The sequence below is a fragment of the Taudactylus pleione genome, unplaced genomic scaffold, assembly GCF_031769625.1.
Source record: "Taudactylus pleione unplaced genomic scaffold, aTauple2 ptg000199l, whole genome shotgun sequence".
NCBI lineage: Eukaryota > Metazoa > Chordata > Amphibia > Anura > Myobatrachidae > Taudactylus > Taudactylus pleione.
Window position 1 is genome coordinate 10,076,375 of NW_028284601.1, and position 121,896 is coordinate 10,198,270.

The 121,896-nt window shown below is 46.0% G+C and overlaps 1 protein-coding gene across 1 annotated transcript; it reads left to right on the forward strand.

The window, feature by feature from the left end:
- Positions 1-32,199: 32,199 nt before the first annotated feature.
- LOC148518778 (cytochrome P450 2C5-like) lies at positions 32,200-98,544 on the forward strand. The gene is made up of 9 exons (XM_088477110.1): positions 32,200-32,373; positions 38,895-39,057; positions 39,263-39,412; positions 40,386-40,546; positions 44,263-44,439; positions 55,868-56,009; positions 78,986-79,170; positions 85,428-85,569; positions 98,350-98,544. Exons 1-9 carry the CDS (start codon positions 32,200-32,202, stop codon positions 98,532-98,534), a joined length of 1,479 nt encoding a protein of 492 aa, XP_088333236.1. The 3' UTR covers positions 98,535-98,544.
- The last annotated feature ends 23,352 nt before the right edge of the window (positions 98,545-121,896 follow it).

Below are 121,896 nucleotides of genomic sequence, written 5' to 3' on the forward strand. Positions count from 1 at the left end.
AGGGTTAGGCAACTGTAAGGGAGGGTTAGGGGGTAGAATAGGTTAGAGAATACTACGCTGGGGACGATCAGGATTTTCAGTGATGCCGGGTTGCCGCTGTCGGGATTTGAACCGTCGGCCATCTGCACTGCACCTTGCACCATCTACACTGCATGTTGTGGATGGGGAGGGGACCTGGCAGGAAGGAACCATGTTATTAAGCTCCGCTCCCCTCGCGGCTTGGGCTGCGATTTGCGGGTCAGTCGGAAAGGGGCGGAGACAAATGACACAATTGTAATGGGATTGCATCCTACTGGCTCCACCTCCAGCGATTGACCCGCGAATCGCTGCATTTTGCCACGAGGTGGGCAGGGTTTAATAACGGTGCCTGCTCTTGTGCAGCTGCTGTGTGGGGGCCCTTTAAGTGTGGGGGTCCCGGGACGACCGCCACTGTCACCCCCCCTATAATCAGGCCCTGCTCATTGGAGAGAGCTAAAATAGTGCTTTGGGATGGGGCTGGATTTCATTTCACTTGCCAGAGAGGGATATCGGCCCTTGCAAGTTTTATATCACTATTACACTTGAATTGGGATAGTGGCCCATTCAGTAAGTGTTTTACATCCTTGCATAAGTCAAGTGGGGCATCAGGTTACTGGCCATTCTTTTTTATGCCACCATATTCTGATTATAAATAAATAAAGCTGATCATAAATTTTTGATCGTATATATACTTGGTCTGTCTCATTCTGGCAGTGTTTCCCCGAGGACTACTGGTAACTCTGATAAAACTATACACAGTCCATACTGTCTCAATGCAAGGAGTCTGTCTCACTCCTATATTAATGAACTTTCAAAGATCATTTAGCTAAAAGTACATAAGAGAATCAATGTTAGCAAAAGGTTATCACATCAATCTGTTATCAGGCTGTGGCTGTTTGAAGTACATCAGAAGGGATATTAGAATCTTTTACCAGCCTGCATTTTCTATCTCTAGCAGTTCATAAAAATGCTGCTTTTTTAAATGAAAGAGTTTCCTCTTCTCTTGCAGTAATAATGATGGACTATGGGGCTTAGCGCACATCCCAATTGTGCCACTGATTGACAGTCTGCTGCCGTTGCTGAGCGGGGAGACGGCAGCGACAGCCTCCATTTCCCCAAACGGAGATGTGTCGTCACTGTTGGGGGGGAGGGAAGAGGATTAGATGGAGATTTCCTGGCCTCTTTTGTGCATCTGCATTCTGGGTAACCACATGTCATGCCCACCATTCTCCGACCACAGTGGGCTTACCTAATTCTCCCGCAGCTGCTGGGGCAGCCCACAGCCTTCCCCCTGTCTCTGTCTGAGTTGCGGTTGCACGGTGACTCCATCCGATGGGGTTACACAGAGCAGCTCTGCTATTTTGGTGTCATCCCCTTGGATAGTGTCCCCCAGCCCCCTAGTGATGCCAGTAACTGAAACACCTTTATTCTCCTCTCACAGGTGCTCTGACATTCAAGGGTGCTCATAAACTCCCCATCGCCTGATGAGTGTTCTCTCCTAACAGTGCAGGGTAAATTATCAACCATAGTCATAATGAAATAATGATACAGAGACTTGTATAAGGGGGAAAGGAAGGTCAGCTTTATATATTTTAAAGTAATTACTATTTAATGTGTAACTGAACTAACTAATAGAATAAGAAAGAAAGACAGACAAAGTATGGTGGCGCAGAAAGAACGGCCCCACAATGCAAGATCTCCAACTGCATACTCACATCAATCTTCTAAATGGGAGGCGAGCAGCCAGCCCATTACCACGCCCAAGGTATTCACCTCCCACCCAAATGACACAACGTGAGGCCCATCTGGTTAGGTGGTTGCCGCTGACCCTAGTAGGGTAGAATCAGCCTAAGCCATGTATTGGAAGGGAGAGCACCTCAAGCTCCAAAGACAGATGGTGACTGCTACCGTTCTTTCCTGCCACAAGAAAAGCCGACACCAAACAACTCAATGAATAAGGGAGGGTGGACGGGAAACAGCCGACCAGAGAAATTTCTATAAATGGCTGCCAAGCAGCAACTCTGTAATAGCACTAATCCACCCTCTGCCAATGCTATAGGCTAACCAAACCTAACCCCACCCCCTGCCCAATCCTATAGGCTAACCAAACCTAACCCCACCCCACAACACTACCTCACTAAACAACTAGCCCCTTCTTGTCTAGAGTCCGACTCCCACAGGCTCTGGTGTTTACTTTAACTCCTTGCATATGAAATGCACTCCATCCTAATTACCTAGATTATTACCACATAGCAGTTAAGAACCTGGGACGTATACATCCCTTGAATAAGTTCCCCAGGGCTTTTATCACAGTACATTCAGGTAATTAGGTTAGATTGCACTTCGACTTGGGCTGAAACAGTGATATCTACATGGCAGATATACTTAAATGGACTATAGTCCCAGTCTATATTGGTAAACCGACTCAAGGTTGATACAGAGTTGAACCTAAGCCCGTTTGCGTAGCATATCTTGCAATTATTTTCTCTGCACATGCTCAGAAAATGAGCACACTCAAATGCGAGAATGCAGAATGGAATGCATTTTGTACTGATCTACACTTACGAGAGGATAGGGAGTGTGACAGAGCATTCTCAGGTAGGCAAGGTTTAGTAAAGGTGTGTTCACACAATTACACCCCATGCAAACAGCACATAAGTGTATATACACCTGCTAGGAGGCGTATCTTTTTCACCTATCATAGGCAAATATGTGCTGATGTCTTGTTGCAAACTAGGCGTATGTGTTGTTGATTCAGAAGTATACACATCTCAAGATGTGAGACGTGTATGGATCTGCATGCTGTATGTGCAGAAATAGGGTATTTATCCATTCTCGTTTCTTTTGAGTAACGTACGTCTGTTTTACTTACAACTGTACATCAGCCCTCTAATTACTTATTACAGACTCTTTACCTTTAATATGTAGATACTTCATCAGGATCAGAAGCCCATATCCCAATGTGATGCTGGTGGATTCCTGTCCTACAAAAAATATATCTAATGCTGACGAAAGCAGGTTTGGCAAATTATATTCCGTGTTCAGGTTTTTACTTTTCTAAAATGGTGCAACAAGAAGCACAATGTACATTTTATATCAGTACATTTGTACGTAAAGGAGATAAGAATGTTATAGACTAAACCAGTGGTTCCCAAACTTTTTTGAATCACGGTGCCCTAGAGTATCAGCATTGTTTTCATGGCACCCCTAAGCCAAAAGTTTATAGAGAAATTCAGAAAAAATGTAGTAAAGTGAAGTAAATTGTGCTTACCTGTCATCCTTAGGGTCCGTTATATGGTGGTGGACAGGTTTGTGCTTCTGTTTGTCCACATATTTACATTGCATTGAACATAAAGAATTTGATTTGGTGCTGGACCACCATTCTGAGGCACCTCTGCAAATGTCCTGAGGCATCCCTGGGTGCCACGGCACACAGTTTGGGAACCACTGGACTAAACCAAAAAGAAGAAGTACCCAACCTGAGACAGTCCATGGCTAAGTATTCAAGCATAGTGATCGCCACTATGTCTTCTGGCTAAGATCATATGTAGTATCAGTTCTTAGGTGGTTTAAGTGTGCATTAAAAATAGAAGGAGCTACCTACAGCAAGTGCTCTAGCCAATTATCCAACACCTAGGGACGATGTGTTCCACCAGACTGGGAATAATATGTACATGCATAAGCAGAGCACACTTTACTTAGCATGATCGTAATGACTGGATCATATTTACCTTTTCTTTCTTATTTAACTACTTTAAATAACATGTTAAGAAATGTATAGAATCACTCTAAAGAACCTTTCAGATGCACAGTTCCTATATTAACCATGTAGTGTTGAGTCTAGAGGGGTCTACACAATTGGAGTGAATAACTTACATATATATCAATACCCTATATTCATATACGGGTTTATTTGTATGGTACAGGTAATCTGAAGTCTCCAACCAGGGAATTCTAATCTCTAATATGTATTTTTTTATCTCCTTTTCTCCAATGTCCTCCATGCTTCTTACAAGCTCCACACCATTATTTAGGTAAAATTTTCCCATGCTTATTTTGAGAGTAGAAATATTAGATGAACAGTATGGGGGCATTAAATGAACCCCAGGGGCTATTTGCCGGCCGTATTTTTATTTGTACCTTCTTTGTCATTTTTGTCCTTAATTGGTAGGATTATAGATATATGTATGTTTCTATCTCTCTGATTTACATATCTAGGACCTTAATTCGATTAATAAACCTGCAGTATTGATTTACTTGTGTAACAAAAATGTGTGATTGATAATTCATATATTTTACTTAGTTTGTGTAATACATGCTCATTGGCGTAGCTGTCGCTGTCACTGTCATAAAAAACACCTATCACTGTCATCAGTGTAGCTGTCGCTGTCACTGTCATCAACGTAGCTGTCACCATCACTGTTATCGGCATAGCTGTCGCTGTCACTGTCATTAAAAAAAAACGTCACTGTCATCGGTGTAGCTGTCACTGTCATAAAAAAACACCTATCACTGTCATCGGTGTAGCTGTCACTGTCATAAAAACACACCTGTCACTGTCATCAGTGTAGCTGTCACTGTCATTAGTGTAGCTGTCGCTGTCACTGTCATCAACGTAGCTGTCACCATCACTGTTATAGGCATAGCTGTCGCTGTCACTGTCATTGGCGTAGCTGTCGCTGTCACTGTCATAAAAAACACCTATCACTGTCATCAGTGTAGCTGTCGCTGTCACTGTCATCAACGTAGCTGTCACCATCACTGTTATCGGCATAGCTGTCGCTGTCACTGTCATTAAAAAAAAACGTCACTGTCATCGGTGTAGCTGTCACTGTCATCGGCGTAGCTGTCGCTGTCATAAAAAAACACCTGTCACTGTCATCAGTGTAGCTGTCACTGTCATTAGTGTAGCTGTCGCTGTCACTGTCATCAACGTAGCTGTCACCATCACTGTTATCGGCATAGCTGTCGCTGTCACTGTCATTGGCGTAGCTGTCGCTGTCACTGTCATAAAAAAACACCTATCACTGTCATCGGTGTAGCTGTCGCTGTCAATGTCATCAGCGTAGCTGTCACCATCACTGTCATCGGCATAGCTGTCGCTGTCACTGTCATTAAAAAAAAACGTCACTGTCATCGGTGTAGCTGTCACTGTCATCGGCGTAGCTGTCGCTGTCACTGTCATTAGAAAAAAACGTCACTGTCATCGGTGTAGCTGTCACTGTCATCGGCATAGCTGTCGCTGTCACTGTCATTAGAAAAAAACGTCACTGTCATCGGTGTAGCTGTCACTGTCATCGGCGTAGCTGTCGCTGTCACTGTCATTAGAAAAAAACGTCACTGTCATCGGTGTAGCTGTCACTGTCATAAAAAAACACTTGTCACTGTCATTTGTGTAGCTGTCACTGTCATCGGTATAGCTGTCACTGTCATAAAAAAAACACCTGTCACTGTCATTGGTGTAGCTGTCACTGTCATCGGCGTAGCTGCGCAGGGGTACTGTGCTGCTGTCTGTCAAGGAGGGCTGCTGCCCAGAAAAAAATATATTTTTATTGGGGTGATTCACTCCATAAAAATAATGGAGAACAAAAAATTGGAGGATAAAAATAAAATAGGGAAAGATCAAGAACCACTTCCTCCTAGTGCTGAAGCTGCTGCCACTAGTCATGACATAGACAATGAAATACCATCAACGTCGTCTGCCAAGGCCGATGCCCAATGTCATAGTAGAGGGCATGTAAAATCCAAAAAGCCAAAGTTCAGTAAAATTACCTTAAAAAATTAATGTAAATCATCTGAGGAGAAACGTAAACTTGCCAATATGCCATTTACGACACGGAGTGGCAAGTAACGGCTAAGGTCCTTCCTTATGTTCATGACTAGTGGTTCAGCTTTACATGACGTTGGAAGCCCTCCTCCTCCTGCTAGAAAAATTAAATGAGATAAGCTGGCAAAAGCACAGCAAAGAACTGTGCATTCTATGTCTAAGAAGATATCACAAATCCCCAAGGAGAGTCCAAGTGTGGCAGTGGTTGCGATGCCTGATCTTCCCAACACTGGGCGGGAAGAGGTGGCTCCTTCCACTGTTTGAACGCCCTCTGCAAGTGCTGAAAGGAGCACCCACAGTCCCCTTGCTGATATTCAAATTGAAGATGTCACTGTTGAAGTACAACAGGATGAGGATATTGGTGTAACTGGCGCTGAGGAGGAAGTTGACGAGGAGGATTCTGATGGTGAGGTGGTTTGTTTAAATTAGGCACCGGGGAAGACAATTGTTGTCCGTGGGATGAAAATGCCATCACGGTCATGCCTGGGCAGAAGACCAAACATTACACCTCTTTGGTCTGGAAATATTTTAGTCCAAATCCGGACAACAACTATCTTGCCATATGTAGCTTATGTCAAGGTGGAATAAGTAGGGATAAGGACATTAACCACCTAGGAACATCCTCCCTTATATGTCACCTGCAGCACGTTCATAAAAAGTTACTGCCAAGTTCAGAAACTGTGACCATAAGCAGTCCAGGGACACCTAAATCCCTTTGTCCTGTTTTAAACAAGCGCCTGCAAACCACACCGAAAACTCCCTCCTCATCAATTTCCTCCTCAGTCAGGATCGGAAGTAGCCCTGCAGGCCATGTCACTGGCAGGACTGACTCCTCTCCTATCCGGGATTCCACTGGAGGATCCTGCATTGCTATACCTACTGCTGCCACTGCTGGGAGTCGTTCATCATCCCAGAGAGGAAGTTGGAACACCACTGCTTCTTTTACTAAGCAATTGACCCTCCAACAGTCCTTAGTGAGGAGGATGAAGTACGACAGCAGTCATCCTGTTGCAAAGTGGATAACTGAGGCCTAGACAGCTACGTTGGTGTTATACGTGCATCTGGTACCTGCCATTAGTGCAGTGGAATTTAGACAATTGATAGAGATAGTGTAGTGCACACCACTGACAACCTCTTAGAGAAACTGAGAGAAATCATCACCCAATGGCTTACCCCACTTAGACTCTCCTGGGGATTTGTGATATCTGACAACGCCACCAATATTGTGCAGGCATTACATCTGGGCAAATTCCAGGATGTCCCATGTTTTGCTTACACAATAAATTTGGTGATTCATAATTTTCTGAAAAACGACAAGGGCATGCAGGAGACGCTTTGGGTGGCCTGCAAAATTTCTGACCACTTTCGCCATTCAGCGACTGCGTGCCGAAGACTGGAGCTCCAGCAAATGCTCTTGAACCTGCCCTGCCATCACCTGAAGCAAGAGGTTGTGACGCAGTGGAACTCAACCCTCTATATGCTTCAGAGGATGAAGGATCAGCAAAAGGCCATTCAAGCCTATACATCCACCTATGACATAGACAAAGGAAGGGGTATGCACCTGACTCAAGTGCAGTGGAGAATGATTTCCGTGTTGTGCAAGGTTCTCCAGCCTTTCAAACTTGCCACACGTACAGTCAGTTCAGACACTGCCAGCTTGAGTCAGGTCATTCCTCTCATCATGCTTTTGCAGTAGCAGCTGGAGAAAGTGAAGGAGGAGCAAATACGGAGCGATTCTGCTCAGTATGTGGGACTTGTGGATGAAGCCCTTCATTTGCTTTGCCAGGATTCGAGGGTGGTCAATCTGTTGAAATCAGACCGCTTCAATTTGGCCACTGTGCTCGATCCTAGGTTTAAAGCCTACGTGGTGTCTTTCTTTCCGTCAGACACAAGCCTGCAGAGGTGCAAAGGCCTGCTGATGAAAACACTGTCAGCTGAAGCGGCACGTGACATGTCAACAGCTCCTTCTTCATTTTCTCCTGCAACTGGGGCTGCCAGGAAACAATGAAGATATCCTAAGCAACCCGCTGGTGGTGATGCAGGGCAGGCAGGACCAAGTTTGGACAACTGTTCCAGACTGAAGGACCTGCCAACAATTTCTGACATGTCTACTGTCACTGCATATGGATACTGTCACCATTGACAGAATGGTGTAGGGTTATATCGGTGACAGCATCCAAGTAGGCATGTCAGACAATCCGTACATGTACTGGCAGGAAAAAGAGGCAATTTTGAGGCCCCTGTGCAAGCTGGCTCTATTTTACCTAAGTTGCCCCTCCCAGTGTGTACTCCAAAGAGTTTTTAGTGCAGCCGGGAACCTTGTCAGCGAAAGACGTAGGAGGTTGCTTCCATAAAACGTGGAGAAGATTATGTTCATCAAAATGAATTATCAATTCTTCCAGGAAGACCAGCCTCCAGAAAGTACAGAGGGACCTGTGGTGGCGGATTCCAGCGGGGACAAATTAATACTCTATGAGGATGAGGATGTACACAACACTGATGAGGGTGAGCAATCAGTGGATGAGGATGAGGATGACATCTTGCCTCTGTAGAGCTAGTTTGAGTAGGGACTGATTAATTGCCAGCTTGGTTTGTGGGGGCCCAAACGAATCAATAATTTCAGCCACGTGGCAGACCCTGTCGCTGAAATGATTGGTTTGTTAAAGTGTGCATGTCCTGTTTATACAACATAAGGTGAGAGGGCCCAAGGACAATTCCATCTTGCACCTCTTTTTGTTCTTTGCATTATGTTAGCATTACTGCTTCACAGCGCGGAGGTCATGGGTTCGTTTCCCACCATGGCCCTACATGTGCGGAGTTTGTATATTCTCCCTGTGCCTGCTTGGGTTTCCTCCGGGTACTCTGGTTTCCTCCCACACTCCAAAAATATACTGGTAGGTTAATTGGCTCCCAACACAAATTAACCCTAGTGTGTATGTGTGTGAGCATGTGATGGGGAATATAGATTGTAAGCTCCACTGGGGCAGGGACTGATGTGAATGGCCAAATATTCTCTATAAAGCGCTGCGGAATATGTGTGCGCTATATAAATAACTGGTAATAAAAATGATATACTCTTTGGGGCCTAGTTTTTCAAACTGCCAACCTGTCTGCCACTGCAGTGCCACTCCTAGATGGGACACGTGTTTGCGCCGCCCACTTGTGTGACTTAGCATAGTCATCCAGCTACCTCAGTGCAACCTTTTGGCCTAAAAACAATATTGTGAAGTGTGAGGTGTTCAGAATAGACTGGAAATGAGTGGAAATGAATGTTATTGAGGTTAATAATAGCGTAGGAACAAAAAAAAAAAAAATTGTGTGATTTTAGCTGTTTTTATGCTTTTTTCCCAAAAAAAACAGATCCAAAACACAAAACCCAAAACCCAAAACACGGAAGGGTGGTTTTGGCAAAACCAATCTAGATCCAAAACACGAAGAAAGATCCAGATGCAAAACCAAAACACGAAAAGTGGCCGGTGCACACCCCTAATTCAAACCGCTTCCCGAAGAGGACTGAACAGATCGGTTTCTACTCCCCTGCCTTTCTACAGCCCTACCTGGCTTCTAGGGGCTGCAGCTGATGGAGTCCCTAGAAGCCGATGTTATGCAGATGCACAGCACCAATGCCTTTCGTGAACATGCGCAGGCACTGGGACCCGGCCGGCCGGACCAGCAGTGACAGCCCCCCTCATGCAAAAGGGTAGGAGACACTGCTGATTCCAACTATTGCTGTAATTTAATAAAACAAGAAATGGCAGCTCTCAAGGACCAAAGTAGCTATCAAGACATTATTTTCCATCCCGCCGATAAAGAGTTAAGAATTGTTGTACAAAACATTTCCTTCTATAGGGATGAAATACCTAACCTATTAACTGATGTTTCTGTTTTCAGGTAACTACAATCTGACCCCGCGGGTACATTTAATAGAGAGGTCGACAAACTTTTAAAAACTGCTGTGGATGATAACTAGAGACGTGCGTGGACACCTGTGTTTTGGTTTTCATTCTAAGTTGTGTTTTGGATTTTTTCTAAATGGATAAAAACAGCTAAATTCATGAAATTTGGAATGGTTTTTCCTAAAGTATTATTAACATCAAAAAAATAAATTTCCAGTAATTTCCAGTCAATTCTGATCACCTTACAGCTCACAATATTGTTTTCATCAATGTTTTCCAAATGCTGCAGCGAGCTATCTGGCTAAACTAAGCGAGAGAGCAGCGGCACAAACACATGGCAGTTAAAAGAATATACTTTAGTACATCCATGAAACAGTGTAACTGCAGTGGCAGACAGGATGACAGTTTAATAAACTATACGATCCTATAGAAAATTTTCATGTCTCAAGAACTAGATCAGTGGCCCGGGGCCAGCACAGGTAAATGGAGGTGGAGTATTTAGTATAAGCCAAGTAAAGCATTGATTATTATTATCCTTTACTTCCATGGCGCCACAAAAGTTCCACAGCGCCTTACAAAGTACATAAACAATTGAGCTGAACAAGAAACCAGTAACTTACAGTACAAGAAAATACAGGACAAGTACATGATATATAAACATTGCTGCAACAGTGGTCATAACCCTAAAATAAGTAGTACAATGGCAGAAAGGGTTAGGTACTGAAGATAAAAGTAAGGGAAGGAGAAGCCCATGGGAGAAGCGGGCCTGGCTCATGAGAGATTACATTCTAAAGTAGAGGTGGGTAAAAAGTGGCCCCCAGCTGTTGTAGATTTACACATCCCAGCATGCCCTGCCACAGTTTTGGTATTTGGCCATGCCAAAACTTTTGCAAGTCATGTTGGGATGTGTAGCTCAACAATAGCTGGTGGGCCTCGTATTGCCTGCCCTTGTTCTATAGAGGGGGAGTAGACAGACAGGGGTGACACAGATGGGGTAGGTAATGAGCATGAGACAGAGTGTTAGGATGAGAGATGGAAGGTGTTGATGAAGAAATGTCTTGAGAGCCTGTTTGAAGTTTTGCAGAGGATTGATTATTTGATTGATTAATTGATTGCTAACAGTAATGTTACAACTATCAAGAAGAACAAATTGGAGACATAGAGATAACTATTAAAAACAAGCTTACAAAATCCCAATGAGTTTTTTAAAGTGGAAACTGAATCCAAACAGCAAATCAGTATAATACAAGAGATTTGACGCAGAGTAACAGACTAGTCAAAGTTGATAATATATATAATAAGCGATAAAGAGTGTCTCTCAGTTTGACCTTTATGCACGGCCAGAGTTTTGGACCTAGCCCCACTAAATTTGGCATGGTGATGTAGTTTGGCAAGGGTATAGTTTTTTGCATAAGTTTGAACTTTACACAGGTTCCGGGGATAGCTACAGTGGAAATTGGCAGTCTGACAAAAACCTGTACAAAAGTATCTTTTAACCTCACAGTCTGAGCAAACTTTATGAATCATGCAAGTTCATATTAAATCCAGTGTTAGTTCATTTTAAGATGACCATATATACTAGTCAGCCACCTGTGTTTGCATGCAAGGGCGTAACTAGAACTTTGTGGGCCACATAGCAAAAATGGCCCCTCAGAAGTAAAAAAAAACACATACATTTGCCCCTTCACAGAGCCCATTCATGTTATTCCACACAGTAGTAGTGCCTCTTATACATTATGCCACACAGTAATGTCCCTTAAACTACACAGTAATGTCCCTTACTCATTATACCACACAGTAATTCTCATTACAGACTATGCCATACAGTAGTACTGCCCCATATAACAAATTATTCCACACAATAGTAGTGCCCCTTACACATTATGCCACACAGTAATGCCTATTACACATTATGCCCCCAAAGCAACTCAACTCCCCATGTCCCTCCAGCAGCCTTTTGCCTTCCCCTGCATGCCATCATCAACCAGCAGGTGAGGATTTGGGGCCAGGCTGCCTGCTAATTACAGCTGGTGCACAAGCAGGCAGTGGCTGACATGGACAGACAGTGCTGGAGCAATTTGAATTTTGCACCGATCTCTAGCCAATCAGTGCTCATGGATTGGCAGCCAATCATGAGCCGCTACTGCTGATGAGCTGCCAGTCTGCAAGCTTTGATTGCCTCATGACCAGTGGTGCTATCTCTCCATGTCTGCCTGTTGGTGCACCAGCTGTAATCAGCTGGTGGGCCAGCACCAAATCAATACAACGGATATCCAGTGTCACCAATCCTGCAGACCGACCCTCCAGATACGCCAATCTGAGAATCACCACCCGTGACTTCTACAAGGTTACCTCAGCACATGTGGTTAAATAAACCGGGTATCTGCCACCAGCAGAAGGAACTATAATGCTAAAGCATAAGGTTGGCTTCTGATTCTGCCTGCACACACAATTATCAATACTTAGAAAAATAGGTAACATGAGCCATATGAGGCCAAGGGTCATAAAAAAACATGCAACTAGAATTAATGTTTTAATTCAAGAATATCTTCAAAGCTTAGTTAGAAAAATTACAATTATAATAATGTTAAAAAGGAATTACACAATTACTCACAATTTCAGAAAGAAAAGAAAATAACACATTTGGAAAAACAAACCACACCGTTGACTTAAGTGGTTCTGGGATGAGGCAGTCCCAATGAAAAAACTCAGAATCATCTTCAAATTGTCTTTTTTCCTCCCAATAATCAAAGAGTCTGTGTGACAAGCTAATTTGTACATTATCATTAAAATAATCCTTCATAATTCTATTGATGCTTGGTGTATCAGACTGAGTCATGGTAGAGGTGTCAATAATTGGCCAATTCTTTTAATTCTGACCAGATGTCATAATGTTTCACTCTGGTGCCTTAAGTTGACACATAATCATCACCAGTCGGTCTTTTTGGAACAAGTACGTTTGTTCCTGGCAGAAGCATTTGCAGGAGAAACTGAAGTAGGAGATGTTGTCATGTCATGAGCTACTTGAGCTAACAACTTGCTCACCATAAGCTCTCTGTACCTCTGTGCCAGATGGAAAGAAAGACATTACATATGACTTGAACCTAGGATCAAGCACGATTGTCAAAATAAACTGATCCAATTGAAAATGTTGAAAACCCTTTAGTCCTGACAAAGCAAAAAAATTACTTGATCTACAAGTCTAACATACTTAGCGGAATTGCTTAGTTTTATCTCCTCCTTCAGGTTCATTAGCAGCTTTTCTAGTAGTTTAATTATTGGTATGACCTGACCGGCTGGTAGTATCTGAACTCACTTCATTAGTTACAATTTCAAATGGTTTCAGTAACTTGCATAAAATTACGAATATTCTTCACTGTGTTGGATTAAGGCAATGTGCCACCCCTCTCCCTATCTCAAGGTTTGTTATGCACGCTTGAAAGGCTTGTTGCAGTTCCTCCAGTTTCTGAAGCATATCAAGGTGGAATTCCATCTGGTTACTACCTCTTGCTTTAATTGGTGGCACGGCAAATTGTACTGTTGTTGCAGTTAGGCCACATTCAGTATGTCCTGCATGCACCTGTCTGTTTTTAAGAAAGTCTGAATCATGAAGTTTATTGTGTGCACAAAAAATGGTGCAAATTCACCCAGTTGTAATATTTACTTGCATTATTGGAAATGATAAATACTAAGGAGAGTGTTAGCAGGGAGAGACATTTTGCAATTACATCCCAGAGTTTTTCCAACAGATTGACTCTTAGTGAAGCCCCTGACACAGAGAGCGGCCTGCTTGTGAATGAGCTGGCATTGTGTATTAGATAGTTCTGCTACTGAAGGCAATACATCAACCCACATGGATGAATCCTTCCATCTTTGGTGATTTGGGACAATACCGCTCCCACTCCAACAGAGGAAGCGTCAACCTCCAAAATGAAGGGCTTATCCAGTTGTGGTTGGTGAAGGATTGCTGCTGTAGAAAATGCTGTTTTCAATCTCTCCAAAGCCATCACAGCCTACGTAGACCAGTGAGAAGGATTGGCTCCTTTTTTGGTGAGAGCCATGATAGGAGCAACCAGAGTAGAGAAATTCAAAATAAATCTTTGATAGTAATTTTAAAATCCTAGAAATCACTGGGTAGCCTTTAGAGAGTTAGGTTGGGGCCATTCCGAAATGGCTCTCAGTTTGTCAGGAGATATTATGTCCCAAGAATGGCACTGAGGATTGTTCAAACAAGCATTTAGAAATCTTTCCAAAGAGACAGTGGCTTCGGAGATGTGATAAAACCTCTAGCACATGAAGTCAGTGTAACCATAGGTTCTCAGAAAAAATGTAATATCATCCAAATAGACTACCACGAATTTGTAAAGAATGTCCCTGAAAATGTAATTTACGTGACCCTGGAACACTGCTGGTACATTACATAACCTGAAACGCATCACAAGATATTCAAAGTGGCCAACTCTTGTATAGAATGCGGTTTTCCAGTCATCCCCTGCCTGATGCAGATTAAGTTATAGACTCTGCGAAGATCCAACTTGGTAAAAAAGTGAGCCCCATGAACCTTGTCAAAGAGTTCGGAGATGAGTGGCAAGGGATATCGGTTCTTGATAGTAATTTCATTGAGTCACTGATAATCGATGCAGAGTCTGAGCCGCCCCATCTTTCTTGTTCACAAAGAAGAACTCTGCCCCAGCAGGAGAAGGAGACAGTCTGATAAACCCTTCGGCTAAGTTTTCCTTAATGTAATCTGACATTGCTGCTGTCTTCAGGACCGAGAAAGGGCAAATTCACCCACGAGGTGGCATTTTCCCAGGATATAGATCTATACCACTGTTCCAGGCACAATGAGGCGGTAGCTTGTCAGCAGCACTTTCACAGAAAACATAAACAAAATTGTGGTAAGTTTCTGGTAGATGGGGATCAGGCAGAGTTCCTCACAACAGGACTTGTAGTAACTGAAAGGACATGTACAGGAATCACATGAGACAAGCATTCTTGGAAACAATTTGAATCCCAGGCCAGGATTTGCATATTGGACCAATTCAATGTAGGATTGTGTCTTTTCAACGAAGGTAGACCTAAAACTAAATCATAAGAAGTCTTAGGAAGAACTAAAAATTCCAGCATTTCTTGATGTAGGCATCCTACCTTGAGAGACACTGGATGGGTGAAGGACGAAATAGACTTCCCCATAATGGTGTTGCCGTCTACCCCAGAAAGAGACAACTTTCTGGGTAACAGAATAACTGGAATACCTAGAGTTTGTACTAAATAATCCAAAATAAAATTTCCGGCTGCTCCTGAATCCACCAGAGCTTTTAAATTCTTTGTCCTTGACTTGTGGGACAGAGACACTGATAAAAGACTATCCATTAACCGGGATGGCTTGATCATAACCCCCAACTGAACACTCCCGGATCCAGCTAGGATCTCGCATTTCCCGCAAGAAGTGGACAATTCTTGAGTATGTGATCCGGTGCAGCACAATAGAGACAGAGCTTATTCTGAAAGCGTTGGTTTCGTTCAGCTGTGGTCAGCCGGGATTTATTAACTTGGGGCCTGAATGTATGATCTCCTCATCCAGAAATATCAGATGTTGGCTGAGACCTGGCCAAAGGAGGTGTTCATCAGTGACCCCTCCAAGTTAGATATGGGTTTAAGCTGCACCCAACAAGCAGGTTGCGGTCCTTTGGTCAGGTATCCTATATCCATAGGAATAGAGATAACACAAATGATGGCCCAAATGATATACTTCAGAAAGAAGCACTGCTGCACTAGGAGTGGGCACTTGAGTTTGCACGCAGGCAAGATGTACTGATGCACTGCTGCACCAGGAGAGGATACTTGTAAAGCACAGAAGGCAAGGTGTTCAGACGCACTGCTGCACAAGGAGATGGCACTTATAAAGGCACACAGGCAAGGTGTTCTGACGCACTGCTGCACAAGGAGATGGCATTTGTAAAAGCACGTAAGCAAGGTGTTCTGACACACTGCTGCACAAGGAGATGGCACTTAGAGACTCGAGGGTATAACAACAAGGGAAACTGGAATGTAGTGACAGCAAGTAGACACAAGTAGCAACAACATTGCAGAGGCAACTTCCTGCTGTCCGGAGCCTAGTTATATGCCCAGAGGTAGCAGATCATTGGACAACAGCGTCAGCTGACAACAACCAAGCTACCATTGGATGGAGGGTCAGTCAGGTGATACAAACTGTCATGGCTGCATCCAAGAAGGAAACCACGGAAACCAAATCACAGAGCAAACCCAGACAATAATGCACATAAGGCATAATCCTCATCTCGTCACCCGCTGCTGTACCAGACGTCTGACCGCACAAGAAGTCAAGGGAATTTGGCGCAGTGGTGAGTAAAGGCCGATCCTAGACCGAAATCTGATATAGTCCTGCATCCAATTTCATAAGAATGATGGACTCCTCTCCTATCCGTGGTTCCTCAGAAGGATCCTTGAGTGCTACGCCTGTTGCTGCTGCTGTGAGTTGATCACCATCCCAGAAGTAGACCAGGAAGAAGACTACTTTTATTTTAACCAAACAAATGACTATCAAACAATCCTTTGCAATTGGGAACAAGTATGACAGCAGACACCCAGTTGCACAGCGGATTACTGATGCCATAACAGCTGCTGGTGTTAGATGTGCGGACAGTATACCCCATGAATGCAGTGAGTTTTAGACAGATAATTGAAGTCTTGTGTGCCCGCTACCATTTCTTTTCTAGATTCCACTTCTCTAGATTAGCAATTCCCAGTCTGTACAAGGACATTACAAAAAACCTTATTAATGTCCTCCAAAATGCTGTTGCGCCCACTGTCCACTTAATCACATATATGTGGACAAGTGGGACAGGGCAAACTAAAGATTACATGACTGTGACAGCCCACTGGGTAGGTGTATTGCCTCCAACAGTGCAAACAGCAACAGCAGCATCTAACAAATGCCATCTCATTCAGAGGCAGGCTACTCTGTGTACCACCGGTTTCACTAAGAGGCATACCACTGAGAACCTCTTAGAAAAACTCAGGGAAATCATTGCAAAATGGCTTATCTCACTTGGACTCTTGTTGGAATTTGTGATTTCTGACAATGCCACCAATATTGTGCGAGCATTACATGTGGGCGAATTCGAACACATCCCATGTTTTGCTCACACAATTAATTTGGTGGTGCAACATTTTTTTTTAAATGACTGGGCCGTGCAGGAGATGCTTTTGGTGGCCCGAATGTTTTCGGGACATTTTTGACTTTCAGCAACTGCGTGTTGTAAATTGCAGCACCAGCAAGAACTTTTGAATTTGCCCTGCCATCAGCTGAAGCAAGAGGTAGTAACTAGGTGGAATTCTACCTTCTATATGCTTCAGCAGATGGAGGAGCAGCAACAGGTCATCCAAGGTTACACTACGGCCTATGACATAGGGAAAGGAGCGAGAATGCACCTTAGTCAAGTGCAGTGGAGAATAATTTCCATGTTGTGCAAGGTTCTCAAACTCTTTTAACTTGCCACATGTGAAGTTAGGCCCTGATTCAGAGCCGGACGCTCTGACCAGAGCGCTCGCTCTGAATCAGGGCCCTCCTCCATTAAAATGGAGCGTCCTCCTGGATGCTCGTATAGCTGTGGGTCACCACCCACTGCATATACGAGCGTGCAAAAAGATGGTCGCGATGGTCTTGACCATCGCGACCATCGGACTTGCGAGGGAAACCCTGCGGTCGGGTTTCCCAGCCGCAAGGCCAGGAGTGATTTTGGCTCTATCAGAGCCAAAATCACTCCCACTGACATCACATGCTCGCCGGGTCTTGGGCATGCGCACGACAGAGCTCCCTCCATCGTGCACAATCCCACTGACATCACATGCTCGCCGGGTCTTGCGCATGCGCACAATGGAGCTCCCTCCGTCGTGCACATGCGCAGTGGGGAACATCGACCCACTTGCGAGCGTACTGCTGCTCGCGAGTGGGTCTGAATGACCCCCTTAGTTCAGACACTGCCAGCTTAAGTCAGGTCATTCCCCTAATCAGACTTTTGCAAAAGCAGCTGGAGAAACTGAAGGATGAACTGAAACGGAATGATTTCACTAAGTATGTCAGTCTTGTAGATCAAGCCCTTCATTCCCTTTGCCAGGATCCAAGGGTCGTCAATCTCTTGAAATCAGATCACTATATTTTGGTGACCATACTTGATCCTTGGTTTAAGTCATACCTTGTGTCTTTCTTTCTGATGGACATTGATCTGAAAAGATGCAAAGAGCTGTTGGTGAAAAAATTGTAAGCTTAAGTGGCATGTGACATGGCAGCATCTCCTCCTTCAGTTTCTGTGGCTGCCAGGAAAAACTATGTTTTCCTGAGACCCACCACTGGTGGTGATGCAGATCAGTCAGTAAACTTAATGACATCTGGATGGGTCTGAAAGAACTGCCTACAATGAGTGACATGTCTATGGTTACCATTCAGAAAAGGGTGGATGATTATTTTAGGGATAGCATCCAAATAAACATGTCAGACAGTCCATTTCACTACTGACAGGAAAAAGAAGCAATTTGGAGTCCTATACACAAACTGGCTTTGCTTTACTTAAGTTGCTCACCCTGCAGTGTGTACTCTGAAAGAGTTTTCAGTGCAGTCGGGAACCTTGTCAGTGATCGGCGTAGGAGGTTGCTTCCCCAAACTGTGGAAAAGATTATGTTCATCAAAATGAATGACAAATTTCATGAGGAAGACCTTCTTCAGCAATTAAGTAAAAAAAATACAGAAGCGCCTGTAATTGTGGATTCCAGCGGGATGAATTAATATTGTGTGAAGAAGAGGATGTACACACTGATGGGGATGATGATGACGATGACGATGAAGACATCTGATCTTACCTATGTTGTAAAGCTAATTTGTGTATGGGATCATTGCCACCAATGTCCACTGCGTATTGGCAGCTTGTTTTGTGGGGGTCACAAACAAACTAATAATTTTAGCCACAAGTGGCAGTCCCTGTTGCTGAAGCGATTGGTTTGTTAAACTGTGAATATCCTGTTTCATATATACAACATAAAGGTGGGTTGGAGGGCCCAAGGACAATTCCATCTTGCACCTCTTTTCTTTGCATTATGTGCTGTCTGGGGCATTGCTGCCTTACATTTTTAATTTTATGGTTTATGAATGTCCAGACATTGTAAAGGCCACAGACAGCATCTCCTGCATGCCCCTTTCATTTTTAAGAAAATTCTGAACCACCAAATTGATGGGGTGGGCAAATATGAGCAGCAGCAGCACAGAACATTTTCCTGCCAGGATGTGTGCTATAAAGTACAAATATGTTTAATACAATGATTAGTTGTGTATATTGGTCACATACAAATATATTTACATGTGCATAAAGCAGGCTGAGGTAACCTGAAGCATACCACCTGTTGTTGAAAAATAACTTCTAGTAGGCCCAGCAAACATCACAGATGCTGGGCCTACAGGCTGCTTTCCTCTGATGTAAACATTGAGACTTGGTCCCATTATCCCTAACAACCTCAATGAGTACAAACTAGTAAATGTCTGTTTACAGTATATTCTAGCAGCACCTCCACATGCAAGGCCATCTCTTTTTTTTAATTAGATCATGATGTATAAAAAATTAAAAAACCTCCTCCAGATCAAAGATGTCTTTTAGGAACTGAAGAACTTTATCCTAGATTGATATTCCCTCATAATTTTTTTTAAGACTCAAAATCCTTCCGTCCTTACTCTGTCATCAGTTTATAAACATTCCAACTTCGTCGGGCCTCTGACCTAGGTAAGGAAAACATTCTTGGTTTTTAAAACTCCTAGGGGTCGTATAGTTTATTAAACTGCCATCCTGTCTACCACTGCAATGCCACTCTGTGCCATGTTCAAAGCTGAACTTCCACGTTAGTGCTGCCCACTGCTGTCGCTTAGCTTAGTCAGCCAGCTAGCTGAATGCAACCTTTTGGCCCTTAACTAGATGAAAAAATCAATATTGTGAGCTGTGAGATGGTCAAAATTGACTGGAGACAAGTGGAAATAAATGTAATTGAGGTTAATAATACTGTAGCAAAAAAACAGGCCCAAATTATGTGAATTTAGCTGTGTTTAAGATTTTTTTTTTAGAAAAAATACAGATCCAAAACCAAAAAACAAAACATGCAAGGGCAGTTTTGGCAAAACCAATCCAGATCCAAAACAAGAGGAGATACAGATCCAAAGAAAAACCAAAACATGGGGGTCGGTGCACATCTCTACTCCTAACTCCCCACAAGGGCATTTAATACTTGGTTGCTACAGTAATGCCCTGCTGCTTGTTTGAGTGTTATGATTGCTAATGCTGCAGTGTTTATAAAGGGATGGGTATGACATTCCACTGGATAAATAGCCGTCGGGTGAAATACAGACACAATCCCATCAGAAGGAAGTAAGTAGGCTAAACCTACCCCTACCCCCCCAACACTAAACCTCCCTTGGTGGTGCCTAACCCTAAAACTCCTGGGGTGGTGCCTAACCCTAAGTCCCCCCAGAGGTGCCTAAACCTAATCTCCCCTCCCTGCACCCTAAACCTGACCCTCCCGTGAGTTTCCTGACCCTGACCTCCTCCTGTGGTGCCTAACTTTATCCCGCCCTCCCCGTAGCCTAACCCTAACACTCCCGGTGGGGTGCCAAAGCCTAAGTCCCCCTGGGGGTGCCTAAACCTATCCCTCCCCCCCTTGGCTAATGTCCCCGCTTACCTTCATTTGGGATGCCGGCTGTCGGTCTTTCGGCATCAGGACTAAAGATAGGCGTCAGTATTCAGATGCCTATCTTTAATCCCGAGTTGGGATTTCGATGCTGGGATTCCGACGACCGGCATTCCGGCCAGTGGTAAATTGACTACATCCCGTTTATAAACTATGTTCTGTCATGCATAGTTTTGTCGCTGTTTTCTTGTTTGCTCATTTGTATGGTCATTTATATACTTTGTAAGGCGGTGCAGAACCCTTGTGGTGCCATATAAATAAAGGATAATAAGAATGAATAGGGCTGCACTGATTGGTCAGAGGATGGCAGTTCCTACACTCTGACCAAAGTTATAAAAATCTTTTACATATATCAAGGGCTTTAATATGGTAAAAGAGGAAATTACTCTGCATTGAAAGAGAATTGTTAGGATAAGAGGAGATACTGTACGCGAAAATTGGAAGTTGTAGGTTAATATAAATCACAAAAAAAAGTAGTGGAAAGGTGGAGTGTCTTCCCAGTGGAGGTGGAAGACAGGAATTTAATGACACCTGTGATAGGCACATGTATACCCTAAAGCTGAAAAACACATGAACAGATAGGGTCAGAAAGGTTGTTATTACAGAAAAGGGTTATTAATAGACTGCAAGGGCTAGCTGCCACTATTCCAGTCCAATTCTACATTTCTATGTATGTCACAATCTGTGATAATGCCGGTATTCCAAACATGTCACATCTCCTGGGGTCTGAGGTGCACATAAACACCTATACACACCGTGCTAATGATATGTGGAAATGCAGCCTCCTACAGGATTTGACCTTTCACCATGTTTAAAAGCAAACTCTTATTATTTACACAGTTCAATGTGTTCTTTTCTAATAAGGAAAAGTATCTGAAATCCAAAGATCAAAGAAGCACTCGCAGAGCTGTATAGTGCAGTAGCGTACCTTATAGATAATGAGGATATAATGTGTGAATGTATAGAAATAGATATAGAATGTTTCTTATTGATGTTTATTTAAAATGGGATATTTGAATCGCAGAATTACAACACTAAGGGCCTGATTTAGATTTCTATGCTTTGGCGCAGCAGATACTACTTTGGAGTGCAATGCAAAAATATGCTGATTTGTAACGGAAAAAAATGCCTCCTGTCAACATCTCAGATCCGATGTCTGCGTCTGAAGAGGAAGGATTGGATCGACATCGCGACCATTGGTTGTAATGTTTGCAGCATTGGCTATGAGAGTAAGCATAAACTTACTCAGAATGGCCACCATCTACCTGCTTGCGAGGCCAGTAAATGTGCGTGGGAAGACACCAGGGCCGGTTCTAGACATTGTGGAGCTCAGTGCGGAAGTTTCCAGTTGCGCCCCCCCACCCCAAAAAAAAAGGTCTCTCCATGCCACAGAATGTGCGCTTCTGGAAAGGGGAGAGGGTCGTGTCTTTGCTGAACACCCCCAATTCATCACCCTTTATAATACATTATGTCACATGCAGTAATGTCATTTCTAATACACTATGGGCCTGATTCAGAGCCACTCGTAAGCGGCCGCTCGCTCGCTCCGAGCGATGTTTGCCCAACTGCGCATGCGTACAGATCGTTATACGCATGCGCGAACCAGTCAGTGCGGCCGAAATTCGTTTGTTTGCTAAATAGCGAATGCCTGCTATTTTGAGTGACAGAATGAGGCGTATGTGGGTGGTAACAGGGGAAGGTGCTTGAAAACGGGGAGTGGAGATCCGAACGCAGGCGTGCTTAAAGGTCAAAACGGGCGTTTTAAGGGTGTGCATAATTAATACAGCAGCATCATTGACCAGGTCACTGGGTTATTTTATAGCCAGAACTGCTCGCAAGATTGTGGTAGCAAAAACCAACCACAAGAATAGCGAGCAGTTCATTCGCTGGTCGATGTACTCGATTAATCTAATAAATAGCGGACATGACGTAGGATGCGAGCGACCAGGGGGCGTATTTTTCCAAAAAACGACCGCAAGTTTTGTTCGCTCGTTCAGACCTAGAGGCGTGAACAGACCGCAAAGAGCGAACGGTTCATTTGAATAGCCACCCCTATTTTCTGGACGAGCGAGCACTTATTGCGTCCGGCTCTGAATCAGGCCCTATGCTACATACAGTAATGCCATTTCTAACACATTATGCCACACACAGTCAAGAAGATCTGAGAGTTCTGCTACAATACCCCCCTTAGGGCACACAACCACTTGCCGATTTCTATGAGCGATTGAACGATAATAATATCGTTATCGGTCAATCACTCATGAATCGTGCATGAATTGGGCACATTAATTTCGGAAATGACCAGTGATGCGCACTCCCGCTGGTCGTTTCCGACATCAATCATCAGCCGAACATGCTGGCCAACCTGACGATATTGTCAGGTTGAGCAAGTTCGGGGATGATTGATGTGCCTACACTGAACGACTGAACGCTCAGTGTAGGCACAGCACCAACTGTGAAACGACTGCACAACTACAATGTCGTAATCATGCAGTCGTTTCCAAGTCTGCTAGTGGATGTGCTCCACTAGAGTGCAGTTTTTTTTAACCTTCTACAGCACATTGCAGTCCTCTGACATATCCTGCACACAGACCCTATTCAGAACAATGCAACTTGTTGCTGGTACTTGGATAATGGAAGTTGTTGCTGGCTGCTACAACTGGCACATCGGTAACATTGAGAACCATCGGACCCATACGCACAATAGTGGTTGACCTGAGGGCCTGATTCTGACCCGCTCGAGAGCGCTGAGCGCTCGCAAGCGGGTCGATGGTGCCCTAGTGCGCATGTGCACGACGGAGGGAGCTCCGTCGTGTGCATGCGCGAGACCCGAATAGCGATGGCCAAGCCGTCGCTATGGGTCTCGCACCAAAGGGGGCGTGCTGTTGATGGTGAGTGACAGCACGCCCCCTTTGGTGGGTGTGCTGGGGGCGTGGCTGCCCAGACGGAGGCGTTCCCATGGGAGCGCCTACCGTCTGGGTCCGGCCCCACTAACATCACTAGTGATGTCAGTGGGAGTGCTTTTGGCTCTGATAGAGCCAAAAGCACTCCTGGGCTTGCGGCAGCGAGACCCTACCGCAGGGTCTCGTCGCAAGCCTGATGGTCGCGATGGTCTTGACCATCGCGACCATCTTTTTGGCCGCTCGCATAAGCTGTGGGTGGTCACCCACAGCTATGTGAGCGGCCAGGAGGCCGCTCCAATAACAGGTAGGAGGGCCCTGATTCAGAGCGAGCGCTCTTGTCAGAGCGTCCGGCTCTGAATCATGCCCAGACTTTGATTTGGGCCACTTCCTGTGTGCAAGTAGATCTCGGGCTGTGTTTGCAGACGCACAGGATTAATTATGCACGCCCCTGTATTGGTGTCCAAATGCACAGGCACGGCTGCGTTCACCCGAGCACCTACAAATATGGGTCTGCATATAGCCTGCGTTTCTCGATTGCAGTGGCCGGGTTGCTCATGCGCAAAGCAAAATCATCGACCGGGTGCATGTCAGTTTGCAGTTGCTTTCCTTGCTGAATCAGGCCCATTGACCAGTGTTTAGTAAATACTGATGGTTTGTTGCCGATTGTCAATGTTTTGCCATCAACGCCGGAGAAACAGCCAGAAAGTCAGCTCCCCTCTCTCCCCATACAGACAGTCAATCAGAAAGGTAGAGCTCTGGAGGGAGATGGAGAAAACTAATATGTGGTGTGTTGGGCCACTAAAGGAGGCTGATATGCCGATAGTGTTGTGGAGGGAGGCAAATAAATATGGAGCAGAGACAGTTGAGGAGGGGACAGATAGGTGAGAGGGACACATTGGTATAATGACTGGCAGAGACTCCTGCACACATCCAGTAGCAGTGCTATCACAGCGGCTTCAAACACAGCGCCATGGAGGATAACGGACATGAACAGCATGAGAGCGGGACTGGCGCTGGCCCTAGGGGATGGGGAGCGCAGGAGGAGCAGAGGAGCATGTCACTTACCATTAGCTGTGCCGACTCCAGAGTGATGGCGGAGCAGCACGGCACCGCATCGCATCAGTGACAGGCAATATGACTGTTATGACTGTTCTTTCTCAGGCAGCAGTCACAGCGCCGGGGCCCAGGTTAGAGCAAAGACAGACTGATGAGAGAAGAACAACACAGCACAGGCATCCATGCTGGGAGCGGGCATCACTGCATCCATCCCCAACTCTCCATCATTGCTGGTAGGTTCTCCCACACCATTTCCCTCCTGCCTGAAAGCAGCAATGACAGCTTGCTTCTCTGAGGGATTTAGGGGTCTATTTACTAAGCAGTGGTAGGAGACAGAGTGAAAAGTGATAAGGTGCCAGCCTTGGGTTTTTCTGCTCCAATACTATTGTTAACTTCAATAAGCTTAATTTCCACTAATTTCCAGTCTATTCTGAACACCTCACACCTCACAATAGTGATTTTATGTCCAAAATGTTGCACCGAGGTAGCCGGATGACTATGCTAAGAGATATGAGTGGGCGGCACAAACACGTGGCCCATCTAGGAGTGACACTGCAGTGGCAGACAGGATGGCAATTTGAAAAACTTGGCCCCAAACAGTACATAATGCAAAGAAAAAAAAGAGGTGCAAGATGGAATTGTCCTTGGGCCCTCCCACCCACCCTTATGTTGTATAAACAGGACATGCACAGTTTAACAAACCAATCATTTCAGCGCCAGGGTCTGCCACACGACTGTGGCTGAAATGATTGGTTCGTTTGGGCCCCCACAAAACAAGCTGGCAATTAATCTGGCCCTGCACAAACTGGCTCTATGGAGGCAAAATGTCGCCCTCATCCTCCTCATCCACCGATTCCTCACCCTCTTCAGTGTTGTGTACTTCCTCATCCTCACAGAGTATTAATTTGTCCCCACTGGAATCCACCACCACATGACCCTCTGTACGTTCTAGAGGGTGGTCTCCCTGGAAGAGTTGATAATTCATTTTTATGAACATCATCTTCTCCACATTTTGTGGAAGCAACCTCCTACGCCTTTCGCTGACAAGGCTCCTGGCTGCACTAAACACTCTTTCGGAGTACACACTGGAGGGGGGGCAACTCAGGTAAAATAGAGCCAGTTTGTACAGGGGCCTCCAAATTGCCTCTGTTTCCTGCCAGTACAGGTACGGACTGTCTGACATGCCTACTTGGATGCTGTTGCCGATGTAATCCTCCACCATTCTCTCAATGGTGACAGTATCATATGCAGTGACAGTAGACATGTCAGAAATTGTTGGCAGGTCCTTCAGTCCGGACCAGATGTCCAAACTTGGTCCTGCCTGCCCTGCATCACTGCCAGTGGGTTGCTTAGGATATCTAAGTTTTTTTCTGGCAGCCCCAGTTGCGGGAGAAAATGAAGAAGGAGCTGTTGACATGTCACGTTCCGCTTCAACTGACAAGTGTTTTCACCAGCAGGTCTTTGCACCTCTGCAGGCTTGTGTTGGCCGGAAAGAGAGACACCACATAGGCTTTAAACCTAGGATCGAGCACGGTTGCCAAAATGTAGTGGTCTGATTTCAACAGATTGACCACCCTGGTATCCTGGCAAAGCGAATGAAGGGCTTCATCCAAAAGTCCCACATGCCGAGCGGAATCTCTCCGTCTTAGCTCCTCCTTCACTTTCTCCAGCTGCTTCTGCAAAAGCCTGATGAGGGGAATGACCTGACTCAAGCTGGCAGTGTCTGAACTGACTTCACGTATAGGCTTGAATGGCCTTTTGCTGCTCCTCCATCCTCTGAAGCATATAGAGGGTTGAGTTCCACTGCGTCACAACCTCTTGCTTCAGGTGATGGTGGGACAGGTTCAAGAGTGTTTGCTGGCGCTCCAGTCTTCGGCACGCAGTCGCTGGATGCAGAAAGTGGCCAGAAATTTTTTGGGCCACCCAAAGCGTCTCCTGCATGCCCCTGTTGCTTTTCAGAAAATTCTGCACCACCAAGTTTATTGTGTGAACAAAACATTGGATGTGCTGGAATTTGCCCAGATGTAATGCCCGCACAATATTGGTAGCGTTGTCAGATATAACAAATCCCCAGGAGAGTCTAAGTGGGGTAAGCCACTGGGCGATGATTTCCCCCAGTTTCTCTAAGAGGTTGTTGGCGGTGTGCCTCTTACTGAAACCGGTGATACACCGCGTAGCCTGCCATGGAAAGAGCTGGCGTTTCTGAGATGCTGCTACTAGTGATGCTGCTGTTGTTGCTGCGTAAGGTGATACATCTACCCAGTGGGCTGTCACAGTCATATTGTCCTTAGTCTGCCCTGTTCCACTTGTCCACATGTCTGTGGTTCAGTGGACATTGGGTACAACCGCATTTTTCAGGTCACTGAGGACACTTTTTCTGACGTTTCTGTACAGTCTCGGTATCACCTGCCTAGTGAAGTGGAATCTAGACGGGATTTGGAACTGGGGACACACTACCTCCATCAATTATCTAAATCCCACTGCACTGCATACCGGATGCACTACTAACACCAACATAGCAGTCAAGGCCTCAGTTATACGTTTTGCTTCAGGATGACTGCTGTCGTACTTCATCCTCCTCGCTAAGGACTGTTGGAGGGTCAGTTGTTTAGAGAAAGTAGTGGTGTTCCAACTTCCTCTCTGGGATGATGAACGACTCCCAGCAGCAGCAACAGCAGCAGCGGCAGCAGTAGGCGTAGCAATGCAGGATCCTCTGGAGGAATCCCAAATAGGAGAGTCAGTCATGCCAGTGACATGGCCTGCAAGACTACTTCCGATCCTGACTAAGGAGGAAATTGACGAGGAGGGAGTTGACGGTGTGGTTTGCAGGCGCTTGGATACAACAGGACAACGGGATTTAGGTGTCCCTGGACTGCTTATGGTCTTAGCCAAAGTTTCTGAACTTGACAGTAACTTTTTATGAATGCGCTGCAGGTGCCGCATAGGGGAGGATGTTCCTAGGTGGTTAACGTCCCTACCCCTACTTATTTAACCTTTACATATGGTACATATGGCAAGACAGTTGTTGATCGGACTTGGATAGAAATATTGCCAGACCAAAGAGGTGGAATGTTTGGTCTTCTGCCCAGGCATGACTGTGATTGGCTTTTTCATCCCACGGACAACAACTGTCTCCCCCGGAGCCTGATTTAAACAAACCACATCACCATCAGAATCCTCCTCGCCAACTTCCTCCTCAGCACCAGCTACACCAGTATCCTCATCCTGTTGTACTTCAACAATGACATCTTCAATTTGCATATCAGCAAGTGGACTGTGGGTGCTCCTTTCAGCACTTGCAGGGGGCGTGCAAATGGTGGAAAGAGACACCTCTTCCCGTCCAGTGCTGGGAAGGTCAGGCATCGCAACCGCCACCACACTTGGACTCTCCTTGGGGATTTGTGATATCTTCTTAGAACGCACACTTCTTCGCTGTGCTTTTGCCAGCTTAACTCGTTTGATTTTTTTAGCGGGAGGAGGGCTTCCATCGTCATGTGAAGCTGAACCACTAGTCATGAACATAGGGAAAGACCTTAGCCGTTCCTTGCCACTCCGTGTCGTAAATGGCATATTGGCAAGTTTATATTTCTCCTCAGATGATTTAAATGTTTTTTTAAGGTCATTTTCCTGAACTTTGTCATTTGAGATTGTATGTGCCCTCTAATATGACATTGGGCATCGGCCTTGGCAGACGACGTTGATGGCATGTTATCGTCTATGTCATGACTAGTGGCAGCAGCTTCAGCACTAGGAGGAAGTGGTTCTTGATCTTTGGTCAAAAAACGTGAGGGCGCTAGTCAATAGATAATGAATTTAATATTTAAAACATAAAACATGTAGTGATCACGTTGTCACTACAGGATCAGAAAAACAACACAGAATACATAAAATAAATAAATAAAAATAAATAAATAAATATAAATATAAATAAAATTGGCAGGGTAGAATATAAACACAATTGTCAGTATGCACCATTCAAAATAAGCAGTATTAGATGGCATGAATATTGTATAGACTTCTATGGAGCATAATACAGTGCTGCTTAGCAACATATGATATGAAAAAACTGATGAGTCCAGTTGTCACAATTGTGACTCAATCCCAAATGAGATATAGCTGAATGTTTTTTAGAAAAGCTCCATATTCCGTATATGGAGCTTTTCCTTAGGTAGTAGTGCCTTTGGATTTTTTCTTTTGTTGTTCTTAATCTTTCCCTATTTTATTTTTATTGTAGAAAGTTTGGTCCTCCAATTATGTTATATTGATATATACGTGCGGCTAAGGCGCACACAAACACAGAAAATATTTTTTTATTTTTGTTGGAGACTAGTGCACTTTGTGGGTTACACCACCCTTTAAGAAATGAGATAGCCAGCTCTTTACTTATTGGACACAGGCACACGCTTGGCGCTGCTCCATTGTTGATGCACGTGCAGCTACAGTTCACACAATTCACAAAGACAGAAAAAAAAGATTTTTTTTTTATTTTTTGTGGAGCGCACTTTGAGGGTTACACCACCCTTTAACACACAGATGCACACTTGGTGCTGCTGCTTTGAGGATGCACGTACAGTGCAGACAATTCACAAATACAGAAGAAAACATTTTATTTTAGTTGGAGTGCACTTTGGGGGTTACACCACCCTTTAACAGACAGACGCACGCTTGGCGCTGCTGCATTGAGGATGCACGTACAGTGCAGACAATTCACAAACACAGAAGAAAATATTTTATTTTTGTTGGAGTGCAATGTGGGGGTTACACCACCCTTTAACAGACAGACACACGCTTGGCGCTGCTGCTTTGAGGATGCAGGTGCGGCTACAGCCCACACAATTCACAAAGACAGAAAAAAAAGGAGAATTTTTTATTTTTTGTGGAGCGCACTTTGGGGGTTACACCACCCTTTAACAGACAAGCGAGCCAGCCCTTTACTTATGACACAGGCGCACGCTTGGCACTGCTCCTTTGTTGATGCACTTGCAGCCACAGTGCACACAATTCACAAACACAGAAAATATTTTTTTATTTTGTTTGGAGTGCACTTTGGGGTTACATCACCCTTTAATGGTCAAGCCAGCAGGCCCTTTACTTATGACACGGGCGCACGCTTGGCGATACTTTGTTGATGCACGTGCGGCTACTGCGTACACTGGGTCTGATTCAGAGCTGAACACTCTGACCAGAGCGCTCACTCTGAATCAGGGCCCTCCTACCAGTTTTATGAGCATCCTCATGGACGCCCACATAGCTGTGGGTTACCACCCACAGCTTATGCGAGCATCCATGATGATGGTCGCGATGGTCAAGACCATCACGACCATCGGGCTTGCGACGGAGACCCTGCTGTAGGGTCTCGCTGCCGCAAGCCCTGGAGTGATTTTGGCTCTATCAGAGCCAAAATCACTCGCACTGACATCACTAGTGATGTCAGTGGGGCCGGCTTCAGACGGTAGGCGTTCCCATGGGAACGCCTCTGTCTGGCAGGCACGCCCCCGGCACGCCCACCAAAGGGGGTGTGCTGTCAATCAACATCAACAGCATGCCCCCTTTGGTGTGAGCCGGAGCGATGGATAGCCCGTCGCTCGCCGGGTCTCGCGCATGCGCACGACGGAGCTCCCTCCGTCGTGCGCATGCGCAGTGGGGGAACATCGACCGGCTTGCGAGCGTACTGCCGCTCACGAGTGGGTCTGAATGACCCCCACAATTCACAAACACAAAAAAAAAATATTTTTTTTTTTTTGGAGTGCACTTTGGGGGTTATACCACCCTTTAGCAGACAGACTCATGCTTGGCGCTGCTGCTTTGAGGATGCACGTACAGTGCACACAATTCACAAACACAGAAGAAAATGTTTTATTTTTGTTGGAGTGCACTTTGGGGGTTACACCACCCTTTAACAGGCAGACGCACGCTTGTCGCTGCTGCTTTGAGGATGCACGTACAGTGCAGACAATTCACAAACACAGAAGAAAATATTTTATTTTTGATGGAGTGCACTTTGGGGGTTTACACCACCCTTTAACAGACAGACGCATGCTTGGCGCTGCTGCTTTGAGGATGCACGTACAGTGCAGACAATTCACAAACACAGAAGAAAATGTTTTATTTTTGTTGGAGTGCACTTTGGGGTTTACACCACCCTTTAACACACAGACGCACGCTTGTCGCTGCTGCTTTGAGGATGCAGCTACGGCTACAGCCCACACAATTCACAAAGACAGAAAAAACAGAAGAATTTTTTATTTTTTGTGGAGTGCACTTTGGGGATTACACCACCCTTTAACAGACAAGCCTGCCGGCCCTTTACTTATGACACAGGTGCACGCTTGGCACTGCTCCTTTGTTGATGCACGTGCAGCTACAGTGCACACAATTCACAAACACAGAAAATATTTATTTATTTTGTTTGGAGTGCACTTTGGGGGTTATAGCACCCTTTAATGGTCAAGCCAGCCGGCCTTTTACTTATGACACAGGCGCATGCTTGGCGCTACTTTGGTGATGCACATTCGGCTACTGCGCACACAATTCACAAACACAAAAAAATATTTTAATTTTTTTTAGAGTGCACTTTGGGTGTTACAGCACCCTTTAATGGACAAGCCAGCCGGCCCTTTACTTATGGGACACAGGCGCACGCTTGGCGCTGCTCCTTTGTTGATGCACGTGCAGCCACAGTGCACACAATTCACAAACACAGAAAATATTTTTTTATTTTGTTTGGAGTGCACTTTGGGGGTTACAGCAACCTTTAACGATCAAGCCAGCTGGCCCTTTACTTATGACACAGGCGCACGCTTGGCGCTACTTTGTTTATGCATGTGTGTCTACTGTGCACACAATTCACAAACACAGAAAAAATCTTAATTTTTTTTGCACTTGGGGGAGCACCCCTGATGGACACAGCACCCCTGGACAACACTACAGCACCCCTTTAGGACTGGGACACTGCACAGGACTTTGGAGTGGACACAGCCCCTATGGACAACTGACTGCACAACACAGTCAAGCCAGCCCCTATGGACTTTGGAGAAGTGGACACAGCCCCTATGGACAACAGCAGCACAGCACAACACAGCCAGCCCCTTTGGACTTTAGAGGAGTGTACACAGCCCCTATGGACAACAGCAGCACAGCCAGCCCCTATGGACTTTGGAGGAGTGGACACAGCCCCTATGGACAACAGCAGCACAGCGCAGCACAGCACAACACTACACTGCACTACACTACACTACACAGCCCAGCCAGTCCTAACTCCCACCCTCCCTCTTCATTGTCCATAGCTGAGTGAGAAAATGGCGCCAACGTGGGTACCTTATATAGAATCCAAAACCTGCGAGACCCGGAAGGCGGGATGATGACGTTTTGCCTCGATTTCAGATCCGAGTCAGGCGGGAAAAGTGGATCTTGACTTGGATCGGCCTCGGTTCGGGGTGCTCGGGGGGGTTCGGATTTCAGAAATCCGAACCCGCTTACCCCTAGTGTAAACACAGATGTGAAAACCATGTTAACAAGGACATTTTAATCCTAGCTGTATAATCAACACTCAGTTTGACTATATCAATATCAGGACAGTCTTTGGTAAATAAGTCAGTGGAAATACACCTTCCTGTGTGATGACAGTGGGTAACATAACCTACAGGTCACATATTTGGGATGAACTGAGGCAGGTGACTTACAAGGTACATAAAAGGGAAATCCTTGTGTACAGCAGAATTACAGGTCACAGATCCTCAGACTGAGAGAGAATATGTTGCTGCCTACTGTTGTTATTATTCTTGTCCTGCTTGGTCTGGTCTGCACAGCTTGGCTGAAAAAGTCCACCAAGGTGCAATCTCTTCTGCCACATGGCCCTAAACCTGTCCCACTTATAGGAAACATTCACCAAATGACAGCTGGAAAATTCCTGATCTCACTTCAAAAAGTAAGAATGATGCTTTGGGAAATTGAATATAAGCATGTACAAAGCATGGGCAATTGTAGAGTAATTTTATTCCAACATTTATATTTCATTGTTTTGTATCTATGGATCAACTATTAAAATTAAACACTGCATTTCTGGTTGGTGTTGGATTTAAAGATTAATAGTCACTGTGTGCAATGGCAAAAAAATATAAAAGTAGCAATTAATAGTTTGGTCCCTATAATACACATTTTCAGGAGAATGTATCTTAATAAATATGTTTTCAATATTTTGCTGTAATATAACCCTGTAACCTGTTTCTACATAAGTATTATTTGTGTGCATTTGAAGAAAATAAATATGAGTACCGAGTGTATTTTGTAGAAACAATCACCTTTAAAATATAGATATTAAAGCAGTAAATTATTAAACTGGTCATAAAAGAAACATTAATATAGTGACAATTTTTAAATCATAATAATATATTTTTGAAATGCACAGTAAAATAAATTTAAAAAGGAAACAATGTAGACACTTTGTTTTACATTTTTGTAGAATATGTATATGTTTATTATGAGTGTTATGAGTACATGCCACACAATTTCTATTTAAAAATAAATAAAGTAAATAAATATTTTTTAAAAATACTATTAAATATTTGTGTAAATTTAAAAAAAAAAAATGGTTTAAGCCTTGTTACTTCATATTCTCCAATAGGTTTCATACACTTATTGAAAACAATACTATTATAATTATAAAAAAAAAACTCCTGTACCCAGATGAACTCTTGTCACCTTCATGGTTATACTTGAGTGGACTCAGAACTATCAGCTTGATGATGCCATATAATTTGTTTAGGAACCCACTGAGATGTATCAAATCTTCTACACTGGCATAAAAATCTCCGGGATGTTCGTCAGTGTAAATAGATCCACCCAGGTCCAGGGTCCCAGGGATCCAACTTGCAAGGTTGAGCACAGGTCATTCCTGTATCACCCTGCAGCGTAAACGGCGCAATCTAGGTCATGATGACTCAAATCGTACCACATGCCGCCCGATTGACAGGCGTAAGTGGCGCTTGGAGATGACATAACTGCAACCAGGGCCGGCCTGACCAGAACGAAGCAGCGCAACCAACCAACCCTCCCTGCCTCCAGACCGCTGCGGAGTGAGGTAAGAGGGTTATGGAGAGGAGAGGGAGGGGAGAAGTGCTGCTCATCTGCGTCTGAGAGCCGGGTCAGTGCTGACCCGGCTCCAGTGTGAATGGTGCGGCGCCGTTTTGTAAAAGGGGGTCTGTCAAGCCAAGCTGTCGCTCCGGGTCTTGCACCAAAGGGGGCATGCTGTCGATGGGGACTGACAGCATGCCCCCTTTGGTGGGCGTGCCGGGGGCGTGGCTGCCCAGACGGAGGCATTCCCATGGGAACGCCTACCATCTGGGTCCGGCCCCACTGACATCACTAGTGATGTCAGTGGGAGTGATTTTGGCTCTGATAGAGCCAAAATCACTCCAGGGCTTGCGGCAGTGAGACCCTACCGCAGGGTCTCGTCGCAAGCCTGATGGTCGCGATAGTCTTGACCATCGCGACCATCATCATGGACGCTCGCATAAGCCAAAAGGCCACATTTAAATAGGACGGCCCTGATTCAGAACAAGCGCTCTGGTCAGAGCGTCTGGCTCTGAATCAGGGCCAGTGTTCACACACCAGTATGAGATCATTATAACAAGATCATTATAACAAAATGATATAGAATCTTTAGTAACTCCCAGCTGCATAACTACCATTATATAGTATAATATTATCCATAATACGTAATGGATGGCACTCCCATGCAATAAACACAACAGTTCGGGTGCCCTCAGCAATAGGCTATGAAGCCAACAGATATAGGGCCTGATTCAGACCCACTCGCGAGCGGCTGTCCGCTCGCAAGTGGGTCGATGGTGTGCACTGCGCATGCGCACGAGGGAGGGAGCTCCGTCGTGCGCATGCGCGAGACGCGACGAGCGAAGGACTTTCCTTCGTTCGTAGTGTCTGATCAAAGGGGGAGTGCTGTTGATGTTGATTGACAGCACGCCCCCTTTGGTGGGCGTGCCGGGGGCGTGCCTGCCAGATGTAGGCGTTCCCAAGGGAACGCCTACCGTCAGAAGCCGGCCCCACTGACATCACTAGTGATGTCAGTGGGAGTGATTTTGGCTCTGATAGACCCTGCTCGCTCTGGCGATGGTCGCGATACCATCATCCTGCACGCTCGTATAGGCTGTGGGTGGTGACCCACAGCTAAACGAGCGTCCAGGAGGACGCTCCATAATTATGGAGGTGGGCCCTGATTCAGAGCGAGCGCTCTGGTCAGAGCGTCCGGCTCTGAATCAGGGCTATAGTCACCATAGCAGCGGCACTCCAGGGAAAAAAACGCAGTCTGGACAGGAATTTGTGTCAACGTTTCAATGCTTTAATGCATGATTTTCAAGACTTAGGGCTCTATTTATCAACATTATTTTTACTAAAATAATTTGAAAAAGGGTGTTTTCACACCCTTTTCACATTATTTTAGTATCACCTATAGTTATTACAGGGCAATTGGAGTAGAATTCGTAAAATTCTACTTCAAGCCCTAAGTATCACTTATTTTTAGTAAAGCAGATCGCATTTCCCATAACTGTAATGGGAAATGTGATCAGACCATAGTTACTAAAAATAAAAGTGAAAAAAATATCGAGGAAAGCCCTGTGATTATAACGCCACGTGGAGGTGGCGTTATCCAGGGTCTCTCCCGGTTACCGGACTCCAGGCCTGCTCTAACGGGGAGAGCAGAGCTGGGAGTCGGTCCCTGTAATCAGCTGTGTGGTCTAAACAGACCGCAAGCTGATTACTGTAAAAAGAAAAAGAAAAAAAATTTACTTACTTGACTCCAGGAACCGGTGATCGGGCCTCCGGTGATGACTCCCCTCCGGTCAGCTGGTCTCCCACAGTGCACTGCTGCCCGGTCATCAGGTGATCGGGCCCCAGTGCAGTATGGGAGATCACCTGACCGGAGGAATGGAGAACATCACCGGAGGCCTGGAGCATGCAGGTAAGTGTAAGTAAGGGAGAGGGGGGTCGCGGGGGTCCGCGATCGCTGGGGGTGGGGCTTAGTGCCGGTGGGCGGGGCATAGCGCCGGAGGGGGGGTTGCAGCGGCGACCGGTCGGTGCATGCGCGGGTACTTAATCACGGTATTTTTGGTGAAAATACCGTGATAAGGCTCCGAAGGGGATTAGCAGGGACAGAGCTTTATCGCAAGCTCTGTCCCTGCAAGGGATTTGTAGTAAATCCCTGTGATATTGCCTGAATTCGCAATGCGAATTCACTTGGTATTATCACACTACAATCTGCATTACCAATGCGGGTTGTAGTAAATAGAGCCCTTAATGAGACATTAAAAAAATGTACTTACATATACTCTTACACCCCACCACGTGCAAGACGCCACAGCATCCGGGTCCAACCCTGGTCCGCCCACCAGTGACGTCACAGGTGCGGCCCGTTGCCATGACAACAACATAACATATACATGTAACCACATAAACAAGCGGCAATGCAACAATAATACATCAAATTAGACATGCAGATCACACTTAATTATATCAACTCAGAGCTTAACAAAATGCTCCGAATTGTTCTAGCAAATTGGTATATATCAATGCTACTTTATCAAGTCGGAGGCATGTTGTCAGGACATATACGTGTCAATTATGATCAAGTAATACATAGACATAATAGAACAACCCTCATTATTCACAGACCGGCCCAGACAAGACGTCCGTGGTCGGCATCCAAGCATATGATGACATCATAGTATTATATTATTATATTATTCTGATTTACATTTTTTAAATATTCAGTAGCAGGTGGCAGTTCTCAGTAATCTGATTAATGACACATACTGTATAGGTGGGTGATCTGCCAGTAGACTCCCCACTTTCAGAAACAAAATATATGGAAAGCTAAACATAAATGCAAAATATTACTGAATTTAGTTTAGAGATGTGTGCCATTTTTGTATTTAGGATTTGCTTCTAATTCATTGGCCAGTTTGGTTTTGCCAAACCGCTGTGACTGGTTTTGGTTTGGGATTTGTTTCCAAAAATTGGCAAAAAAACCTAATAATTTAAGCATTTTTTGGTCCTAGAGTATTATTAACTGCAATAACCTTAATTTTCACTCATTTTCAGTCAATTCTGACCATCTTACAATATTGTTTTCAATATTCAATTTTGTGACTGGGTGAGAGCTGTCATACTTGCTTCCCCTTGCACAGGATTTTTTCACAGTCAATTGTCATTTGAAACTGGTCTTCTTAGTCCCCTTCTGGGATGAAGATCTAGAAGCAGCAGCAGGCCTAGCACTGAAAGATTCTTCTGAGGAATCCTGGATAGGGAACGAGTCACTTACCCTTCACAAATTGGATGCAGGACTACCTCGATCTTTACTGTGGATATTGAGGATTAAGGTGTTGGCGGTAAAGATTGAATTACACAAACAACATACTCAACATCCTGATTAGTGCCTGTGTCAGCTCCACAAATATCCCCCTCATCCTCTTGTAATTCCTCAGTGGCATCCTCAATTTCTATGTCATCAGCTATATTTGTGCTGCTCATCCCCACATTTGCAGAGGGAGCAGAATTGATGGAAGGCAGCTTCTCTGCAAGTACAACAGTATCAGAAATGTCAGGCTCACACATTGTATTCGTGGACACACTTAGACTCTCCTCAGGGATTTGTGACATTTCTATTTCCGAACGCACACTTTGTTCTACTGCCTTAGTGGTTTTAATTTTTTTACAACTCTTCTACACTCTCAGTGATAAGTTCTTGCATCATTATGAGAGGCAGAGGAAGATGCCTTACTGATACTTGCAGAACCACCACTCATAAATAGAGGCCAAGGCCTCAGTCTTTCCTTGCCACTGTGTGTGGTGAATGGCATGTAGGTAATTTTATGTTTTTCTGCACCACACTTTCCCTTTCCTAGATGTGTTTTTTTCTTTAGCAATGTATATTGTTTTTTATTTTATTTTAGATGCCCTGACTTAGAACCTCTCTGCCTTGAGCATCGGCTTTAGTAGATGACATTGAAGGATTAGAGTTGTCATCTTTACTGGTGGCAGCAGCTGCAGTGACAGTATTTGGTTACTCATCTTCTCTAAATGGAACGTTATCCATTTTTTAAGTAGCAGATCACTGCATGGTATATATATGCACGTGAGCAAAACAAAGCGCACCAAACAGTACAAACAATAGAAAAATATATATATTTAATGTATTCCTTTGCAGACTGGAGCCACAGGGCTTATATATACACGTGAGCAAAACAAAGCACACAAAACGGTACAAACAATAAAATTATTCTTTTTTTTTATGGCGCAGCTGTAATCCTGCATGGACTGGAGCCACAAGGCTTATATATGCACATGAGCAAAACACAGCGCACTAAACAGTACAAACAATACCATTTTACTTTATGGCACAGCTGTATTCCTGCGTGGACTGGAGCCACAGGGTTTATATATGCATGTGAGCAAAACAAAGCGCACCAAACAGTATAAACAATACAATTATTATTTTTTTTTATGTCACAGGCGCAGCTCTATTCAATCAATGTGGAGTCACAGAGCTTATATATGACTTACTGATGGAGTCTGGACACTGCACAGCCAATTCAGCAGAGTACAGAACATTCAGCAGCGTGCACCCCCTAAAAACATTGACTAAGCAGCACAGCCACTTGTGACTTGTGAGTGTGGACATTGGACACAGCCTATACAGCGGAGTACAGCTCAGCATACATCAGTGTGCACCCTCTATACACTACACATTGACTAAGCCGCACAGCTATTTGTGAGTCTGGACACAGCCTATACAGCAGAGTACAGCACAGCAGCATGCCCCACCCTATATACACATTAAATAAGCAGCACAGCCTATACAGCAGAAAACAGCACAGCAATGTGTGCCCCCTATATATAGTTATACACAACATCACAGCGTATACAGCAGAGTTAAGCACACCATACAGCAACGTGCTTAACAAGAAAATGGCATGAGTCCTGTCTATGTTGCCTTATATAGAATCCAAAACCCGCGAGAATCCGATGCCGCAGGGATGACATTTTGCCTCTAACATTGGGAATCAGAGTAGATCCAAGCGGCGGCTCAGATCTTTCCGCAGCTCGGATCCCAATGTTCTGGTGTGTTCACATTCCAAGGAATCTGAACCGCTCATCTCTAATTTAGTTATGATGGGATCATCCACCTAATCTAAAGGGTTGTGCCCGTCCAAAAACCATGAGCTGCTGGGTGTAGCAAAAACAGCTTTAACTGACCACATTTTCTACAATCCTTAGCTATACCTGTAAAAGTGTTTTAGATTTTACTTAGGAGTCTTTTAAAGTACTGTTATCAGGCAGACTTCAGGGTTATTACAAATCACAAGGATGAAAACCAAGCAAGTTTCATATATAAAACATGAAGTACTCACTCACTCCTGATTATCTGTGCAGTTTCAGGAGATATATGGACCAGTGTTCACTGTATATATTGGATCTAAGCCCATGGTTGTGCTTTGCGGATATGATGTGGTGAAGGAGACCCTGATAGACAAGAAAGACATATTCAGTGTAAGAGGGACAATGCCAGTGCATGACTATGTGGTGAAAGGATTTGGTGAGTTATGATGTCATATATATATATATATATATATATATATATATATATATATATAATATAACCACTGTAATTATAAGTGCATTATTTACATGCCTACTTTATAAAATCAGTATAGAGTATAAATTTGTAGAATTTGATTTTATATTGAATAGTCACATCTGGGAGGCTTACAGTAACTTGATGAAGAATTTCCTCCCCCCAGGTATCACTGGCAGCAATGGGGAATGCTGGAAACAAATGCGTCGTTTTGCACTTACCACTCTAAGGAATTTTGGAATGGGGAAGAGAAGCATAGATGAGAGAATCCAGGAGGAGGCAAAGTGTCTTGTAGAGGAATTTGGCAAAACTGAAGGTGAAGACTTTGTGAATTATTCTGTAGATACCTCAAACCCCATGTCTCATAGCTCCCTTCTGTCTGTGTTACCCGGCAGTAGGAGGGACAGGCCTCATGTCTCATAGCTCCCTTCTGTCTGTGTTACCCGGCAGTAGGAGGGACAGGCCTCATGTCTCATAGCTCCCTTCTGTCTGTGTTACCCGGCAGAAGGAGGGACAGGTCCCATGTCTCATAGCTCCCTTCTGTTTGTGTTACTGGGCAGTAGGAGGGACAGGTCCCATGTCTCATAGCTCCCTTCTGTCTGTGTTACCCGGAAGTAGGAGGGACAGGTCCCATGTCTCATAGCTCCCTTCTGTTTGTGTTAACCGGCAGTAGGAGGGACATGTCCCATGTGTCATAGCTCCCTTCTGTCTTTGTTACCCGGCAGTAGGAGGGACGTGTCCCATGTCTCCTAGCTCCCTGCTGTCTGTGTCACCCTGCAGTGAGAGGGACAGGCTCCATATCTCATACTATAGCTCTCTTCCATCTTTGTCATCCTGTAGAAGGAGGACTTCATGCTTCATATTGTTCCCTTGTGTCTGGGTCACCCTGTAGAAGGAGGGACAGACTTCATGCCTCATAACTTCCATCAGTATGGATGTCTCATAGGATCCCTGGGAGGTTCCATATCTTACAGCTCCCTTCTGTCTGTGTCACTATGTCAACTTTCTATCACAGATGTGTCCTGCTACATCTTTGCCGATCGTGCCACAAATGTGCGCACGCATCGCGCCATGCGATTACCCACAGCAACATACACTATGCTATGGCATGCACTGCGATAACACCATGCATCCTTATGGCGGTGCAGGTGCGAACGCTGTGCTCATATCTGCAAACGAGCACAAACCTCGTGCCTTGCGTTGTGCGATTTGCTGCATACGCTGCAAAGGAGGACACATCTGTACTTGGTGTCACTCATATAAACAAACTGTGTTGTGTCTGTTAATAGGAAAGCCGTTTGACCCCACGTTTCTCTTTGGCTGTGCTGTATCCAACATTATCTGCTCCATTGTATTTGGGGAGCGTTATGCGTACAAGGATGAACGGTTCTTGACTCTGCTAAGTAATATCAGTGGGATCTTGCGCTTCATGAGCTCTTCATGGGGTTTGGTGAGTATCAAAATCATCAGAAAACTCTACCCAATAGTTAATGTATCCCATAACTATATAAGTACACTAGGTATATACCTAGGGTAGCACTTTTCAGGGTATTTTTCATTCATTTACAATATTTTTACTAGAGATGTGCGGGTCTGATTTCTAAAACACTTTTGTGTCCCGGATCGCATCTGTAGCTGGTTTGGAAATCTCGGATTTAAAAACCAAACTCTTATTTTAGACTTAGACATTTTAGCTGTTTTTATCAACTTTTAATAGATTTTCATCGATTTTTATCTGAATCCAAAACCAAAACACTTGAGGTTGGTTTACAAAACCAAAACCAAAATACAAAGATTAATCCAGATCCAAAACCAAAACCAAAAAATAGGGGTCAACGCACATCTCTAATTTTGTCTATTCCCAAATGAGAAATGTAGATATAATTTGGTTTCTGGAAATGTAAGATCACTGAGGGCAGGTCATCTGCCTAATATTACATCATTTGACTTATGATCAAGAAACCCTTCTCATGTGGAACCCTAAGACAAGAAACAATGTTATACGGAGAAGTGACAATTTTAAACCTTCTAAAGAGTGAGGATGTGCACAATGTAAAGGTTGTATGTGGCAACCAATGAGCTTTTAGCTATCATGTTATAGAATGTATATGATAAATACTAGCTAGTAGCTGACTTAATGCTTGCTATGGGCAACTTCTCTATTTGTCTAGTTCTCCACTCATTGGGCTCTATTTACTGCAATCTGCATTGGTAATGCAGATTGTAGTGTGATATTACCGACTGAATTCGCATTGCGAATTCAGGCAATATCACAGGAATTTACTACAAATCCTTTGCAGGGACAGAGCTTGCGAGAAGCTCTGTCCCTGCGAATCCCCTCCGCGCACTAGTCATGGTATTTTTGCAAAAAATAACCGTGACCAGTGCCCCGCGCATGCGCCGACCGACCTATTCTGCTACCCCCCCCGGTGCTAAGCCCCACAATCGCGGACCCCCCTTCTCCCTTAATTACACTTACCTGCATGATCCGGGCTCCGGTGATGTCTTCCATGTCCTCCGGTCAGGTGATATTCCATACTGCACTGGGACCCGATCACCTGATGACCGGGCCGCAGTGTAGCATGGGAGACCAGCTGACCGGAGGGAGGACATCACCCAGAGCCCCGAACACCGGTCCCTGGAGTCAGGTAAGTGATTTTTTTTCCCCTTATTTTTATAGTGAATCAGTGTGTGGTCTGTTTAGACCACACAGCTGATTACTGGGGCTGACTCCCGGCTTTGCTCTCCCCATTAGAGCAGGGCAGGAGTCCGGTAACTGGGGGAGACCTTGGATAACACCACCTCCAGATGGTGTTATTATCACGGGGCTTTCCCCGGTATTTGTTTTCAATTTATTTTTAGTAACTCTGGTCGGATCACATTTCCCATTACAATTATGGGAAATGCGATCTGCTTATTAAAAATAAGTGATACTTAGCGGGTTGGAGTAGAATTTTACGAATTCTACTCCAATTGCCCTGTAGTAACTGTAGGTGATACTAAAATAATGTGAATAGGGGTGAAAACACCCTTTTTCACTTTATTTTAGTAAAAATAATGTTAATAAATAGAGCCCTTTAACAGGTTTGATATATTCCCCCCCAGTCTTTAAATGGGCTAGTAGCATCTTTGGAGATCCATTAAATTGAGAGAGTATACCTGTTTTTCACTGTCCCTCCAGCCATCAGAACATATAACCCTAGGTGGTCTATATGTGATAAAAGTGCAAGACTGCGATTTACAGTAATTTTAATTCCGTAGACCTGATATCAAAACACTCTGGCGTTTTAGTTGTGCGAAATTGACAGGAAATAGAGATTTTTTTTTCTCTTAGGTGTATATTTACTAAAGTGCAGGATTTTTAGAAGTGTAGCTGTTGCCCATAGCAACCAATCAGATTCTACTTAATAGTTATCAAACACCTTCTAGAAGATAATAGCTAGTATCTGATTGGTTGCTATGGGCAACATCTCCACTTCTAAAAACCTGCACTTAAATATATCCTTTAGAGTGTATTTCTCCGACATCAATTAGCAGCGATGGTAGATTGATTACTTAGAGCATTAAGGTGTATATTAACTAATGTTGGATTTTGATTTTAGTGTGAATTGACATTCGATTTTCATTCAATTTGCATTTGGTTATTTACTAAAGGTAAATCAGAATGTCAAATCGAACATAAAGCCGAATCCCACTCAAAATTGAATATTGGAAAAACATCGGTATATTTAATTAGACCAACATATAAATCCCACATTTATTAAGATTTGATTTAAAAAAAGTAATAACAAATCGAACTTAAAATCGAACTACAAACACCCAAAATAATAGACCTGCTTCAGGCATTTAATGTTAGCAGGAGCAGGTATGATTGACACAGATGCATGCACAGATCAGTGAGCTCTGTGCATGTAACAGTGTTTAAAAAGCTACAAAAAAAAAAAAAAAATTAGCCTCAGACTTTTCAGAGCCAGTCCTGGTTGTGTAAATACGGGGGGGACAAAAGATGTAGGGCTCCCCTGTATTTAGCACAACCAGCACTGGGCTCAGTGAGCTGGTCATGATTTTTGAAATACAGGGGACAAAATTAGAAGGGGTCCCCGGCATTTGCATTTACCATAACCAGCACCAGACTTTTTCTAGCAGGGGTGTAATGCCACAGCCAAGGGAACCCGTTACTGGGTCCACCGGCCAATGCATTATTCCTGACCGCTATTTAGCCCAGACTGGGGATCTGTGGGGTGGTGCGATCCCCCAATAAAGGGGTCTCCCTCTCCAGGGCACCCCAGGCCTCTGCTGATAGCCCAGGGCTATCGCCGGCACCCCTGGCCGGTGGGTGCCAGGTTGATAGTGTAAAGTGTCACACACTGTGAAAGTATAAGTTTATTACACACATACACACTCACACATACTCACCTACAATACATGGACAGGTCCTCTTGTCCAAGTAGGCATCTAAAACAGCAGCCAGAATTTACCCTGCAGGAAAAACAAAAATATATTTGTGCCCCTTGCGGTGCAACAAGATTTGTCCAAGTGCAAAGTTACTTGTTTTTTTTTTTTGCTCCCAAATCAGAATCATGCCCTTTTCATAGATCTATGGGTCTATTTATGAACTGGTTTTCTCTAGTTTCATAACTGGAGAAGTCAACAATTATTCTTTCTCATATTTACCACCATAAATACAGCACCTTTTTGTTTTGCTTTGCATTTATGTACAACCCCATAGATTGCAATGGGAGCTGAGCAATTTTGCAATTTAAGAGCATTTTTCTCAGATCACTGTACAGATCTACACACAGATCAGTCTATTGTGCAATAATTATCTTCTTTTATTTAATATATATTTTATATTCATTTAAAAATTTTTTTTATATTTATTTAAAAAAAATATATAATTTTATTATAGTTACTTTTATTTTTATTTACATTCTGCAGCTGCACAGGTGGGTGCACTTGTATAGAAAGATACAGTATGTTGACGTGTTTCACATTTAAGAAATGACTTATGGAAGCCATCGCATGGGACTGTAATTCTTTGTCAGGACAGGTGTATTTCACTAAGCCTGTCCTTGCAGCTTAAATAGGGTAAATATTGTAGTGAGACTGTTGATAAACACTTTCATAAATGGAGCCCTAATCTCCTATATTGGCTTGATTTTGTAGATTTTTTACTACTTCCATGGGTTGCTGGTCAAAGTTCCTGGGCCTCATCTGCAAGGTTTGCGCTGTTTCACAGATACTAAAACATTTGTCCGAGAAAGGGTGAAAAATTATATGAAGACCCTGGATGTCTACTCTCCCCGGCACTTTATTGACTGTTTTCTGATTAAGATGCAGCAGGCAAGTAGCAAAACGTCCTTATGTTAAATTTCATGGACAGAGAGCAGTGAGTGAGGGTTCTGCATAGTGTACAGATTCTCTATAGTGAGAGACAATATAAGGAGTGGGATTGAGCAGTCAGAATACACATTGGGGGACATATGAAAACACTTGTACAAGTTACAGTGTAGAAAAGGTGGTGTTGCCCAGGGCTGATACTGAGTCACATGCTCCAGCAACTACTTTAGCTTCTTTTGCCATAGTTGCACCTGCAAGGACTAGGATGCCCACCTTTAGCATCTGTAGACCAAATACGTGCACCAGCCCCATCCTTCAAAACATTCCTCCAAAGTAAGCGATTAAGGATCTGAGGCAGTGGCGTAACTATAAATTTTGCTCCCCCATGCCAAAAAAGTTTCAGGCGCCCCCCCCACCCAAAGATCAAACACACCCAAAGACTACGTTTAAGGTGTGTGGTTAAATGATACAGCAATGTGCCTTACACATTATGACACACTAAGTAATGCCACTTATAACACAGTGTGCCACACCGGAATGCCCCTTGCAACACATTATGCCACACCGGAGTGCCCCTTACAACACATTATGCCACACAGCAATGCCCCTTACACATCCCACACAATAATGCCACATATAACACATAATGACATACAGTAAAGCGCTTATAACAAATTTATGCCATGCTGTAATGCCCCATTTCACATTATGCCACACTGTAATGCCACATACAACACATTATGCCACACAGTAATGCCCCTTACACATTATGCCACACAGTAATGCCCCTAATAGCACATTGTGCACACAGTAATGCCAAATACACATTATGCCAAACAGTAATGCCCATTACATCCCACCCTGACAGATCTACTTCACCAACCCTCCTTTCTGCTCCTGCCTGTCCGTCACCTCAGCTCAAGACAGGTTGCACAGTTTTTATGTCCGTGTAGAACCAGATTATTGGGAACATAGTTTATAACCTGTAAACTGTGTATCAAATTAGTGCCCCTTATACAGTGCCCCCTGTAGTTGTGCCCCAAAATGCAATGACCCCTATACTAGTGCCCCTTATGCAATGCCCCCTGTAGTAGTGCCCCTTTTGCAAAGTCCCCTGTAGTAGTGCCCATTATGCAATGTCCCCTGTAGTAGTACCCATTATGCAATGCCCCCTGTAGTAGTGCCCCTTATGCAATGCCCCCTGTAGTAGTGCCCCTTATGCAATGCCCCCTGTAGTAGTGCCCATTATGAAGGGTCCCCTGTAGTAGTGCCCATTAAAGTAGTGCCCCCTGTAGTAGTGCCCATTTTGCAGGGACCTCTGTAGTGCCCCTTCTAGTAGTTAGCCCCCAGTAGTGCCCCTTCTAGTAGTTAGCCGTCTGTAGTTAGCCACCTGTAGTTAGCCCCCTAAAATTAGCCCCCTGTAGTTAGCCGCCTGTAGTTAGCCGCCTGTAGTTAGCCGCCTGTAGTTGCTCCCCCCCTTCGCACGCACACAAACACACACACACACAAAAGAAAAAAATACAAACCCTTACCTTCCAGTGCTGCTGCCGTCCATACCCCGGCGTCCGCTCCTCGGCACTATGGGAGTGACATCATTACGTCACACCCATAGTGCTCTGCGGGACCCGGAAGACGGAGATCACTCCTGAGCTCCGTCCCCGGCATCCGCTCCTCCGCACTATGGGAGTGACATCATTACATCACTCCCATAGTGCCCTGCGGGACCCGGAAGATGGAGGGAGCTCCGTCCTCTGGCTGCCGCCGGGGGTTTGAATAGGAGCCGGGCGCCCGCTGGTAACACACTCAGCGGGTGCACGGCAGATGGAGGGTGCAGGGGGTGCGACCGCACCCCCTGCACCCTCCGTAGTTACTACTACTGCCCCCGTCGCCACCAAGCTACCCAGCACCTCCAAGCCACTGCGGGGGCTGCAGGGGCAGTAGTTACGCCACTGATCTGAGGGGCTGATTCAGCATTGTACATATATGGAATGCTGAATGCAGAATCCTGATTACCAGAAATCTGCGTGTGCGCAGAACCCATTCTGCGAATGTGCAGAACGGGTCCTGTGTAATCATACACAGCCACTTCTATTCCTCTACCTGATTGACAGGCAGAGGCATTTAAGGGGAGGTGTGGGGGCAGGGAGGGCTGCCGTTCCCAGAAATGGGGGCATGTCCGCCCCCGATTTCCAGTAGTGGCAAGGCAAGGGGCTTGACGAACGCAGTTTCCTGGATTCGCAAGCCAGCCAGCTGAGAAAGCCTCAGCTTACTCAGGCTTGGTGATGGTGATACCAGCCTGCGACCTCGGACGCAGTACTGGGATCAAAACTGCAGCAGTGGGCGTCATACACCTCCTGCTGCATTTGCATATAAGCAAGGATGGAATTGAAAAGCTGCCTTGGTGCACAACACACTACAGTATAGGCCTGTGTGCAGCTCTGCAATTCCTTCCTAAGCTAAATCACCCGTTGACTTTGCAACCAGTTCAGCGACATGCCTGTGACCAGGGCCGGATTAAGGGGGGGGTGACAGGGGCGGTCGTCCCGGGGCCCCCACACACAGGGGGGCCCCCACCTTTAGAGCACTCAAGAGGGGTTTAGAAACCCCCCTTGATGGACCAGTTCCCCCTGCTAACATGTTAGGAGGGGGCGGAGCCAATACGGCAAGCCCCGCCCCCAAATGACACGCAAATCACCGCATTACGGCACGAGGGGGCGGAGCCTAAGGATGTGACCAGCAGCTGCGTTAAAAGTAAGTGTATATATGTACTGTTTTATTGTGTATATATGTGTATGTATGTGTTAATGTGTGTATACTGTTGTGTGTGTATGTATGTGTTAATGTGTGTGTATACTGCTGTGTGTGTATATGTTAACATGTGTGTATACTGCTGTGTGTATGTTAGTGTGTATGTATGTGTTTGTGTGTATACTGTATATGTGTGTGTATATATGTGTTTATGTGTGTGTATATGTGTTAGTGTAAATTTATGTGTTTATGTGTGTGTATACTGTATATGTATGTGTTTATGTGTGTGTATACTGTATACGTGTGTGTATACTGTATATGTGTGAACATATGTGTTAGTGTGTATTAGGGGTGAGCGGGTTCGGATTTCTGAAATCCGAACCCCCCTGAGCCCCCCCGATCTGAGGCCGATCCGAGTCAGGCTCGACTTTTCCCGCCTGACTCGGATCTGAAATCGAGGCAAAACGTGCCTTCCGGGTCTCGCAGGTTTTGGATCCTATATAAGGTACCCGCGTCGGCGCCATTTTCTCACTTGGCTGTGGACAGTGAAGAGGGAGGGTGGGAGTCAGGGCTGGCTGGGCTGTGTAGTGTAGTGTTGTAGTGTAGTGCAGTGTAGTGCTGTGCTGTGCTGCGCTGTGCTGCTGTTGTCCATAGGGGCTGTGTCCACTACTTCAAACTCCATAGGGGCTGGCTGGACTGTGTTGTGCATCAGTTGTCCATAGGGGCAGTCTCCACTCCAAAGTCCTGTGCAGTGTCCCAGTCCTAAAGGGGTGCTGTAGTGTTGTCCAGGGGGTGCTCTGTCCATCAGGGGTGCTCCCCCCAAGTGCTAAAAAAAAATAACTTTTTCTGTGTTTGTGAATTGTGTGCGCAGTAGCCGCACGTGCATCAACAAAGTAGTGCCAAGCGTGCGCCTGTGTCCCATAAGTAAAAGGCCGGCTGGCTTGTCCGTTAAAGGGTGCTGTAACCCCCAAAGGGCACTCCAAACAAAATAAAAAAATATATTTTTTTGTGTTTGTGAATTGTGTGTGCAGTAGCCACACGTGCATCAACAAAGTAGTGCCCAGCGTGCGCCTGTGTCCCATAAATAAAGGGCAGGCTGGATTGACCGCTAAAGGGTGCTGTAACCTCCAAAGGACACTCCAAACAAAATAAAAAAAATTTTCTGTGTTTGTGAATTGTGTGCACTGTGGCTGCATGTGCATCAACGAAGGAGCAGCGCCAAGCGTGCGCCTGTGTCCCATAAGTAAAAGACCGGCTGGCTTGTCCGTTAAAGGGTGCTGTAACCCCCAAAGGGCACTCCAAACAAAATAAAAAAAAATATTTTTTTGTTTGTGAATTGTGTGTGCAGTAGCCGCACGTGCATCAACAAAGTAGTACCAAGCGTGCGCCTGTGTCATAAGTAAAGGGCCGGCTGGCTTGACCATTAAAGGGTGCTGTAACCCCCAAAGTACACTCCAAACAAAATAAAAATTTTTTTTCTGTGTTTGTGAATTGTGTGCACTGTGGCTGCACGTGCATCAACAAAGGAGCAGCGCCAAGCGTGCGCCTGTGTCCCATAAGTAAAGGGCCGGCTTGCTCATTTCTTAAAGGGACGTGTAACCCACAAAGTGCACTAGTCTCCAACAAAAATAAAAAATTATTTTCTGTGTTTGTGTGCGCCTTAGACGCACGTATATATCAATATAACATAAATGGAGGACCAAACATTCTCCGATAAAAATAAAATAGGGAAAGATCAAGAAACACTTCCTCCTAGTGCTGAAGCTGCTGCCACTAGTAATGACATAGACGATAACATGCCATCAACGTCGTCTGCCAAGGCCGATGCCCGATGTCATAGTAGAGGGCACATACAATCTCAAATGACAAAGTTCAGGAAAATGACCTTTAAAAAAACATTTAAATCATCTGAAGAGAAACGTAAACTTGCCAATATGCCATTTACGACACGGAGTGGCAAGGAACGGCTAAGGTCTTTCCCTATGTTCATGACTAGTGGTTCAGCTTCACATGACGATGGAAGCCCTCTTCCCGCTAAAAAAATCAAACGAGTTAAGCTGGCAAAAGCACAGCGAAGAAGTGTGCGTTCTAAGAAGATATCACAAATCCCCAAGGAGAGTCCAAGTGTGGTGGCGGTTGCGATGCCTGACCTTCCCAGCACTGGACGGGAAGAGGTGGCTCTTTCCACCATTTGCACACCCCCTGCAAGTGCTGAAAGGAGCACCCACAGTCCACTTGCTGATATGCAAATTGAAGATGTCACTGTTGAAGTACAACAGGATGAGGATACTGGTGTAGCTGGCACTGAGGAGGAAGTTGGCGAGGAGGATTCTGATAGTGGTGTGGTTTGTTTAAATCAGGCTCCGGGGGAGACAGTTGTTGTCCGTGGGATGAAAAAGCCCATCACGGTCATGCCTGGGCAGAAGACCAAACATTCCACCTCTTTGGTCTGGCAATATTTCTATCCAAATCCGGACAACAACTGTCTTGCCATATGTAACATATGTAAAGGTGGAATAAGTAGGGGTAGGGACGTTAACCACCTAGGAACATCCTCCCTTATACGGCACCTGCAGCGCGTTCATATAAAGTTACTGTCATGTTCAGAAACTTTGGCTAAGACCGAAAGCAGTCCAGGGACACCTAAATCCCTTTTTCCTGTTTTATCCAAGGAATCGGTGAATGAGGAGGATGAGGATGACATCTTGCCTCCGTAGAGCCAGTTTGTGCAGGGACACATTAATTGCCAGCTTGTTTTGTGGGGGCCCAAACGAACCAATCATTTCAGCCACAGTCATGTGGCAGACCCTGGCGCTGAAATGATTGGTTTGTTAAAGTGTGCATGTCCTATTTATACAACATATAAAGGACAATTCCATCTTGCACCTCTTTTTTTTCTTTGCAGTATGTACTGTTTGGGGCCTAGTTTTTCAAACTGCCATCCTGTCTGCCACTGCAGTGTCACTCCTAGATGGGCCACATGTTTGTGCCGCCCACTCGTGTCGCTTAGCATAGTCATCCAGCTACCTCGGTGCAATCTTTTGGCCATAAAAACAATATTGTGAGGTGTGAGGTGTTCAGAATAGACTGGAAATGAGTGGAAATGAAGGTTATTGAGGTTGATAATTGCATAGGAGCAGAAAAAAACACAAATTCTGTGATTTAAGCTGTTTTTATGTTTTTTTTCAAAAAAATACAGATCCAAAACACAAAACCCAGAACCCAAAACACGGAAGGGTGGTATTGGCAAAACCAATCCAGATCCAAAACACGAAGAAAGATCCAGATCCAAAACCAAAACACGAAAAGTGGCCGGTGCACACCCCTAGTGTGTATGTATGTTTCTGTTTGTGTATACTGTGCATGTGTGTATTATATATATATTAGGGGTGTGCACCGGCCACTTTTCGTGTTTTGTGTTTTGGTTTTGGATCTGGATCTTTCTTTGTGCGCACACAATTCACAAACACAAAAAACTATATATTTTTTTATTTTGTTTGGAGTGCCCTTTGGGGGGTTACAGCACCCTTTAACGGACAAGCCAGCCGGCCTTTTACTTATGGGACACAGGCGCACGATTGGCGATGCTCCTTTGTTGATGCACGTGCAGCCACAGTGCACACAATTCACAAAAACAGAATTTTTTTTATTTTGTTTGGAGTGCCCTTTGGGGGTTACAGTACCCTTTAGCGGTCAATCCAGCCGGCCCTTTATTTATGGGACACAGGCGCACGCTTGGCCACAGTGCACACAATTCACAAACACAGATGGACAGAGCACCCCCTGGACAACACTACAGCACCCCTTTAGGACTGGGACACTGCACAGGACTTTGGAGTGGACACAGCCCCTATGGACAACTGACTGCAGAACACAGGCCAGCCAGCCCCTATGGACTTTGAAGGAGTGGACACAGCCCCTATGGACAACAGCAGCACAGCGCAGCACAGCACAACACTACACTACACAGCCCAGCCAGCCCTAACTCCCACCCTCCCTCTTCACTGTCCACAGCCGAGTGAGAAAATGGCGCCGACGCGGGTACCTTATATAGGATCCAAAACCCGCGAGACCCGGAAGGCTGGATGATGACGTTTTGCCTCGATTTCAGATCCGAGTCAGGCGGGAAAAGTCGAGCCTGACTCGGATCGGCCTCGGATCGGGGGGCTCGGGGGGGTTCGGATTTCAGAAATCCGAACCCGCTCACCCCTAATATATATATATATATATATATATATATATATGTTTGCTATATATATATATATATATATATATATATATATGTGTGTGTGTGTGTGTGTGTGTGTGTGTGTGTGTGTGTTTAATACACACGAGCATAAATAAATAAATAAAATACAAGAAATATATATATTTATATATACATATATATACTGTATATATAATGTATGTAAATTGGACGCTACTTTGCGTCAGCGCTTTCCGATGCGCACAAATGCGAATCCACCACACACATACACTGATGATCATAACGCACACACATAAACATATATGCATACACAGATGCTCGTATGTGTATCCACATACGTACACATAGACGCTCATATGCGTATTCACATACATACATACAAACCTTTCCTATTTCAATGCACAGCTGCACACAGAGCCGGATTTAGACCTCATGGGGCCCTAGGCAATTTAACGGTTTGGGGCCCCCCACCCTCAAACAGTTCTGTGCATATATTACAGTAGGTGTCGCTGGAGCAAGATACACACATCAAATTATATACACATATCATATATATATATGTGTTTAACTTGCTCCAGTGACACTACTGTATGTAATATATGCAATTATTTCTGTAATCAAATACACATGAGAGCAAGGCGAAAATATCAAATATGACACAGATGGGGGGGCAAACAGAGGTAGACGGGAGGAATTGGGGGACAAACAAGAGGTAGACGGAAGGAATGGGGGTCAAACAGAGGTAGACGGGAGAAATGGGGTCAAACAGAGGTAGACGGGAGAAATGGGGGTCAAACAGAGGTAGACGGGAGAAATGGGGGTCAAACAGAGGTAGACGGGAGAAATGGGGGTCAAACAGAGGTAGACAGGAGAAATGGGGGTCAAACAGAGGTAGACGGGAGAAATGGCGGTCAAACAGAGGTAGACGGGAGGAATTGGGGGTCAAACAGAGGTAGACGGGAGGAATTGGGGGTCAAACAGAGGTAGACGGGAGAAATGGGGTCAAACAGAGGTAGACGGGAGAAATGGGGGTCAAACAGAGGTAGACGGGAGAAATGGGGTTAAACAGAGGTAGATGGGAGAAATGGGGTCAAACAGAGGAAGACAGGAGAAATGGGGGTCAAACAGGTAGACGGGAAAAATGGGGTCAAACAGGTAGACGGGAAAAATGGGGTCAAACAGGTAGACGGGAAAAATGGGGGTCAAACAGAGGTAGACGGGAGAAATGGGGGTCAATCAGAGGTAGACGGGAGAAATGGGGTCAAACAGAGGTAGACGGGAGAAATGGGTGTCAAACAAATGTAGACGGGAGGAAAGGGGGACAAACAGGCAGACAGGAGTATAAGGGGGACAAACAAAGGGAGAAGGAAAAGGGGAAAGAACAGAGGTAGACTCAGAGAATATATATATATATATATGTATATACATGCACACATACAATATATACAGTATACATATACACATGCAGTGTGTATACATACACACACACACACACACATGTACAGAGAGCTGGGCTATTTTACACCATACAAAAAAATGTCAGTTAAACTTACCCAGCTAGGTGATTGATGTCGGCGGAGGTTGCCTGCTTCACTGCAGGGAGGAGCGGCGGAAGGCTGCATTCCATACTCCGGAGGAGAAGGCTGCTTGCTATACTGCGGGGGGAGGGGGGCGGTGGAAGGCTGCAGTGCGGAGGGGGGAAAGCTGCTTCCTAAACTGTGGAGGGGGGCGGAAGGCCGCTTGCTATACTGCGAGGGTCGGGGGGATGGCTGCTCGCTATGTTGCGGGGTGGGGGGGGGGAAGGCGGCAGTGCGGAGGGGGAAGGCTGCTTCCTATACTACAGAGTGGGGGGCGGAAGGCTGCTCGCTATGCCACGGGTGGGGGGTGGGGAGGAGGCTGGCTACAGCAGTGTAGACTGCTTGGGGATTGGTTAGAAGGGGCTGGCTAGGGGCAGGGCCCGGGACCGTGATGCTGATGCTGCTTTGTGTGCCAGCAGCAGCAGTTCAACTTCAAACAAAGGTTTGCTCCAGGGCCGGATTTCGAAGGGTAGGGGGCCCCGGCAACGGGCCCCTTGACACCAGACGGGCCCTAGGCGGGTGCCTATGTTGGATAATGGTAAATCCGGCCCTGGCTGCACATATGCGAATGTATATGTACAAAATGGTTCCCACACACTATAGTTGATAACCAAAGTTCTTAAAGGTATTATTAACTAATAATTATGATGTGTGTATGAATATGTACTTAAATGAGATCTAAGGTTTGGAATATAGTTTACATGTCATGTTTGGTATCATACTTAGGGGTCTAGTTACTAAGCAGTGTTATGAGAAAGAGTGAAAAGTGATAAGTCTGTGATAAGGTTCCAGCCAATCAGCTCCAAACTGTCATTTTTCAAACACAGCCTGTGAGATGGCAGTTGGGAGCTGATTTGCTGGCACCTTATCACAGACTTATCACTTTTCACTGGGTCTCATAACACTGCTTAGTAACTAGACCCATAAACCCGTTTATTTACAGACATCCGTTCCTATCGGCAAAGAAGTCGCATCTTGCGTCCACTAGTTATGAATGATAGGGAGTTATTGCATAGATTATTACTTATATGCAGTGTTGTAGCTGGATTTAACCAGTTGTTCAGCGGGAAACTACGCAATGTGACCGTTTGAGGACTGAGCCATACCCCTGATGACACCGTATGTACTGACCAATGACCAGAAGCAAGAGCCATTGAGAACCTGTCAATTTGTCCCTTTGTTAACATTGAAATGTGTAAGGAATATAAGCCGTGCCCCGACCCCAGTGTACACTGATCTTCTTTTGCGACCGCAGGCTTCTAGATTGATGACTATACAAGGACCAGTGCGCATGCGTATGTATCGGCTTGTACTATTTTTCATTGTTTTTTACTCTAATTGTTAAATCTTTCATCGTGTTACTTATTCTTTACATACTGTTAATAACTTTTTGTGCTTTGGAACCACACGATTGGACTGGAAAGCTATTCTTTCTTAAGCGACTTACAGCGCTAAATAGCAACTAGCGACTATTAAGACTCAATAGGGCTGAGCTGCCGCTGATCTGTGTTCTGAATGCAACAGCAAAGTCAGCGCTGCCACATAGAGCGCAGAGTGGCTCCCGAGTCCCCTCATCAGCATCATGTGACACATCCTATCCGCAACGCTGATCACTGATGTTGGGCCTCAGAAGCAGCTCTGTGCTCTACGCAGCAGCGGTGACTGTGCTGCTGCATTCACAACACAGAGCCAGAGGGTACGTAATCAGGGAGGGTGGGGGTAGGCTGTATGTGGCGGGGGAAGGAGGGTAGGCTCCGTGTGGCTTGGTGGGGACCCCCACATCTTACTTGCCCCAGGGCCTCCACAAGCCTTAATCCGGCCTTGCCTGTTACACTTCTATAGCTATTCTTCATTAATGCCCCCACTAATGGCTATTGTACCATTTTCAGAGGCTCCTTATAGTTTAGTTTTGCTAATTTTGTAAAAATAAAATAATGTCAGATAGACTCTGGCTACTTATGTCAACGTCACTTTTTACCTGTATAAAAAACTTAAATAATTAATATACCCCTCGTGTTTCAAACTGACGATCTTGGGCATGTATAAACACGTCTCATTGGTGATTGTTGAGCTTGCCGTACACTGATTGGTAATTATCCAGAAAATGAAACAGCTGCTCTGAGTGATTTTCGTTCAGTACACGGACATGGACAATAATCATTCCCAGCATGTAGACAGCTGAAAAACATTCTGGATCATTTGGTTTGATGGTCAAACCTCTCCAGTTCTCCTGACTGTTGTTCAGCTGATTCCACACTGCAGAGTATAGAGGTGCTCTGATTATCAGGCTGTCTCTTCTCCCCTCATCCATGTGCACTAAGGACCTCTTTCAGAGCCGCTCACAAAATGCGAGCGCTCCGAATGAGGGCGGCCACTTCTCTGTAAAGAGCCGGCCTCCTGGCCATTCGCTAAGCTGTAGGTGACTGACCACCCACTGCTTTAGCGAGTGGCCAGGTTGATGACCATCGTGACCATTGGGGCTTGCGACGAGATCCTTGTGGTAGGGTCTCGTCTGCCGCAAGCCCCAGTGAGCTTTCGGCTCTAATAGAGCCGGAAGCTCACCACTGACGAGTGATGTCAGTGGGCCCGCCCCCAAATGGCAGGCGTTCCTTTGGGAACACCTGTTTGGCCAGTCACCCCCCCACCCCGCCTACAAAATGGGGCGAGCTGTCGATCACCATCGTCAGCCGCCTCTTTTGTAGTGAGCCCCGGAGCGAGAAATTTTTATCTCGCTCCGGGGATTGCGCATGTGCTGTGCGGCCGCTGCACATGCGCAGGGCCTCAACATCGACCCGCTTGCGAGCGCTCAGCGCTTGCGAGCTAGTCTTTGGCCAGCATTAGAATCAGCATTAGAATCAGTGACTTGTTGGCTATTATATTATGTGTCTTTTTTACCCAGGAGATCCAGAATCCAGACACTCAGTATCACATGGAGAATCTTGTGATATCTACATTAAACTTGTTCACTGCTGGGACAGAGACTGTCAGCATCACACTCCGATATGGCTGCCTCATTCTACTCAAATATCCAGATATTCAAGGTAATAATGATAATACTGGACTGGGTATAATATGGATTAATGGGTTGGGTACGGGATGCCAGCGCTCAGGATCCCAGCGGTCAGAATCCCAGTGCCGGCATCCAGATAGGGTTAGGATACTAACACCTGCAGGTAAGTATCTTAACCCTACCCCAAAACCTAACCTCCCCACACAGCCTAAACCTAACCCTCCCCCCCACCTCGCAGCCTAAACCTCCCTCCCCACAGCCTAACCTTTACCTTCCCCCTAGTGCCTAACCCTAACCCCTAACCATCCCCCTAACCCCAATTTTTACCACCGGTTTGCCAGCGGTCAGGATCCTGCGGGTGAGAGAAAAATATAAAGTCTGATCAGCTTTTTGGAGCTGGACTTTATGAGTCTTTAAAATACACCAGAGATGCAATAATTATCACATGCTGTCACATAAGGACACTTTTAACTCAATAAGATAATTCCTTTGTTGCAACAAACTAAGGGGTCTATTTACTAAGCAGTGTTAGGAGACAGAGTGAAAAGTGATAAGGTGCCAGCCAATCAGCTCCCAACTGTAATTTTTCAAACACAGCCTGAGAAATGACAGTTGGGAGCTGATTGGCTGGCACCATATCACTTACGTATCACTTTTCACTCTGTCTCCTAACACTGCTTAGTAACTAGACCCCCTAAGACATTCCATCAAAAGAGGCTGGTAATTGTATTGGCATATTATTTGTCGGATTTGTGATCCATAGCTTATAAAGAGATATCCGGACTCTTGATATATAAAGGTTTTAATAGAGGTGAAAAAAAATAATCTCGTACCACACAGTCAGTTACCTTTTTTATAATTTATGTATATATTTATAGAGTAATTATTGTATAATTAAATGTGTTTTTATGATTACTTTTTATTAGAATGAATGCATTCTGATCACTACAAATTGATATCCAATTGTAATTTGTCTATAAATCATTTCAGCCTGGGCAAAAATGTAGTCATTCATTTTTTATAAGTGCAGCAGCTTCTATATAATATATGTTGGTTAAATTCCCCTAATTGGTAGGGGTGACAATTTTACGCCATTTCAGTGTATTCACAAACACAATGCTTTGCAGCTCCTACAATACACATTTCAAATAAGCGCCTCAATAGAGTTTGTATATACGTTTCTGGCACAGAGAATCTGACTGGTATCGGGATTCTGAGTACCGTCATCCCGACAGCTGGGATATGTATTACATCCAGGATTAATCTGTGTCTCATCAGAACACATAAATCAGCTAACAGGTATAAAGTACCACTCTCCCTTATTACTTTCATATTTTGTATTAGTTTCGATGTCCACTAATTAATTATACTTAATGTTGCTGAATCAACATATACTCACAATCACAACATAAGCAGTACTCTTGTCACACACAGTTATCTCCTGCCTCTGTCTTAATTCTTATAAACACTCATCGCCTTATGAGTGTTCCCTCCTAACAGTGAAGGTTAAACCTTTAACCATAATCAGAATGAAATAACGACACAGAGACTTGTATAAGGCGAAAGGAAGGTCAGCTTTATTTATTTTTAAACTAATTAAACTATTTAATATATAACTGAACTAACTAATAGAAGAAAGAAAGACAGACAAAGTATGGTGGCACAGAAATAACGGCCCCACGATGCAAGCTCTCCAACTGCATACACACTGTTCTTCTAAATGGGAGGCGAGCAGCCAGCCCATTACCATGCCCAAAGTATCCACCTCCCACCCCAATGACACAACGTGAGCCCACCTGGTTAGGTGGTTGCCGCTGACCCCAGAAGGGTAGAATCAGCCTAAGCCATGTATTGGAAGGGAGAGCGCCTCAAGCTCCAAAGACAGATGGCGACTGCTACTGTTCTTTCCCACCAACAGTGGTTCACAAGAACCGCACCGCTACCATACCCTAATCTACCACACCTTGACTCCCTCCAACTAACTCCTCAATAAATCTACAAAAACACCCTTTGGCATTCCAATGCACCATCCATCCTTCAAACATGAGCATTCTTATTCCTAATCAAAGGATGTAAAAGGACCACTTCTCCAAAGCCCCGGACACTGCAACTCACAACCAAGTTTATCCATCCTCTGACCACCTCCAGGGCCCCAGGAGACAAAACCAGCTCTCCAGATATCTGTAGAATATCAAACCACAAAACTAAACAATAGGGACACATGACAATGATTGTCTATAAACGAGCTGAAATGGAACACCTCAAAAACCCTAAATGATCTAACCTTCTCCAAAACTGGGAATAAATCCAGTAAATTAAATAAATATATAAGAAAAAACACAAATAGGAAAGAAAAGAGTAGCAAAGACAGAAGTCTAAGACAGAGAGAGAGAGGGGGGCAGGGAGGGGAGATCCTAACTTGACCAGAGGCAAAACACAAAACATCCGCCAGTCGGCATGCAGCCTCAGTTAAAAACTAGTGGTAAAACAAAATTCCTCAAGACCCCCAAATATGACGACTAGCTAGTCCTCAAGTTAGGATGCAAAGCAACATTTTGCCAAAGTCTAAGGTACATATATGAGAACTAGACTTCCATCGGCATAATGCCTTACTCTGAACAACGGAAAAACCCAACATAGCAGTCAACACAGCTGAAACAATCCAGAAATGAAAAACTGCAGAAAAAACTTGTAATTACCACACAGGAAGACGCAAATAGATTGGGCGCTGACCAACAGGAGGAACAGCCATGTCAACCAGCAACCTGATATATTGCAAGGTCCTGGGAGCTTAGGACCGTTACACTAGCCCCTACAGTACTGTACATGCCGGATTGATAACATGCTGTACAGCAGAAGGGAAAAATCACAGATCTGAAAAGATAGAGGCAAATTGCAAAAACGCAGCTAATCAAAATGTGGCATGGCATACGCATGCTCGTTCTAACACATAACAAATAAAATGTTACAAATAAAATGTTACACTGCAGGCAACGCAAGACAAATTGAATAAGCAAACATATAGCCAACAAAGAAGGTGCACGCTGTTGATTGACAGCTTGAACCATACCAAGTGTATAACACCAAAACGACACTACAATGACCTAACGAAGGACCTGAGCATTTGAGGGAAACCATGAAAGAGCTCAAGAAGGAGAAGATCCCTTGTTCACCCACTCATAAGGCTTCCAGAATCGTATGATTAACCCAGGAGACCAAAGGCCTAGACAAATGCTGGATAAGCCTGAATTCACCCTGCACCGTTCGGAACCACCCTCACCGTAGACAACACCAAGACCGGCAGGGGTGGCCCCAAAAAGGGGGTACATAAAGCCTCCCTAGCCAATATCCTACCTGACATTCTACCTCAGCGCTGCCAGAAAAATTGCCTGCAAATTAATACCACGACGAGCCCATGTAATCCTAACCTATAAAGCAATGATGTAAGTCATGAAGAAACCCATCTTGCAAAATAGCAGCATGCAATCTTAGTCATAGGTCCATTGCACCTGACCCTCAACCGACCATCACCGGCTGTGGATCAGGTGCAAACAAAATAGAGTGCTCATTTGCTCCACAGGACGCATATTCAAGTACATTTATTCTGTTCAAGCACTACAAGCTTTAGATGTCAATGCTAATATGGCGACGTAACGACCTACCCGATATGGTTCCCTGATCCGCATACAGAGAACCAGAAGGACAGCCGTGTTAGCACAATGTACGGCTCCATCCGGGTTCTTCAATTCGGAAGCAATATGGCTGTTAGGCTTATGCTTTCATCGTGGCTTTGACCAAGTATACCACCTAATCTGCATAAAGCGCAAAAGCTGACTGTCTGTTCGCCATGTCCAGGAACTGCAGTCAATCGCCAACCTAGAGGGAGTACCATTCTCTAGAATTGCAGCCTCTGAAAGAGAAACAGAAACCAAAAGAGCAACAGGACCAGCCACTGTAGACCTTGCACTATCCTACAAAGTAGCATAAGACATATTGGCTGTATTCCTAGCAGTATTAGGGCCCCCTTCATAGTCTGTCACAACCGCGCCAGCTGGAAGATCCCTGAAGCTCCCAAACCGAACACCGAAATCTGAAAAAATTGTACAGCCAATAGGGGGCCAACTGAGTCACCAGCTGCTGTGAATAAATAATCTGCGCAGATGCCCTGTCACAGACGCCACTTGGGGTACTATTAACAAAGGTGCCATGGCAGCCATGAATGCAAAGGGTGGGTTATGGTTACCGCTACTGCCAACGGGGCCAAAGTGTTTTATACAGTGCACTGTAACCAGGGCTATTTTTCTAGAAAAGTAGGTCCAGGAACTGTGGGTGGCGATACTGGGGGTGGAGTTATAGAAAATTAATTATAAATATTTATACATGTATACATATATTAGGGGTGAGCGGGTTCGGAATTCTGAAATCTGAACCCCCCCGAGCCCACCCGATCCGAGGCCAATCCGAGTCAGGCTCGACTTTTCCCGCCTGACTCGGATCTGAAATCGAGGCAAAACGTCATCATCCCGCCTTTCGAGTCTCGCAGGTTTTGGATCCTATATAAGGTACCCGCGTCAGCGCCATTTTCTCACTCGGCTGTGGACAGTGAAGAGGGAGGGTGGGAGTCAGGGCTGGCTGGGCTGTGTAGTGTAGTGTTGTAGTGTAGTGTAGTGTAGTGCAGTGCAGTGTTGTGCTGTGCTGCTGTTGTCCATAGGGGCTGTGTCCACAACTTCAAAGTCCATAGGGGCTGGCTGGACTGTGTTGTGCAGTCAGTTGTCCATAGGGGCTGTGTCCACTCCAAAGTCCTGTGCAGTGTCCCAGTCCTAAAGGGGTGATGTAGTGTTGTCCAGGGGGTGCTCTGTCCGTCAGGGGTGCTCCCCCCAAGTGCTAAAAAAAAAAATATTTTTTCTGTGTTTGTGAATTGTGTGCACTGTGGCTGCACGTGCATCAACAAAGGAGCAGCGCCAAGCGTGCGCCTGTGTCCCATAAGTAAAAGGCCGGCTGGCTTGTCCGTTAAAGGGTGATGTAACCCCCAAAGGGCACTCCAAACAAAATTAAAAAATATATTTTTGTGTGTTTGTGAATTGTGTGCGCAGTAGCCGCACGTGCATCAACAAAGTAGTGGCAAGCATGCGCCTGTGTCCCATAAATAAAGGGCCAGCTGGATTGACCACTAAAGGGTGCTGTAACCCCCAAAGGGCACTCCACACAAAATAAAAATATATATTTTTTTGTGTTTGTGAATTGTGTGCGCAGTAGCCGCACGTGCATCAACAAAGTAGTGCCAAGCGTGCGCCTGTGTCCCATATTTAAAGGGCCAGCTGGATTGACTGCTAAAGGGTGCTGTAACCCCCAAAGGGCACTTCAAACAAAATAAAAAAATATATTTTTTTGTGTTTGTGAATTGTGTGCGCAGTAGCCGCACGTGCATCAACAAAGTAGTGCCAAGCATGCGCCTGTGTCCCATAAATAAAGGGCCAGCTGGATTGACCACTAAAGGGTGCTGTAACCCCCAAAGGGCACTCCAAACAAAATAATTTTTTTTTCTGTGTTTCTGAATTGTGTGCATTGTGGCTGCACGTGCATCAACAAAGGAGCAGCGCCAAGCGTGTGCCTGTGTCCCATAAGTAAAGGGCCAGCTGGCTTGTCCATTAAAGGGTGCTGTAACCCCCAAAGTACACTCCAAACAAAAAAAAATATTTTCTGTGTTTGTGAATTGTGTGCACTGTAGCCGCACGTGCATCAACAAAGGAGCAGCGCCAAGCGTGCGCCTGTTTCCCATAAGTAAAGGGCCAGCTGGCTTGACCATTAAAGGGTGCTGTAACCCCAAAAGTACACTCCAAACAAAAGAAAAATATTTTCTGTGTTTGTGAATTGTGTGCACTGTAGCCGCATGTGCATCAACAAAGGAGCAGCGCCAAGCATCGCCTGTGTCCCATAAGTAAAGAGCCGGCTGGCTCATTTCTTAAAGGGTGGTGTAACCCACAAAGTGCACTTCTCTCCAGCAAAAATAAAAAAATATTTTCTGTGTTTGTGTGCGCCTTAGCCGCACGTATATATCAATATAACATAAATGGAGGACCAAACTTTCTCCGATAAAAATAAAATAGGGAAATATGAAGAACTACTTCCTCCTAGTGCTGTTGCTGCTGCTGGGAGTTGTTCATCATCCCAGAGAAGAAGTAGGAACACCACTACTTTTACTAAACAATTGACCCTCCAACAGTTCCTAGCGAGGAGGATGAAGTACAACAGCAGTCATCCTGAAGCAAAATGTATAACTGAGGCCTTGACTGCTATGTTGGTGTTAGACGTGCGTCCGGTATCCGCCAATAGTGCAGTGGGATTTAGACAATTGATGGAGGTAGTGTGTCCCCGGTTCCAAATCCCGTCTAGGTTCCACCTGCATCCTCAAAGCAGCAGCGACAAGCGTGCATCTGTCTGTTAAAGGGTGATGTAACCCTCAAAGTGCGCTCCACAAACAATAAAAAAAAAATTTTTTCTGTCTTTGTGAATTGTGTGGGCTGTAGCCGCACTTGCATCCTCAAAGCAGCAGCGACAAGTGTGCGTCTGTCTGTTAAAGGGTGGTGTAACCCTCAAAGTGCTCCAAAAAATAAAAAACTATTTTTTTATGTGTTTGTGACTTGTGTGCGATGTAGCCGCACGTGCATCAACACAGTAGCAGCGCCAAGCATGCGCCTGTGTCATATGTCAAGGGCCGGTTTGGACATCTGGTCCGGACTGAAGGACGTGCCAACAATTTCTGACAAGTCTACTGTCACTGCATATGATACTGTCCTCAAAGCAGCAGCGACAAGCGTGCGTCTGTCTGTTAAAGGGTGGTGACACCCTCAAAGTGTGCTCCACAAACAATAAAAAAATTCTTATTTTTTTTCTCTTTGTGAAATGTGTGGGCTGTAGCCGCACCTGCATCCTTAAAGCAGCAGCGACAAGCGTGCGTCTGCCTGTTAAAGGGTGGTGACACCCTCAAAGTGTGCTCCACAAACAATAAAAAAATTCTTATTTTTTTTCTCTTTGTGAAATGTGTGGGCTGTAGCCGCACCTGCATCCTCAAAGCAGCAGCGACAAGCGTGCATCTGTTTGTTAAAGGATTACATCGGTGACAGCATCCAAGTTGGCATGTCAGACTGTCCGTACATGTACTGGCAGGAAAAAGAGGCAATTTTGAGGCCCCTGTACAAACTGGCTCTATTTTACCTGAGTTGCCCCCCCACCAGTGTGCACTCCGAAAGAGTGTTTAGTGCAGCCGGGAACCTTGTCAGCAAAAGGCGTAGGAGGTTGCTTCCACAAAATGTGGAGAAGATGATGTTCATAAAAATTAATTATCAACTTTTCCAGGGAGACCAGTCTCCAGAACGTACAGAGGTACCTGTGGTGGTGGATTCCACCGTGGACGAATTAATACTCTGTGAGGATGAGGATGTACACAACACTGAAGAGGGTGAGGAATCGGTGAATGAGGAGGATGAGGACGACATCTTGCCTCCGTAGAGCCAGTTTGTGCAGGGCCAGATTAATTGCCAGCTTGTTTTGTGGGGGCCCAAACGAACCAATCATTTCAGCCACAGTTGTGTGGCAGACCCTGGTGCTGAAATGATTGGTTTGTTAAAGTGTGCATGTCCTGTTTATACAACATAAGGGTGGGTGGGAGGGCCCAAGGACAATTCAATCTTGCACCTTTTTTTTCTTTGCATTATGTACTGTTTGGGGCCTAGTTTTTCAAACTGCCATCCTGTGTGCCACTGCAGTGTCACTCCTAGATGGGCCACGTGTTTGTGTAACACCCCTAATTTGGTGGGATGTCAGTGAGTGGATCGTACCTGCTTTTCTTCTGGAACCTGCATGGGCGTAGATCAGTGCAGTTCCTCTTTCAGGCTCCTCCTATCACAGCAGAGAGACAGGAGAACCCCCAGAACCCAGTGCAGAAACCAGACCAATATAAAGAAATGGGGGTTTATTACTCTGAATCACTATTCTACTAGGACAATTCCAAATGAACATTAGAACATGCAATATTGTTGCAATGCAAAAGGTACACATACAGGATATCACATTAATAAGCTTACGTTAACTCTATACATACTGTATACTTCTAATAAAACCTCATGCGAATGCTTACCTGCTCCCTCTATGTGTTAGAGGTGGTTAAACTAAATATACCAAGTTGCAGTTGTAGTTGGCAGAATCTCAAATGGTTCAACTATAAATTCAATAGATAGAAAGCACAATGTCCCTGGGAGTACTCAGAATTCACTGTACAGCCTTTTGTTGGTGCACAAACTTTATAGATGACACTGAACTGTATTACTGGTATCCAAAATGGCGTCACTCTCTGCCTGTTCTGTATTATGCACTACTGCTGTATATCCTGCACAGTTCTGTGTTATGCACTACTGCTGTATATCCTGCTGCAGGCCTCTCTCACTGTACAGCAGTATGCTGGCTGCCCTGAGATCACAGACTGCTATGTGCTGACTGATATCAGTCTTTACTGTGGTGCTTTTTACTTGCCATGTGCTGTAATGCTTGGGGTACCTGTCCAGATGCCAGCAATTGTCTTTGCAGCATGCACACTCTCTCCTCTCCTTTGGGCTGCAGCAGCTTTAATAGATCTGTGTCCTATCTGCTTCTCTTGTCCTGCTGCCTTACATGGAAGGGGTCTCCTCCTCACAGTTACCCCGATCAGCTGCTGATCCCTGCTCTCTGTGCCCTCAGTCACAGCACACACCATGGCTCCTGCCACGCTCCTCTCTCCGTCTTGTGCAAAACTCACTGGGCTTCTCTAGCTCCACCCCCAACAGCCTCTCTCTAGTTTCCCTCCTTAAGGCTGGTAGAACCATCTCCAGGGGATCAGCAGGGTCCTAACTCCTGGCCATTAACCCCTTCCATGCTGGAGAAAACACTGCAGGTTTGGGGGTATCACATTTGTGCTGCCCACTCGTGTCGCTTAGCATAGTCATCCAGCTACCTCGGTGCAACCTTTTGGACATAAAAACACTATTGTGAGGTGTGAGGTGTTCAGAATAGACTGGAAATGAGTGGAAATTAAGGTTATTGAGGTTAATAATAGCATAGGAGCAGAAAAACCCACAAATTCTGTGATTTTAGCTGTTTTTATGCTTTTTTTCAAAAAAAATACAGATCCAAAACACAAAACCCAGAACACAAAACACAGAAGGGTGGTTTTGGCAAAACCAATCCAGATCCAAAACACGAAGAAAGATCCAGATCCAAAACCAAAACACAAAACACGAAAAGTGGCCGGTGCACACCCCTAGTGTCTATACTCACCTCAGTGTTATAACTATACATTGTCTATACTCAGTATTATTACACAGAGTGAATGTGCGCCATCAGTGCTCACCTCAGTGTTATAACTATATACTGTCTATACTCAGTATTATTATACAGAGTGATATCTGCACCATAAGTGCTCACCTCAGTGTTATAATAACTATACACTGTCTATACTCAGTATTATTACACAGAGTGAATGTGCTCCATCAGTGCTCACCTCAGTGTTATGGTGCATACACACGGTCAGATTTGTCAGATGAACGATTTTTACAATTTGAATGATTTCATCAACGATGAACGAATGAATGATTTCTGACGGTATTTAAAATAATGAAATCATTAAACTCTGACTGCAAACACATCAGATTTCAGAGATCGTTATCTGACATGTGGGAACACGCATCATTCGTCAATGCATGCCCCACATATCAAAGATATGAACTATTGAACGATTTTTACAATCGTTATCATTCATATCTGTCACAAAATCTGACCGTGTGTATTCAGCATTAAGGGCCTGATTCAGACCCACTCGCGAGTGGCTGTCCGCTCGCAAGTGGGTCGATGTTCTGGACTGAGCATGCGCACGACGGAGGGAGCTCCGTCGTGCACATGCGCCAGACGCGACGAGCGAAGGAAAGTCCTTCGCTCGTTGTGTCCGATCAAAGGGGGCGTGCTGTCAATGTTGATTGACAGCACGCCCCCTTTGGTAGGCGTGCCTCCCTGACGGGGGCATTCCCACGGGAACGCCTCCCGTCAAAAGCTGGCCCACTGACATCACTAGTGATAGAGCCAAAATCACTCTGGAGCTTGCGGTTGAAAACCTCAACCGCAGGCTCCGGCTCACAATTTCGATGGTCGCGATGGTCTCGACCATCGCGGCCATCAAAATGCACGCTCGTATAGCCTGTGGGTGGTGACCCACAGCTATACGAGCGTCCAGAAGGACGATCCATTTTCATGGAGGCCGGCCCTCATTCAGAGCGTGCGCTCTGCTCAGAGTGTACGGCTCTGAATGAGGGCCTATAGCTATAAACTGTGTATACTCAGTACTGTTTTACAGAGTGATATGTACACCATCAGTGCCAGGGGCGTCTTCAGAGAGGAGGGGGCCCATGTGCACTCCTCGTGCGGGGCCCCCTCCTTTCCCCCTGGTGGCCAGCAGCCGATTGATGCGGCTGGCCAGCCACCAGAGCATTAGTAGACTCCGGGCACTAGAGTGTGCCCGGAGTCTACTACGCATGCGCAGAACACCAGAAAATTGGCCACGGTGGCCATTTTTTTGGTGTTCTAAGCGGCGCTGACAGCCGCCATGGGACCACGGACAGGTAAGTTTCAAATAAAATGAGTGCAGGGTGTGCAGTGCAGGGCCCCCTGGACCTGAGGGCCTGTGTACCCCGCCCACACTGCACCCATTATAGATATGCCACTGATCAGTGCTCACCTCTGTGTTATAACTATAAACTGTGTATACTGAGTACTATTATACATAGCAGAGTGTTTTTCTACTTCAGGGTCCATAGGGTATCCACAGGATACCTTGGGGTATAGGTGTGATGTCAGTCATCGGGCACCATAGAGTTAAGCTTTCAGCCTCCCAGGATGCACTAGGGTCCCCCTCCTATACCCCACCCCCGAGCCAAGGCACCTCTGTTTAGTTTGGTGCCCGGCCGGAGTTGGGTGCACCTGTTGGAGTGGGGGCTAAGAAGAGCCCCTGAAGTTTTCTGCATGCAGCTGTGGCTGCACATCTGGATGTACAGCATGGACAGTCAGTCCTGACGTCCATGCTGTCTTCCCTACACCCCCGCCGGTACCAGAACGCCGGTGTTACGTTCTGGGTTATTTGTGGACCCGGGGTGGTAGCAGGAGCGATCACAGAAGCAGATTTGTAAATAAAACTAGGATTTTTAATAAGTGCTCGAGTGGACATATAATGTGGCAGTAAATAAAAGTCCAGGAAAATATAAATGTGCACAAGAGTTCTGTGGTGGGAGCAAAAGGGTTAATGTCCAGGTAGAAACAATTAGAGCAGTCCAGGTGTGCAGGTAGTGAAACTGAAAATAAACAAGCCAGGTTTGCAGATAGTGAAACTGAAAATAAACAAGCCAGGTTTTCAGATAGTGAACTGAAGTGCAGGATGTCAGCAGGCTCAGGCACTCAGGTATGGGCAAGGGTGATGGAGGTAGCGGGGTAGTCCAGTGGGAACTAGGAGCTGACAGGCAGACTGGCAGACAGCGGATTCACAGGAACAGGAAAGCACAGAGAACTCCCTCTCAGCTAGGCTGAGATACACGTTGCACTGGCAAAGAAGGAAGGCACTGACCCTTCCTAAATACCCCATGCCGTGCTGTTACTGGCTGGAGGGAACATGTGACTCACCAGGATTGGCCAGCCGCATCACATGGCCAGAAGGCAAGATGGCAGCGCCCATGCCAAACGGAATGGAGACGCCGCCAGGCCTTACCAGCGCAGAGTGACAACAGGCCCGCACAACAACGCGTGCAGCCAAAGCCCCCCGCCAGACACCAGCTCCGCCATCAGACAGCCCGCGCCACAATGACCTCACAGGTAACACTCGCCTAGCGCCATGCTGAAATACCCTGGCCGTGACAGTACCCCCGCCTTTTGGGGTGGCCTCAGGACACTCACCAGGCTTCTCCGGATGGGCAGAATGGAATCTCCTGATGAGCGTGGACATCACGAGCATCGGTCCAGCAACGTTCCTCTGGACCGTAACCTTTCCAGTCCAGCAAATACTGTAGATGACCTCTGCGTAGACGAGAGTCCAAGATCTGGGCGACCTCAAACTCAACTCCTCTCTCCGTCTGGACTCGAGGAGAAGCAGGTAGAGCACTATGGAATTTATTCAGGACCAGGGGCTTCAATAAGGAAATATGGAAGGAATTAGGGATTTTTAGGTATGGGGGTAACTGTAGACGATAGGCCACTGGATTAATGACTTCTGTTATGGAGAAGGGACCGATGAAGCGTGGTGCAAATTTCATAGAAGGAACCCTCAGACGAATATTCCGGGTGGATAACCAGACCTGGCTTCCAACTTGCATGCGTGGAACTATTCTACGCTTCTTATCGGCCTGGGTCTTATAGCGAGAGGATGCCTTCAACAAATCAGACCGTACTTGAGTCCAGATGGCAGCAAAATTCCGCACCATGTCCTCCACGGCCGGAACATCGAAAACAGGCAGGCTTCGGAATTCGGGAACACGAGGATGAAGGCCATATACAACCTGAAATGGCGTTTGGTTAGTTGACGAGTGGTAGGAAGCATTATGTGCAAACTCAGCCCACGGCAGCAAGGCAGCCCAATTGTCCTGGGAAGATGACATAAAAATTCTTAAGAAAGTCTCTAGATCTTGATTAACTCTCTCGGTGGAGCCGTTGCTTTGCGGATGGTAGGCCGTGGAAAAGTTTAACTTCACTTGAAGAACAGAACACAAAGCCCTCCAGAATTTTGCAGTAAACTGCACACCACGGTCAGAGACAATTTCAGCAGGAAGGCCGTGTAGACGAAATATGTGTTGGACAAACAACTGTGCCAGGTCAGGGGCAGAAGGTAACTTCTTCAACGGTATATAGTGGACCATCTTAGAAAATCGGTCTATTACAACCCAGATAGTGTTGAAACCTTGAGAGACTGGCAGGTCTGTGACGAAATCCATGGAGAGATGCGTCCATGGACGTGATGGAGTAGGTAATGGAAGCAATTCCCCAGCTGGAGCTTGTCGTGATGATTTATGCTGGGCACAGGAGGAGCAGGAAGAGATAAACTCCATTATGTCTGTCTTCATAGAAGGCCACCAATAGTGTCTTTTCAGGAACTCCAAGGTCTTCCGAGTGCCTGAGTGCCCTGCGAAGCGAGAGGAATGTGCCCAAGTGAGAAGCTGCTTCCTTAATTCCGGGGCCACAAATGATTTTCCCGTAGGAGGCTGAAGTTGTAATGCGGCGAAAACTCTTGATTCCAAGACAGGGGTATTGCTTTGATTTTCAGATTGATCATCACAGAGGAGAGATCTCGATAGGGCATCAGCCTTCTGATTAAGTGCTCCAGACCGAAAGGTCAGGGTGAACTGAAACCTGGCAAAGAATATTGCCCAGCGGGCCAAACGAGGACTCACACATTGGAGGTTTTTGAGAAATAGGAGATTTCTATGGTCCGTAAATACAGTAAATGGAAACTTGGCGCCTTCTAGCAAATATCTCCATTCTTTCAACGCCAACTTTACAGCTAGTAGTTCTTGCTCACCTATGGCGTAATTCCTTTCGGCAGGAGAGAATTTTTTAGAAAAGAACCCACACGGATGGACTCGGTTGTCCTCATAACGTTGAGACAAGACTGCTCCCACAGCTTCAGATGATGCATCTACTTCCAACAAAAAAGGCCTGTCCAGATCTGGTTGTCGAAGGACTGGTGCTGAGATGAAGGCCTGTTTTAGAAGATGAAAGGCAGACTCTGCCTCAGGTGACCATTGGGCAGGATTAGCACCTTTGCGGGTCAAGGCTGTAATGGGAGCCAGCAGTGTAGAAAATCCCTTAATGAAGCGTCTATAATAATTGGCGAAGCCCAACAATCTCTGGATGGCCTTCAGTGTCTGAGGTCGGGTCCAATCCAGAATTGCTTGTACCTTCTTGGGGTCCATTTCTAAACTGGAGCCAGATATTACATAGCCGAGAAAAGGTACACTGGGCACTCCAAAGACGCACTTCTCCAGTTTGCAGTAAAGGTGGTTTTCTCTCAAACGGGTCAGGACCTCCTTAACATGTTCTTGATGTTTAGCCACAGAGGGTGAAAAAATCAGTATGTCATCCAGATAGACAACAACCGAAACATATAACAGATCCTGGAAAATCTCATTAACGAAACTTTGAAAGACAGCAGGGGCGTTACATAATCCAAAAGGCATTACCAAATACTCGAAATGTCCATCTCTGGTATTAAAAGCGGTCTTCCATTCATCGCCAGCTCGGATACGAATGAGGTTGTAAGCCCCTCTTAGATCTAATTTAGAAAAAATGACAGAGCCCTTGACCCTATCAAACAACTCAGTAATCAGGGGAAGAGGGTATAAATTTTTTACAGTAATGTCATTAAGGCCACGATAATCGATACATGGTCTTAGACCACCGTCCATCTTGCCAACGAAGAAAAACCCAGCTCCGGCAGGTGAAGTAGAGGGGCGGATGAACCCCTTTGCCAGGTTGTCCCGGATGTACTCGGTCATGGCTTGAGTCTCAGGCAAGGACAGCGGATAGGTACGACCACGAGGTGGCATCTTATCAGGTATCAATTCAATTGGACAGTCCCACTCCCTATGAGGGGGTAAGATATTTGCTTGTTGTTCAGAAAAAACGTCGGCAAACATCTGATATTCCTTGGGAATGGCAGAAGAAACTAATGAAACTGTCTTTCTCACAGGTCGAATCTTTGGAAGACAGGATTTCTGACAGTCCATACCCCATGACAGAATCTGCATAGAACTCCAATCAATCCTGGGATTATGTTTACGTAACCAGGGTAGACCAAGAACAATTTCTTGAGAGGCCTCTGATATCACCAGGAATTTTAAGGACTCAGAATGAAGTGCCCCAATTCGGACCAATACAGGTTGAGTCTCTTTGGTGACTATCCCGTTAGTCAGAGGGCGTCCGTCTATCAAGGTCAGAGAGATAGCATGGTTGAGAGTCAAACAAGGTATCTGAAATTTATCAATGAAACTAGACGTTATGAAATTTCCGGCTGCTCCTGAGTCGATTAGAGCAGTAGCAAAGACAGGTTTGGGTTTAAGATCCAAGGCTAGGGTAATCGTGAAATCTTTAATTTTTGGAGACGGGTTCATAACTCCTAACTTGATGTCTCCAGGGTCAGTTAGGATTTGGCATTTCCCGGTTTACGGGGACAGGAGATCAGCAGGTGACCAGACTCTCCGCAGTACAGACAGAGGTTCTTTTGCATTCTTCTCTGCCGTTCTTCTTTGGAGAGGTGTGTATGATTCACCTGCATAGGCTCCTCTTCAGTGGGAGAAGGAATGGGACGGGTAGAAATGGAGGGGGTAAATGATCTTTGCCGGTCAGTTCTGTTTTTTTCAGCCTGACGTTCCCTGAAGCGTAGGTCAACTTTGATACACAATGAAATCATGTCGTTCAGATTAGTAGGAAGCTCTCGAGTGACTAGATCATCCTTTAGTCGGTCTGACAACCCATGCCAGAAGGCCGAGGTGAGGGCTTCCTCTTTCCATTTGAGCTCTGATGCTAAAATTTGAAATTTCACGGCATATTGACTGACAGGACGGACCCCTTGCCTCAGTGTCATGATGTTTGATGATGCTGATACAGTACGCCCAGGTTCATCGAAAATCCTCCTGAAGGATGACACAAAGCCTGCGTAATTATCCAGCAGTGGATCTGAGCGCTCCCAGAGTGGGGAAGCCCATTCCAAGGCCTGGCCGGATAACAGAGAGACTATATAAGCCACTTTAGTTCTTGCAGTTGGAAAGTTGTCAGGCTGCAGGGTAAAATGTATGTCACACTGATTTAGGAATCCTCGGCAGAGTTTAGGATTGCCGTCAAATTTATTTGGTAAAGGAAGATGTAATCGGGAAGATCATCTGCCTCCTGTATTCCCAGACGCTGATGCGGATGTAGTTGCTGGTATTTCAGGGGTAGAAAAGGAAGTTTGCAAACTATCCTGTCGCTTGGACATCTCTTGCAGAAATTTAGCCATCTGATGCTGCATGTTTTCCAGATTTTCTAATCGACCAGAAATGCACCTGAACAAATCCACTCCTGACTCCTGATCCGTGGCCGGCTCCATGGGGCCAGTGCAAACTGTTACGTTCTGGGTTATTTGTGGACCCGGGGTGGTAGCAGGAGCGATCACAGAAGCAGATTTGTAAATAAAACTAGGATTTTTAATAAGTGCTCGAGTGGACATATAATGTGGCAGTAAATAAAAGTCCAGGAAAATATAAATGTGCACAAGAGTTCTGTGGTGGGAGCAAAAGGGTTAATGTCCAGGTAGAAACAATTAGAGCAGTCCTGGTGTGCAGGTAGTGAAACTGAAAATAAACAAGCCAGGTTTGCAGATAGTGAAACTGAAAATAAACAAGCCAGGTTTTCAGATAGTGAACTGAAGTGTAGGATGTCAGCAGGCTCAGGCACTCAGGTATGGGCAAGGGTGATGGAGGTAGCGGAGTAGTCCAGTGGGAACTAGAAGCTGACAGGCAGACTGGCAGACAGCGGATTCACAGGAACAGGAAAGCACAGAGAACTCCCTCTCAGCTAGGCTGAGATACACGTTGCACTGGCAAAGAAGGAAGGCACTGACCCTTCCTAAATACCCCATGCCGTGCTGTTACTGGCTGGAGGGAACATGTGACTCACCAGGATTGGCCAGCCGCATCACATGGCCAGAAGGCAAGATGGCAGCGCCCATGCCAAACGGAATGGAGACGCCGCCAGGCCTTACCAGCGCAGAGTGACAACAGGCCCGCACAACAACGCGTGCAGCCAAAGCCCCCCGCCAGACACCAGCTCCGCCACCAGACAGCCCGCGCCACAATGACCTCACAGGTAACACTCGCCTAGCGCCATGCTGAAATACCCTGGCTGTGACAGCCGGTACCAATCCGGGGATGCTGGTGAGCATCTGGGGTCACAGCTAGCGGTGATCCCAGATGTTCCGGACCATGGCCGGAATCAAGGGGGACAGCAGGGTAAGCAGCGGGGTCCCGCAGTGGGTCCCCGCTGTTACATAGTCCAGAGTCCCCAGGCAGGGGGCTCCATGGGGACTGGCTGCAGCGTGGAGCCAGGTATATAACCTGTGCTTCCACTACCCCCCTGGGACAGTGGACCGCAGCAGAGCGGTAGCGCTGCGGCGTCCTGGGGGTTAAATGCATGCCAGGGGAGCGCGCCTTCCCTGTCTCACAGCCGGCGCCTCCCCCGCTGCACACAGCCCTCTCTGCAACACGCCGACTGGCCCTGTGGCAGCGCTCCTCCCCCAGGCCAGCCTCCTCTCTGCTCCTCGGCGGCCATCTTCCAGAACGCATGGTGAATGCTGCTGGTAGTCTGGACGGAGGCATTGTGGTCTGGGTCCCCCCGCATACCTCTCCTCCGCTGTGGTCAGGTCTGTGTATGCAGCGCTGTTCCTACCAGACTCTGTGTCTGTGTAGTTGATTTATCAGCGCTGGTTAGTGCAGGAATTGAGTTTCTTTGCATTGTATGTGACTGTGCTAGCGCTGCTGCCTGTACTTTCCATTTCTGACTGTCAGCTTTATTACTGTCCCTGTTCTTTCTGCTAAAGCCTTTGCGGTGCGGTGCTGCAGGGTGGTCTCTCACCTTTTTAAAAACAATTGGTGAGAGGGGTCACATACTTTGTACCATCATGTCTGTAAGTGACTTTCCTCTCCGGCTACAGTGTACTACGTGTAAAGTACCTTTAGCGGAGGGGGAGGGTAGCGCGGAGGGCCTCTGCCGGAAGTGTTTGTCAATGGCGTGGCCTATTACGGTTACAGCACCGGTACAGGAGCCGCCCAGGGCTTGTTTCGCTCAGGCGCTTACAACCTTAGTGGGCCAGTTAGCTCCGCAGCCTGCGTTTACGCAGATGGGTTTGTCCCAGCAATCAGTGGTGTCGTCACCCATGCAGGGTTTCCCAAGACAATTGGTGGTACCCCGCAGTCTCCCTATTTCCCCTCTCCCGGTTTCTCAGGAGCCGGCGTGGGTTAACTCCCTGACGAGTTCTGTACAGCACTTGTCGGATGTGTTGCGGGGGGAGGCTGTGATGCGGCCACATAAACGGCCGGTGGCATCTCTGTCGGCTCCTTATGAGGATGACGAAGGGACGTCTGATGATGGGGAGATTCTGGATCCTTACGATCAGGAACCTCTCCATACTAAGGACGCAGACGCTAGGTCCAAGGTGTATATTCCTGGACTTATTCGGGCAGTCCGCACAGCCTTGGTGATTGAGGACGAAGTTCCCCCAGCGGCTAAATCCAAGTATACCTTTTTTAAGGATGTGAAGGGTGACGCCACAGTCTTTCCTCTTTCGGGTCAGTTGGTGGACCATTTAGAGGAGGCGTGGAAACAGCCTGGCAAGCGATACCAGCTGCAGAGGCGCCTGGCGGTGGCTTATCCGTTCGCGGATAATTATTTTGCTAAGTGGGAATCCCCTCCACAGGTGGATTCTCATGTGACACGTCTTGTCCGTAGTGCCACATTACCAATGCCATCCATGTCCTCCCTTAAGGATGCTACAGACCGCAAGGTGGAGATCTGCCTGAAGTCCGCTTATTCCCTTGCGGGGGGGGCAGCGCGGCCGGCTATGGCCATTTGCTGGGTTGCCAGAGCTATGGAGCGCTGGGCTGATTCGTTGGAGGCATCCTTCGATTCCGACTGTCCGGCTGAACAGGCGGAGTTGATTGGTAATCTCCGTGATTCGGCCACTTATATCAATGAGGCGGCCTTAGACATTAGTACCCTGGTGTCTCGAATTTCTTCAGCAGCGGTGGCTGCTTTTTTAGCTCCTTGTGGGTGCGATCCTGGAAGGCGGACGCTGATTCCAAAAAGGGTTTGGAGGCGTTGCCCTTTAACGGAGAAGTTCTATTCGGTCCAGATCTGGACAAGATTGTGGCCACGCTGGCGACAGCCAAATCGGCATGTCTCCCGTCTGCCGCTGTTCCTTCTGGTTCAGGACCATCGTCCTTTCGGTCTTATAGGGCCCAGGGCAGGCCCAAACCACAGTCTTTTCCCCAACAGGCTGGTCCCAAGAAATCGGCCAAGCCCCGGAAGCAGGCATGGAGTACCAGACGTCCGGCCCCTAAGCCAGATGACAAGCCTGCGGCCTGACGGTCCGGACCTCCCTTTGGGGGATCCCAAAGTGGGAGGCTGCCTGCTGCAGTTCACCCAGTGTTGGTCGGTCACCACGACAGACACTTGGGTTCTCGAGGTGGTCTCCCACGGGTACGCCCTCTCTTTCCGGCACAGACCCCCGGCTCGATTTTTCACCATGGGTCTACCATCAGACCGGAACAAGGCCACGGAGCTGCGGAAGGTCTTGCACACTATGCTCCAGGCTGGAATATAGTGCCTGTTCCATTCTCCCAGAGCGGTCAGGGTTTCTATTCCAATCTCTTTTTGGTGCAGAAACCCAATGGGTCGTATTGTCCGATTCTCAACCTCAAAGCTCTCAACAAGTCTTTGTGGGTGCCGAAGTTTCGGATGGAGACCCTACGGTCCATCATTCTGGCGCTGGAACCTGGGGACTACATGGTGTCATTGGACATACAGGACACTTACCTGCATGTCCCTATTCTTTTGCGCCATCAACAGTTCCTCAGGTTTGCAATCCACAGCGACCACTTTCAGTTTCGGGCGTTGCCTTTTGGCCTGGCGACAGCACCGCGTGTGTTCACCAAGGTGATGGCGGTCATGGCGGCTTCTCTGTGGCTGCAGGGAGTCCGCATGTTGCCGTACTTGGACGACCTTTTATTAGTGGCAGGATCTCCGGAGCTCCTTCTGTGCCACTTGGACCTGACCATTGCGCTACTGCAATGGCACCTCAGAGCCTTATTGGACTCGGGACAGCAAAGGATCTTTGTGACGGGGGAAAAGATCTCTGCTTTACAGTCGAGGGTGCGCAGTTGTCTGCACAGCTGCCGGGTGTCTCTACACTCGGCGATGAGGTTACTGGGCTCCATGGTGTCAGTGTTCGACATGGTGGAATATGCCCAGTTTCACTCCAGACCTCTGCAGTACCTGATCCTGTCCAAGTGGAACGGGCTGCCTCAGTCTCTAAAGTCCCCGACGATAGTGCTCACCCCAGAGGTTCGCCTGTCCCTTGCCTGGTGGTTGCAGATGACCCATCTCAGCAAGGGACGTCCGTTCTGGGTACCAAATTGGGTCCTGTTGACAATGGACGCCAGTCTTCGGGGCTGGGGAGCAGTTTCGGGTCCACACTTGTTCCAGGGCAGGTGGACTCCGACAGAAGCGGAACTTCCAATAAATATCTTGGAACTCCGTGCGGTCTTCAATGCTCTCCAGCAGGCACATCGGGTTCTCCAGGGTCGCCCAGTGCAGGTCCAGTTGGACAACGCTACCACCGTGGCCTACATAAACCGGCAAGGAGGAACCCGAAGTCGGGCGGCTCTCGTAGAGGTGTCTCGGATCCTGGTATGGGCGGAGCGCAATCTTCCAGCCATATCAGCTGTCTTCATCCCGGGAGTGCTAAATTGGGAGGCGGACTTTCTCAGTCACCGGGACGTTCATCCGGGCGAATGGTCCCTGCACCCGGACGTTTTTCAACTGCTGTTGGACAAGTGGGGTCTTCCAGAGATCGACCTCATGGAGTCCCGGCACAACAACAAGTTGCCGGTGTACGGGTCTCGCACAAGAGACGAAGAGGCGTCTCTGGTGGATGCTCTGTCCGTCCGGTGGACGTTCCGGTTCGCTTACCTGTTTCCTCTGGTTTCCCTTCTTCCACGGGTAATCCGGAAATTCAAACAGGAAGGAGGGACACTCCTGTTGATAGCTCCCGCGTGGCCCAGATGGCACTGGTTCTCGGACCTTCAGGGTCTGTCCATGGACAGTCCTCTGCGGTTGCCGCTACAACCGGACCTTCTGTCGCAGGGTCCTGACTCGGCTGTCTTTGATGGCATGGCTGTTGAGACAGCCATGTTGAGGTCCAGGGGGTTTTCCATCTCTGTAGTGCGTACCATGTTACGAGCTCGGAAACCGTCTTCCGCGAGGATATACCATTGCGTGTGGCATACGTTCTTCCAGTGGTGTCGACCGAGAGGTTATGCACCGCGGGAGTTTCGTCTGTCTCGGATGCTCGCCTTCCTACAAGCGGGACTAGATCATGGGCTTCGCCTTGCTTCTTTGAAGGTACAGGTTTCGGCCCTGTCTGTCTGGTTTCACCGTAGGATTGCTACAATCCCGGATGTGCGCACCTTTATGCAAGGTGTTCTCCGCATTCAGCCGCCCTTTGTTCCACCTGTGGTGCCTTGGGATTTGGCTGTGGTCCTGAGGGCTCTCCAGGGACCGCCGTTTGAACCACTGGGCTCAGTGGATCTTAAATGGCTAACAGCTAAGACTGTTTTCCTTCTGGCCATTGCTTCGGCCAGACGTGTTTCTGATTTAGGGGCTCTTTCTTGTAGACCCCCTTTCTTGATTTTTCATGGGAACAGGGCATTGCTCCGCACTCAGCCTGAATTTCTTCCCAAAGTTGTTTCCCAGTTTCATGTTAACGAGGAAATAGTTGTCCCGGCCTTTAACTCACCTGGCTTTTCAGTGAGTGAGGCCACTTTGGATGTTGTGCGGGCCTTAAGGACTTATGTTGACCACACTTCTTTGTTTAGGAAGTCGGACGCCTTGTTTGTCCTCTATGGCTTCCGTAAAAAGGGTTGGCCTGCTTCAAAGCAAACTTTGGCAGCCTGGATCCATATGGCTATTTCTGAAGCTTATCTTCATGAAGGTCTGCCGGTTCCTCCTTCTTTGAAGGCTCATTCCACTAGGTCTGTGGGTCCTTCTTGGGCAGCTCAATGTGGTGCCTCTGCAGTCCAGATCTGCAAGGCTGCTACGTGGTCCTCTGTCCATACCTTCGTGAGGTATTACAGGTTTGACACCTTCACCTCTCAGGATGCTTCCTTCGGGTGGCGGGTTCTCCTTTCAGCACAGGAGCGTCCCCACCCTTAAAGGATACTGCTTTGGGACATCCCCAAGGTATCCTGTGGATACCCTATGGACCATGAGGTAGAAAATATGAGATATGGTAAGAACATACCTTTGTTATCTCTATTTCTACGAAGTCCATAGGGTTCCACAGGACTCCCGCCCTGTCGCACCTGTGCTGCAGATGGGCTTTGTTCTGGTCACCAGTTTTTCCATCTCCCTCTGGTGAGAGTGTGATTCTTGTGTGTATCCAGATCTTCTTTCTCTCTCTTCCTTCTCCTCCTCCGGCCTATGGCTTGGTAACTAACTGAGGTGCCTTGGCTCGGGGGCGGGGTATAGGAGGGGGACCCTAGTGCATCCTGGGAGGCTGAAAGTTTAACTCTATGGTGCCCGAGGACTGACGTCACACCTATACCCCAAGGTATCCTGTGGAACCCTATGGACTTCGTAGAAATAGAGATAACAAAGGTAAGTTCTTACCATATCTCATATTATCATCAGTGATCATCTCAGTGAGAATAATTATATATATACAATGAAAAGAAGGAAGACAGGACAGAAATGAAGGCAGATATAGAAATAAATGGGAAGAGAGGGTATAAGAACAGTGAAAACAGGCAGAGGGGCAGAGAGAAGGAGATGAGAAAAGACAGAGAGAAGAAATAGAAGTATAAGTTACATAAAGTAAAGTTTTCCTGTCACTAGCACAGCACCTGCTCACACAGCCGACCAGAGACATTTCTATGAAATGGCTGCCAAGCAGCAACTCTGAAATAGCACTGAAAAACCTACACTCTGCCAATCCTATAGGCTAACCAAACCTAACCCCACCCCTGCCCAATCCTATAGGCTAACCAAACCTAACTCCACCCCACAACACTATCTCACTAAACAACTAGCTCTTTCTTGTCCAGAGGCAGACACAGGCTCGGGTGTTTAATTAACTCCATCCTACTTCCCTCCAATAACATTGCCCTTCGTATAACTTCCAGTTTCTTTATTGTTTAGGGAAGATCCAGGAGGAGATAGACCAGGTAATTGGTGATAGGTGCCCATCAGCAGAAGACAGAATCAGGATGCCTTATACTGAATCTGTAATCAATGAAATCCAGCGATTCAGTGATATTATCCCCACTGGACTGCCCCACCGCACAACACAGGACACCTCAGTCCGAGGCTTTATTATCCCCAAGGTAAATACTTTGTATCTCTGTGCCTGATGATGATATAAATTATACTGTACTTGCCTTCTCTCCAGAATGTAGGGTAGGCTCTCTGGTGACCCTCCTGGAGAGTGCACACCCTGGCCACCCACCCACTTCTCTCGGCTTTGCACTGAATCACAGCATTGTACCCTGTCCTCCCACTTCATAATGCTGGTAATCGCGTCAGGAGGCAGCCAGAAAGTCGCCAACTATGATATAATCTACAGCATTATGGGCCTGATTCACAGATGTACGAAATGCCGATTCTTACGCAGATCGAGCGATTGTTTGCCATTGCCCATGCATATCAGCCTTACAGTACACGTGCAGCGATTGTTCTGTGATTACGCCCACACAGATAATCCATTTGCAAAGTGAGTGACAGGTAGTTGGGGGAGGTAAGGGGGGGTGGCTAGGCAAACGCAGACGTGTCTGATCAGTTAAGTGCCATTTAATGGGCGTGCATAAATTAGCCATTGCAATCTGCTACACATCATGAGAGCCCTCTGCATGACATGAGTGATGCAGTGTTTGCTGCTAGTAAGACCTGTCACCTATGCTGCATGGCTGCCCATTCTGTGTCGATGTTCAGGGGCAAACGCAGGATTCTCAGGGAGGGGTTTCCATTATATATGTCTACACACACACACATATAGAATTTGGTGCATGCAGGGCCGGCCCGAGCCTGATATTGTTGGTAAGTGAAGATACATTTTGGCGCCCCCTAGCTGAATTTGCACACTCTGAAGGTGCGTGCACCCGACAAATAAAAGGGGTGTGGTCTCATGGGAAAAGCCATAATCACGAGTGCCAATCATGCTGGGTACATGCCCAGTGCTCTTGGAGCTGCTTGGCATGCTCCCAGTCCTTTTCTCCAGTGAATAGATGCTGCATGCATGCACATGTAATCTATTCACCATTTTTCCCCCCATCTCAAACACTTTGTCGCCAAAATAGGGATGGTTGGGAGGCATGCTAAAGGAAAGGTCTCAAAAGAAAGTGGCATGGTCACACAATAGTATTCCTAATTCAAACTACACCACACAGTAGCACAATCTTATTCACATTACACCGCACAGTGCCCCTGATTCACATTACACCACATAGTAGTATCTCTTATTTATGTTCTGACACACAGTAGTACCCCTTTTACACAATGCCTGCACTAGTGCCCCTTTTACACAATGCCAACATTAGTGCCCCTTATACACAATGCCAACAGTAGTAGTGCCCCTTATACACAATGCCCACAGTATTAGTGCCCCTAATACAATGCCTACAGCAGTAGTGGCACTTATACATAATGCCCACAGCAGTGGTACGCCTTCTGCAGTGCCGTCAGTAGTGGTGCCCCTTCTGCAATGCCCCCATTAGTAGTCGCCCCAGTAGTAATGCCCCCTGTAGTAGTGCCCTCAAAAGTAATGCTCCCAGTAATAGTGCCCCCAAAAGTAATGCTCCCTGTAATAGTGCCCCCAAAAGTAATGCTCCCTGTAATAGTGCCCCAAGTAGTAATGCCCCTGTGATAGTGCCCCAGTAGTAATGCCTCCAGTAAAATTGCCCCAGTAGTAATGCCCCCTGTAAAATTGCCTCCAGTAGTAATGCCCCCTGTAAATGTGCCCCTGTAATATTTCTCCCAGTAGTAATGCCCCCAGTAGTAGTGCCCCTGTGATAATGCCCCCAGTAGTAATGCCCTCAGTAGCCCCTGTAATAGTGCCCCCAGTAGCCCCTGTAATAGTGCCCACAGTAGCCCCTGTAGTAGTGCCCCCAGTAGGCCCTGTAGTAGTGCCCCCAGTAGCCCCTGTAATAGTGCCCCCAGAAGCCCCTGTAGTAGTGCCCCCAGCAGCCCCTGTAGTAGTGCCTCCAGCAGCCCCTGTAATAGTGCCCCCAGCAGCCCCTGTAATAGTGCCCCCAGCAGCCCCTGTAGTAGTACCCCCAGCAGCCCCTGTTGTAGTGCCCCCAGCAGCCCCTGTAGTAGTGCCCCCAGCAGCCCCTGTTGTAGTGCCCCCAGCAGCCCCTGTTGTAGTGCCCCCAGCAGCCCCTGTTGTAGTGCCCCCAGCAGTCCCTGTACTAGTGCCCCCAGCATCCCCTGTTGTAGTGCCCCCAGCATCCCCTGTTGTAGTGCCCCCAGCAGCCCCTGCTGTAGTGCCCCCAGGATCTCCTGTAGTAGTGCCCCCAGCAGCCCCTGAAGTAGTGCCCCCAGCAGCCCCTGTAGTAGTGCCCCCAGTAGCCCCTGTAGTATTGCCCCCAGCAACCCCTGTAGTAGTACCCCCAGCAGCCCCTGTAGCAGTACCCCCAGCAGCCCCTGTAGTAGTACCCCCAGTTGCCCCTGTAGTAGTGCCTCCAGCAGCCCCTGTAGTAGTACCCCCAGCAGCCCCTGTAGTAGTACCCCCAGTAGTCCCTGTAGTAGTGCCCCCAGTAACCCCTGTAGTAGTACCCCTAGTAGCCCCTGTAGTAGTGCCTCCAGCAGCCCCTGTAGTAGTACCCCCAGCAGCCCCTGTAGTAGTACCCCCAGTAGTCCCTGTAGTAGTGCCCCCAGTAACCCCTGTAGTAGTGCCCCCAGTAGCCCCTGTAGTAGTGCCCCCAGCAACCCCTGTAGTAGTACCCCAGCAGCCCCTGTAGCAGTACCCCCAGCAGCCCCTGTAGTAGTACCCCCAGTTGCCCCTGTAGTAGTGCCTCCAGCACCTCCTGTAGTAGTACCCCCAGCAGCCCCTGTAGTAGTACCCCCAGTAGTCCCTGTAGTAGTGCCCCCAGTAACCCCTGTAGTAGTACCCCTAGTAGCCCCTGTAGTAGTGTCCCTGGTAATAGAGCTGAGCAAGGCAAACAAAAAAAAAGTTTACTTACCTAAAGCCCCGATCCTGTGTCCGCTGCCGTCCGCTGCTCCTTGTTACTATGGGAGAGACGCATGACTTCTCTCACATAGTGCTGGTGGAGGAAGCCTAGCCGGTGCTCAGTAGTGAGCTCCGACTGCCGCTGTGGGGAGCGCCCGATGGTAAAATCTCAGCGGGTGCCCGGGAAATGGAGACTCCCTGCGACGGCTGCGGGAGGGAGTGTGTCACGGAGGGAGGTGGGAAGGAGTGTGGCACGGGGGAACGACGGGACAGGAAGGAGTGTGGCGGCGGGAGGAGGGTTCCTGTAATATTGGCCGCGCTGGGGATTGAGTGCCCTCTGCTGGCTGGTGCCCTACGCACATGCGTAGTCAGCGTAACTGGTGGGCCGGCCCTAGGTGCACGTGACAGAGGCCCCCAGTAGTAGACCTCCCCATGTAGTGCCCCTTATATAGTGCCCCCAGTAGAAGTCCCCCCTATGCAGTGCCCCTTATATACTACCCCCAGTAGTAGTCATCCCTATGTAGTGCCACTTATATAGTGCCCCCAGAAGTAGTCTCCCCTATACAGTGCCCTAAGTGGTGGTCCCCCTATGCAGTGCCCCTTATATAGTGCCCCCCCAGCAGTGCCAGTGCCGTCAGTAGTGGTGCCCCATATGCAGTGCCCCCAGTAGTGCCCCTTATATAGTGCCCCAGTAGTGCCCCCCCAGCAGTGCCAGAGCCCCCAGAAGTGGTCCCCCCTATGCAGTGCCACTTATATTGTGCCCCCAGTAGTAGTCCACCCTATGCAGTGCCCCTTATTTAGTGCCCCCAGTAGTGCCCCTTAATGCCACCCAGCAGTGCCAGTGCTACCAGTAATGCCTCCCCCCATCAGTGCCAGTGCCCCCAGTAGTGCCTTCCCCCAGCAGTGCCAGTGCCCCCAGAAGAGGTTCCTTGCAGTGCCCCCAATATAGTGCCCTCCAGTAGTGCCTTCACCCAGCAGTGCCGCTTACATATACAATGAAAAGTACACAAACAAAAACATAAAAATAAAGTTAGTGGTAATGGTTAGCAGTAGTGGTTCCCCCTTGCAGTGCCCCCAATATAGTGCCCTCCAGTAGTGCCTTCACCCAGCAGTGCCGCTTACATATACAATGAAAAGTACACAAACAAAAAAATAAAAATAAAAACACTTACCTGAAACCCAACTCCCGTGCCCGCCGCCGTCCGTGAGCCGGAAGGTGAAGCCCGGCTCCGGCAGTGCCTCCCTCTGTCTAGCTCCCTCTGGGAGGGCTGAGAGCATGGTGCCCAGCCCGTCCACTGCCGATTCAGCTGTCAACACTTCCTCATCAGGTGGTATGAAAGCCACCTGACGCAGAAGCGCTGACATCTGAATATCTTCCCAGGGATGGTGCAGAGATGGAGACAAGGCTGTCTCCATCTCTGCAAAAAAAAATATTGGTTGGTCAGGGGGGGGGTTCTGGGTACTTAGAAACCCCCCCTTTGTGCGCTAGTGTCGATATTACCAATGTTTAGGCTGTTGTGCATTGTCAGACACATATATGAGAAGGCATCAGCTGACATCCCTATGCTCGTGTAAGCTAATTATGCGGTCCGTGCGAAATCGCAGCTGCAGTCGCATTAGCATACATCTCTGAATCAGGCCCTATGTTTGTATCACACCACACTGATCTAATCTTCTAGAATGGTAACACACTTAGGAAAATGGTGCCTCATGCCACAGTCAGAGCCTTAACTAGACTTTTTTTTGCCATGTGCCAGAGAGAGCATTGGTGCCCCCCCTCATTTTATAAATAGGGACACAAGAGAGTGCACCTGAAAAAGGGCCATGGACTCATGGCAAAATGGGATCATTTCTGGATACTAATAGCTTAGCATCCAGTATCCTTGCGCTTCACTTAAAGAGGAGTAGAGTAATAGGTGGGTAGTAAAGAATTTCCCCTTTATGCAGCTAGTTCATCTACTAGTACCATCTGGTCTACAAAAGCACACACTAACAAATGATTGAACTGCGCTTGTAAGGAATGTATACATAATAAAAAGCTTGTTGCAATATGGTAGCACCTGTCTGAATAATGTACCAAGGACACAGTGTTGGACTGGAGCATGAGGGGCCCACCGGGGTAATCAGTGGAAAGGGCCCATGCTTAAGGGGTGAGGTCATCCACCAGAGGGGGTGTGGCCTGCCACCACAGATGCTTGGCTAACTATTAGGCAAAACTTGATGTAGTTTCTATAGAAGTGAACCAAGCCCCCTTGTTAATCAGTGGTCCTGCTCCATCAGGTAACTGACTGTCTAATAGTGTAACAATTTATAATTTGGGGTCTGAAACCTGACTCCTAGAGGAGGGGGTGGGCCGACAGGTAGTGGGATTTCCCCTATACCCCTGTGGGCCAGTCCAACCCTGCAAGGACAAGGCTTCTCTTAAAAAAAATTCCACAATTTATTACATTCAATACATAAACTCTTTAACTTGACTCACAACACTAAAAACATATATTACACACAAGCTGTAGGGCCCAGTTGATATGCTGATCAAAAACTAATGTTTACTATATATGTTTCACACTGGAATATATGAGAGAATGTCCAAAATCCACAGTCATTTGTTTAGTTCTTAGTGGATAAATATCTCTCCACCAGAGATTTGTGCACTGTAAGTGCTTGCACAGCTCGTATCAAAGTGTCCTTTGATACGGGCTGTGCAAATATTTCAGTCTTAGTTGCCACAGATGGTAATAGTATATGGCTGTTAATCCTCTGCGGCTGTAGCTCCGGAATAATACCACAGTCCTGTACCGGCACACTGATGTGTAGTAGGTCCGTACTTCAGGGAGACCAGGGTGCAGATGATGCAGCGGCCACTTGCTAGCGCCTGGTCAATACCTCCGTGGCTGTACGTTTGTCCGGTCTGCAGGACTCACTTCAATAGCCAAAGGTGCAAAGTTACGGGCTTGGGTATTTCCTCTATTCCAGCAATAGTAACCCTTTCGTTGACTAGTTTCGCTCCACGTTGTGAACTTTTTCAAGACAATGGGGAAGGGCCAGGGAAGAGATAGGGGAGGCCAGGAGGTGCTGGGGATAAAAGAAGAGGAAGCTACAAGTGAGAATGATAATAATCAGGAAAATTGACAGGCCCAAACAACGCCCCTGCCCTGCGGTGCCCTGTGCCATGGCACTGGTCACACTACCCTAGTTACGGCCCTGACCTCTGTGATATTATTAGTTCTTTATACATATATGTTTCATTCTCATTGTTTCTACCTCCATTCTGTGCAGGTTAAACTTTATAACATGAAAGATACTATTATAGAAGAACGTTAGAATGAGTGATATTAATATTTGGGTAAGATTAATATTTGGAATCTATGTTTCATTCAAGCAGATGTTCTAATATCCTTCCCTTCCATTACATATCAGGGCACGGACGTGCTCCCCTTGCTGACAACTGTACTAAAGGATCCTAAATACTATCCCCAACCTGATGTGTTCTCCCCAGGACGGTTCTTGGATGATCAGGGGGGTATAAAGAAGAGCCTGGCTCTGCTGCCTTTCTCTGCAGGTACTGTGCATTTTGTGTACCAATCAATCAGATGCTGGGGTAATTGTCCAACATTACCTCAGTGATAAGGTGATAAATAATTACTGTACATATAATATATATGCAGAGTTCCATTTCTTGTCGAGGGTGCCACTCTATTCTTCATCTCTGAAAGAGTGCCACTGACCCTAATGGACACACCCTTAGGAATTATGTTTATTGGAATGGATAGGAAGAGTTTTAGGGTAAGGGAACATACTAAGAAACTGAGAATATTCTAATAAACATGAATTTTAAATAAATATATAGGGGCCAGTTTATCATCACTAATTGACCAATTACACATGCTGAAACATTAGTATCCCCATGCTTTATGTAATGTCCCTTTTGTTATCAGGGGCCCGATATGAATGAGTTCTGGGTTGCGAAGAGGGATCAGATTCCTCTGCCGCCTCTGCCCAGTGTGACCTTTGGAGGTGTGAATGCGTGGCCAGAGGTGGAGCATGCACAGAAAGCCAGTACAGTCTGGTAAGTAACACTGCAACTGAAGTTGCAGTGTTAGGAAATCATGGGAACTGCTGCTTTTTGGAGCAGATGTCACCGCACCTTAGCAATACTGGATGGCTCCGGTAATTATGTATCCACCAAAACAACTCTTGGCTAGGTAGAGACTTCATTATAGGAGGCTGCATGGCCACAGATGATCAATAGGACCCATAGGGTTTAGAGGGAGAGTTCTATTCACATTAAATAAATAATTACTCAAAATATGAGTTTCAGTATAATTATATAAGTAAAACAAATAATGGGCCTGATTCAGACCCACTCGCGAGCGGCTGTCTGCTCGCAAATGGGTCGATGTTATGCACTGAGCATGCGCACGACGGAGGGAGCTCCGTCGTGCGCATGCGCCAGACGCGACGAGCGAAGGAAAGTCCTTCGCTCGTTGTGTCCGATCAAAGGGGGCGTGCTGTCAATGTTGATTGACAGCACGCCCCCTTTGGTGGGCGTGCCGGGGGCGTGCCTCCCTGACGGGGGCGTTCCCACGGGAACGCCTCCCGTCAGAAGCCGGCCCACTGACATCACTAGTGATGTCAGTGGGAGTGATTTTGGCTCTGATAGAGCCAAAATCACTCCGGAGCTTGCGGTTGAAAACCTCAACCGCAGGCTCCGGCTCGCAATTTCGATGGTCGCGATGGTCTCGACCATCGCGGCCATCAAAAAGCACGCTCGTATAGCCTGTGGGTGGTGACCCACAGCTATACGAGCGTCCAGGAGGACGCTCCATGAAAATGGAGCCCGGCCCTCATTCAGAGCGTGCGCTCTGCTCAGAGCGTACGGCTCTGAATGAGGGCCAATGTCTGTTCCTAATCTATGTAGAAGACTATGGAGTATATTTATCAAGTAACTTTTAACTGAAGATTTTCAAAAACTAACATTGTAAATTCGGCTATTACAAGGCTTGTTGAGGATATTTAGCAAAAATCTCATACATACAGTACAGAACCATAAAATGTGCATCCGTTCTGAATGCAGATCCAATTTTCCATACCATAATTATTTTCTAATGTGGCCCTTCTAAACTAAACCCATCATTAGGTGGCATTAGCAGAAACCTTCCTTTTTTCTTCAGCTGGGAGAGGGATTCTTGGAGATCCCTACCGTGTTCTTTTTCTATACCCTGCATCTGATCACAGGCACAGCTAAGCTGAGATGACTTCCATCCCTGGTGAGCTGCACACTCATCCAGCACACAGGCAGCACCCCCGTCCAGCACACAGGCAGATCACCCGTCCAGCACATAGGCAGCACTCCTGTCCAGCACACAGGCAGATCACCTGTCGAGCACACAGGCAGATCACCTGTCCAGCACACAGGCAGCACAACTGTCCAGCACACAGGCAGATACCCATCCAGCACATTGGCAGCACACCCATCCAGCACACAGGCAGATTACCCGTCCAGCACACAGGCAGATCACACGTCCAGCACACAGTCAGATCACCCATCCAGCACACAGGCAGATCACCTGTCCAGCACACAGGCAGCACAACCGTCTAGTACACAGACAGCACACCTTTCCAGCACACAGGTAGAGCACCTGTCCAGCACACAGGCAGCACACCCGTCCAGCACACAGACAGCACACCCATCCAGCACACAGACAGCACACTCGTCCAGCACACAGGCAGCACACCTGTCCAGGCCACAGACAGCACACCCATCCAGCACACAGGCAGCACACCCATCCAGCACACAGGCAGCACACCCATCCAGGACACAGGCAGCACACCCATCCAGCACACAGACAGCACTCCCGTCTAGCACACAGGCAGCTTACCCGTCCAGCACACAGACAGCACACCCGTCCAGCACACAGACAGCACACCCGTCTAGCACACAGACAGCACACCCGTCCAGGACACAGACAGCACACCCGTTTAGCACACAGGCAGATCACCTCATCCAGCACACAGGTAGAGCACCTGTCCAGCACACAGGCAGCACAACCATCCAGTACACAGACAGCACATCTGTCCAGCACACAGGCAGATCACCTGTCCAGCACACAGACAGCACACCCATCCAGCACACAGACAGCACACTTGTCCAGCACACAGGCAGCACACCCGTCCAGGACACAGAAAGCACACCCATCCAGCACACAGACAGCACACCCGTCCAGCACACAGGCAGCACACCTGTCCAGCACACAGGCAGCACACCCGTCCAGGATACAGACAGCACACCCATCCAGCACACAGACAGCACACCCGTCCAGCACACAGACAGCACACCCGTCTAGCCCACAGACAACACACCCGTCCAGGACACAGACAGCACACCCATCTAGCACACAGACAGCACACCCGTCCAGGACACAGACAGCACACCCGTTTAGCACACAGGCAGATCACCTCATCCAGCACACAGGTAGAGCACCTGTCCAGCACACAGGCAGCACAACCATCCAGTACACAGACAGCACACCTGTCCAGCACACAGGCAGATCATCCGTCCAGCACACAGGCAGCACACCCGTCCAGGACACAGACAGCACACCCATCCAGCACACAGACAGCACACCCATCCAGCACACAGGCAGCACACCTGTCCAGCACACAGGCAGCACACCCGTCCAGCACACAGACAGCACACCCGTCCAGCACACAGACAGCACACCCATCCAGCACACAGGCAGCACACCCGTCCAGGACACAGGCAGCACACCCATCCAGCACACAGACAGCACTCCCGTCTAGCACACAGGCAGCTTACCCGTCCAGCACACAGACAGCACACCCGTCCAGCACACAGACAGCACACCCGTCTAGCACACAGACAGCACACCCGTCTAGCACACAGACAGCACACCCGTCTAGCACACAGACAGCACACCCGTCCAGGACACAGACAGCACACCCGTCTAGCACACAGGCAGATCACCTCATCCAGCACACAGGTAGAGCACCTGTCCAGCACACAGGCAGCACAACCATCCAGTACACAGACAGCACATCTGTCCAGCACACAGGCATATCACCTGTCCAGCACACAGACAGCACACCCATCCAGCACACAGACAGCACACTTGTCCAGCACACAGGCAGCACACCCGTCCAGGACACAGACAGCACACCCATCCAGCACACAGACAGCACACCCGTCCAGCACACAGGCAGCACACCTGTCCAGCACACAGGCAGCACACCCGTCCAGGATACAGACAGCACACCCGTCCAGCACACAGACAGCACACCCGTCCAGCACACAGACAGCACACCCGTCCAGCACACAGACAGCACACCCGTCTAGCCCACAGACAGCACACCTGTCCAGGACACAGACAGCACACCCGTCTAGCACACAGGCAGCTCACCCGTCCAGCACACAGGTTGAGAGAGTAGGTAGATAGGAGAGAAAATGTACTGACCTATGATGGAGAGTGTAATTGTGCTGCTGGTCTTAGCCCATCCTGATTCTGTAGCTGCGCTGCACTGAAAATGACTTATCGTGCATTCGTGGTGAGTCTGGCTAATGTGAAGACCAATTGCTGGCATATGAAGGATTTCACAATTGTGAATGCCAGATGTGGCTAGTAACGAGTACAGAAGGCATTGCTCTCTTATTCACCAGGACAGAGCTTGCAAAACATTTTGATACATATTTTTAATGTCACAATGCAAAGTGTGGTGAATACATCTCATCACAGTTGCATTTAAAAAAGTATATATAGGGGCTTATATATAATAACCTGGTTTAGTTCAGTGTTCCATTTCAGCATAATATCTGTTGCCCTGTAAGGGGGCAAGTCTATATACCACTGCAGGGAGCGTATGAGCAATAACCCTCAATGTTTAGAAATATGCACAGCAGTAAATACTTAAGTGTACCAGTTAGTGGTTCCATTAATCTGTAGCAGTTTGTAAGCAAAATTAGTGGAGTTATGTAATTGTTCGCTGTCTCCTGGCTCGGGCAGACTTGAACCTACAGAACACTGTTTGGTAACTTTTTGATACGGTCATATTGCTGCCTTTCACTTCCCTATCTCTGACTGAGCCTATACTTACCGGTGTCCTCCTCCTACAGTATAGGCTTCTGTACCTGTCACTTCCCTATCTCTGACTGAGCCTATACTTACCAGTGTCCTCCTCCTACAGTATAGGCTTCTGTACCTGTCACTTCCCTATCTCTGACTGAGCCTATACTTACCAGTGTATTCCTCCTACAGTATAAGCTTCTGTACCTGTCACTTCCCTATCTCTGACTGAGCCTATACTTACCAGTGTCTTCCTCCTACAGTATAGGCTTCTGTACCTGTCACCTCCCTATCTCTGACTGAGCCTAGACTTACCAGTGTCTTCCTCCTACAGTATAAGCTTCTGTACCTGTCACCTCCCTATCTCTGACTGAGCCTGTACTTACCAGTGTCTTCCTCCTACAGTATAGGCTTCTGTACCTGTCACTTCCCTATCTCTGACTGAGCCTATACTTACCAGTGTCTTCCTCCTACAGTATAGGCTCCTGTACCTGTCACTTCCCTATCTCTGACTGAGCCTATATTTACCAGTGTCTCCCTCCTACAGTATAGGCTTCTGTACCTGTCACTTCCCCATCTCCGACTGAGCCTGTACTTACCAGTGTCTCCCTCCTACAGTATAGGCTTCTGTACCTGTCACTTCCCCATCTCCGACTGAGCCTATACTTACCAGTGTCTTCCTCCTACAGTATAGGCTTCTGTACCTGTCACTTCCCTATCTCTGACTGAGCCTATACTTACCAGTGTCCTCCTCTTACAGTATAGGCTTCTGTACCTGTCACTTCCCTATCTCTGACTGAGCCTATACTTACCAATGTCTTCCTCCTACAGAATAGGCTTCTGTACCTGTCACTTCCCTATCTCTGACTGGGCCAAAACTTACCAATGTCTCACTCCTACAGTATAGGCTTCTGTACCTGTCACTTCCCTATCTCCGACTGAGCCTGTACTTACCAGTGTCTCCCTCCTACAGTATAGGCTTCTGTACCTGTCACTTCCCCATCTCCGACTGAGCCTGTACTTACCAGTGTCTCCCTCCTACAGTATAGGCTTCTGTACCTGTCACTTCCCCATCTCCGACTGAGCCTATACTTACCAGTGTCTTCCTCCTACAGTATAGGCTTCTGTACCTGTCACTTCCCTATCTCTGACTGAGCTTATACTTACCAGTGTCTGCCTACTACAGTATAGGCATCTGTACCTGTCACTTCCCTATCTCTGACTGAGCCTATACTTACCAGTGTCTTCCTCCTACAGAATAGGCTTCTGTACCTGTCACTTCCCTATCTCTGACTGAGCCTGTACTTACCAGTGTCCTCCTCTTACAGTATAGGCTTCTGTACCTGTCACTTCCCTATCTCTGACTGAGCCTATACTTACCAATGTCTTCCTCCTACAGAATAGGCATCTGTACCTGTCACTTCCCTATCTCTGACTGAGCCTATACTTACCAGTGTCTTCCTCCTACAGTATAGGCTTCTGTACCTGTCACCTATCTATCTCTGACTGAGCCTATACTTACCAGTGTCCTCCTCTTACAGTATAGGCTTCTGTACCTGTCACTTCCCTATCTCTGACTGAGCCTATACTTACCAATGTCTTCCTCCTACAGAATAGGCTTCTGTACCTGTCACTTCCCTATCTCTGACTGGGCCAAAACTTACCAATGTCTCACTCCTACAGTATAGGCTTCTGTACCTGTCACTTCCCTATCTCTGACTGAGCTTATACTTACCAGTGTCTGCCTACTACAGTATAGGCATCTGTACCTGTCACTTCCCTATCTCTGACTGAGCCTATACTTTCCAGTGTCTTCCTCCTACAGTGTAGGCTTCTGTACCTGTCACCTCCCTATCTCCGACTGGGCCTAAACTTACCAATGTCTCACTCCTACAGTATAGGCTTCTGTACCTGTCACCTCCCTATCTCTGACTGAGCCTATACTTACCAGTGTCATCCTCCTACAGTATAGGCTTCTGTACCTGTCACCTCCATATCTCTGACTGAGCCTATATTTACCAGTGCCTTCCTCCTACAGTATAGGCTTCTGTACCTGTCACCTCCCTATCTCTGACTGAGCCTAGACTTACCAGTGTCTTCCTCCTACAGTATAAGCTTCTGTACCTGTCACCTCCCTATCTCTGACTGAGCCTGTACTTACCAGTGTCTTCCTCCTACAGTATAGGCTTCTGTACCTGTCACTTCCCTATCTCTGACTGAGCCTATACTTACCAGTGTCTTCCTCCTACAGAATAGGCTTCTGTACCTGTCACTTCCCTATCTCTGACTGAGCCTATACTTACCAGTGTCTTCCTCCTACAGTGTAGGCTTCTGTACCTGTCACCTCCCTATCTCTGACTGGGCCTAAACTTACCAATGTCTCACTCCTACAGTATAGGCTTCTGTACCTGTCACCTCCCTATCTCTGACTGAGACTATACTTACCAGTGTCTTCCTCCTACAGAATAGGCTTCTGTACCTGTCACTTCCCTATCTCTGACTGAGCTTATACTTACCAGTGTCTGCCTACTACAGTATAGGCATCTGTACCTGTCACTTCCCTATCTCTGACTGAGCCTATACTTACCAGTGTCTTCCTCCTACAGAATAGGCTTCTGTACCTGTCACTTCCCTATCTCTGACTGAGCCTGTACTTACCAGTGTCCTCCTCTTACAGTATAGGCTTCTGTACCTGTCACTTCCCTATCTCTGACTGAGCCTATACTTACCAATGTCTTCCTCCTACAGAATAGGCATCTGTACCTGTCACTTCCCTATCTCTGACTGAGCCTATACTTACCAGTGTCTTCCTCCTACAGTATAGGCTTCTGTACCTGTCACCTATCTATCTCTGACTGAGCCTATACTTACCAGTGTCCTCCTCTTACAGTATAGGCTTCTGTACCTGTCACTTCCCTATCTCTGACTGAGCCTATACTTACCAATGTCTTCCTCCTACAGAATAGGCTTCTGTACCTGTCACTTCCCTATCTCTGACTGGGCCAAAACTTACCAATGTCTCACTCCTACAGTATAGGCTTCTGTACCTGTCACTTCCCTATCTCTGACTGAGCTTATACTTACCAGTGTCTGCCTACTACAGTATAGGCATCTGTACCTGTCACTTCCCTATCTCTGACTGAGCCTATACTTTCCAGTGTCTTCCTCCTACAGTGTAGGCTTCTGTACCTGTCACCTCCCTATCTCCGACTGGGCCTAAACTTACCAATGTCTCACTCCTACAGTATAGGCTTCTGTACCTGTCACCTCCCTATCTCTGACTGAGCCTATACTTACCAGTGTCATCCTCCTACAGTATAGGCTTCTGTACCTGTCACCTCCATATCTCTGACTGAGCCTATACTTACCAGTGCCTTCCTCCTACAGTATAGGCTTCTGTACCTGTCACCTCCCTATCTCTGACTGAGCCTAGACTTACCAGTGTCTTCCTCCTACAGTATAAGCTTCTGTACCTGTCACCTCCCTATCTCTGACTGAGCCTGTACTTACCAGTGTCTTCCTCCTACAGTATAGGCTTCTGTACCTGTCACTTCCCTATCTCTGACTGAGCCTATACTTACCAGTGTCTTCCTCCTACAGAATAGGCTTCTGTACCTGTCACCTCCCTATCTCTGACTGGGCCTAAACTTACCAATGTCTCACTCCTACAGTATAGGCTTCTGTACCTGTCACCTCCCTATCTCTGACTGAGACTATACTTACCAGTGTCTCACTCCTACAGTATAGGCTTCTGTACCTGTCACTTCCCTATCTCTGACTGAGCTTATACTTACCAGTGTCTCGCTCCTACAGTACAGGCTTCTGTACCTGTCACCTCCCTATCTCTGACTGAGCCTATACTTACCAGTGTCATCCTCCTACAGTATAGGCTTCTGTACCTGTCACTTCCCTGTCTCTGACTGAGCCTATACTTACCAGTGTCTTCCTCCTACAGTATAGGCTTCTGTACCTGTCACCTCCTTATCTCTGACTGAGCCTATACTTACCAGTGTCTTCCTCCTACAGTATAGGCTTCTGTACCTGTCACCTATCTATCTCTGACTGAGCCTATACTTACCAGTGTCTTCCTCCTATAGTATTGGCTTCTGTACCTGTCACTTCCCTCTCTCTGACTGAGCCTATACTTACCAGTGTCTTCCTCCTACAGTATAGGCTTCTGTACCTGTCACTTCCCTATCTCTGACTGAGCCTATACTTACCAGTGTCTTTCTCCTACAGTATAGGCTTCTGTACCTGTCACTTCCCTCTCTCTGACTGAGCCTATACTTACCAGTGTCTTCCTCCTACAGTATAGGCTTCTGTACCTGTCACTTCCCTATCTCTGACTGAGCCTATACTTACCAGTGTCTTTCTCCTACAGTATAGGCTTCTGTACCTGTTACCTCCCTATCTCCGACTGGGCCTAAACTTACCAATGTCTCACTCCTACAGTATTGGCTTCTGTACCTGTCACTTCCATATCTCTGACTGAGCCTATACTTACCAGTGCCTTCCTCCTACAGTATAGGCTTCTGTACCTGTCACCTCCCTATCTCTGACTGAGCCTAGACTTACCAGTGTCTTCCTCCTACAGTATAAGCTTCTGTACCTGTCACCTCCCTATCTCTGACTGAGCCTGTACTTACCAGTGTCTTCCTCCTACAGTATAGGCTTCTGTACCTGTCACCTCCCTATCTCTGACTGAGCCTAGACTTACCAGTGTCTTCCTCCTACAGTATAAGCTTCTGTACCTGTCACCTCCCTATCTCTGACTGAGCCTGTACTTACCAGTGTCTTCCTCCTACAGTATAGGCTTCTGTACCTGTCACTTCCCCATCTCTGACTGAGCCTATACTTACCAGTGTCTGCCTACTACAGTATAGGCTTCTGTACCTGTGACTTCCCTATCTCTGACTGAGCCTATACTTACCAGTGTCTTCCTCCTACAGTATAGGCTTCTGTACCTGTCACTTCCCTATCTCTGACTGAGCCTATACTTACCAGTGTCTTCCTCCTACAGAATAGGCTTCTGTACCTGTCACTTCCCTATCTCTGACTGAGCCTATACTTACCAGTGTCTTCCTCCTACAGTATAGGCTTCTGTACCTGTCACCTCCCTATCTCTGACTGGGCCTAAACTTACCAATGTCTCACTCCTACAGTATAGGCTTCTGTACCTGTCACCTCCCTATCTCTGACTGAGCCTATACTTACCAGTGTCTCACTCCTACAGTATAGGCTTCTGTACCTGTCACTTCCCTATCTCTGACTGAGCTTATACTTACCAGTGTCTCCCTCCTACAGTACAGGCTTCTGTACCTGTCACCTCCCTATCTCTGACTGAGCCTATACTTACCAGTGTCATCCTCCTACAGTATAGGCTTCTGTACCTGTCACCTCCTTATCTCTGACTGAGCCTATACTTACCAGTGTCTTCCTCCTACAGTATAGGCTTCTGTACCTGTCACCTCCCTATCTCTGACTGAGCCTATACTTACCAGTGTCTTCCTCCTATAGTATTGGCTTCTGTACCTGTCACTTCCCTCTCTCTGACTGAGCCTATACTTACCAGTGTCTTCCTCCTACAGTATAGGCTTCTGTACCTGTCACTTCCCTATCTCTGACTGAGCCTATACTTACCAGTGTCTTTCTCCTACAGTATAGGCTTCTGTACCTGTCACTTCCCTATCTCTGACTGAGCCTATACTTACCAGTGTCTTCCTCCTACAGTATAGGATTCTATACCTGTCACTTCTCTATCTCTGACTGTGCCTATACTTATCAGTGTCCTCCTCCTACAGTATAGGCTTCTGTACATATTAATTAATAATTGAATGAAGCATGTGCAGGCTGACCCTGATAGTTCCACAAGTTTTCAATATAATTGGTGTTTCCATAAAAAAATTATTAATTTGTCACTGCTAATTTGCTAATAAAATTGGCCCCATAAAATGTATTAAATAATAACTTGTAAAATTAATAAACAATGTATTCTTATTTTATTATTTAGTATTAAATTGCCCCCAATATTACTGTTATAAGATAATTGTATGATATCTATTATATAATTGTTCCCTCGTAAATGTATTTTCTAATTGTTTTGGCCCCTTAAATAAGTAAGTGTTAATTACTGTTAATATATATACTGAAGATGCTTTACTTTCTGACTGGATTGCCACTTGAGTCAAATTACCGGCGAGTTTGGCTCTTTAAACCTCCAAACCACTGGGTGTTAAATTCAATGGTGTGGATGCCAGAATCGCTGGGGAATTGTGGTAAATTTGTTTTTCAAATCAGACTTTGTTACACTTCCCAATCGTCCCCTCTTTATTTTACTTATATACATGTCAATTCACCATATTATATTATATGCTACTGTAATACATATTATTGCCTAAAATCCAACATTTCTAGTTACACTCTTACAGTTAAATTAAGTATCGACTGTTTAACTGTAAGAACACAGGGTCTGGTTCAGACCCGCTCGGGAGCACTGAGCGCTCTCAAGCGGGTCGATGGTGGCCCATTGCGCACGTGCACGATGGAGGCGGCTCCGTCGTGCGCATGCGTGAAATCCGGGTCTCGTACCAAAGGGGGCGTGCTGTCGATGTTGAGTGACAGCACGCCCCCTTTGGTGGGCATGCCGGGGACGTGGATCCCAGACGGAGGTGTTCCCATGGGAACGCCTACCGTCTGGGGCCGGCCCCACTGACATCACAAGTGATGTCAGTGGGAGTGCTTTCGGATGTGTTTGAGCTGAAAGCACTCCAGGGCTTGCTGCAACAAGACCCTACCACAAGGGTCTCGTCGCAAGCCCGATGGTTGTGATGGTCTTGACCATCGTGATCATCTTCCTGGCTGCTCGCTATAGCTGTGGGTGGTCACCCACAGCTATAAGATCGGCCAGGAGGCCACTCTAAAAATCAAAAAGGACGGTCCTGATTCAGAGCGAGCGCACTGTCAGAGCGTCCGGCTATGAATCAGGGCCACTGTTATTAAAATGAAAGATGAACAATTCTGTTTTGGCTCAGATCTTTCCACCAAGTTTAGATTTCAGAACGAGGCAAAACATCATCTTTTATGGATAACTTGCAGCAATGCCTATAAAAGATGACGTTTTGTCTGTGAAAGATTACATTTTGCCTCCGAACTTTGCAGAAGAATCCAAGACACACCAGACTGCTTGCCTCTAATAAAAATCTGTCTGTATATTGAATATTGTAGGGCAGTACATATTTATATCATGCCTTGTTCTATACAGTATGTCCCGGGCCATTGCAAAAAGGAGACAGTGCATGAACTGTAATTCTTTTACATTTATCAATAGTAGCAGAGTATAAACGTGTAAAGCTCAAGCTGCCATTTTACTAACTATCTGCCTGAATCAGTATAGATCACAATTGTGATCGCTGCTGCGTAATCGCATGTAATGCAGCTGCGAAATTATGGTAATGACTGCCACAGCCCAGCCAGCATAGAGACGCCCACTGCTGTTTTCTCACATCCGTAATATCTGCAGTCCAGCGTATACATCGGTAACAATGAAGCACATTGGTCCAGCCCGCACAATTACAGCCGTCGCAGAATAAGTAAGTCACGTCGCACACAGCGGTCTCTCAAGCAGTGGCTAATTTATACACGCCCACACAACGGCGTTCAAATGGACAAGCACGGCTGTGTTTCTCCAACCACTTCCCTGTCACCACTCCCAAACACTCACAGCCTGTCACTTACTCTGCGATGGATTCCTGTGTGTGTCCGTAATCGCAGGGCGATTGAAGCGCACGCGCAGTGCAGTGCATACGCATACACAGTACTGAACAATCGGCCAATCTGTGTACATACTTGCAATTACGTACGCTGCTGAATCAGGCCCTATGGTTCGGATATGCAAATAGCCATATTGTAAAGCATTGACTTTGGTATGTGACTTTTGGATAGAGCCCAGGTGGTTGGGTGTAACCCTGGGACCCTTAACAATGTTATAATGTGTCCCAGTACCTTCTAGTAACACCCAGGCCAGCTGCTTTGCATGGTCACATAGATACTGGACCATACTTTGCAACATTGATGCATTAGAAAAGTAGGATAAACGTTGGCCTGACCACGATTCTTACAGCTATGCCCCCTAACCACCCAGTCACCAGTGAGTACTATTCTTTTACTGTGTACTTATCTACCACAAATAGTTTTTCATTTTAAAACAAAGAGAACAATTTTTACTGTGTTTAAGTTCAATATATTTATACTATCCACTTTAGGGAAGCGTCAGTGTCCGGGAGAAAGTCTGGCCCGCATGGAGCTGTTTCTGTTTCTCACAGTACTCCTTCAGAAGTACACCCTGACCACATCGGTATCTCCAGAGGACTTGGACTTAAGCCCTGAAATAAGCAGTGCTGGACACTTTCCCCGCAACTACAAGATGGCCGTCATTCCACGCCAGTAGCACTTTTCCACCTTCACACTTCAACATTGATTTTACTTTAGTACAATGGCTGTATAGCTATTATACCTTTAGTTTTAATTCCTTTTATGTGACGACTGTAATTAATAAAATATACATTTTTCAAGAAGTCTGTATTGTAATTAATTCTGGATCATCCTTCCACCATTTGTGTGCCCTCTTCAAATGTGGGGATGAGCAGCACAAGTCAACATGCTGACGTAGAAATCGAGGATGGTTCTGTGGAATTGCATGAGGAGGATGAGGATGATATTTATGTAATTGGCGATAACAACAAGGATGATGAGGATGTTGATGATGACCAAGATGTTGATGATGAGGATGTTTGTGTAAACACTGTAAATCAGACAACAGTTGTTGCCCATGGTGGGAAAAATCCCATTGTTGCCATGCCTTGGCAAAGGACCAAAAAATCCACTTCCATTGTGTGGAATTATTTCCACCCAAATCTGGACAACCTTTGCCAAGCCATTTGTAACCATTGCCAAGTAAAAGTGAGTAGAGGTAAGAACCTTAACCATCTTGGAACCTCCTCCCTGTTACATCACCTGCAGCGCATTCATCAAATTGGAAAGGGTATTTCAAATTCTAAAACTTTGGGGACAAAAAAACGAACAACAATCAGTCCAGCCACCTAGCTGCTCCCTTCTATCTGGATACAAGCACCTGCCATCTCCACCACCCACTCTTGCATCATCATCAACATCTGAATCGTGATCAGAAGTAGTCCTGCATCCAACTTCATAAGCATGACTGACTCCTCTCCTATCCGTGATTCCTCAGAAGGATCATTGAGTGCTACATCTGTTGCTGCTGCTGGGGGTGGATCTTCATCCCAGAAAGGGACCAAGAAGACTACTACTTGTAGTAATTAAAAAAAAACAATTGACATTTAACAGTCCTTTGATAGAGGTAGTAAGTATAACAGCTGTCACCCAGTTTCACAGCGGATCACTGACGCCATGACGGCTGTGCTAGTATTAGATGGTGAAATAAAAAATGAGTATGATAGTGTGGAGGAAGTGCAAAAGGAGGATGAGGGGGAAATTTGTGTCCTATCTAATGCTAATGAGGATGTTGATGATGAGGATGTGGTTTGTATAAATCAGCCACCAGTGGCAGCAGTTCTTGCTCATAATAAAAAGAAAGCCAGAAAAGCCACATCTTGGGAGTGGAATTATTTTAATCTCAATTCTGACAACAGTTGTGAATGCATCCGTTTCATTTGTAAAGCCAAATTTAGCAGAGGAAGGGAAGTTAACCATCTAGGCACCTCCTCCCTGTTGCGTCATTTGCAGCGAGTTCATGCAATTTGTTTAACAAAATTATAATACTTTGTAAATTAATAACAAGCAGTCCAGTATCAGCTACCAGCAGTTTGGATCAGCACATGCAATCTCCATCACTAATTGAAGGTAGTCCTTCCAAAAAATGTTTTGTGGGGGCCCAAACAAACCAAGGAGTTCAGCCACGAAAGTGTCAGTCCTAGTCGCTAAAGTGCTTGGTTTGTTAAACTGTGCATATCCTTTTTAATATGCCATTTAAGAGTGGATGGGAAGGACAATTCCATCTTGCACCTCTCTCCTTTACATTTGGCACAATTTGGGGCATTGCCCACTGACATTATTATAGTTTAATAAACTGCCATCCTGTCTGCCACTGCTGTGTGGCAATGTTTCATACATGTCCTATATTTTAAACTGCCGTGTGTTTGTGCTACTGCTATGCTGCTTACTTTAGCCAGCCAGCTCGCTGCAGCCTTTGACTTATATTGGCGAAAAATAGCTAAATCAGTATTGTGAGTTGTGAGGTGGTTAAAAATGTATGTAAATGCCTGAAAATTATTGTTATTAAGGTTAACAATACTGTAGGAACAAAAATGGGCCCAAATTACGTGGTTTTAGCTATTTATATAATTTTTTCTAAGAATTACAGATCCAAAACCAAAACCGAAAAACAAAACACCAAGGAAAAAGATCCAAAACCAGATCCAGATCCAAAATGAGGGAAGATACAGATCCACAACCAAAACCAAAATACGGGGGTCGGCGCACATCTCTAATGTATAGTACAACTGCCCCATTTGTGTATGGCTCAGTTAGGCTGGAGGTAATTGCTTTTAATGCTTTTGTGGCAAGCGCAATTGATTTAATCTGTGACCTCTTTCTCCAAACACTGGTTTTGTGTTGTTATTCACAGAATGGAGCATGGACCAAGGGAGAACATCAACCACTAGGTGGCTTAATAGTTTCCCTCAGCAACAAGAGGCTTCATAGCTCATTAGGGCTAAGCCGTACCTGGATGGGTGCAGGATGGCTGCGCTCGGGATCCTGGTGGTCAGTATCCTAACCCTCCCCATCTCCCTACCCCTAACCCTCCTTCCCCACTACCTTAACATTACCTAACCCCTGCACCCTAAACCTAACCTTTCCACCCTAGTGACTAACCCTAACCCTCCCTCTAGTGCCTGACCACAACCCCTAAGCCTAACCCTCCCCCTAACCCCAGTACTTACCATCGTAATGGTCAGCAGTCGGGTAGCTGGCATCGGCATTCCGGAGCCGGAATATTGACTGTCGGGATATTGACTGCATCCCGCGGTATCACAATGTGAACCTGGTGAAAAGTCACCATTGTTGATTGCTATTAAAGTAGAGAAGTGTATTTGACAGTGGCTGAGGATGCCAAAGAGCCCATATACACTCTCGGCTTCACAATCCCTTCTGGTGTACTCCAGATTGTATGCTGTAATGCCGTTAACGGTGTCAGAACTTAGACATTACTTTCAATGAATGGATTTTGTACCATCTAGCAACAAAGTGCAGTTATATAGATATCAAAGTTATTAAATGTACAAATGTGACACATGAAGCAGATCAGTTTCTAGATATTCCACATTGATAAGTTGTAGATTATATCACTGGGATATAAATAAACACTGTTGGTCATTATCATATATTTAATTGCTGGGATATATACTACAGTATCTGCAAACAGCTAAATATAGAACACTTATCTACAACTACTGTAGTTAGGCTATAATTACACTGGAAATACATTATTGGTAAATTTTTAGATCACTGCTGGTTAAAATTCCCCTAGATTGTTCCTGATTGTGGACATTGCACAACAGTGAGATTCTATTATTTTTCATACCCATGACCAATAACTGACAAATGCTGTTTGCAGAAATACTGAACCTCTGTATTGGGTAAGCTATAAGTTCATACTTGTTACGACCAGGGCTGCGGGTTCCCGGAGATCACAGACCTTACCTGTCCAGGCGCTCTGGCAGGGGCCCTCCTGGGGGGTACTGGCTTCTGGAGGTGATCCAGGTGCTGGTGGTCAGTCAAGTTTGTGGACAGGACAGCGGGCAGTAGATTCTCCTAGCAGCGCCACTACTACAGGGCGCTGCCATCTTGGATTCAGACATGTGACCCAATTGACACAACAACAAGGAATTGAATCCGCACTAGAAAAAATATATTGGTCTATACAGATGAGCCTATAATTGGCACATAAATATTTGTTACACAAAAACCAACTCAAAGTATTCCATATACAGAAAACCTGTATTAAATTAAGTGTTGGTGGTGCTCCCTCTGAGTCAGAATACACAAAATTCGTACAAAGAGGAGATAAAGCAGACTCTTTTTTATGGGGCACTCTTATTGATTTGTATGATTCAGTTAAAATATAACCTTTATTAATGTATTAGTTAAAATGAATGAGTCAAAAAATGAATTAGACAAACTATGTTAATAATTATGCTCGGGGTATACATAGCAAATTTTTTTGTTCAAAAAACATCAGATCCGCAAATATCACTTCACATGATTTTAGTTTTTCTCATATATAATGTGGCTACCCAATTTTGCCACTCCTAATAATCATCAAATATATACAGTAGGTAGGACATGCAAGCAACAGCGAATTTTGGGTTCCACATAAATGTACCCACATGTAATACATTGCATATTAATTGCAAAATAAAAAAACTCAAAAGAAAAAACCTTTAGTGCAAAACCCTTCAGTTCAGCACTAAATCATATAGTCCAACAGAGCAGGTCTGATTTATATCATATCACAAAACCATGTAATGGACACATAGTTCCAACCCGGTTTATCACATTCATGAAATATACTCTGCACACCCTCTAGTTGCCAGTGCAACGTTATACACAGCATAAGTTGTGTGCTAGTTCCTGTGCTCCTTTGCCTCAGTACTGCTGCAGTTGGGTGAAAGCGGAAGATGTCCATGCACCTCACTTGATCCGCAATTTCCATTCTGAGAATCCAGAGAAACCAAAGAAGTGTCCAGAGGCCATCCCTAAAGGAGGGGGTACTGTCATGACCAGGGCTGTGGGTTCCCAGAGATCATGGACCTTACCTGTCCAGGTGCTCTGGCAGGGGCCCTCCTGGGGGGTGCTGGCTTCTGGAGGTGATCCGGGTGCTGGTGATCGGTCAGGTTGGAGGATAGGACAGCGGTCAGTAGATTCTCCTACCGGCTCCTTCCTGGGTGCACCATCCCATTTACCTACCCAGCCGGAGGGTCTGCCATTCCCGGGGTTCAAGTGTCCTCTCCAGCCTCCAGCTCCAACGTCTGACACCCCACATCTTCCTCAGTGCCACAGTCTGCATTCCTCACTTCATTTCTCTTTCATGAATCACACCCCTCTGAGGCCGACTTCTTTCCAATTCCAGCAAACCGCCCTATGGACATCTCCTGTCTCCACTCCGGATCCAAGTTCTAATCAAGTTGTGACAGTTTGCACTGGCAAATGGATACGGCTAGTGGACAGGGTCCTACCGCGGACCTACTACAGGGTAATGCCAGTCGGCTATAAAGCGTAGAAGCCTCTCAGCGGCAGTTAGCTCAATTTCTGCAGGATATGTCGCTCAGACAAGACGTTCTGCAAGCTTCCCTTGTTACGGTGAACATGCCGCCGCTGCTAATCCGCAACCCTCTCCAGTGGTTACTGCTCCAGCTGCCCCATCGCACCTGCATTTGCCAATGCCTAGCAAGTTTGACGGAAATACTAAGATGTGCCGCGGATTTCATACTCAGTGTGATGTCCACTTTACCCTCCAACCATCGAACTTTCCTGCTGCGAAATCTAAGGTCGCCTACATTGTCTCCCTTCTATCCGGTTCTGCATTAGACTGGGTGTCTCCACTCTGGGAGAGGTCACATCCACTTCTGGACAACTATACCAACTTTTTGGTGTCCTTCCAAAGGATTTTTGATGAACTAGGAAGAACCACGTCTGCCTCCACTGAGATTATGCGTCTCCTTCAAGGGAACCATCCAGTCAGCCAATATGTTATTCATTTCCAAACCTTGGCTTCAGAACTACAATGGAATGAGGAAGCTTTAGTTTCTGCCTTTTGGAATGGTCTCTCGGACCGATTAAAAGATGACCTTACCACTCGAGACGTTCCAACTAAATTAAATGAGATGATCTCTCTCTGCAATAAAGTGGATCTGCGATATCGTGAGAGGCAGGCTGAAAAGAATAAGGGAGACCGTTTTAGGTTCCGAGCTTCCAATCCTCTGGTTACTTCCGTACCTGAACCTACGAGTGATGAACCAATGTAGATTAACCTGGCCTGACTCTCTGTCGAGGAACGGCAAAGACGCCACCGCGAGAACTGATGTATGTACTGTGGAGAGACTGGTCATTTGGTTGCTACTTGTTCCCGTCGTCCGGGAAACCTTCGCTCCTAACCGGCACCGGAGACACCAGGTTAGGAGTCATGTCTTTGTCTCTGAGTAAGAATGAATCTGCTATGTCTATTTCTTTGGAGTTAAAATAAGGATCTCAAATTGTTCCCTCTCTCCTCGATTCAGGGGCTGCCAAAAACTTCATCACCACAGAACTTGTCCAAGAGCTCCAAATTCCAGTCAAGCCTCTCACCCGTACCATCACCTTGTCGGCAGTAGATGGCAGTTACATTGTAAATGTTACTGTATCCTCGCAAACCCAAGCTGTTCGTGTTCGTGTGGGGGCCCTCCATACAGAACTCATTCATTTTTTAGTTATCCCCAAGGCCTCCCACGGCATTATTCTAGGATATCCATGGTTATGTAAACACAACCCCAGAATTGAGTGGGGTTCCATGCAAATTTTATCCTGGGGGGATTCCTGTTATGCTTCCTGCCTGCATTGTATTAAGCCTATTAAAAAAATTCAAATTTCAGAGAGTTAGCAGATTCCTACCCATTATAAATCTTTTATTTCCGCATCGATACTGGGATTGTCCCATTGAGCTAGTTCCGGGCAAGATTCCTCCCAGTGGTCATATATACCCACTGTCGTTACCTGAGACCAAGGCCATTTCAGAGAACATACAAGAAAACTTTCAAAAGGGTTTTATCCGCCCTTCCACTTCTCCTGCCAGCGCTGGTTTCTTTTTTGTGTCAAAGAAAGATGGGGGTCTCCGACCCTGTATCGATTATCGGGGCCTGAATGACATTACCGTGAAAAACAGATACCTGTTGCCCCTTATCACCAAATTGTTTGACCGAGTCAAAGGAGCCACAGTGTTTTCTAAATTAGATCTATGTGGTGCGTATAACCTCAATAGGATTCGTTCAGGCGATGAATGGAAGACCACCTTCAATACTAGGGACGGACATTTTAAATATTTGGTGATGCCATTCGGGCTTTGCAATGCACCCACGGTCTTCCAGAACTTTGTGAATTAAATATTTAGAGATTTGCTATATCTTTCTGTGGTGGTATATCTGGACGACATCTTGATCTTTTCCTCTACCCTATCTAAACATCAATCCCATGTGAAGGAGGTCTTGTCTCGCCTGAGGGAGAATCACTTGTATTGCAAACTGGAAAATGTGTATTTGAAGTACCCTCCATTCCATTTCTAAGATTTGTCATCTCAGGATCTGGGCTAGAAATGGATCCCAAGAAGGTACAGGCCATTTTGGATTGGTCTCGCAGTAACTCTTTAAAAGCCGTACAGAGATTCTTGGGATTCGCAAATTATTACAGAAAGTTTATAAAAGGATTTTCTACTCTAGTGGCCCCCATCTCGGCTTTGACCTGCAAAGGAGCTAATCCCTTGCAGTGGCCTCCTGAAGCTGAGACAGCTTTTCAAATGCTGAAACAGGCCTTAATTTTCGCACCCATCCTGAGGCAGCCTGATGTCAACAGTCCTTTTTTCTTGGAGGTGGATGCCTCATCCGAAGCTGTTGGGGCGGTGTTTATACAACAGTTTGAAAATAATAGGATCCATCCTTGCAGTTATTTTTCTAAAAAATTTCTGCAAGCAGAGAGAAATAACCCTATTGGGGAACAGGAGCTGTTGGCAGTCAAAGCAGCCTTTACAGAGTGGCGTTATCTCCTCAAGGGAGCCAAATTCCCTATCACTGTCTACACGGATCATCTGAACTTATTATTCTTAAAGAACATCTCAGTTCACGTCTGGCCAGATGAGCAATATTCTTCTCCAGGTTTAATTTTCTCCTGACCTACCGACCGGGATCTCTGACTCAAAAGGCCGATGCTCTCTCCCATTCATTCTCCTCGGAAGCCCTCTCTGAAGTTCTTAAACAGACTACGGTTCTGGAGTCCAAGGTATTTGCCACCGTTCAGATCCAGCCACCTCCTGGGAAAACCTTTGTTGCTCTTGCTCTTTGTAAACGACTTCTCACTCGGGCACATACTTCTCATTTTGCTTGGCATACAGGCATTCGCAAGACACTGGAATTCTTACAGCGATTCTACTGGTGGCCCACCATGAAGTTCCGAAACTACTGAATTTGTTTCTGCCTGCACTCTTTGTGCACAGCACAAAACACCCAGACAACCTCCTGCAGGAGCTCTGATGCCTCTGTCCATTCCGACTCATCCCTGGTAGCATTTGTCTATGGACTTTGTGACAGACCTGCCCATCTCCTATGGCTATACCACCATCTGGGCCATGATTGATCGATTTTCGAAAATGATACACTACATTCCTTTTAAAAACCTACCCACAGCCTCTGACTTGGCTCGACTCTTTGTTCTTCATATATTCCGCCTACGTGGGCTTCCAACTGAGATCGTTTCGGACCAAGGAGTCCAATTTGTGTCCAAAATCATGGAAAGCCTTGTGTTCCATTTTTCAGGTCGAACTAAATTTTTCTATGGCATATCATCCCCAGACCAACGGATATACCGAAAGGGTGAATCAGGACCCTGAAACCTTTTTGAGAATTTTTATGTCTTCATCTCAGGATAACTGGTCTGAATCTCTACCCTGGGTGGAATTCATGCATAATAGCTCCTATCACTCTTCTACTGGACAAACCCCATTTATGGCTGTCTACGGCCTTCACCCCAGAGTACCTGAGTTTAAAGATTTGCCAGTCTTTGATGTCCCCGCCATGACTTCAACTTTACAAGACTTTTCCCCAATTTCTACTCAAGTTCACTCCTCCCTTCAAAAAACAACTCACCAATACAAACTAGGGGCAGATAAGAAGAGAAGAGCTATCCCCAGTATGAAGGTGGGAGATCAAGTATGGCTGTCTACTTGTAATTTATGACTCCGAGTTCCTTCCATGAAATTCGCACTTCATTGGCCCTTTTTCCATCACCGATGTCATCAATCCCTCAGCCTACAAGTTAAAACTTCCTCCTTACCTCAAAATTCCAAATTATTTCCATATTTCTCTATTAAAACCATTAATCCTCAATCAATTCTTCAAGGTTTTAACCTCATCTCATAAGATTAAGACAGAGAGAGGAGTGGAATTTGAGGTTAAACAAGTTTTGGACTCCAGGTTCCGTTACTGTCAACTGCAATATCTTCGTGATTGGAAAAGTTAAGGGCCTGAAGAATGGTCTTGGGTGAAAGCGGAAGATGTCCATGCACCTCGCTTGATCCGCAATTTCCATTCTGAGAATCCAGAGAAACCAAAGAAGTGTCCAGAGGCCATCCCTAAAGGAGGGGGTACTGTCACGACCAGGGCTGCGGGTTCCCGGAGACCGTGGACCTTACCTGTCCGGGCACTTTGGCAGGGGCCCTCCTGGGGGGGTGCTGGTTTCTGGAGGTAATCCCCGTGCTGGTGGTCAGTCAGGTTGGTGGATAGGACAGTGGGCAGTAGATTCTTCTAGCAGTGCCACTACTACTGGGCCCCGCCATCTTGGATTCAGACATGTGACCCAATTGAGCCAATCATCTTGCAGCAGCTTCCTGGGAGTTCTAGCAGCCTATGTTGCACTACTCCATGGTATTTTAGGGTGCTCTGCACACCCTCTAGTTGTCAGTGCAATGTTATACACAGCATAAGCTGGGTGCTAGTTCCTGTGCTCGGTTGCCTCAGTACTGCTGCAGTTGTTCTAGTCCACATGCTGTTCTACTAAGTCGCTGCTCCAGTCTAAATCACCACTGATTCCAGTTCCTGGGTGCACCATCCCGTTTACCTACCCAGCTGGAGGGTCTGCCATTCCCGGGGTTCAAGTGTCCTCTCCAGCCTCCAGGTCCAACGTCTGACACCCCATGTCTTCCTCAGTGCCACGGTCTGCATTCCTCACCTTATTTCTCATTCATGAATCACACCCCTCTGATCCCGACTTCTTTCCAATTCCAACAAACCGCCCTACGGACATCTCCTGTCTTCACTCCGGATCCAAGTTCCAATCAAGTTGTGACAATACTGTTGAAAAACAACTGTAAAAATAGGAAACAATTGGCAACCACTAGTAGATCATCAAATAACTGCCACATGTTCTTGATTGAGAAACTCCACTGTTAAAGGGGCCTATCCATTACACGACTTTGTGAACAATCCGACCAAAACCAGGAGGTTTTGGTCGCATTGTTCAGAAAGTTGTGTAATGGATAGCTGGCAAGGACCAGCGAAGCACGTGCACGCTGGGTCCTTGCCAACCCCGTCTATCTACTGAACATGCCTGTCAACCTGATGACGCTCGTCATGTTTGGCATGTTCAGAGATAGGAGGTCGGACTCCTGCACTGAAACACGTTCAGTGAACAGTGTTCAGTGCGGGCAATGCACCTCGGCGACCTGAAGGTCTGAGCACTAGATGTTCAGTCTTTCAGGTCGCGTAGTGGATAGGCCCCTTAAGACTGAGACACTGGCAAAGACTGAATAAAATAAATTATTCAGGATAAAAAATAAGACAAACTTCAAAATAACAATAACAATACAGAAACTAATTAAACATAACTCTCAGAAATCGCTTTTTAAGCACCTATATGAAATCCCCAATCGCCTGCTAAACACGTTTCCCTCCTCTCTCTCCCCACAAAACTCCCTTTCAATTTTTTTGTGTGTACCAGCCTTTTCATAATAATAACAAACTTCCCGATCTGTGAGACACTGACCACTAGCCCCAGCCATATACCAGCCTGCCAAGCAGATGATTGAGGAAATTAAATCATCAGGAGTAATCAGTCAATATATTTGTAAACACTTAAAAATGATAGCTTTTGAAGAGGTCAAAGGAATTGTTTATTTTTACATTAAATCAAACAAAATGATCTGTTCACTGCTTAAATGTTTAACTAAAATCAAATATGGAAAAAGCAAACAAATATGGGCACTGCTTAGGGCCAGATTCAGACACGCGAGTGAGCGCATAGTGCTTGCAAGCGGGTCGATGGCTGGGCAGTGCGCACGCGTGAGCCCCGTAGCGAGTGAATTTTCACTCACTGCGTGACTCACTACAAGACGGGGCGGCTGTCGATTGTGATTAACAGCTCACCCCGTTTAGTAGGCGTGCAGGGGGGGTGGCTGGACAAACGGAGGCATTCCTGAAGGAATGCCTGACATTTGGTGGTGGCCCTACTGACATCACCAGTAATGTCAGTAGTGAACTTCCTGCTCTATTAGAGCAGGAAGTTCACTGGGGCTTGCGGTGGACGAGACCCTACCACAAGGGTCTAGTCGCAAGCTCGATGGTCGCGATAATCGCGACCATTGCCAAGCCACCTGCTAAAGCTGTGGGTGGTCACCACAGCTTAGCAAGTGGCCTGAAGGCCGAAGAAAAAAAAAAGTCCCGCCCTGATTCAGAGCGAGGGCCTCTGTATGTGGGCCTTAATCCCTCCTCTGCTCTGTATATGCTTCAAAGTTCCTCTTAGATGTAATGAATTTTCCCCACTTAAATTCAGTTTGTAGGCTGCAAGGAGAGTTAAGGCTCATACACACTTAACAATATGCTCTAAGGGCCTGATTCAACAGTGCATGCTACTGCACTGCTGAACGCAGACTCCCAATGTTTGGGAAACTGCACAGGTGCATGGGCAGAACGGCTATGCGATCCGCTCGCAGACTGTCAGCAGACTGTCAGTGACTGACAGTCTGCTAGCGTTGGTGGGCAGGGAGGGGATGGTGATGCCCTCCATTACCCGAAATGGAGGCATGATGCCGGCAATGGGGGGGAGGGAAGAAACCAGGATCTCCTTTGGCTGATGGAGATTTCTTGGCTTCTTCATCTCAACTGCAGCGGCCAGCTGCATAACCCCATGGGTCACCATAGCCAGCCGATGTCCCACAAAGTCAATGCTGCATTGGACAAAACAGTTCAGATATGTAATGCAGCAGTAGGTGTGAAGCTGTGCGAGCATCTTTGCAATTCCGTCTGAAGCTGAATCAGGCCCCATGAGCGATATTGTTAAGTGTTTGGCCTTGTTATCCCGGGCAAATGATTTGGGTATGCACACTCACACTGAACGATATCATTCAGTGACATCACCCTGTCACATCCCTGAACTTGCAGAATCTGATGATATCATCAGATTGACATGAAAGTTCAGGCAATGAAAAACATTGTTATCGATTCGCAGGAGCGCTCATCGTTAATGATATCGTTCATACACACTGGTCGATATGAATGCATATGAATGATAATGATATCGTTATTGTCCATATTGTTCAAATGATCGTCTAGTAGTGTGTATGAGCCTTAATGAAGCTTGGGACCTTGTAGCTATTTTCTTATGTTTTGGTGTAGGGCCAATGTGATGCACTTCTTGCCATTCATACAGGCTATGAGAGACTCTGAGGCATATAAAGGGACATGAGAGGGCTTACAGATTTCATACAAAGGGCCATAAGGAGACTCTGAGACATACAAGGAGCTTTGGGGCATATAAGGTGCAGATGGTATATAGAGACATTTCAGGGCCTGAAATCTGGGGAATAAAATCTGTGTAACCCTACTGGACCAATCACTGTTCCGTCCTTCATTAACATATCACTGGTCACTAGCGATATCATTAGGTTTGTTGTGCAGCGCAGCAGGGGTGCACCCCACAGGGGGAGCTGGAAGGGTTCCGATTGGATTCTTTACAGAGGGAATTGCCCACTGCATCCAAGCCCCAGAATGTATCACATTCTGAGACTTGGTACATATGAGAAATGTGATCAAACCACCAAAAACTTCTGACAATGGTGCATCCCGCCCCAAATCACAGGGATCAATGATCTCTATTCCACATGAGGTACTGTATATGCTGCATTTAGCAATCTTTTATTCTGTGGTAATGTCATGAGTAGGGAGGCCAATCCTGGTATCGACAAGTTCCCAGGATGCTGGCCCAAAAACACTGGCATTTGAATCCTGGGATTAGTGCCTCCAATCCTGTGATTACCGGGATCATAGCACGCATGTTAAATCAATCAGCCGGGCAGCAAAATGTATCCACAGTCTGTTGATCTCTGGTGGCTGGATGCACAGCAGCATACCTTCCAACATGACCCTCTCCAGGAGGGACACAATGCTCTGGTCCTGGACTTCCCTGGTAAGAGGCGGGGCTGCAGCGCAGTTCAAAATTCAAATAGGGGAGCCACACCAACTGTCATTTCACACGCTGCCCAATATCACTGGCTGGGACACTGGCAGTTGGTTGGACTTCCCTATTTGAATTTTGGACTGTACTGCAGCCCCACCTCTGGAGCCTCCACCAATCATAAATTACCAGGGAAGTCCAGGACCAGAGCATTGTGTCCCTCCTGGAGAGGGTCATGTTGGGAGGTATGCAGCAGTGACATCACACCGTTAAGCAGAAGTTACAGCTGCCGTCATGTGTGCCAACCCTCCTTCTCCGGACCTTGATGGCGGGTTTCAAGGCAACAGCTGACATGGTGGAGCCCAGACGCAGCTCTCCCTACACTCTGCAGACAAACAAGTCACTTCATCTTTATTCCCAAACGGCTCCCCCCTATGTATTCTGATTGATCAACTCAATCCCAGTATCCCGGGAATCCCTGGATTGAGAGCTTTTGAATCCCGGATCCCGGGATTGAAAAAATGGCCCAGGATTGGCCTTCCTGGTCATTAGTAATTTTCTTTTACATATATTTTTGGTGTATTGTATCTTTACCCCATGCAACAAACCTCAATAACCAAGAGGTGGATAATATTTCTTGTCACATTATATCCAGACAGCAATGACAATGTTTCCAAATGTAAAAGACAAATGTGTACATTAAACACAATTGAGAATTTGTCCTGCTGTGATGAATTGCAGAATGGAGTAGTGCAAACTTGAAATGTGCAGATAGATTAATAGTAGGGAAGTAGCGTGACTTAGCTCTGACTCTCACAGTGTTAGCATAAATCATACCTGCTGATTGTTACTGTTTCCTTTTCTCAAGGAGCCTGGTACATGATGTGGCTGATACCTGATAGGGGGCATCACCACACACCTCTCATCATTAGGATTTGCGACATCATGTAGTTAAGCACAATTGTATGAAAAGTGGGCAGAGCCAATTTGATGCAATTTGCCCCCTCTGCATAGACCAGAGGTTCCCAAACGTGATCCTCAAGGCTCCCCAACAGTTCAGGTTTTAGAGATAACCATGGTTGAGCACAGGTGGTTAATTCAAATTACCTGAGGTACTATTTAAGTCACCTGTGCTCAACAGAATGAGAATGAATTAGGAGTGCCTAACCCTAACTTCCCCCCTTGTGCCTAACCCTAACCTCCCCTGTTAGTGCCTAAACCTAACCCCCCATCCCCGCACCATGAACCTAACCCTCCCAGGGGGTTGCATAACCCTAACCTCCCCCCCTAGTGCCTAAACCTACCCCCCTTCCCCTAGCCTAACCCTTCCCTTCCAACGGGGGAGTGCCTAACTCAACCACCCCCCTTCCCATGCTAAGTGTATACTCACTCCCGGAAGAGGACGATTGGTCCGGCATCCTCTCTGGATTCCAGCATCGGGATTAACATAGGCATGGTATTTTGATGCCTATATTAAATCCCTTGCCGGGATTACAGTGTTGTGATTGAGACCTCTGGCATAGACCCACAATTTACTGCAATATCCTCTCCATCCTGCCCATTTCACTTGGAAGTGGATGAGATGCAGGAAGACCACCCACTTTTCCAGACCTGAGGAAAATTCAGGAATCTCTCAGTGCAGTTACCCAAACTCATTTCATCAAGGAGCACTAGCGGTGCATGTTTTCCAGGTCTCCTCACAGAATCACAAGTGAAATAAGTAGCTCTGCCTGTGGTTATTTTAAAATGTGTCAGCCAGTAATGAATACACCTGTGCACCAATTAGGAAAAATGGAAACATGCACTGTTAGTGCTCCCTGAAGAACAGATTTGGGAAATACTGCCCTAGACGATCCAGCAGTGTAGGTACAGTAAGTGTGGCGTACATTTTCCCAGTGTTTGTGTTCTATCTGCAAAAGCAGGCAGTATTTCTCAGCATACAAATCAAGAATTGTATCCCCCTCATTTTCTCCCCCTTGTTAGAAGGTCGAACATTTTGGAGCAGTCAGTTATATTTAGAAACTCAATACAATGATATAATTATTAATGACTCTCCAAAAAGGTAACATTACTTTAACATGAGGTCAATGATGTTAAACAAATAGAAACACACAAACTCAATGATCTAGGGACATTGAACTTCATATAGTACACTATGTACTCACAGAAATTAAAATTAACCAGTGCTGTACAGGAAATATTAATAAAAAAAAAACTATACAAGAGAAACGGATGTGACATTAATTTAAACAATACAGTTTTATTGAATATAATATTTGGATAAAATAGAGCTATTGAATAAACAGTATAACATCCTGTGAACTGTGGTTGACCCTAATATTAAAGTGACAAAAATTAGGACTCACTCCCAAATGACTATGGGCCTGATTCTGTAAGGATCGTAATTGCAAAGCTGCATGCAGGCTATAGATATATGATGTATGCACACAGGCTATAGATATATGATGTATGCATGAAGGCTATAGATATATGATGTATGCACGCAGGCAGCTTTGCAATTGCGATCCCTACACCTCCTGTGTATTACTTAACCCAGCTGCATTGTCCAGCGCAGCATCAGTTAATCTGCGTACCATCGGCCGACTGCGGTGACCCATGGGGAAAATAAACTCTGGTGGGAAATAGCGGCGCTGGAGAAATACCAGGGAGAAGAAATAGTTCCTAAAGGTTTACGAATTACCAAAACTCCATCATTTGATGATTTATCAGAAACTTTTCAAAAAGAATGGAACAAAATCTTACAAACTTGTTCGTTTTCATTGATGGAGTTAATTTTGAAAGAAAGGTGGGAAGAGTTAAAAACCCTCAATGAAAGAATAGAGATTCTTCAAACCTTGATTCATCCATTTGAGGAATCTGCAGAATACATAGAATTGGAGAAAAAAATAGAAGAGAAGATAGAGAAAGATACAAGAAAATTTGTAAATAAAAAATGGAAGAAGTTTCAAAGAGACTTTTATTTCCTGAAAAAGGGAAGAACAGAGAAGAAGAAGAAAAAGAAGACTGCTAATCAGGAACAACAGAGTCTGGGGGGAACCCCAGTATGTTTTAGAGAGAAAAGATCGGTGATAAAGAAAAAACTACCTTACCACAAAGAATTTAACTATAGGGACGAATTAAGAACATCAAGAGATTATTGGATACCACAGAGAACAACTAATGTATCCCATAGATACCCATTGAACACTTCTCAGGAAAGACAATACAAGCCCAGACATGATTTTGATGCATGGAAGACCCCTAAAAGATATGACAGGAGAACATTTACCGATACCCATCCAATGTTTGAGGATAAGAATAGATATGGATTATTGGATGATCAGGAACCAACCACATCTATATCTCCTTTTTTAAGGATGGGACAAAGAAGAAAAAGAAGGTTTTGAAGGTTGGGGAGAATGTAAAAACGAAAAGAGGAAAAAGAGGGGGGCCAAAGAGAAAAAGAAAGAGAAAAAAAGAAAAAGTAAAAAGAGAAAACGAACCAATGAGTGTGAATGACATGATTGATGAAGTACAACCTTGTAAAATTTTTAATCTAAGTTCCAGAACTCTTAAATTAAAGAGAAAGTTTTACAGAAGGTACTTAAATTTGCGCCTACATGCAAAATGGACCCATTTGAAGCATATGTAGATGTGCAAAAGTTCATTCGGAAGATAACTTTTAAAAAAAAAATTCTCAGTAAAGAGCTCAACGCAGAAGACATCCCCTCAGCACCACCAATGAAATTTAAAAAGAAATCATCTTTTTATCCAGTACATATTAAAGGGAACTTCATCAAAAGCTTTACAAAACTCATTCTGGATGATATAGAAAGTATTAACGACAAAAAATACATCCGGAAATGGAATCTGAGTAAGAAAGAAAGAGAAGCGATTAAGACCCTACAGAAAGAAAAATCGATAGTTATAAAACCATCAGATAAGGGTGGGAGTATCGTTATTATGAATAAGAATGAATATGAAAATGAAATATACCGACAACTCAACACAGCAACTTATACCAAACTTAAATCAGACCGCACGAATAAAATTAATTTTAGAAGAAAGTGAAGAAAAAACTATGATAACAAAAGATGAAAAGAACTTTTTAGATACTACCAGTCCTCTAGTACCCACAATTTATGTATTACCCAAAATACACAAAAGTGAAACCAAACCCCCTGGGATGACCAATAATTGCAGGAGCTGGTAGTCTAATGAGTAAATTATCAGAGTTCATAGACTTTCACTTGCAACTGATTGTAAAGACCACAAAATCATATTTAAAAGATACCATGGACGCTCTTACAAAGATTAAAGATATCAAGTGGGATGAGAATATGTTTATGATATCTGCAGACATTACTTCTCTGTATATGATAATCAATCATCAGGAGGGGATAAAAGCGACCAGATGGCATTTAGAGAAGACAGAAATGGACCCAGAACGCATTAATTTCATGGTGGAAGGGATTAAGTTTATTTTAAATAATGACTATTTCTTTTTTAATGGCGATTATTATCTGCAACGTGTAGGTACGGCAATGGGTACCAAGTTCGCCCCCAGTTACGTGAATTTATTCTTGGCAAAATGGGAAGAAGACCACATTTGGAGCAGCAGATACTGGGGGACGAACTTGGTACAATGGCACAGATATATAGACGATGTTCTCTTTTTTTGGAGGGGTACACTTGAAGATTTGGAGAGTTTCTGTGTGGATCTGAATTCTAATGTATTGAATTTAAAATTCACTTTTAATGTGGATAAATTTACATGTAATTTTTGGGATTTGAGCTTGTATATAGAGAGTAATTGTCTTCAAACCAAATGTTTCAAAAAACCAACAGATACAAACAGTTTCATCAATCGTGATAGCGAACGTCTCGACAGATGGCTTAAAGGGGTACCGAAAAGCCAGTTCATTCGGGTTAAAAGAAATTGCAGTAATCAGAAGGTGTGTGAGGAACAAATGGATGAGATGGAGAATAATTTTTTAGCGAGAGGATATGAAAAAGGTCAAATTGAACAGACAAAACAGGTTGTAAAAAATATGGATAGAAACCTTTTTTTAAAACCAAAAAAGGATGTACACTAAAATAAAAATAGCGAATGGTCGTTCATTACGTAATATGGAAGTCATTATAAAGAAACGAGTTTTCAAACGCCATTGGTATATTTTAAAGAAAGACCCGATTTTAAAAGATGAACTTCCAGAGAAACCATGTTTTATTTACCATAGAGTGGACAATTTAAAGAGCAAATTGGTATGAAGTGCACTTGATTTTTGAACTAATAATCCAGTACGCACCAAGGGGTTTTATCGCTGTGGTACCTGTAGTATGTGTATTAATGTTCCCAAATCTTGCTAAAAAATTACAGAGTTTACTGTCAAAGGCAAAACTTTAAAAATTATGGATTTTATCACGTGCCATACCACCAATGTTATTTATTTGGTGGAATGTGTATGTGGATTACACTATGTCGGACGGACCTCAAGGGCCTTAAAAACACGCATGGTGGAGCATGTACACAATATTAAAAAAGGAATGGAAACACACTCCCTATCGGAGCATTTTAAGAAGTTGCATAATTGCTCACCAAGGAATATTGTGAATTTCATGGGGATACAACACATCAAATCAACATGGAAAGATAGGGATGTTGAAACTAACCTTGCGAAGAGCGAAATTAGATGGATTTTTAATTTGAAAACATTAGTTCCTGATGGATTGAACAAAGATTTTGAGTTGAAGTAGTTCATCCAATAGGCAGATTTCTAATTCATTTCTTCGTTTTAATTAATTAATTATTTTTTTAACTTTTTTAACATATATATTATATTTTATATATTTATGCATAAAGGAATCTTTACATTCTCACCTTATTTTGTGCCCCTATTTCCACTGAAGAATGTATTTCAAATATCTATAATCTTTGCTTTTTATCTATTTATTTACCTATGTGGACCATATGAATGATGGTGAATGTTTCCGGGGAATCCTTAACAGTACCACCTCTCACTATGGTAACAAGAATGACCACTTCCGGTTTTGGAGGAGAAAAAATGGATGTTTACATATAGACAGCCCCGTTAGTAGTGTGGTGGAGACTATGCAATGGAGAGAAAGATTGGTGACATCCCACAGAGGGGGACCTAGGAAGAGAGCAAGGGGAAGTGAAAAGTAATGAGATGCATAGAAAAATGTAACTTTGGACGGGAGCCGCGAACCAGAAGTCGCGGGACGTGTCACTTTCAGTTTCGTCATTGCCGGATCCAGGAGGGACTAATTCACTTCCTGGGTAAGGGGTATATAAGAGCAGCATGTACAGAGACTCTGCATCCTTCTGAAGAAGAGCCAGGTGGGGTCAAAATGCATTAAGGACAGCAGAGTCTATTCACTGAGGAGAAAGACCCGGGACCCCCAGTACCAGTAATCATTGGTTAGTCACTGCTTGACTTGGTCCGGACAGTCAGTATTGCACCCACAAAGCAGTTATACATCTTGGATCTGGTATGCAGGGCTTATGGGCCCCTCCCTCTTTTTAAATACATTATTATACCATGCCTTATGGGCATCTGTTTGACTTAATTCAGCCTTTTTACGATTGATTTATATGTTTGTGTGTTTTGATGAATAAATTCACTTGTTGTTTTCAATATCACACTATTGTGCCTATCTCTCTTTTCACATATTGGGAACTTCCCTGATACATCGTCCCAAGAGGGAACAGGAAAGGAAAGTAGCCAATTTATTTGTCATCTTGATTGGTTGGGTTTAGTGCCACACTGTGGTCACACATGTTATTACTTTTGTCACTCATTTTTGTTTAGGGGTTTAAGGTACCCTAGTGTTTCCACTGTTGGCTGCTTTACTTTTGATGCGCTGAGGAGTTTTATTAAACAAATCTTGACTAAAGATATATGATGTATGCACGCAGGCTATAGATATATGATGTATGCATGCAGGCAGCTTTGCAATTGCAATCCTTGCAGATATGGTAATGCAGCTGGAGACATCACACCTCCTGTGTATTACTTAACCCAGCAGCGTTTTCCAGGGAAGCATCGGTTAATCTGCGTACCATCGGTCGACTGCGGTGACCCATCTCTGTCACCCAGCGGAGAACCTGGCATCTTTCCTCTACCGCAACAGCGGCGACACGCTGCTTCCATTCTGTGAGAGAGTTAGCAGGACTCATTCTGCACACTCACAGAATCAGGCCCTGAGTTTGTAAGCAGCAATAATTAACAAGCAGTTATAGTAGATTAGCAGAACAGTCCTCTTAGCATGCATGATGTATGTACCGGGGCTGTCAGAAGAGTCCACTTGTAGCTGTGAGGTGAGAGACTATAGATATGTGACTAAGCAAACCTATTATGTAAATAAGAACTACTGGAGGAATATTGATATATATGTTAAGGTTGTATATATCCCGTTGTTTACTGATGTGATGTTTAATAAGATAATTGTGTTTCTGATTATATTTATGCTCTGCAAAAACATGTATGCAAGAGTAGCTGAAATGAAAATGAGGGATGTGAACAAAGTACATATATTTATATATATACTGATGTTGACGGAAAGTGACTAGCTGCATGACCCCATGGGTCACCATAGCCTGCCGATGTCCAACAAAGTATCCAATGCTGCGTTGGACGAAACAGTTCGGATACATAATGCAGCAGGAAGTGTGATGCCTCCTGCTGCATTACCATATCAGCAAAGACGGAATTGCAAAGCTGCTTGCGAGCATCTTTGCAATTCCGTCTGAAGCTGAATCAGGCCCCATGAGTGATATTGTTAAGTGTGTGGCCTTGTAATCCCGGGCAAATGATTTGGGTATGCACACTCACACTGAACAATATCATTCAGTGACATCACCCTGACACATCCCCGAACTTGCAGAATCTGACGATATCATCAGATTGACCTGCAAGTTCATGCAATGAAAAACATTATTATCGATCTGCAGAAGCGCGCATCATTAGCGATATCGTTCACACACACTGGTCGATATGAACGTATATGAATGATAATGATATCGTTATTGTCCATATTGTTCAAATTATCGTCTATTGTGTATGAGCCTTAATGAAGCTTGGGACCTTGTAGCTAATTTCTTATGTTTTGGTGTAGGGCCAATGTGATGCACTTGTTGCCATTCATACAGTCTATGAGAGACTCTGAGGCATATAAAGGGACATGAGAGGGCTTATAGATGTCATACAAAGGGCCATAAGGAGACTGTGAGGCATACAAGGAGCTGTGAGGCATATAAGGTGCAGATGGCATATAGAGACATTTGAGGGCCTGAAATCTGGGGAATAAAATCTGTGTAACCCGACTGGACCAATCACTGTTCCATCCTTCATTAACATATCACTGGTCACTAGCGATATCATTAGGTTTGTTGTGCAGCGCAGCAGGGGCGCACCCCACAGGGGGAGCTGGGAGGGTTCCGATTGGATTCTTTACAGAGGGAATTGCCCACCGCATCCAAGCCCCAGAATGTATCACATTCTGGGGCTTGGTACATATGAGAAATGTGGTCAAACCACCAAAAACTTCTGACAATGGTGCATCCCGCCCCAAATCACAGGGATCAATGATCTCTATTCCACATGAGGTACTATATATGCTGCATTCAGCAATCTATTTATTCTGTGGTCATGTCATGAGTAGGGAGGCCAATCCTGGTATCGGCAGGATCCCAGGATTCTTGCCCAAAAATACTGGCATTTGAATCCTGGGATTAGTGCCTCCAATCCTGTGATTACCGGGATCATGGCACGCATGTTAAATCAATCAGCCAGGCAGCAAAATGTATCCACAGTGTGTTAGTCTTTGGTGGCTGGATGCACAGCAGCATACCTCCCAACATGACCCTCTCCAGGAGGGACACAATGCTCTGGTCCTGGACTTCCCTGGTAAAGGTGGGGCTGCAGCGCAGTTCAAAATTGAAATAGGGGAGCCACACCAACTGTCATTTCATACGCTGCCAAACATCACTGGCTGGGACTCACTGGCAGTTGGTGTGACTCCCCTATTTGAATTTTGAACTGTGCTGCAGCCCCACCTCTGGAGCCTCCACCAATCATAAATTACCAGGGAAGTCCAGGACCAGAGCATTGTGTCCGTCCTGGAGAGGGTCATGTTGGGAGGTATGCAGCAGTGACATCACACCATCACGCAGCAGTTACAGCTGAAGTCATGTGTGCCAACCCCCCTTCTCCGGACCTTGATGGCGGGTTGCCAGGCAATAGCTGACACGATGGAGCCCAGACGCAGCTCTCCCCACACTCTGCAGACAAACAAGCCACTTCATCTTTATTCACAAACAGCTCGCCCCTCTGTATTCTGATTGATCAACTCAATCCCAGTATCCCGGGAATTCCTGGATTGTCACATTATATCCAAACAGCAATGACAGTGTTTCCAAATGTAAAAGACAAATGTGTACATTAAACACAATTGAGAATTTGTCCTGCTGTGATGAATTGCAGAATGGAATAGTGCAAACTTGAAATGTGCAGATAGATTAATAGTAGGGAAGTGGCGTGACTTAGCTCTGACTCTCACAGTGTTAGAATAAATCATACCTGCTGATTGTTACTGTTTCCTTTTCTCGGGGAGCCTGATACCTGACGTGGCTGATACCTGATAGGGGGCATCACCACACATCTCTCATCATTAGGATTGCCGACATCATGTAGTTAAGCACAATTGTATGAAAAGTGCTTAACTACAAAGTGGCAGGGCCAATTTGATGCAATTTGCCCCCTCTGCATAGACCAGAGGTTCCCAAACGTGATCCTCAAGGCTCTCCAACAGGTCAGGTTTTAGAGATAACCATGGCTGAGCACAGGTGGTTAATTCAAATTGCCTGAGGTACTATTTAAGTCACCTGTGCTCAACGGAATCAGTATGAATTACCACCAGACGTCAGCCCGGCAGTTAAAATCCTGACTCCGGCAGCCCGATGTGTGAAAATCCTGACAGCGCAGGTATGTATACTATACCTACCCCCCTAACCCTAACCCTCCCTTAGGGGTGCCTAACCCTAACCTCCCCCCTAGTGCCTAACCCTAACCTCCCCCGTTAGTGCCTAAACCTAACCCCTAAACCTAACCCTCCCGGGGGGGTTGCCTGACCCTAACCTCCCCCCTAGTGCCTAAACCTAACCCCCCCTTGCCCTAGCCTTACCCTAACCTTCCAACAGGGGGGTGCCTAACTCAACCCCCCCCTTCCCCTGCTAAGTGTATACTCACCCCCGGAAGAGGACGATTGGTCCGGCGTCCTCTCTTCTTTCCGTCGTCGGGATTAACATAGGCGTCGGTATTTTGATGCCTATGTTAAATCCCTTTCTGGGTTCACAGTGTTGTGATTGAGACCTCTGGCATAGACCCACAATTTACTGCAATATCCTCTCCATTCTGCCCATTTCACTAGGAAGTGGATGAGATGCGGGAAGACCAGCAACTGTTCCAGGCCTGAGGAAAATTCAGGAGTCTCTTAGTGCAGTTACCCAAACTCATTCATCAGGGAGCACTAGCAGTGCATGTTTTCCAGGTCTCCTCACA

Excerpts from the sequence above, each read along its gene's own strand:
- LOC148518778 (XM_088477110.1), top strand. The coding sequence starts at position 32,200 with ATGTTGCTGCCTACTGTTGTTATTATTCTTGTCCTGCTTGGTCTGGTC. Across the intron at positions 40,547-44,262 it reads TGAGCTCTTCATGGGGTTTG|ATTTTTTACTACTTCCATGG; the intron begins GTGAGTATCAAA and ends TTGATTTTGTAG. Across the intron at positions 85,570-98,349 it reads TCTGCTGCCTTTCTCTGCAG|GGAAGCGTCAGTGTCCGGGA; the intron begins GTACTGTGCATT and ends TATCCACTTTAG.